Here is a 122,080-nt window from a genome sequence, read left to right as displayed (position 1 = left end):
AAAAAATCGGTAGAAAATAGCTCCAATCTCTCGGGCAAGGCAGAGAAACGCTGACCACACCTCTCAGATCAGAGCCCACTGGGGATCAGTCTGTCCCCCCCAACACCAGCACCACCAAACAAAAGAGAGGCAGAGGGAGAAATAATATTTGTTCAGGTTTCCCCTCTGCCCGCCTTTGATTTATCTGTTTACAACCAGGACCCCCTCAGTTGCAACAAAAAATCAATGAAAATGTAGTTGAAGAAAAGGCGGGCAAAGTAGAGGGGGAAAAAAATTTGTGAATGGAAGAATGTGTTTGTGCATTCATTGTTAAAATAAAGAGTGGGCCGTGACGTGAGCTCCCCGGCGCCAATGGGAGCGGGGATAATATTTTTAAATATCCTCCCCGGGAGCCAATGGGAGAGGCGGTGGCAAAGACTAGCGCAGGGATGCGCCAATGGGGAGGGAGGTATGCTAATGAGGAATTGGTCAGGCAGGAGCTGAATGTCAAGTAGTCAAAGATGGAGGCTGGAGCGGGGAGGCCATGAGGTTTGTACCGAGGATTTTCCCAAATTTGTATCGATTGGAAAACGAGGCGGGCGGCGGGCGGGCCGGGCTGCCCCGCACCGCCGGGCCCGCGCAGGGGGTGGGGCGGCCCGGCCCGGCGCCGCTGCCGCCTCTGCTCTGCTTTGGCCAACTTTTCCCCCCGGTGCGGGGACCCGTCCTCCCCGGGCAGGGACCGGGCGTGCCCGGGGGTCGCGCCGCCCCGCCCGCGCCCCTCGGCCCGCGGCTCGGGAGCAGCATCCGGGTGATCGGGCGGAAATGGCGGGAGCTCAGGGCGAAAAGGGGGAGGCGCAGGGATGGAGAGGGATTTAAAGGGGGTGAAATGGGGCGCTCCAAGTGCTCGTCTGTACGGGCGGGCTGGAGCGCGGCCCCGGGGGCGGGGGCGGTGCGGGGAGGCCCGGGGCTGCCGCCCGTGTCCGCGGCGGGGCTCGCGAGCACCCAGGCGGCCGCGGAGGGGCAGAGCCGGCGCGGGCTGCCCGCGTGCGGGACTCGGCGGCGGGGGGCGCCCGCAGGACGCATGTCGGGCAGCGGGAGCGGGAGCGGTAGGAGCCGGGGCCGGGGCCCCCGCGGGGTGCGGACTTGTGAGCGGAGCCATTTGCAAAGTTCATTCTTTCTGGCTGCGGTTGCGGGGGGGATGCGGGGCAGCGCGGCGCCCGCCTGGAGGGAGCGGAGCAGAAGCCGGGATGTTTTTATCCGCTCCGAAAGATGGAGGGGCGAAGGGGGCGTGTGTGCTCGGCTCGCCCATGCACAGAAGTGCTGGGGAAGTGTGGCGAGGGGCTTGGCTGAAAAATAACCAGACAGCGGGGAGCTGGGTTTCCCCCTTTATCAAAGGTTTCATCCAGGCAAACGCTTCTGGGGAAAGGAGTGTGATCCCACGACTCGGATCCTTTCGGCCAGAGTCGAGTCCATTCCCTGTCCTCCCCCTCTCCCCCTCCACACACAGTTAATCGCTGAGTATTGTGTTTCAGTGAAGGGGTGTTGTGTGTGTGTGTTGCCTGCTTGCATTGTGCAGCAAAGCGCCTGGTCTAGGTTGGAGAACGTTATTTCTCTGTTTAAGTTTGGGGAAAAAAATATTTGTGTCCAGGGATCTTCTTTTAGAAAGCTCCCCTCCCCTTTGCTTAAAAAACAGAATAAGCGAGGCAATAAGTCAGATGCTATCTCCAGCCAGTATTTATATTGGCTTAATATTTAAATCTCATAAAACTAATGCTTTGCTTAAATAGTCCAGAGTTTTTGCAATAAACCAGGGTGTGCAGCCCAAAGTGTTTCTTTGGCATTCTTGCACTTTGCCCCAATTCCGCTCAGCTTCCCTCCAGTGTGTGGTCTTTGAGTTGTGTAAGGAAACCTCGTCCCCTCGAACACAAACCCAGGGTTGTGGAATTTAAAAAACTTCCTAAAGTTAAAGCACATTCTTTCTTCTGCCTCCCCTTTTTGCTTTTTGCTTTTAAACATCTCCAATACTGGGCTAGGTTTCCGGATTAGGCATGCATCTGTGTGCCAGTGAGAAAAAGAAAGGGGGAAGGAAAAAAGAAAATTAATCAACAGCAAACTACAAATTCAGACTTGAATAGATTTTTGGCAGTTCACGGCTAATAGGTTCCTACTGTCTCTGTCCTGTAAATTTGACAAGTTAAATTCATTTAGAGTGTTCCTTAGCCAGGCAAAACTCACTGTGACTTTAATTAGTTTAATCCATTTTAAAATTTGATGCCAATCTTACTTGTCTGTATAGTTTATGGAGCTGTTTTAAGCTTTGGATTCATTGCATAGATTTTTTTGTTGTTGGTAATATTTAGAGTTTGAAACCAACCTTTTATCATTTTGCCAATCAATTATTCTCCTTTAAGAAGCAGTCAAGTTTTTATGTCTAAAGTTTTGCAATTATTTAAGGAAACAAAAGGTTACCTGTTTAAACCCAAAGCATAACCCAAATAATTTTAAATGTTACTATTTCTGAAATTATTTGGAATGTCTGCTCTGTAGTAATTAACTGCTGTTTTCTCCTTACTATCAAAATGCTTTTTTGAAAAGGGAAAAAAAGTTTCAGTACTATTGTTGTATTTTGTGAGTGAATGCGTTTACAAAGGTCTTAGACCTTTAGAGGGTAGTAGTTATAAGGCTTATTTAGTAAAAATGTTTATTTAAAATAGCAAAACCTCATTTAGCGTTTAAAATACAAATTATCCAAAATACTTAAAACTAGGTGCAAGTGTATATTAAATTAAGTATCAGAGATTTCAGCTATTCATTTCATATATATTTTGTCTTTAATGTTTCAGGTAACTTATTTATTCTATATTATTTTTGTAGAAGGTTGATTCCAAAATGCAAGGGAAAAAAACAGTTGTAATCTTTCCTTTCAGACATAATAACACAGGACTTCTGTGATTAAAACAAAAGAAAATAAATAAGTAGAGTTAAATTCTGGCTGAAGTTAATGCAAGATAAAATTGTAAAACATTAAAAGCTAACTTAGAAGAATGGCACAGAATCAATGTGGCTTTTGAAGAAATTCCTTTTTGTTGAATGTAACTGATCTGTTTGAGAGTAAATCATGCACAGAAGGCCATCACTTCGAGAAGTTGCTAACTGATTTATCATTTATATTGAAAAGTCTGTGAAGTATGCTGTTGTCCAGAGCCCTTTTTCTGTTGTACTACTGGCAATTATGATGAGCAGTGCAATATTAAAAGGGCATTGGCTGGCAGAAACATGACCCCCTTTAGCAGCCCACCCTCTTCAGAGTGGGCAAACAACCCTAAAATAGATGCCTCCTTCAGTGTATTCATGCACGTGTGTGAAATAACGTTAAAATTTATACATGTGGCAGTGCTTTTACATATGGAAGGAGATTTGGGATTGTAAGTTCTCACATGCCTTGATATACAGTAGTGAATTATTTAAATATACCATGTTTATAACTCCAGATATTTTTGGGAGTTTTCAAGGCATCATATTACCGGCTTTGTTTACCAATATTTTCTTAGTGATTCATTATTCATCCCCTTTCATAATGTCTGTGTTGAAATTTTATAACAATTTTATAACAATTTCTTGATGGATTTTTTTTTGCTATATAATAATCTTTCCCTATATATTTAAGGTGGTCTGAATTTAATGCTGCTATTTTGTTGTGTGACTGGGGTCTTGTATTGTGATTTTTGTAAGGTGACACACGCTCACAAAAATATATATGTGTGAGAGAGTGTTACGTACACACTTTGTGGTTTTTTTGTCTATAGGTCTCATCACATTCTTGTCTACAAATTCTGTAACATTTTCCATAACACTTTACAGCACTGTTTATCTATACCATTGCATCACGCTTTATAGGCTTTGTGTTCAACCATCATGAAACAGTACAGTGCAATTAAGAAAACTTCTGAATGCATTATGGCACCTATTGAACATTTATTTTAAATTAGGTAGTTAAGATTAATTTACTGCATTATTTGCCTTTTATGGAAACCAGTACTATAGGGATGCTGAATTATGCCCATTGTTCTTTTATTCTCCCTGTGTTCATAGAAAAATACTCTTAAGGTACATCTATCTTTAAAGTGTACTGTGCTTGGCATGTATGTAGCAAAAGATTGAAACTGTTTGTTTAACAAGCCATATCTTAACAGTGGTCTGATTGATATTTTTAACTAACTTTTGTTGTTGTTTTACCTTGTCTAATTACGATCTCAAATAAACTTTAAGGCATGCAGAGTTTTATTGGGGCTAAACATAAAAACGTTATTGTGGTCAAAAATCTAATGTAACAGTCCCTCACAAAAGGATGCAGGGACAGCTGTGCAGAATGTGACAGTGGCTGCTGGTATCGCTGGCTCTGACAATGTTGCACTACTGTCTGCACAAATAAAGCAGTGCAATAATATTGTCAAAGCATTTGGTTCCAGTCCTAATACATCCTTATGATCAGTTACTGTTGCACACCCAGTCTCTGACGTTGTGGAACTTCATAGTTATTTAATGCATTTTAATAGGCAGCCATCCCTCTGTTCCCCTCCCTCCCCCACCCCAAGGCTTAGGTGAGCATAAGATTCCTAGATCATTTAAAACCTGACTCAAACAATAAGTAGGTTGGAGGGGGCTCTTTTTAGTTGGGGGTTTCTTTTTTCTTTTTCTTTTAAGGCTGAATGGTCTTATGGAAATTCCTTGGGTTTTGTTCCCATTTGTGACTGCTTCAGTGTACAAAATGGACTTCCCCTCCTACCACTGGTGTGTGTTTGTGTGTCCAAGTTGTACAATAAAAAGACAGCCTATTCAAATTTAAAAAGCCCTCTTGTCCTGCTTTAGAACCACCACTACTTTTACCAAGGAAAAAAACCAAAAACCTCTCTCCCAGTTGGACCTTTTATTTCCGGTTTTAAACCAAAGGGTTTTTATGGACCTAAGGATGCTATTGTTGTGTATGGAATCTAGTGATTTGTATATAGTCACAGGCTATTTCTTTCTTCCTCCCTGATATATATATATTTTTTTCTGGGTGCACTGTAGTTGTTAGTTTTTAGAGGAGTATGTTGTGAGTAAAGTAAAAGTAATACATTCATTTGCTTAAAAAACCTAGGGGGCATATAAATAATAATCAATAGGGCTTTGAAAGACCTGATCTTCCTCGGCTCTTCTCAGTAGTAAATGGGAAGTGAGTCTGGGAGCCGCTTTGGTGATGTAGGCCTGGAAACAGTTGCATTGCATTAGGAATTGATCTTTAAATAACAATATGCTGGCGACTGTCACTTGGATTGTTCTTGGAATTTTCACTTGCAGCTGCTAAGGAAGGGGTGGGGGGCTGTTATCTTTTTACAGGGGCTTTGGGCTGGTACCTTGGGAGACGGTGCAGGGAAGCCATAGTATTGGAAATCAAATCTCAGTAAACGAGAATTTTCGATTGGAATTGCACAGCCCAACCCAGGCCAGGGCGGGCTAGTGAGCAAAGCATGGGAGGCAGAAAATGGAGTACCACTTCCTAGAGGGTTGAATCCCATTTCAGAAGGAGCAGGGGAAGCTATGTCCACAATAAAGCCCTCCTATTCTTAATTAAAAAAGACCTTTCAATCCCTGCCTTTATTGTGAGGGGTGAGGAGCGCCTGTCTCCCCTCCACACCCAGAGGAGGAGGGGGAAGGCTTCAGTTTGAACCATTAGCAAAATGATGGTGGGTGAAAAGAAATCAGGCAGCTGATGTGGTATGTTTCACATACCTAAGCAGAGGTAACATGAGCCTGCCTGGCTCTCTCTTTCTCCTAGGGTTTTTAATGCATCTCTGTGCATTGTAGCATATTTGCCATTTTTGTGTGTGAAGGAATAGGAAGCCTGTTCAGTGTTTCTTTTTTTTTAATTTTCTTTCTTCTCCTGGTGCTCAATTAATCAGAAGCTGGGGGAGAGTGAAACCTGGAAAGGCTTCCCTTTGTTGGCATGACCATACTCCCAATGACATAACCGGGAGCAGCAGAGTAGCAGCTCGGTGACCTCGGTGCAGGACTAAAAAGGGATCCCTTTCCTGTGTCTGTGTCTGGGGGGAGGGAGATCAGGTGGAAGCCATCCCCTCGGCGCTGTGTGTGTGTGTGTGTGTGTGTGGGTGTGCAGGCAGACACATGGATGAGCCCAGCAGCAAGTGAAAACAAGTGTCAGTGAGTGCTTGGGGGTGGTGCAGGATGGAAGATGGCCTCACAAGCCTTGCTGCTTGCCTGCCTGCGCGGAGCTGGGAGGGGGACGCCGTTTGGTTTTAATTTCAATGAATTGAAGTTAAAAAAATACAGCAGATGTGCTCGAAATGGAGGTGGGGGCTGTAGGGTTTGGGTGTGGAAGAGATGTTGGAGGTGGCGGGGGCTAGGCTTTTTCTGAAAGGTGCCTTGACTTCCACCCAGTGGGCTCGTCCCCGAGGCCCCTGCAGCGCAAGCCCAGCAGTGCTCCGGCGTGGGTGAGCCAATTATTTCTGCGCATGGGACATTTGCTGATCGGGAAGTTACTCCTAAGCAGCAAAAGGCAGGACACAAAGGAGGGAGGGGGCTCGTCTGGGAGGGGGTTCCCTGCAGATTTCAGGGCTGGGATGGAGGTTGCACATTCCAGCCCCTCCCTTCCCCGATCTCGCTCTCTCCCTCTCTCTCTCTTTTTTTTTAACCCTGCCTGGCTGAGGAATGTAGCAGCGAAGGGGGGGAAGCAGTGGAGGAAAGAAAAAGGGGGGATTCGGAAGCAAAGGCCTCTTCAGGAGGCTGCATTTGTGCAAGGGAAACCATTTGCATGTGTGTGCGGAGATTCCAGCGTTTGTCTCCAGTCGGGAGGGAGGGAGGGGAGGGGAGGGAGGGGAGGGGGCGCGGGAGGAATGCAGGGAATCAGGTCGGGGCGAGGGGGAAGGGCTCCGGGAGAGCTTCCATCCTGTTGTTGCATAAACTTGTTAAAAGAGCCCTCCTTTGCGAGGGCAGCGCACACAGGGCAGCAGTGTGCGGGAGGAGGCCAGACCTGCGCCCTGGCTGCACAACCAATTGGAGCGGAAAGTGAAATCAGATGGTTTTAAGTTTTCAGAGGGTTTTTTTTTTTCTTCAGGGGGACTTCTTGAGTCATTGCATTTAGTGCTGGATTCATAGGAAGATCGCTCACGCTTCGCTTTGACTTGGGTGGTTTGGGGGAGCAGGGCCAGGAGGCGCAGGTTTGGGATGCCCCCCCCCCCCAAACCTGGTGGTGCTGCGCTGGAGGTGGGGGTGCGATAAACCCGCCCCGTGCAAATGCAGTTTGCGCTTTGCTCGCGGGCCGGCAGGGTGCTGGGCCTGCGCCGGGGAGGGTGCCTCCCTCTTCGTGGCCGGGGAGGGACATTTTGGAGTGCCCCAAGGCCAGCCCCACGTGCTCAGCATCAGGGCTAGGGCACTTTACGGCATTTTGTTTGCTTTACTATATTTACTGCAAGGCGGGAGCTCAGCATTTCCAAGGTGATAGGCTTCAGCCCTAGCTTGCTCCTACGGTTAGTACCACAGTGTCTTTTTTTTTCCATCAGACAGCAGAGTGCTGGTAAACACCATGCAGAAAAGCCATATTGTGGGGTTACAAAGTCTAGGCTGTCTAAGGAGCTCTGTCATTCCTTTTAATGGAGCTCACTGACGCAGATCTGGCTTCTGCCAGCCGAGGAAATGTTGCTGCTGAGAAAAGGGTTATTGAAACCCACAAACTAAATATTTTAAGCGAGAATCAAATGGCAGGACATTCTGGAGTGTAATCCCCTCTGATTTCAGGAGAAGGGCAATGTATTGATAAATGACTGTGGGTGACAGCGAATCCCCCAGCTCAGTGGGCGAAAGCTGCTTGGGAAGCTAGTGTTTTCAGAGAGGATTACAAACCTGCATGCTCTGGAGTCTCTTGCACACCTGGACAGGTTGACTCTTGCATGGAAGCAAGAATCCCCTTTTTTCTGGGAGGATTTGTACAGGCTTGCTAGATAGGCTTACGGAGTGGGGCTGGAATGCCAAGAATTTTTTTCTTTTAAAGAAAAAGAGAGAATTAAGAAGACAACCCTCCCCAGTTTTAAAACAATGATCTTTAAAAAATCAAATAGGATGTAAAACTCTAAGCGAAATCTCAACATTACAGCTGCTGCCACAGCATTTGGTTTGACCTTTGGTAACAGTGTCAATTCCTTTGCAGAAAACAGATTGTAGGCTACACATACATACCTGGTAGAGCAAGATGGCTTTTTAAAACTGTCTAGCTCCTCTAGCTATTGAAGTACATATGGACAGGGAAATAGGATTGGGCGTGTGGTTGGGTACCCAGCTATAGCTTGTAAGGTTGCAGCTGGTTCAACAATAAAAATCTGCTTCCTAGACTGGCACCTTAACCAGGAAAAATGAAACAAAAAAGTAATGGATGTAAATAAGGAACTGGATCCCTAAACTAAATCAGGGTATCCAGGGTCTGGTCTAGTACTTAAGTAGGAGACCTCTGAGCTCTGGAAACCAGTGCACTACTTTATTTAGCCCAGAGCTCCATAATAGGGTCAGTTTAGTCTACTCTATCTATTAACATCAAGAATGGGTGGCTTAAAAATACTGCAGTGACTCCAGCACAGTCATGCAAGTCAAAACTCCAAAATGTTGCCTTTATTGAGCAGCATTTAAAGTGTCATTTCCATACTAGTCCTGGTGACATTTCCATTTAGTTTCTATAAATGTGATTAAAGGCGAGAGAGGTTTCTAAACATATCTAGAGACGCTCAGCCTCTTAGAGTATAAATAGAACGCATTTCATAATCTTGTGTTTAAATGTTTATTTTAAAATAACCCCCATATACATTCCAGGGAAGCATTCCTGCAATGGGGAAGGGATCAACACAGGCTTTGCATATTGTTTGCAAATGGTGTGAATATTATTGGGTATCGATTCAGTCTTTATTTTTCTGTCTTGCAAGAGGGGGGAGAGGAGGGTGTAGGAGTCCAGTACAAATACACCATCACAGAGACCCTGGAGTGTACTTGGACAGTTGAAGATAAGGAAATTCTTGAGACACATCTAGGCATTGAGGGCAGACCCAGCAGCGTAAAAACAGAGTAACAGAACGGTGCATTTTCTCAGACCTTAAGTTGTAGTTGAAATTCATAACTGTGTCCCTTACTCTTTCATGTCAGTTGTAGATTTTATAATAATATCACAGGTCAAAATTGTGTAGAAACTGTTGAATTCTGATTTTTTTTTTCTGGTTTGCTGTTTCAAGAGTAACACCACCTGAAGTTGTGAATTGTGACTTTACAGTTCAAAGTCACCAGTGGGAACAGTGTTTGAGCCACTGGAGAGGTTAAAAGGGTGAAGGGTGGGGGCTTTTAAGTCTTATTTGAAATAACATACAGGCTGAAGAGAGGAAAAAGACTTGATAAATATAAACAAAATAGAAACTGGAGTTATTGGACTACAGTAGATGGAAAGGTAAGGCCAAGACTAGCTCTTGTCTTTTAAAAAACTGCTTTAACCCTAACTAAAGATCTAGCTGCCAGAGACTGTTGAAAAGCAGACTGGCAGGATTAAAACAGAGAACTTGCCAAGGTAACAAAAATACCAAAGTTTGGTAAAACCATTCTGATCTGCTTACAACACCCTTGTGTGAACATGGCCTTTTAATTACCGTGAGCAAAGGTTACTACAAATAATACAGAAAAGAAGATTCCTATCAGCTTTCAACAAACAGGACAAACTGAACTACATGTTGTTTTTGTTTATCAGTCCATTAAAAAAACTAAACAATTAATGCAGCCTCTGCCCTATTCCCACTTCTGTGCAAGTGTCTTTGGTTTTTAGTTTCTGTTGGCGAGTGAGCCAACATCAAAGGGGATAGAGAGCTGTCTCACACCAGCATGCCAAACGCCAGGGATCTCTAATGGCAAAGACCAGATCAATGTGGAATGCATAAATTAGCCAGGAATCCATGAATTAGGGGATTGTCTCTCCATTGCACTTTTATTTAATCCGCTGGAAAGCAGGCTGAGGAAAGAGAAGCTTAAAGTGTCAAAATCGTGAATTGGTTTGGGATGGCCTGGGAATAAAGTTTCCTTCCTCCTCGCTCTAGTTTTTCAAGTGTTACTAGATGACAAATACAGTGGGGCAGGTTTACTTAATAGTCCAGTTCGAGTAGAGCAGGTTTACTTAGATAGAGGAGCTCCCACTCCCAGAGAAGATGGATGAGTTCTGGCTCTTCTCTTCGATTTGGTCTTTCTGGTCACCAAAGTGTTCAGAACTAAAAAAGTCACAACATTGATGGGAGAAGGTTGGTGTCTTCCAGACATGCATAGAAAGAGGATGGGAAATTATGGCTCCTAGGCAAAGGCACACATGTTTTTGAAGCAGGTTGAATGTAACTAGGTAATCTGTGCATGTTAATCTGAGGAGCCAGCTCTGGAGATCTTGTTTCACTTTCTAATTATTGTCGTGTATTGAATGCCCTTATTTCCAATGAAGGAGAGGTGTTTTAAAACCCTGTGCCCTATCAGCAGAACAGCCCTAGAAAGGAAGTTGTACAAGGGCCTCCAATCATGTTACTAATGAGTTCAAAATATATAACTAGTAATAAAATAAGTAGGAGAAAGTTCCAGCCTCTCCAGGTTAGACAGTGGATCCAGCCTGCGTATTAAAGAAGGAGAGAAAATCTAGATTGAAGGAAGGAATATGGGGCTGGGGGAGAGATACCCAAACCTGGATAAAACCCATGTTGTAATGAAATGCTTGTCACTGGAAAAAAGGAGAACCTATGGCTAGATTCCATTTTCTATAGCAGAGGTAACCTCAAGAGATGCAACTCATGGCCATTTGCCTTTCTTCCTTCCCAGCTATAAGTAACTGTACTTTTGATAGGGGGTGCACTATTTTCTAACTTTTTACCCCTTACACATTTGCAGACTAATGGACGTCCAGTCACCTGCTGCAGGAAGCATAATCCAGCTTCATAACCTTAAGGATAAGACCCTATCAATATTGCCTCTGCTTTTGTGATCAGGGTAGTAGTGCAATATTGCTTATAGGGTCTTTTCTTTGGAGGGTATTCTTCATGGAGAGAAGAAAAGCAGCAGCAGAACAGCCATGCTGGTCACCTTAGGACAAAAGTTGTGCAATTACAAACAGTGCTAGACAGGCAAATCAATTTGTGCAAATGTGTTATTGTGAACATCCCTGTTCATGTGACAAAGAACTGCTCACTGATGCTCTTCCGAATATCCATGCTGCCCTGACAAGTAACTGTGTGCATAGATGCTCTTGTGATGACTCAAGTTGTAAAGGGGTGTATTTTTGATGTTATGACGCAGGATGCAAAACAGCCTTGTATTAAAAAAGCACAAACAGTTGTACTTGCTTGAAACTGGAGTAACCCCTCCTGTCTGTATTTTTAAACAGTGCCAGGCACTGGATGTTTGAAGGGAGCCTACTTTATGTAAGGATGTAAACACCCGGCCAGGGATGGTTGGATGTATCTGGTCACCTTTGCTGTTTGTGTCCCCGATTGTAGCCTGGAAGCCAACATGTTCTGTGAACCAGGGTTTGGGGTAAAGCTTCTGGCCCTCCAGTCCCACGAAGCTGATACAAACAAAGCGCCTGTGTCTGATTAGCAAACGAAGATCGATGCGCTGGGGCCTGGGCGCCCAGGCAGCCTGGCCTGCGCGGAGGCTGCTGCGCTGCGGGCGGAGAAAGCAGCGCGGGGTGCGCGGCTGCCCGCCCCCCAGGTGCGGGGCCCTGGCTCCGGGCCGGGGCTGATCGCGCGCGGGACGCCGAGGTATGTGGGGGGGCCGTGGGAGCGAGGGGCCGGGGCTCGGGTTCCTCTTTGTAAGCGATCGGCGGCAGGAGGAGGGAGGGGTTGACAGAAGCCTGAAATGGCGGAGTGGGTGGCCCGCGCCGCTATGTTCAGGTGGTCCCTGGCGCTGCGCTGGGGCCCCGGAGGCCCAGGAGAAGGGCCCGGGGGGAGGGGACGCGCACGGATTAGAGCGCGGCGGGGCGGCCCGGGCCCGGGGCCTTGCTCCTCGCCCCCACCCGCGCCCGGCTCGCCGCAGCCGCCCCCTCCCCCCCGGCTCTGGACGCGGAGCCGCCCGCGCGCGGCACGAAGGAGCCCCGCCGTCGGGCCGGGCCGGCCGGGGGCCCGCAGGCGGCGCGGGGCGGCGAGGACCCGGAGCCGGCGGGCAGGCTGCCACTCTTTCCCTGTTGCACTACTGTCAGCCTTGCAGCTAGCAGTGCAATAATGAAAGGGCGTCAGTCGGCCGGGGAGCGGCGAGAGCGGGGCACGATCCCGCCTGCGGCGCGGCGGCCCCTCGGCTCGGCTCGGCGGAGCACGCGGCTCGCACTCGCGCGGGGCCCGGGAGCGGCGGGCGCAGGAAGCGGGACAGCCCGCAGCCCCGGCGCTGTGCACCCCGGGGGGGCGCGGGCTCCCGGCCAGGCGGAGCGGAGCGGAGCGCCCCGTCCCGTCCCGTCCCGCCGGACAGGCCGGGGCCGGGGCCGGGGGCGGCGGCCGCTCGAGGAGGGCGTCTCCCCCCGGCCTCCCGCCCGCTCGTGCAGGTCGCCGGGGCCGGGCTGCGGGAGCGAGGTGCGCGGGCCGGGGAGCGGGCGTGTGGCCGGGCGGGCCCGCAGGCAGAGGTGCGGCCCCGGGAAAGGGGCCGTCTCAGCCCGGGGGGCGAGGCCCGGCTGCCGCCTCTCCGCAGCCCGCGCGCGGGGCGGGCCGGGGCCGGGGCCGGGGCCCGCGTGTGGCGGCAGCCCGCGCGCGTCCCGCGGACAACCCGCTCCCTGCCCGGCCTCACCTCCGGGCTTTGCTCGCACACAAAATGGCTGCGGCCGCGGCAGCATGTGGGTGGGCAGGGGGAGCCCGGCGAGCCGCCGCCTCTCCTCAGCCGGCGGCCCGGGAGGCCTGTGCGCCCCTCGCCGGGGCCCCGGGCGGCGGGGCGGGGCGGGGCTGAGAAGGGCCCCGGCGGCTCTCTCCTCGCTGCCCTTCCGGGGAGCCGGGCCGCGACAGCTGCGGGAAGCGGCCGGGCGTTGAAGACCGGGAGGTCGTGACCCGCAGGCCCCTTTCCTCTCCCGGCCCCGCGCGCTGCTGAGTCGGGCGGGAGCGGGTGCCTCGAGCCGGCACTGAAACAGGAAAGGACAGCCGCGAGAGGAGACGAGAGCGAGTACTTCCACGGCGGGGGCTTGCTGAGGAGGGGGATCTCGCTCCCCGGGCCAGGCCTCAAACGCCGCCTAAAAAGCCCCCGCGCCCCGGCCTCGCGTGGAAGGGGCGCGCGCGGCCTGGGAGCTCCGTGCGGGTCGGGGCCGCCCCCGAGCTCTCCAGCCGCGGCTCTGCCCCGGGGGAAGGAAGCCCCTCGCCATTTCCCCCCGGCCCGGCCCGGCCCGGCCCCAGCCAGCCCCTTTGTCCCACCCTCTCGCCCTCCGCTTCCTCCGCGTCGCGGGATCCCGCCCCGCCCCGCCCCGCCCGCACTTGCCAAAAGAAAGGAGGCAGCGCGGTTGGCGCGGCGGGCTCCTCGCCGGGGCTGGCTCCCTCGGGCACGCGCGCGCCGGGTGGGCCGCGGCAGGCCCCGCTCCCGCTCCCGCTCCCGCCTCCGCCGGGACAGCGGCTCCTTCCCTCCGCGCCCGCAGGGCACGAGCCCGCGTGTCTTCCCTCGGCAAAGCCTCGTGCGGCAGCGAGCAGCGCCTGCTGCCCCGCGCGGGGCCGGGCCCGGGGCTTTTCGCTCGGGCACGCGCGGGGCACTTCCGTGCTGCGCGGGGGACATGAAGCCTTTGCGGGTCGGCTCTTTACACCTCTTCCCACGCAGGGCACCTGCCAGGTCCTCCGCCAGGCCCCTCGCCCGCCGGCCACGGCAGTAAGGGAAAGGCCGGGACGAGCGCGAACCGGGCGCGGCGGCGCTTCCTCGGACCACCCGGCCCGTCCTCCCCGCAGGCAGGGCCCGGCTGCTGCCCTCGTCGCGGGGCTGCCGGTTCCCGCCGCGCGCCGGCAGGGGTCGGGGCGGCCGCAGGAGGCGGCCCGGCCGTGGCACGGCGACACAAGCAGCGCTCGTGCGGCGGGCAGCGGCGGGCAGGCGCCGCCCCGGCCGCGCTTGCCGGCGGAGGGTTGGCTGGGAAAGCAGGCGGGGGAACCGGCACAAAGCAAGCGCCGCTGCTCCAGCCCTTTCCCTCCGCGAAGCCCCGGCCCCGAGAAGCGCGGTCCCCTCCCAGGGCCGGAGTCCGCCCGGCGCCGGCCCGACGCGGGGAGCGCCCGGCTGCGCGGGCCCGGGACCCCGCGTCCCGCCGCGCCGCGCCGCGCCCGGGCAAGCTGGGGCAGCCGGGCCTGGCCACCGCCGCCGTGTCCGAGCGGGGTAAGGGCTGGAGGCAGCACCCCACGGCAGCGGGAGCACGTGTCCGTCGGTGGCTGCGCCTGGACAGCCGCGTGCATCCGCGTGCCCTCATGCGGACCGTGAGCCCGTGGAGCAGCCGGTGTGCTCCCGGTTGTGCACAGCGCCGAGCACGACAGCAACCGGCCCCGGGGCGGGGCAAGTGCCACCCGCGGGGACTGCTGCTCTTCTTCCCTGGAGATTCCGCATCAGCATCATGCCCCACTTCCTGCGGGGGGACACGGCCGTGCCCACGGTACATGGCTGGCACACGCTGGTCCCGGGTGCCCGTGTACACGGCTGGCACACGCTGGTCCCGGGTGCCCGTGTACACGGCTGGCACTCGCTGGTCCCGGGTGCCCGTGTACATGGCTGGCACTCGCTGGTCCTGGGTGCACGTGTACATGGCTGGCACTCGCTGGTCCCGGGGTGCCCATGTACAGGGCTGGCACTCGCTGGTCCCAGGTGCACATGTACATGGCTGGCACTCGCTGGTCCCGGGTGCCCGTTGACACGGCTGGCACACGCTGGTCCCGGGTGCCTGTGTACACGGCTGGCACTCGCTGGTCCCGGTTGCCCGTGTACATGGCTGGCACTCGCTGGTCCCGGGTGCACGTGTACACGGCTGGCACACCCTGGTCCCGGGTGCCCGTGTACACGGCTGGCACACCCTGGTCCCGGGTGCACCTGTATGTGGCTGGCACACGCTGGTCCCGGGTGGCCGTGTACAGGGCTGGCACACGCTGGTCCCGGGTGGCCGTGTACAGGGCTGGCACACGCTGGTCCCGGGTGCCCGTGTACACGGCTGGCACACCCTGGTCCCGGGTGCCCGTGTACACGGCTGGCACTCGCTGGTCCTGGATGCACGTGTACATGGCTGGCACTCGCTGGTCCCGGGGTGCCCATGTACAGGGCTGGCACTCGCTGGTCCCAGGTGCACATGTACATGGCTGGCACACCCTGGTCCCGGGTGCCCGTGTACACGGCTGGCACACGCTGGTCCCGGGTGCCCGTTGACACGGCTGGCACACGCTGGTCCCGGGTGCCCGTGTACACGACTGGCACTCGCTGGTCCCGGGTGCCCGTGTACGTGGCTGGCACACCCTGGTCCCGGGTGCCCGTGTACACGGCTGGCACACGCTGGTCCCGGGTGCCCGTGTACACGGCTGGCACACGCTGGTCCCGGGTGCCCGTGTACACGGCTGGCACTCGCTGGTCTCGGGTGCACGTGTACATGGCTGGCACTCGCTGGTCCTGGGGTGCCCATGTACAGGGCTGGCACTCGCTGGTCCCAGGTGCACATGTACATGGCTGGCACACGCTGGTCCCTGGTACACATGTACATGGCTGGCACACACTGGTCCTGGGTTCCCATGTACATGGCTGGCACACGCTGGTCCCGGGTACACATGTACATGGCTGGCACTCGCTGGTCCCGGGTGCACGTGTACATGGCTGGCACACGCTCGTCTCAGGTGCCCATGTACATGGCTGGCACATGCTGGTCCCGGAGTGCACATGTACATGGCTGGCACTTGCTGGTCCCAGAGTGCCCATGTACACGGCTGGCACTCGCTGGTCCCGGGTGCACATGTACACGGCTGGCACACACTGGTCCCGGGTGCACGTGTACACGGCTGGCACTCGCTGGTCCTGGGTGCACGTGTACACGGCTGGCACACCCTGGTCCCGGGTGCCTGTGTATATGGCTGGCACTCGCTGGTCCCGGGGTGCCCATGTACACGGCTGGCACACGCTGGTCCCGGGTGCACGTGTACATGGCTGGCACACGCTCGTCTCGGGTGCCCATGTACATGGCTGGCACATGCTGGTACCGGAGTGCCCATGTACACGGCTGGCACTCACTGGTCCGGGGTGCCCATGTACACGGCTGGCACACGCTGGTCCGGGGTGCCCATGTACACTCGCTGGTCCCGGGTGCACATGTATGTGGCTGGCACTCGCTGGTCCCGGGTGCACGTGCACATGGCTGGCACACGCTCGTCTCGGGTGTACGTGTACATGGCTGGCACTCGGCTGGCACTCGCTGGTCCCGGGTGCCCGTGTACACGGCTGGCACACACTGGTCCCGGGTGCACGTGTCCACGGCTGGCACTCGCTGGTCCCGGGTGCCCGTGTACACGGCTGGCACTCGCTGGTCCCGGGTGCCCGTGTACATGGCTGGCACACGCTGGTCCCGGAGTGCACGTGTACATGGCTGGCACTCGCTGGTCCCGGGTGCCCGTGTACACGGCTGGCACACGCTGGTCCCGGGGTGCCCATGTACACGGCTGGCACTCGCTGGTCCCGGGTGGCCGTTTACACGGCTGGCACACGCTGGTCCCGGGTGCCCGTTTACACGGCTGGCACTCGCTGGTCCCGGGTGCCCGTGTACACGGCTGGCAGTCGCTGGTCGCGGGTGGCCGTGTACAGGGCTGGCACACGCTGGTCCCGGGTGCACGTGTACACGGCTGGCACACGCTGGTCCCGGGTGGCCGTGTACACGGCTGGCACACGCTGGTCCCGGGGTGCCCATGTACACGGCTGGCACTCGCTGGTCCCGGGTGGCCGTGTACAGGGCTGGCACACGCTGGTCCCGGGTGCCCGTGTACACGGCTGGCACTCGCTGGTCCCGGGTGGCCGTGTACACGGCTGGCACTCGCTGGTGCTGGCACCCACTGGTGTTGGCACCACTGGAAATCAGCCCGTTTCTACTTACTAGAAAGCACCTGAAGCAGCTGCCACCCGCGCTCGTGTCCCCCGCGCTGAGCGCCCGCGCCCGGCCCCGAGCAAGGCGCAGGCCCGCGGGACGCGCAGCTCCTCGCGCGCGGGTTGGTCGCCGCGTTGGCGGAACAACGGCCCGGGCCGGGGACCTGCGGCTTGGCGGGTCCCATTTCCCTTGCCACCCGCGCTGCGGGGGAAACCGCGGGGCTCAGCCCGTGCGCCGCGGTCGGGGCCCGAGCCCTGCCAGCCCGTCTCGCCGGGGCCGAGGAAACACAAGACCCCGGGTCTGAGAGGAGCAGCGCGGGGCGGAGGCCGCCGGGCAGCCACGCGCGGGAGTGCCCGCGCCACGTGCAAGCCGGGCCCGCACGTCTGGCACACGCGCAGCGTCGGTGCGGTGCCGGGTCCCAGCGACGTCGCATCGCCCCGGCTTGCGAGAGGCAGGGACGAGCCGGGGGCCCGGGCCAAGGTGGCGCCGAGCAGTGTCCCCGCTGCCCCGCCCGAGCCACCGCAGGGAAAGCCTTCAGCGCCGGCTGGGACCGGCTCCCGCGTGGCCGAGGTGAGCAGCTGCGTGGCGGCGCGGCGCGGAAGCACCGCGCGCCCGGGGAGCTCCCGGGGAAGCCGCCGTGGCGGGAGGAGCCCCGCCGGCCGTGTGTCACGCAGCCGGGGGGCTGCGGGGCCCCGCCAGGCAATGGCAAGCCCTTGCTCCCGTTCAGGCGGCGAAATAGCTGGGCACAGGGTGTCATTTCGTCCGGTGAGCAGGGCTCGGGCTGGTTCCAGGCCGCTCGCTCCAGTGATCGCTGTCTGAACGCAGCTCTGCGACTCGCTCCCACCCTTCCCCTCGTCTGGAGGGGCGGGTCTGCACTGCCGCGCCGAGGCCCGACCTCGGGCGCTGCTCCCGGGCTGGCTGGGAGGTCCCGCACACCGCGGGTGGGAGGAAGAGCGGAGGGCACCAGCGGGTCTGCACCGGCCGAGTAGCTTCCGCCGCCCTCTCCGCACGCGCGGCCAAGCAGCAGACCGCCCGCAGATGCTGACAGCCAAACCAAAATGCTGTTCTGTGTCTCACTGGAACAAAATACAGTGATTTTGATTCCTCTCTCAGTACAGCACAATGTGAATAAAACACCTGGCCTGGAGTCCTGGTTCCACCAAATCAGTGGCAATCTCCCATTCGTTCAGAAGGGCCAGGACCTCATAAGCCCATTATCGAGAGAGATATATATGGTACATTTGCTTTGTACTTATATATTGGGTATATTTGCTTGGTACTTCAATCCCTGCTGCTTGTCAACAGGTATCCATTCATCCTCCGGCCAGTGTCAGCAAGAAGTGATTCTAAATCCACCTACCCGTTCCGGTGTTGCCCTAGTATCTTGAGACCCCCGTTAGGGAACATGCCCAAGTATGTACAAAGCTAGCTCCTGCTCTAAACAGCTTGGGCCTGCATCAGCATTGGTGAAGGTAGGTGGTGACAGCTGAGCCACCGGGATGGCTCCAGTGTTAACCAGCGATCACTTGGACACTTCGATGTGTGAGCAGACATCCAAATAACTAGCTGAGATAGGCATCACTCCCAGTGGCAAGCAGCTTTCAGAGAAGATTCAGCAACCCAATGTCATAATGCCCTGGACAATAGTAATACTATGCTCCACTATATCCACAGACTGCAGATCCCACCACCCATGGTGCTACCGGAGGGCTGGGGGCTCCAGGCGGTGCTGCAGTGAGTGACTGCTGTGTGGAAGCAAAGTGTGATACAGGCACAGGAGAGGACCAGAAAGTAGTTCTGGTGCACAAAAGACCTGCAGGCTTCTGCAGCCAACCAGCTCCTGCTAGCACGTATGATCATCTTCTGCCTCCAGATATAACTCCCACCTTCCTCCTGTCTTGACAGTGCTCCTTCCTATACAGTAATTTGCACCTGTGCCTTTCTCCACTAGACAGCCTTCCCCATCGTTGCTATCACCAGTGGGAGTGGCAGGCAGGGCAAAGGTGGCTCATGGCTTTTTTACCTGCTCCAAGTAAGCCTAGAGGATATGACCAGAAAACAAAGTGCCAGCAGATAATCTATAATGGAGCATCCACCGCAGGTAGGAAACTTTAGGAAATGAATGCTGATGTAGTCGACTGAAAAGAGTTCTCCTGGATATTTCTGAAGACACAAATCCATCGGTAACTCCCGATAGTCAGACTTTTCCCCGGCACAGTGATGGAGAACAGAGCCTGCTTATTCAACAAGCCTCTCTGGATCACTGTTCCAGTGGAAGGAAAGAACCTCAGCAAAATGGATAAGGGCTCGGTTCCTCAAAACTATTTGGGTGTGCTTTTAGGTCAGAAGCAAGCAGTACAGAACCAGAAAGTTGCTTCCTGCAGTGTCCCGTTTTTTGATCCTACTATTCTTTGCTCAGATATTATGTGCCCCGAGTGACTACTCATGAAAAGATGAAACATTACAACAGCCTTAACCAAATGTTACTTGTATTACTGCGGCACCCAGATACCCGATCTGAGATGGGATCCCATGCTTAGGTATTGTACTGATATTTAGTAAGAAACAGTCTCTGCCCAGAGGAGTTTATAGTCTTTAGAGATCAGACAGATAAAGGAAAGTACTATTCTCCTATTTAAGATGGAAAGACAGAAGTACAGGGAGGCTGATTTGCTCAGGGTCACTTAAAAACTCGGTGACAAGAGCTAGGAATTCAATTCCTGTCCTTTAAGTCCCAGCCCACTGACAATAAGGCATTTTCCTTTTGAAGGAATATATTCCATTTATACTTTTTATATTAAAGTAGCTATTTCCCAGTGAATCAAAGTTAGTCATTTCCCTTTGGTTTCTTACTGCATTAGACAGAAAATTACCCAGTATAACACTGGCAGGGCTTCTCCTCCTCCTCCTGCAAGTTCTAGGATGAACAATCCCGCGTGTGAATAAAGGTGAAAGTAATACTTGCATGGAGGTGAAAGGAGCTTTAGCCATTGCTTCTTCAGAAACACCTTTTAACACAGTGCCACTCTCAGCAATATCCTTAATAGTGTTGCTCTGTGCAGCTCTCAATCCTATCATGGGACCATCAGCAGCACTAGCAGCTTTCTCCTAGCAGAAGCTCTTTTACTACAATTCAATTAGTGTGAATCTGGGCACAGACTGAGGATATGCTATAGAGCAGACGAGATTTCCTGCATTTGCACAAGCGACGTTGAAGGAAGGATGAAGCAAAATGAAGGGGGCCACAATAACGTGAAAGGGCAACTTGAGACTGACCAAACCATTCCTCACCTGGAAACTGGTGGCCGTACAGTCTCTACTTCCCCCCGCCCCAACTCCAGCATCACCCCAAGAGGCTTTCATACTTCCACACCAGGTGAGTCCAACTGTCCTTTTTCTGCCTTCACATAGTTCATCCAGAGAGACACAACTCAGTGTAAACTACTTCAGCATCTTCTTCCAGTTAAGTCAGTGAGTATCTGAAGTTTTCCTTGGCTGGTTTAAGTCAATGAATTCCAGTTTACGGCGACTCCCTAACCAATAACAATTCTCTGCTAGGTTCTTATAGAGGTGTAGGTTGGAGCCGTGTCGGTCTAAGGACACCCGCAGTCCAGGTTTTTCGGGTGGGTAAATCCGATATCTTTTATTAGACCAACTAATTAGTTGGAAAAAAATTTCCTAGCAAGCTTCTGGGTTTAAAAACTCTTCGTCAGGCTGAGGAAGCATCTCAATTATTTGTCCGACTGTTTAGCTGGTTTAATAAAAGATATCGGATTTACCGAAAGAACCTTGCCTGCCTTGCACACTCATGCAATATAGAGGCTGCTACAGTTAAGCTTGTAAAGCAGTTTCCATCAGAAAAGCCCTAACCTTCACACTAACAGTTTTATGGGCAGTTCAGTTTTTGCTCCAATATTTTTCATGTTTAGTTTCCACACCCAGGTGACCTTTTCCTTTCCAGCATAAGACTCTTTCAGTAATTTTGCAAATCTGAGTGGGAAAAATAATACACTGATTCCACTGGGAATTTAGGGTCAGTTCCTTGACCCACCTTACATAACTCTAGATCAGCTTTGAGATTTGAACTTCAAGAGTTCAGATCTAAGGTAGTAGTCTTCAGTCTTTTCTAAACTGATATCCCACTCACCACCACAACCTTTCCCAGTGGAAAACACCCCTGTCACTTTAGCTGGGATTTCTTCCCATTTAGCAATATGGGAAAGGTAGGGAAATGGTGACCTCTGACACCTATTTGAAGGGATCATGGCTTCTAGGCTAAAAATTCATCGTTTAAGGAATCCTTACCCCAGAGCATCTTGTTTTCTGAATTAGATAGGCGATAAAGTTATACACCGGTGAAATAGCATGTCTATGAATGCCCAGTAACATCTGATTTTTAGCTTAATGAAGCCCTGGTCCCTCGTGATACCATCATGCACATCCTCCCTGAGCAAAGGCCCAGCAGGCACAGGGGCTGCTGTTTTCACGTTGCTGCTGGGAACTTCTGCACAAGGGAAACCTTCAGTAAGCCATCAAAAGTAAAAATGTTCCTGTATTTCACTGCCTTAACGTCAGGAGCTAGGGAAACTAGAGAGTAATAAGAAAGAAGCTATCCTGGGAGTTCAGGATTTTTGCTGTTTTGCCCTGTAGTGTACATAGCCTAAAATCTCTTAAGCGTTTATTTTTAAAACTCTTTTCCTGTCACAGAGATGCATCCACTTCAGCATAAACAATGGACCGCTCCTTTTGATACAGCTTTATAGAAACTGGTAGCTCTTGCTCCTACAGCCACATGAAAGAAGAAGATAGAAACTGTCTTCAGCTTACAATAACTCGCTCCTCGCCCCAATTCTCTGGGCAATATATATTTGAAAGCAGAGGCTGATCAATTAAAGTGTTACTTTTTTGCAAGACAGATACGCCAAGCTGTTCATATAGACCAGAGTCCGTTTCCAGAGCTAAGCTTTTCTGTGGAAGTCTTATGGCTGGATAAACAAATGGGCACGAGAGCTTACCAACGCACCGGCCCCTTGACTGGCGTTACACAGGCAAGCTCTCCAGCTCGGGGGCTCGAGAGCAGTGGCTCTCAACCTTTTTTGTACCAGGACCCATCTGTAACATCAATGGCCTGTCCTGACCCAACGCCCCTCACTCCTGACCACAGGCCCCAGCCCCCAGGGTGTGGGGTGGGGGAAGGGCATGGGGGGCCCAAGCAGCCCTTTGCAAGCTGGCACCCAGCCTGCCTGCAAGGGAAACGCCCTGCTGTCGTTTCCCAGCTTTCCTCCTTTAAAGGAGAATGCATTTGTAACGTGTGTTTGCACCCCTTTCATATATTTTGCAACCCGCTTTTGGGTCACGACTCACGGGTTGAGAAACCCTGCTCTGAAGTGCTGCTTCTTGGGTCACCCCTGCCCTTAGGGGAGACCAGTGACTGACAGCCTGGCTTTCCCCGCTGGGGAAAGGGACAGGCTGTCAATGCGCAGTTGGCTGCTGTTTTTCAGCAGCTGCCAGGGTAAGCTCCCTTGGGCTGGCAGTAGTGGGGAGAAGTACTCTCCTCACTCCTTGCACTTCCCGCCCCCTGCACAGGCGGGGGTCACCCCCGAGTAGGGCAGGGTACAGAGGTGTTATGGTGTCCCTGGGGCACCAGAACTCCCCTGGTGCCATCTAAACAGACAGGGTCACAGCTAAAACCACTCTGGCCTGGGAGGGAAAATCCCCCAGGCTGTGTACAGCTCTGGGGTCACCGGGAGCTGTGTACCCAGCAGGAGGGAGATGTGCCCTAGGTCGAAGTGTCCCAGAGGCCTGGGATGGTGCCAGCCATGAGAGAATGCCCCTCCCCTCCCATCAGCTGGTCAGTGCAACAGCCAGGGGGTAGTCTCCTGAGGTTTGAACTGTCGAGAGCCCCAGGGTGTTGCCACCCACGATGAGAGACTGCCCCACTGACCGCTCGGTCAGTCTGGAGGGGTGCACGGGGTGTAAGGCTTGGTAGCACAGCTAGCGGGCCTGGCAGCAGCGCTGGCTGAGCTGCAGAGAAATGCCCCCATGCACAGCCTGGCTCCGTGTTTGCTCAGGGTCCAAACCTTGCCAGCAGACCAGTGTCAGCCTTGGGGATTACACCCCACTCTTGCACAGACTGGGCTGATCTGGGTCTGTGCAGAGGCTGGGGACACTGGGAGTCCCAGCAGGTTCTCCGCAGGCTCCCTGACCGCTTGCCCCTGTGCCTGCTATTGGGAAGCTGGGGCGGGACGGGCTGTGGGATACTGGTGACAGGTCCTCCCAGAGGTCGAGAGAGGCCCGGGCCACTTCCATTTTTTGAGGCTCCCGGTATATTAAAAAAATGTTAATTCATAGTGCACTGCAGGTGGTGTCCCGGTAATGGGACACAAATTTAAAGTTGTATGATGAACATCTTCTCCTTTCAATCCTGTCAGTGTATCTGTGTCTGTATGTATAACCACATCTGGAGATAACATCAAAAGTCTAAATTTGAGGCCCTCCGTGAATGAGAGGCCCGGGCCAAATGGCCCTCCTGGCCCCCCCGTGATAGGTCCTGACTGGTGGTCCTCCCATTGCAAGTTAGTGGAGGGGAGAGAGATCTTCCTGTTTGGAAACGATCTACCCTTCCCGCAGAACAGCCTTTCCTCTTCTACAAGAAACCCCTAGAATGGCAATTCACTCTCTTTTTGTTCCAGGGAAGCAGCTCTCCTCCTGACACGCATGTAAAGCTTGTCCCCTGTGTACCTTTGGGCAGCATCACTGAGTGAATGCTACTGCAGCCTTCTTAACTTCCGCTCTTTCTTGTTTGTATTTTGGGTGCATAGTCTTAATACTGCGATACTTTTAGGTACTATATTGGCTCCTGTTATAAATAGGGAATATAACATGGGTCGTCACCATTATGAGGACACTTGACGGAGACCACCTGCCGGAAGGGAGAGGCGGGGATGGACAGAGCCCCCCGCACACAGACACCACAGACCTACAAAGACCCTTAATGTCTCGGAATATCCCCCAGCCCAGCAGCTGCACACTACACGTTAACAGCAGTATCTAAAAAAGTCTTATCAGCTTCCCTATGCACTTACCATGGGAGCAGTTTTACCTCTCCTTCTACCATAGCATGGCACTGGAGCCTCTTAACCCCTTTCCCCCAAGATAACATAGGCTGCATAACTACGCATGTTTTCGATTGTATCAGTATATCCGAACTAGGTACCCATGTAGCCTCACCTGCAAGGTCCTATATTCTCTCCCAACTCTACAAAGCCATGTAAATAACCACAATTTTAAACACTTTTCTAATAAAGTTTTAAATCTGTTCTTTAAAAAGCACTGGCAAGTATTTAGGGATGTCCTACTATGCACAGGTAGTGAAGTCACAAGGGAGTACCATTAGTCACCCCAAGCAAGTATTGGTGAAGTGCCTCGTGGTAGGAGTATTCTTGCACCTAGTCAGCACCTCTCACATTAGAGGAAGGACTGCTTTACCAATGTTTTAGAGAATGAAAGAAGAACAGAAATCACGGCGGGACTTCCCCATGTGATGCCCTGTGCCTTAAGTATCACTCATCCAACTGTACCAGGAGTTATTAAGCTTGAAGGGAGACATTAAGCCCTCCAAAATGACCTAAAACGTCTTTAGCACATCATGCAGATCCGGACATTTTACAGACCCATACCTCCCAACTCCCTGAGGGGGAATAAGAGGGATCTAGGAGTGGACCTATGCCTGCTTGCTGTATCCATAGACGATCTTAAATAAATGATGAACTCCCTGGGGCAGGGGCTGGAAAGCAAAGCACGGGGCTCACCTGCACAGGAGCAACCACACCCTTGACCACAGCAACGTTCCCGTTTCCAGCCCTGCAAGGTCCTGAGATGTCAAGCTTCAAAACCCGCCCCCAGAGCTAAGGCCAGACTACCTAGCCCGGTGCAGCGGGGGAAGAAAACCCGCACGCGGGGCCGAGCAATGAGAGCCGGAGCGCAGGGAGCTGGGGGTCTGGGAAGAGGCCCGAGGCCGGGAGACGCGCAGCGATCCCAGAGCGGAGGCTGCCCGCCGGGGCCGGCTGACGGGTCCCCGGTGCCTTGCCCCCCGGCGCCGGGACGTGCCGGCAGCTCCCCGCGTGCCGGGTGCCGAGGCCTCCGGGCGGCCTCGCTCGCCGCCTCCCGCTGCTCTGCGCCGATCCCCGCCGGAGCCCGGCCCCCGCCCCGGCCCCGGCCCCGGCCCCCGCCCCGGGGCCGCGCGGGAGGAGAGCGGCGCGAGCAGGGCACGGCACGGCACGTCGCGGCCGCGCGGGGCCGGGCACGCGGGAGGCCGAGCCCGTCGCTGCCCCGGAGCTGGCCGGCCCCGGCCCCTGCAGCCCTCGGAGCGGGTTTCCGCCCTGGCGGCCCCCGCGCCGGGTGTGCGCGGCCTTGCGGGGGCTCGCGCAGCACCGCGGATCCAGCTCGCGGCGCCCGGCCCCGCCGAGCAGAGCCGGCGCGGGGGCGCAGCGGCAGGGGGGCGATGCGGCGGGGCCCGCAGCCCCAGCGCCGCCGCTTCCCCGCGCGGGCCCCGCCGCAGCTCCCGCCGCTCGGGGCCGGGGCCGGGGCCTGCTCCCCCCGGCTTTCGCCTCCCCGCCCGCCGCCTGGACCTCGCCCAACGAGAAACCTTCGCTGCTGAACGTCGTCGTGCTGCGGGGCGGGAGCGGGCGGAGCCGCAGCCGCGGGGAGCCCTGTCCCGCCTGCCGGAGCCGCGCGGGGCGGGGCGGGGCGGGGCGCGGCGCGCTGCTCCTGCGGGAAGTGCCCGCCGAGCCGCGGGCCTCCGCTCCCAGCACCTCTGGAAGACGTGCAAATGATGCGCTGCCTCGTGCCCGCGGCGGGCAGGGGCCAGGTGCTGGTGCAACAGGCCGCCGGGGAGGGCGGAAAACCGCTCTGCACCCAGGGCCGGGCTCCTTGGCTTGGACTCCCGGCAGGCTGAAGGGACGAAGGGAGCGCCGCAGCCGGCCGGTGCACACAACGCCAGGCTCCAAGCCCAGGAGGATGCTTGGTTTCTACTTACCACGAGAGGAGGGGAAGGCTGGGGGGGGGGGCAAGCCCCCGCCCAGCAATGTCTGTGCCACACTCCGGCATTGGCTGGAGGGCGTTATTTGCTGCCAGCCAGAATGGGCATACATGGAAGAGATATGAATGCCCATCTGTGATTCACTTGCAGGGTGAGTTGTGCTGCCTCTGCAGTAATCTTTTGGACTTCTCCCATTTTATATTTCCTAATGCATGCACCTCTGTTACCAACCCCCTGGGGCACTACAGCCTCACGAAACCCTAGGCTTTGCACCAGGCCCTGAAGGTCATACTGAGGCTGGTATAGGGACAAGGCCATACCTGAGGGCCATCCTCCAGGGAAAAATATCACAACATCCAGTTAAAAATCAACTCGTGCCTCTTTAATAGCCATATGCTACTGAGAAAATTGGAGCATTTCAAGTGACCTGACCACTTCAAAATGCCAAGTGGCTCTGGATCCAACCACATACACTATTAGAGCAGGACTTCACTTCTCTGAAGGATAAGAAACACCTGAACTACTCAGAAAAGTGCTAGCTGAATAATACCCAAGGCAGGCCTGATCCCTTTATTGAATAAGAATATTATACTTGAAACTCCAAAATGCTTCAGAATTAACTAGCTGCTACCTATATAAAAGATATATAAAATAGAGCCCACCTTTCAGAAGAAACTTTAATCAACTGCAGTTTATGGTGGGGTGGGGGAAGGCATTGTGAAAACAGACTACTACTATCAAGTTTTGGAAACTGCCAGGAACAGCATTTGCATCACGGTTTTTGCAGAACAAATGTCAGAAAAAAAATTCTAGTCAGTGTAGGTCCAACTAATTTTACTGCTTTCCATTTTTTATTGCATCCTTGTCTTCCTTGCTACATTTAATTTGTTTTGATATATATGGAAAAATTGTTATATCCATACAAAATAGTAAACCACTACTTTCCTGCTATCATAAAACCCCACTCTTACCCTTGTGCCTTTTGGATAAAACTGGAGAAAAGGATTTACTCTTTGGAACACCCTTTTTGTCCCATACAAATGTAAGTTACTAACTATATGTACTCAGAGTCCCAGCCCAAGCTATTATTATAGATACAGAAGCATGAATCCATTAGATGTTCCTTCCCTCATTTAGGTGTTTGTTAAATTGATCTTTGTCCTGCATGTTAAAGGTTTGTGTTAGGAATGCTAAAGTTGACTTGTGCTCCCCCTGAAGTATTAGCTCACCATATCTTTTTTTTTTTGTTGTTTTTCACTACTGAGGCAAACACCATCTTTCTTTTCCTCTATGGAAAAACAGGAATGAGGGTGGGTGCAAGCCCTCTACTTCTACTAAAAAGTTTTACTTCAGTAAACAGTGAATATCTGTTTTTGAGACCATGTAGTGTAGACCACAGCCTTCGGTGTTCAAAGGGCATGAGGATGCAGAAGTTACAGATTGAATCACTCTTTAAACCAACACACTTGAACAGTGTCTCAGAGATGGATTAGAGAAGGAAGTTATGGGTGAACAGAAAGCATAAAAATAAAAAATAAGAAATGGAAACTGAGAACTAAAAGGGGAAAAATGATCAGGCAGTTTTACATACCTTAACCTCTCATAGGCTCACAGCCAACCAAAAAACCAGCAAATGTGCCAGCCAAGGAATCAGACACTCAGCAAGATGCTGCTGCTAGAGAGAGATATTATAAGGCTTGGCTCCTGTGCAGGACAGCTGTCAAACATGGTCCATCTGTGGCTACAGCTGTTGATTCCATTGCTGAAGCAGAGGAGCAGGCAGAAGACAGACGCAGGCTTTGGTAAGACTAACAGGGTCAGATACACTGCCAAAGACAACTCACAATCATGGGCTTGCACTAATTTAAGTTGCTTATTTTTAAATTACAAAAACCCCTCCTAATCAATATATATGCCAATGTAAGAGGTGGAAGGAAATGCTGACTTGGTAGAGAAACAGTCATGATCACACCTACAGTGAGTATGTATACATACTGAGCAGTCAGATATGGTTTTAAAAATAAAGGTAACATTTGTGTGCATGTTTCTGGATGTGCACAAATTTCACTCTAATATTAATCTGACAAATGAACATTCAGTACAGACTCTCACACACGACGCGTGTGTATGTTAGTTTGATATTAGGTCAACATTCAGCAGAGACTCCAAAAATTATTTTTTAAAACCAAATAGGCTTTACATATCCACTATCCTTAGTAGAAGACCCTTTTACCCTCAGACTTGATGATCTGTTTAGGTCCCTTCCGACCCCAGCTACTATGATACTATGACTATGATATATTTGCATAAAGCTATTTTGATTTTATCCCCCCAAAAATCTGTGTCAGTCCACTACACCAACTATTCCACCATTCCTCTTCCAAAACATCTTCTTATAGTGCATCTTTGAAGGTTCTTGTTTATCATCTTTCCCAGTTGTTTATTCAACTTACTCTTCTGTTAGTCATAGGCACAAATGCTTAGTTTTGATTTAAGCTTACGTGCAGAAAGAGCAGTTCTGTTGAGTTACAACTCCCATAAACACAGCTTGTTGCACTAAAATAAAAACAAAAAACCCAGGGATGAACTCCCTGTTCAATTTCCTGACTCTTGCGATGCTCATAACAGCTCTGTACTGTTGGAAGTTTTCCTTGAAGCCCAAGAATTGCACTGTGAATGTAAGGGGTTCCAGCAACAGAAGGTGAATACTGAATAGCAACATTCCAGATTCATTCATTCTTAAACTCCAGCAGTGTGTGCGCGTACTGGGAAGCAAATATGTCCCAAATACTTGCAAGTCCAGGAGTTCCAAACATGAAAGAAAAGCTACCACAAGCTGTACTCGTGATTTTTTTCCACAACTGTACTCATGATTTTTTGTGGCCTCTGTTTATTCAGTTCAATGACATAGTAGTTTGGGGGGGGTCACACTGTGCACTGACATAACGGTAAAGGTGCCAGCCTTCGGATGCCAGTTTATAAAGCCTTTGACAGTATGCTTGCTGATGTGAGAGCTGAAGCATAAATTCACAGGACACAAATACTCTTTCATCAATGACTGTTGAAGCATTAAAGCAACTTCATCAACTCAAGAAATGCATCAGTTCAATTTTCCAGATGCCCTGACAGAAGACTTTTCTTAAGAAATAAGGAATCTGGAAAGAAAGAGGATGTGCTTATTAGCATTAAAGGTAGATGAAGGAGCTCACAGAAATTTCAATACTAGGTCATATTAGAAAGAAAGATGGTCTCCTACAAGTCTGGTAGCGAAGGGTGAGCAATGGCTGTCTGTCTGAATTAATTTAATCAAAGTTGAGATCTCATTTTTGCAGTATACATTTGTATCCCTTCTGTATTTTACTTAAAAATAAACATTAAAATAGAAAAGAAAGTTTTTTGAATGGATGCCAGTTTTGCTTGCAGGGTGGATTTTTTGTCTCATCCACATGACAAATTATGGCCGCACACATGGCAATCAGAATTTTTTTGACAGAAATTTCTTAAAAGGTTCTGTCAAACCCTCAAAGTAGAACAAGCAAACTGTTTCAATACATATCAACACAAATTTCCTTTTAAAGCACAATTAGCGTATTTTGTGTCTGGAACACAGAAATGAAAAGGCAACAGAAAAGTGATACATTAGCAAAAAGACAGACCAGACAACTTGATAGGGAAGATGCCCATTTACTGCCAACAAATACGATTCACTGCATTTATAAGATAAACGGATATCAATGTATTCTAATAGCTTTGATCCTGCAATCGTTTAACTATTCTTCAACTTTAGATATATGCCAGTTAGTTGGATTAGTCAGATGTTTGTGGACTTGAACTCTGTTTTAAAACTAAAGGTCTGCGTAAACCTGTTGTTACAGACTGAACCAAGAGACATCTTAGTGTTTGATCTCTTTTGATTAAAGAGAATCTCTCCCCTTTTCTTCCCAGCTGTGAAAACAGTTGTCTCAGCAATGGGGAAGGCTGTACTTCTTGCAAAAAAGTCAAGCTGTACTTTAAATTAAAGATCAATTTGCTGCATGACATTTCACCCATTGACACAGAGTAAAAATAAATAAAAAATTAGCATGTAGCAGGGAATGAAGACCTGTACAGCTAAACAGAGGAACAGTGACAGATTTTTAGCCTACATGAGTGCAAGCAAAACCACCTGAATACTTATGACCCTACTTTTAACTCTTTCTCTGCCCTATCACCCAATGTTACTTAAAAATGGCAACCCCAACAAGTTCCTTCCCCAGTACCTACGATTTAGCATTCTCAGCATCTGGGAACAGACATACAAGGAGATGAACGGTTAATTAGTCCACTGACTATGGGTCAAATGATGATCAAGTGCATCTCTAGGGATGTAGTGCTGCTAACTCAGTCTTCCCACAGGAAGGAGTGCTAATACTGCACCTGACTCATGAGACTTGGCCATATAGGAGCTTGGCCCATGGAAATGCAGAACATGTACTTGACATGATCCCTTCTTTCCCACAAGTGCTACCACCCTTCCTCCTGCAGTTACTTATGATACTGGTTTCCAGGAATAGCCTTTCTTCCTAGAACAAGAAAGGAGGGGAAAAAGCAGCTTGTTTCTCAGCACGCAGGAAGAAAAAGCTTTTTTCAGTTATTATTACTATCCATCTTTATTATTCTTCACTTTCATAGGCTAAGCAAATGAACTCAGATGAATTATTAATGGTTGCATAAATGTCAATTTTAGAGTTTGTTTCAATACTTTCTCTATACAGAAGCACTTGGCCAGAGTTTTACTGAAGCCTTTGACTGCTACTTAGATGGTTACTCCTAAAAATTAAAACAGTACAAAGACCAACCTGTGGCAGGGCATTTGGGGTGCCTGCCATTTTAAGAGGCCAGGCAGCCTGCAAAGCTGCTGGCAGGAGTGGGCCAGAGTTAACTGGAGGGACAGCTGACCCAAGGAGTGGCAGGTGTAATTACAAGCCCTGAGAGAAGCTGGTAGTAACATCTGGGAGCCTGCTAAGAGAACAACACCTAAGGCAAAATGTCTGCAGCTCCAGAAGGTCAGCTTGGAGATAATACCCACAGCAGTCTGGAGAGGAACTATGGGGAGGAGGAGGTTCCTAGGGACCCAGTGAGAGGCTGTGTGTGACCAGCAAAGGTCTAGAAACCCCAGAAGGGAGCTTAAGAGAAAGAAGACATCAATGCGGATGCCATTTGCAAGACACGGTGCTGTAGGGAATGGACAGAGCCATGCAATTCGCCCATAAGGCAGTGACCACGGGCACCTGGTAGTCATTTGAAAGAACAATTTTGGAAGCTCTGGGGCAGCCTCACTCATTGAAATAAACATCAAAGCATGGCAGACAACTGGAAGGGGTTTGCCCAGAAAATGAGGGCTGCAGGGACTCCTTCAGCCTGCTTCATGGCCACCCCACTCTCTTCCCTGGAGAGGCATCCTGCCACACCTCCATCCACAATCCCCAATGAAAATGCTTCTGACAATGTTCAAAGAAATTATCCACAACGGAAACAGGAAACAAGTCCTGCCTCTTTTTTCAGTAAGGAAAACAATTAAGTGTTGCAAGACTGCTAAGTAAAGATTCTTGCAATGGTTACACTAAATGCAAACAGCTTTAGCATAAGAGAAATCAAAGCCAGCCTGTGCAGTTCAACAGCAAGAACAAACACAAAGTGTGAAGTGTATCAACAAATAAGAAAAAATTAATTACAATTTTTGGGGCTAATGGCAACAATCCATGCTTAAACTGAAAATCAGTATTGTGACAGTCACAGTATAAGGAGCAAGGCAGTCTCCTGCTTCAGCAACTGAAAGTTCAGACGTTAGAATGGCAAGTTAACACTCCATGGCAACAGGTGCTCCTGCTTTGCAACCTTTGTCACTGCTCTGCTGAAAAAAATTAGACTGTGTCTAGACAACCATGGATGTTTGGTTCCTCGGGGATGAGAAGCATCCACACACCTTGTGCTGCTGCTACTTGTCCCTGGGGGATGCCTGCGCCACATGCCCTTTGGCATGTGGCAGGTTACCCTGAGAGGAATAGGGGAGGCCAGCAACTAGTTTGGCCCCAGCAGCCTTACCTGAGGTCCAAGGGGCTGGGGAAGCCACAGCCATAGTGCTCCTGAAGCTGGGAGTCTGGCCAGCAGCTGAAGCAAGGCTCTGGTGGACAAGGCTGCTGTTTTGCATGGTGTGTGCTGCAGCCAGATGCACTGTCCCACTTTTGTGTGTGTGTGCACGCTTTTTTTGACCCCTAGGAAAAAAATCCCCACGCTGCTACCTTGCCTGAATGTGCAGTGTGTGGTACCACAGATGGGTCTGTGGCACGCCATACCACATAGCCACGGATGTGGCCTCATTATTTAAAGCAATAGAACAAGAATTCATATAGCACTTTTCATGTTAAATGAGGCTTCACACACATTAGTTAACCCTCATTACACTCTAATAATAATTACTTCCTTTTTAGATATGAGGACAGAGGTGCAGAGAAATTCAATGATTTGTTCAAGAACAAAGTTTCTGACTAGTAGTATTCACAGCACAGTCCCTCTCTCAGAAGTTCAAAACCTATACATGAAACAAGAATCTGTCCCTTTTTTCTAATCCAAGCAAACATACCTATATATCTATCCTTTTCTTTTATCTGCGTTCTAATGTTGAATCACATGAGGTTATTTGCAAGAGTAAAAAGTCAAGGCTCAACAGAATTGCTCTTTCAGACTACATGAAATAATTTGTTTAATGAACCTCAGCTTTCTATAAATACTAGTTTTCTAGAGTAGTTCTCAGAACAGAACAATTTTATCATTTAAAATAGTAGCAGTACAACCACTATCAAAATGCAAATTCTTAAAGTAATAAGTGAAAAATAAGTGCTCTTGCCCCAACAACATAGAATGTATTTCATTTACATCTCTAGAAAGAGAAGATTCTCAATGCAGATAAAGCGCACACTGCCACTCATAATAAATATCAGAAGCACCTTTCAAGTGAACCACAGATATTTTTCTGAAAAAACTGGATTGGCAGTTCCATCTTCTCCACGAGACCCCAAGTTTGGTAAGAGAAATTTTCCCCATTCTAAATTTACTTCATCTTTGCACTCAATACCCTTCTTTCACTAAACACCACAGACTAGTTTCCAAAAATAACTGCACAGGGTTTACAAAAAAGTAAATTCAAATCTGTACGGTGTTTGGGACTGAGAGATTTTACTTCAGTTTGCCACTTCCTTCTGGACTAAGAAAAAGAGAAGAAAGCAATGAACTAAGAAAACTGCAGTGAAAGCAAACAGAAGCACAAGCTGCTTTACCAATTCAACTATAAAACTCAAGTTTCAATGTGTGATCCAGGAAACTGCAGTCCCCCACAGCAGCGATGGATTCCTGAAACCTCCTAATGCCCTTCAGCTGTACTGAGAGTCAGTGACTTGGAGAAGACAGTATTTGCAAGAGACCATGGAGCAGCAGCTCATCAGCTGGGGTTAAACAAGCATGGTTAAGTCTTCAAACAAACTCAGAGCTCATCATGTTTTGCAGGCTCCACATTGGGTTTAATGAAAACTCCTTCCATTGCTTTCCAGTAGTTGTGATGATTAGGAGTAGACATGCCATGAACTTCCCGTTGGCCTCTGATTGGGTGGCCATACTGTTCCCCTGTTATTGAAAGAAACACCTCAGTTCCCACATGCTTGAAGCGCACTGCGTCGTCCCGCTCCCAGTATGTCCCACTGCATTGCACAGTCCAGATATCCAGGTCATCTCCTTCACCATCATCACCAAAGGCACTCACTTCCTGTTAGAAATACAGACTTCTTGAAGTAAGAATTTAAAGAAACACTATCAATGCATTTCAAAGAAACTGAGCACTTAGCAGAGATGTAAGCAGTAAGGAAGGATAGAAAACAAGAAGTACCATTGTACCATCTTTGTGGCACCTGATCCAATTCAAATGCAGTAACCTACTTCCTTTATAACTGAGGTAAAATGTCAAAAACAAAGAAACAAAATCAAAAGAATTACACAGGACAGAAACTATCAACATCAAGTAGTTCAACATAAAATACTCATGAGATGTAGAACTCTCCTCCCTACTCCAGTAAGTTTAGTTGTTATGGAAATTTGTGTTGCAGTACAATTCTCACTTCAGTTACTTTTGGTAACAATTTCGTCAACATAATAGTTTTTGTTGAAAAGTCACAGACTTACCTTAATTTTCCTAAGGAATCAAATTTCCATTTTACTTAGACTTCTACAGGGATATTCATCTTAGATAAATTTCTACTTAAAACAGTTGACTGATTATTCCAAAATAAATAAATAAATAAATAAGTCAGTCTTTTGACTAACGTAAATGAATTCTCACTGGGTGCGTCTACACGAGACGCTAACTGCATAGTAGCCTAGTAACACTGCACAGTAGTGTGCCAGGCAAAAGCTGTACTAATACACTACTGCACAGTAGTATTAAGCTACTGCGTTAGCGCGGGCTAATACACAGTAGTATTAGCCAGTGCTGCTGTGCAGTAGTGCAACTTACTGCACATCAATTTAGTATTTGGTCATCCAAGTACTAAACTTAATGTGCAGTAACTACAGTGCATTAATAAACATGTAGATGCACCCACTGAAGACAAAAACATAACTGGAAATAAATTTAATCATGCACCAAATCTAGCAGTGTTGTAGAAGAAACATGCTGATACAAATGAACCCCTTACCCCACCCCCCAAAACTGATTTAAAGTTGCATCAGATTCAGAAGCACTTGTCCCTCAAGATATTCTTAAATATTTATTGCTAAATATGAATGATCATTCACCAAAAAATGAAGCCACCTGAAAGTATTCTACCCGAGTTACCTGTGGCCTTTTACCCCCAACTTCCATTCCTCTTTTGTTGAACTTGCATTTAAAGGCCATGTCCAGACAAGAGCAGAAGTTTGTTTCTCTGGGGACAAGCAGCAGTGGCAAACCTTGTTCTACTGCTATTTGATCCCACTAAATGTCTGTGCCACATGTGTGCTGGCATGTGGCAGTCTACCCCAGGTGGGGCAGGGAAGTTGGCCCCAACAATTGTGCTGGGCCCAGCAGGCCTACCTGGGGTCTTGGGGAGTTGTAGCTGCAGTGCTCCTGCAGCTGGAAGCCTGGCTGGCAGCCAGAGTGTGGCTTTGGCTGGCCAGGCTCCGGTTTTGGATGGCGTGTGCGGCCACCGTGAGTGCTGCCCCATTTTTTCGCATGGTTTTTTTTTGACCCCGGGATCTCCTGGTGTAAACCCCACCCCTCCACTGCAAAGCAGCAGCACAGGAAACACCTGCAAGTGTGGTGTGTGGCGCTACAGATGGGTCTGTGGTGCTACAAACTACATGTCTATGCTCATCTGGATGCGGCCAAAGAGGTGAAAATGACATATTTTATGAAATATGGATACTGTTGGTCAGCAATGTGAAATAAGTTTGTTGAACTGAAATCAGAGTTCAAAACTGCCTGACTTCCAATTAAGCCTGATAACCTAGTTCCAGGTCCCATCACTCACTGGGAAGGCATCTGAAGCCTTCTCTTGCTAAAATGCTGTACAGGATTTACTTCAGATAATGCATAATCCTTTTAAGAAAAGCATCCAGCTCTTCCATTTTTTTTAAATTTGGAATTAAAATTAGCAATATATTTATTCTTCAGAGAGCAAAACATCTACAAATAACTTAATAGTTCATCTTTTTTTATGAAAGAGCTCATCATGAGAAAATAAATCACAGGATAAAAGGTATGTCAGTGGCCATTTCTACATGAAATGCTACTGTAGATGAATGATGTGCAATTTTATGCCAGTTTTTAGTGGATTCTTCCACTCTTTCAATCATTCTTACAAACATTTCATATCAGTCCTTTATCTCATTACTGTTCATATGGCAGTACGATCTAGAAGCCCAAACTAGATCTGGACCTTGTTTTTCTAGGCACCATATAATTAATACAAAACTTATCAAGGACCTTCAAATCTAAATGTATAAATTCAAGGGAGAGACAAGTAAAAGGCATATGATTTGCACACTTGCACGGTATATCAGTTGCCAAGCCAAAAAGGAGTCAGGTCTTCCAATTCTTAGTCTAATGATCTACCCACTATTTCATGCTCTCTCCCTCAGAGAGAGTCCAGAGATGATCATAAACACTTCCAACAGATTTAGGATGGTTATTCTATAAAGGATCATCAAATGTCAAATAAGTACTTGCTGACAGGCAATGATAGAAGCTAGCAGGGCAGTGAAAGAAAAGATTGCTTTATAGGTGCACAAACATGAAGAATAAATAAAACTTTGCATGCAAAGGTTTTTTGGAGGGCTGGGGCAGAAAAGTAAAAGCGAAAACAGAGATTCAGACCAAGCGCTAGAATCGCAAATTGACACTTACGTACTGCCATGCTCAGCATCACAGCACTTCATTTCTAGGTAGCCAGACCACAAAGCAGAACTCACCACTGTTCTCCCTACACGATACCTGGGGACACCTGGCGAGATGCCTCGGAGCGGGATTCAGCACAGGGGGAAAGGAACACCCTAAATTAGCCAACAGTAAACACCAACAATAGCAGCAAGGCTTCGATTTCACCAATTTGGATCTGAACACCTAATTCGGGGCTGCAGAAAAGCACTTTGAAATGTCTCCTGGTGTTGGGCAGCCAGAACTCATTTGGGAAACGAGGCGAGAGCCCCGTGACCTACCCATGCCAGCCTGCAGCGCCCCTCACCTGGTTGTTGGACAACGGCGAGGCGAAGTGATGCGTGTGCAAGTTCTTCCCTGTGTTGACATGGGTCAGGCGTATGGCTTGCCCGCACTTCACCGCTGTGCCTCGCTGGCAGCTAACGTCGCTTTTCCCTCGAATGCGCCAGTAGCTGTTGGCATCGTCGGGTGTGTCGACACCCGTCACCGACTGCTGCCCACTGCCTGTTCGGAGCAGTCCCGGCGAGAGTCAGCGGTAGTCCCCGGGGAGCCCCGCATTATGCCGAGCGAGGGGACAGTGGCGCCGGACCTCAAGCCCGTCCGCCCACCGCGCAGCCCAGGAACCGGTGGGGGGGCCACACGCGGAGCGGGACGACTTTGCCTGGGCCCCCGGCCCCTCACTGGGCTCTTCCCCCCTCCCCCCCGGCCGCCGGGCGCTCACCGGATCCGTACTTGACCTCGTGCGAGTGCAACCGCACACTGTGCCGGGTGTTGAGCAGCTTCAGCACCGACCCGCAGGTGACGGCGCCCGCCGCGGCCTCCCCACCGAGCAGCGCCGCGAGCAGCAGCAACAGCAGGAGCCGGAGACCGAGACCGAGACACCTCATTTCTCCTCAACCCCGGCCCTCGCCTTGCCTCAGGGGCCCCACTTCCGCAGCCGGCGGCCCGGCCAATCGCGCGCTGCCAGCACCATAGCCGGCCAATCCCTACCCACCTCGGTGCGGAAGTGGTTTCCGCATTGAGCAGGCTCCGCACACGAGGGAGGAGCTCATTGGTCCGGCGCTGAGGCTGGCGCAACCAATCAGAGCAGGCGGCGTGGCACCTCAGTGATTGCTTGAAGTCCCCGCTTGCTTCTGCTGCGACTGGTGTGAGCTCAGTTTAGCTCCTGCTCGGGCCCGGGCGTCTTGCCTGGCATTAGGGTTGTCACCTCTGTCTGGAGCTATTCCAGAGGACTTTTTGTCCCCCAACATGACATAATGTCATTAATTTCATTTTCTGAAAATATCCTATTAAAATCTCCTGGATTGCTTTCAGTAGTCACCGGGAGATGGATGCTGATTCCAGTAGCCTCCCAGGCAATCCAGGAGGGTTGGCAACCCTACCTGGCATGTGAGCTATACAGCCCTTTGGCTTTGAACTAAGATCATACATGTTGGTTTTGGACTAATATCATGCATAAGCAGGGGGACCACGTAGGCGAGCTCCCCAGGGCAGGTGATTGTCTCTGATATGTTCTCCACAGCAGGTCTATATTGAGCAGATTCTTTTTGGCATTGGGTGGTGGAACTGGAGCGTGCTCCATCCACTCCATGCATTGACCTGGTATTACAGTGCTTCCAGGACCAGTGCAAAAAAACAGGGAAAAAAAAAAAAAAGACCCCCCTGCCCATGTGTGATGCCCTGTGACCAACCCATGCCAAGCCACTAGCATCCCTGTGCAAGAGCCAGGTGCCTGCAGCTGCTCAAGCAAACTCCAAGGAAAGTGTCAGGCCTCAGCACAATCCCACGCTGCTGGGCCAGTGTTACATGACATCAGAACAGCAGCCTGAGTCATTTTTTTTTCCACTGAAAATGTGCACTTTCTGTCAAAGAGGTGGAAAATGCAACACCAGAACATTTTAATTCTTTTCAGAAAATGAAGAAAACAAAACCATTTCTTGAGGAAAGCAGACAACGTCTACTAACATGTTTGTTTAGGTTTCAGCAAAAAAAAAATACATGTAGGAAAGTTTTAGATGGTCCTGATGACAAGGCTGAAGGGGTCAGGGAAGTTATGTTGGTGCATATCGGTTTGCGAGGAACGCTGGCTGCTTAGTTTGCAAGAGATTTTGGAAACAACGTGTATATCTACACCACAGTATAGTGTAGACAGAGCTGAGTTAATGTTCAACCAGCTAGTCCAGGAGTCTTATCCATGGCAGCATGAAGCTCTGTGCATTCTGGAAAACCCACCCAAACAGGTGGGTAAAGTGGCCCTCAGCAGTCTCTGTGTTGCTGTGCCTAGGCTCTTCTGTTCTCAAGCCAGTTAGTATTAATTTAGTTCAGGTCTGAGTGTCTATACAACAATGCAATCACTATAGTACTCAGCATATACCACAGTCCAAGGAGTGTAGTGACCCTGTCAGCAGCACAGCGCTTGTCCCTCACAATGCCCCCCTTAACAAAGGGTAGAAAAGCAAAGCCAGGAATGGACTGGCTAGTATGCATATGCATCACTGGTCCCAGCTGAAAGGAATCAGAGCTTCTGGACCATCTGGCATAGGCACTAACTACACTGGTAATAGTTGGGAGTGATTTTCATGGATCTTAAATGATATATGAAGGCACTTTTGGAGCAGAAGGATCATGTTTTTATCCCAACTGCTCCTGTGAAAAGTCTATAACATAAAGCAATTATTCCACTATATATAACATTTGTAACAGAAAAGTGGATGTATAAAATGTATCTGGGATAATTTATGGATTCCTTCTTAATCCTTGTGCAGTTCTGCAGGCGAAAACAAAACCATTCTTTTTGTCTGTGGTACTGGAAAGAAGAGGACAATATTTCTCATCACTATATCAACAGGAGACAGCCTGTCTAGTATATCCCATTGTCGCATGGTGGTGTGAGAAAGTCAAGCTACCAGCTGAATGCCTCTCTGAATGCTATATGTAACTTGTTTGGGGTACAGCTAAAAAGCCCCCAAGAGAGTGAGCAAAAAGGACTTTCAGCTCTGGAGGTAAGTCTTCTAGGCTGGGGTAGTGCATGTGTGCAAATTAACAAAATTGCAGCACTGCTTTTACTCTAATTAGTTGGTTTGGACAGTACATCCACACTGCAAGCAAGCGTGAGCATCAGAAAATATTCATCTGACTTCATCTCTTCCACCAGCGCTGGATCTGCAAAGCCTTTTGCTTCCCACATGATGTCACTCACTGAATCACTCAGATGTTTATCATTTGTTTTGTTGGCCTTGACTGACTACATATGTAGAGAAGCATCTCTGACTTCTGGCTCGTGACTGTTTAAATTGTCTGTATTAAATCAAGCTTCTATCCTAAATCTCTGTTACAACTGTCTTTCCCCACCCCCGCACTGTGTCTTTCTAGTAATAAACTTTTTTTTTTTTGCTAGATGCTTAAGTGTCTGATCCTAAAGAAAACAAATGAGGCTGGTGTATTGTTTGACTCTCAAATGCCACAGTTATATTCCATTCTTAGAGGCTTCTGTCTTCTTCTAAGACAACAACTCACTTTTGTTGCTGTTTTTTAAAGAGGGCAAAACAGATGTCTGTGGTTGCCGTTTTAGCCGTGGAAAATCAATCGTTTGGGGCTTTAGCTGGCACCTGTTTTGTCTTTCTGGGAGGTCACTAACTCCCAGTGCATTTAGTACAGTTTACATGGTGCTCCCTACAATGCTTTTCAGTTGTACTTTAGAAACATAATTGGGTTAGAACGGTTGCCAACAAAGAACCCCGTGAGTGCCAAACAACCATGGCAATTAACAGCCACATTATTGCTACAGGGGCTGCTATTGTTTTTGGTAAGCTGCTGCGAGCTGCAGGTAACTCTCCCCTGAAATTATACGACAGAGGGTTGGATGAAGACATCAGCTTCTTGGTTGGGAGCACCATCATAATTTTCCTTTAATCAAATGAAACAAAAAAAATGTATGGAGCTACATCAGTCTAACTGAGAAGTTAGTTCACAGCTAGCGTGGCTTAGGCCTTTACTCACTTTATCCTGCAATCCTCACTTATGCAAAAAGCTGTGGGTTTGGTTTTTAGAGATACTGAGCACCCACAGTGTCAATTCAGTTGTACCTGGGGATACATCAGACTCCTGAAAACCCACCCTGCATTGATATGGCAGTAGCAATTGGTTTTGCATTGGAAACGCAGGAACAGGGAGCTATTAGGTACAAGTCTATCTTGAAATGGGGATGCTGACCCAAAGCATCGTCTTATACAAGAGGATTTTCCTTTCTATTATTGTGGTCTTTGTGAAGCAAGTTTTGAGCCATCTGGTTGGTGTGCAGGACAAAAGCACTGACTGACAACTCGGTCAGCCTAGCAGGCAGCTCTCAGGCTTGTTTACACACAAAGGGTGCTTTTACACTGTTTCCATGCTGTGCCTGCAAGAACCACAGTGAGGCAGGTCCCACGCACTCATTGCCACTCCACATGTGCCATATCCCAGAATTGAGGCAACATAGCCTCCTTAGAGGGTGCCAGAGCACGTGTCCAGCACAGCTCTTAGGCTTTTTGCCCTGGCCTGTTTGTTGGCACATGCTCGGAGCCTCTCTAAGAAGGCTACTTCACTTCATTTGGGGGATTTGGTGTGAGGAGCAGAAGGAGGGCTGTGTTTCATGGTAGTGCACTGCAGACATGGTGCAGAGGCAAGGCAGCAATGCCCCAAGTCAACCTGTTTTAGCTGAACCAGTACAACTCAGTGTGTAGACAAGCCCTTGCTTACTGAGAACACCCCAGGCATCAGACTTCCTGGGTTCCACTTATTAGACTGCTACTAGCCTTCAGCAAGGAATGTAGGGCCCACGTCTGATCGCACTCAACGTAGGGCCCATGTCTGATCGCTCGATTCAAAGCCTACTGTGGTCAATGGCAATCTCTCCTTGACCTTACTAGGCTTTAGCTCAGACCCTTAATGTCAGTTAACTGTTTCAGTTTTTCCTGAACCTGGTGGATGTGTTGTGTCAGTTCTGTAGCTGCCAGGTTGATGATGTGGAACAGTCCCTGTGCTGGTACCTGAACTTCTAGCAAGACAACTGGTCCTCCTTATTGACGCTCACAGAATTTGCATAGAACAGCTCTGAACATTGCTCCACTGGGCAAAGCTGTTTTGTTCTGAACTATGGATCCCACTCCCACTTTCCCCCATTGCTACCCACAGAAACCATGAGCCTGGCAGCTACAGAATTGGTACAGCCTCTCCACCAGGTTAAAGAGGAACCATAACAACATCTTCAAAAGGATAAGGAAGATTATATGCCACAGGCAGGTCTGCACCACCAGCCAGGGCTCACATACTCTGTGGGCCAGAAAGTTTGGGTGACTAACCCAACACCATACAGCCTGGCCCTCACAAAAACTGGACCACTGTGTCTGTGGCCCTTACTGTATTAACTGACAGATCAACCCCATGGCATGAATTATAACCAGCTTGAACCCTAAAAATCCACCCAATATTCCATGCACCCCTCAAGACATACCAGTATGAAGAGAATGCCTTCCTATACTGGACGCAGCCTCCACCACCCCCGCGACAATCTAGGGACTGGAAGAATACCTCATTCATGAAATCTTGGATTCAAAGGGGAGGCAGGGGAGACTATGCTATTTAAACCCCAGTTGGTCAACCACCAGCTGCTAGCATATGGGGGTACCTGCAGCTGGGGAGTAGGAAGCTTCCTACTCCCCAGCTGGACCCCACATGCACATGGTAGTGGCAGCTGGGGTGCTGGGAGCTCCCCACCCCCCAGATATTGCTTCCATAGGCACCTTGGAGTATCAAAAAGTAGATGGGCACCTGGGGATCCAGGGTCCCATGAACCTGAAATCTAGGAGGCTTTCCCTGATGTGGGGCTCAAGATGCTCTGTATCTGTAATAAGCCACAGTGCAGCTGGGAGCCCCATTTGAATGCCCACCCTGCTTTTTTATGCTCTGTGGGTGCCATAAGCCCAACACTGGGGAGATGCTCTTTAATGTTGGGCTCACAGTGCCACCCCAGTACAACTGGGGATGGAGGAGGTCGCCCATCCTCTGCTGCATGCACTCATTTAAAGAGGTGCCCCCAGCATGAGCAGAGGAGGATGGGATGCTCACTCATCCCTAACTATTTGTGATGCGTGCCTTTTTAAAGAGCTACGTGCAGGTAGGGATGGGAGAAGCTTGTTCATGCCCAGCTGTGCACCTACTTTTAAAGAAACAGTTGGCATCCCTTGGGGTTCAGGATCTGGATCTGCCCCCAGCCTGATCCTGGCAATTGGGGTGGGGCTGGCTTTGTCCCAGACCCCAGCATGGTCTGTTGCTGGATCCAAATGTTCGGCTGAGCACCAGGCACCATGCATCCTTGGCGCTGATTCAGACCAAGGACTGTCTCATTTGATCCTGAAGATCAGGCACAGAAGAGCTGTATCCCAGACCCTGGAGCTGTCCCATGCCCTGAGGCACACCAGGACCCAGCACTTAAAGAGCTTAAAGAACGGGGACTGCAGGGCAAGGTTCTTTAAGGCACCAAGTCCTAGCAAGCCCACATCCCAATGCTGACAATTGGTTATTGTCAGCACTGGGACCAGGGCAGCCCTCAGCCAGATTTTAGACCCAGGGCTGCTCTAGTCCTGATGCTGACAGTTACCTAAAGGTCAGCATCAAGGCATTGGGAGATGCCATGTAGTCGGTTGATGGTGCACTATAAACCAGCCATAAAGACAGGGAATATCTTTATGGCTGATTTGCCATTTTATGGCACCATAAGTTTGATGAACATTTGACTTGTTGCTATTTGTGGTGCAATTAACACATTAACTGTGCTGGAAATGTAATGTGTGCCAGGGAGCTTAGTCACTCAAGTACAGCCAGGAAGTATGAAAAGAGGAGGTTAGTTTGCAGAGAAGTTTTTTAAATATTTAGTTTCCAAGGACCTAACGGATATTTCATGTATAGTTTAGGGGTCTATAGTAGTGATGAATGTGTAGAAATAAAAATAAAAAAAGAAATAAAATACATTATTGAAAAAAGTAGAACTCTATTTGTTCTATTTTAAGCAGATACAACCTCACATTTTGGGAAGAATAGGTGAGGTCTTCATGGCACCTTGCTGATGCCATAGCCCTTCGAGATAATGGGGCTTGCTGTGCAAGCTCTGGAGACATTCCTTCCCAGCCCAGCAGAACAGGTGAAGACTTCCTTCTGCCTCCAGCCACCAGGCTCGCCTTTCGAGATGGTGGGAGTTGTGTCTGAGATTTGTTTCATGCAGTTATAGTCTTGAGCCTAAAAGTCACACACACATATGATCCTGCTTTTTCGGTTTTCTATCCAGTCTCCCTCTTAGCTGGGTGTGGAAGGATAATGCCCTGAGACAAAATGATTATGCTAAGTTTCACAGAAATCAGGCCAACAGCCCTCACCTCCAACGTTACCTCCTTTATTTTCTAGACCGCATCTTTCATGATCTGTTGGAGGCTGTTTCATACACCCATGTCAATAAAGAAATCAACAAAGTTGGAGAGCTCCTGTGCAGCCTAACACGAAGAGGAGAAAGGATCATCCTGGTTCTCTTTTCCATTACTCAGAAATAGGCTAAAGAGGAAATGTCTGTGAAGTAAGGCCTCACCATTGGATCCCAGCATCTGCAGGGAGCTGGTGGTCTCAGCCTGGCTTTCCAGTTCGTTGGTGTGGTTGAGAACGTGGCTGTCTGTACCAAACAAAGAAAAGGGTGTCAATCACCGGCAGCCTGATATTAGGAGAGCTGTGACTGCGTGGTTCGGAATACCCTGGCTCTTGCAGAGGCAAGAACCTTGATTTGCTAGCTCAATTACTAATAATATTAAAAATCAAGACATTGTATACTTTTTTGATACCTTCCATCTGCAGATCTTAGGTTTTGACATGTTAAAAGCATTAGTGATTTCACCTCACCACACCCCAGGAGACAGGTGAGTTTTATCATGTCTGTTCTGCAAAGGAGGAAACTGCAGAAGACAAGAGTTTAGTAATTTATCCCAGAACTTATGTTGTGGGAACAGCAAAACTGGAGGAAAACACCTATGCCCTTTATCTCTGTGCTTTCCTTTCCTGTCCCTGACTTTTATGACCACACCAAGGATCTCTGGGATGTTATTTACAGAATGAAATGGTGATCCCAGAATGCACCCACATCTCCCGTTGTGCACCGAGGTGGCAGGATGCCTCCCTAGAATACCAAGTGCAGGTGGATGATATTCCCTCCTCTGGCTATCACCTGGATTGCTTGAGCTGGAGAGCAAACACATCACAACCTCACTGTCTTTTTCAAACATCCTTCCCCAGACCTTTTCTTTCTCATGTTCATATGACAAGGCATTTAGTAGAAGACACAGATTCATTGGAATCTGATGTGGCCACGCCATGAGCGCTTCTGTTATGGCCTGAGGCCATATCTTTCATTAGACCAACTAGATTTGTTTTTTTTATTAGACCAACTAAATTTATTTTTTGCAAGCTTTCGGGCATATTCACCCTTCTCCTCAGGCATAGGAGAATGCAAAGATTGTAAAATTTCTCCTAGGTGGAAATGAAAATTCACATTTCACAGGAGAGCTGAAGGTATGTCAGATCTCTGTTATGGCCTTGAACTCTCAAACACGGGGCTTCGGCCAGTTGCACCAATGCCCACACCACTTTAATGTCTTCTCCACCCCTCGTTAGCTAGGAATGAATGATGTTTCTAAAACCTTTTTCCTGGTCCAGTATAACACCCATCCTCCTCTTATTTGCTCTTTAATGGGAGCAGGACAAGTCCTAAAGCCCTTCTTTTTCCATTCCCTTTAAGATACATCTGAATGTGGAGAAGAATGATTCAAAATTACCTTTATGTCCATCAGGAGCATGCAGAACTTCTGGACCGCGACTCTGGAGCTCAGACTCATGTATGTTAGTGCAATCAAAGGTGCCTCAGCAGAGCTCAGGCTCAGTCAGTCACCCTCCCATGTGTACTGGTCCAGAAGGGTAGCTGTTTTTCTTTGCTCTCTCTGATGCAATTACTTTATGCAGTTGTTCCAAGGAGCTCTCTCGAGGGATTGGGAAACTGCCATCTCACCTGGGAAGTCCCTTTCAGGGCAAATTCTATGGAACACGGTCACCACCCACCCAGCCCTCAGTTCTCCTGAGGCTCATCACTGGGGAACCGGAGCACTTGAAGATGACACCGTGGGAAGGGGCTATACACGCAAAGTCACTGGAATTAAAAATAAAAGAGAGGAAGACCTTTTCAAGCTAACCTTCATCTAGAAGATTTAAACTCTTCATTTAATGTTTTGTCAATGTATGAAGCTGGGCAAGAGAAGAAAATGTTATTGCCTGTCATTTTAGAAGCAGCTTCTGCTTTGTCTCATTAAAGGGGGGGGTTGTATTTTATTACAGTAATTTCAAATAAATTTTATGCTAGGGAAAAGTAAAGCAAGTCTTCTTTACCTACTACTGTAATCTCAAGTAAAGATTAACTCCCCAAAGCTGAAGGAACAGAAAAACAAAATGCATTTTATTGGTGGCATGTTCAGACAAGTGGGTCTCCTAGCCGCTGGCAGCATACATTATTAGCAAAAGCCCTTCTCTGCAATGCTGGAAGCCTCTGAAAATGCTACTGAATAGTTGGGAGCATAACTGAACTTTGGAAAAAGTGACTCAGGCCCTGATCCAACAAAGCACTTACACAGACACATGGCTTCAAGTCTGCAGGTAGTAGTTGTCTTTCTATTAATGCCTTAATAGGAATAATCCCATGCTTAATGTAAGGACATTTAAGGACTTGGCCCAAAAACCATGGCAGTCAATAAGAATCACTTGACTTCAGTCATCTTTGGTCTTTTGGTTCAGGACCTCCTTGCTTTTCTGGATTTGCACCAATTATGGTCTGCATTAACTGTTCAAGCCTTCTTCCACATCCTGCTCCCACTGAGGTGTACAGTATTTGTGTGTTAGGGCCAAACTCTTAAGTCATCCTGTCTAAAAGTACAACATTTAAAATCAGCGTAATGTGTGGTTTTGGCATGAGGAAAGAGCATATGGAAATGGTATATTTTGTCTCTGAAGGTAGCTCCACTAACTTTTAGTGACTAGAAAAAAAAGTGAAGTGCTTGTGATGTTCTTCTTACACCTGCAGAGCCAACCCAGCTGAAGGGGGTGAGCTACATTCTCTTTTAGCTCATTCAGTCCCTAGAGAAGCATTGGGTAATGTTTAATTTTCAGTGTCTTTATTAGACAGTGCAATGCTTGGAAGCCCAGCTTCATTTTCAGCTCCCAGGTTGAGATGTCAAGGGAAGCAATTAGCAAAATTATGTGGTTTTCCTCTGGGGTGAGGCATGAAGGGGCCATTTTACAGAGTCAATTTTCAGAGTAAAACTGTATTTAAAAATAGTATGCAAGCAAGGGAGAAAAAAAAGCGGGGTGGGAATCTATCCAAGGGGAGTTCATGTAGTGGCAGGCACTAGAAGCCATCTCTGCAGCTGGAAGGAAAACCCTACTGAACACTCACTGAATGCATCTACACATTCATTAATGTGCTTTTCTACTGTGCATTAAATTTTGTACCTCTAATGTGAGGTACTAACTAAATACACATTAGACTGCCTGTAACAGGGAGCCTTCTGGGGGCTGATTTCCCAGTGGCCCGCCCACCTGTTTCTGGGTTAACCGCCCACCTTCTATCCTGCCATGCCTTGTTGTTATTTAATTGATGTTAATAAAGCAGGAGGCTGCCCATTTCTTGCCCCAATGCCAGGGCACGCTACCTGCAGCTCTGTTCCTCCCCTACACTGCAGCCCAAGCCTTGCAGATGGCATCCAGATGTTATCCATATCACTGGCCCTGCACTGGGCCACAGAATCCTACTAGTTGGACCCCACATAGATCCCTCCATTCAGGCAGCCCGTTCTGCCTTCATTCCTGGCTGCATAGCTCCCTGAGCTGCTCCCCCTTATGGGTGTGGCCCCCCAGGACCGCTGCCTATTAGCCCTGGCCCACCTCCAAGCCAGTCAGAACCCCAGGCCCTCAGCTCTTGGGCATTCCTCGCGGTGGGCCGCTGGCCCTTTGACCCTTCCAGTCCTGGCACCAGCTTGGACCAGTTGGGGAATGCCAAGACAGGTTAAGAGTCTATGGCTCGACTCTCTTTTTCCCTGGGGTCCACCTTCTAGACCCTACAAAGCGGGTAACTCACCTGGTTGTGGGGGTTAGGGGTTAAGGAGCCCCAACCCACCTTTCACCAGGGTGGTAACTGGCCTGGTATTTCCTGGGGGCTCCTGTGCCACTGAGAGTCCCACCAGGCCACCCACTCCCAGCATGGTGCAGTTTTAGGTCATGCCCAGGACCACGAGCCTCCTGACCATCCCCTACAGCTCCTCCCTTACCTCCAGATGATACCTGCAGCCAGGCAATGTTGTTGTCTGGCCTCCCAGCAGCAAAATACCCTGTTGATATGGGCAGCCCTGAATCTAAACTGGCTGCCCTAATCAGGCACCTGCCAGCTGCTGTCTTCTGGCCCTTAAAGTGGCAGGCACAAACAGTGCCCTGCCACACTGCCCTGATGTGCAGTAGCAGAAGCGCACAGTTTTTTAGCGTGCATTGTTAATGTGTAGTAGCTTAATTTTACTACACAATAGCGTATTAGCACAGTTTTTGCCATGACTCTCTAATGCACAGCAAAATAGGCTACTGTGCATTACAGCACACATGTAGAAGTGCCCACCATCATTGCAATCAGAGTTTAGTAGCACTGTCCCTCTCCAAGGATCTCAAAACTCTTTGAAACCTGGAAGCCAAGTCTAAGCCACCCTTTCCAGCACATGCATCATAAAATGCAGGAGAAACATGCTTTTCTTCTGTACGGGGCGCAGGTACAAACCCTGCACAAGGGCAGTCCACAGTACTGACTTCTATACAGCAAAGTTCTGTAGTGACTTTCCATATGAGACCATGGACAGGGGATTATGGAAGAGGCTGACAGGAATATGACTGATGGAGTTGCTTACTGCCTTGATTCACTAGCCCAAAATTCCTCATGAGGAAGCAAAGAGGCCCTGGGGTTACAGCAGTGCTTGTGGCTGTGTGGGCCACAAGCACTCCTTTTCATCTTTAGCAGGAGAAGGGGAGTATTCCCTTTGTTAACCCTTGAATACAGTCATTCTGTCATGCAAAGCCCATTTACTGTAGCTCTGCTCTGGACTCAGGGCTTGTTCCTATGTGTAGAATTATATCCTTTCCCCCCCTACTAAACAGCATCCACCTTTAGGACACAGAGACAGCAGTTTTACTTTGATTTATCTCCATTCACAGATTTACAGATTTTATGGCTGAAGGACGCTTACTGTAACCAACCAGTTTGACTTCCCTTCAGAGCTAAGACTGATGATCTCTGCATCTCATAGCCCAGCATTTCTATATAAGCTATCAACTGCCACCCAGTATATCCTTTGCGGAAAGAACTTTGTCCTACTACACAAATATTCAGAGGCACACAAAGTTATATTCCTCATCCTCTGGACTGCCTATAGGTAGCCATGCAGACCTGAAATTCTTGCCTGTGCAATGCACCTCACTCGTATTTAATACATATGGAAAGAATGTGGTTCAACCACATGAGAAAAGAAAAGAAAAGAAAAGAAAAGTTTATTGCATTTTGGCTGGTTCATGACAATTTTTCAATATTCAATTATCACTACTTATAGAAGACAGAATCCTGGCTACGAAATTGTTGTGAAGCAGAATTCAGTTTAAAAGAAAGAAGTGTTACAAAAGGAAGGAAATTTATGTATGAACATTGCTCTGCTTGGTCTGTGATCATGCCAAAAGGCTGGATTTCCACTAGTGTCATAATATCATAGGTCAGGTATCTAGGCTGTAGCTGTATTGGTCTAGAGGCAAAAGGAATCTGAACTCATGGTAGAGGTGATATCTTTTATTAGACTAACTAGATTTATGCAAAAAAAAAGTCTTTAATTGCAAGCTTTTGGGCACAAGCCCCCTTCTCTAGGCATAGGAGAAAAGGTTGTAAAAGTTCTCCTGGTTAGAAATGAAAATTTACAATTTATAGGAGAGTTGAAGATGGGGTAAAATCTCCTGTTTGGAAGCGTTCATTTTATATGCAGATTAGGCTCAAAGAAAAGTTGGAATAGTCTGTTTCCCTTGAAGTTGTTTGGTGGCAAGCAGGATGTTGAAAACCAAAGGAAATTTATGCATGGAGATAGCTCTGGTTGGTCTGTGATCATGCCGAATAGGCTGGATTTCCACTAGTGTCATAATATCACAGGGGTGTCATTACATCCGGGGAGAGCACACACCAACTGCAGATGCTTCCTCAGTGTGACAAGGGGTTTTTAAACCCAAAAGCTTGCTAAGAAAAATGTTTCCAACTATTTAAGTTGGTCTAATAAAAGGTATCAGATTCACCCAAAGAACCCTGTCATAGTAGTTTCATAGTTTCTAGGGTCGGAAGGGACCTGAGTAGATCATCTAGATCATCTGTCTGCATAATATCATGGGAGAATTACTGTAGTTGAACTCCGGAGTGACTATCTTTTGAATTATTCCTTGTCAGACAGTGTAGTAGTAAACTGGCTAGTACTTTTGTGCAGCACTGCCATCTTTTGGAAGAAATCAAAACTGCCTAACTGCATCTCATGGGTAGACAGGGCAATACATGTACAGAGAATTATTTCTGCAATGCACTGCACCTCTTCTTCTGTCTGTGAATTTCCCCAAAACATCTCTGAATTCTTACCTAGTGTTTGTTCACATTTAATCAAACATTTCTTCAGCAGACTTGCAAATTGCCAGACTATTCCCCTATTGCTAAATAATGTTCAATTGCTGAAAGCGGATGAGCTGGCTCTAGGCAGAGGTGATGACAATCTATTGGGAACAGAGCGGTCTTGAATTCAGCTCTCCCAAATCTAGGTTAGGATGCTAACCACTAGATCGTCCATCCTTCTGTGTAAGATACAGATTACTCCCTGTTGCTTTCTACCTCGGATAACCCTTTGCTTGTCCTAATCCCAAATTAGACAGATCCAATGTTTTGGAAGACAAGATTTAGCTCCAAGGAAAAACGGTTCTTTTTACAAAAGTTTCTCAGCTTGGTTGGGGAGAGGAAGGAATTTCTAACCCTTCATCAGGAGGTGCTTTTACAGGGGGCCAAATTCAGAAGTGAAACACTTATTCTTACATTTTATTTCTACTCTATCAATGTGTAAGAAAAGAGTGGATAGACTAATGGTCTCAAACGCTGTAGACTTGAGGCACCCATCAGAAAATGCCAACTCTCAGTTTTCATTTGTTTTTTGGCTATGGAAGAACACTAGAGCAATTCTTCTGTTGCAAATAACTCAAAGAGCATAACAGGTTAGAGTATTTTAAGACCATGGATTCCTATTTGAAATCTCCGGGTGTATCTTGTATTCATGTTTTGACACCATACAATGCATACAATATGTGGCACCCCTGAAAGGATGTCAAGGCCCCCAGTCTGTCATGGCACCCTGGCTGAAACTTGCTGGGACAGACAGTTATACCCATTTACCAAAGGTCAGCTGAGTCTGCTGTATCCATCTCTCAGTAAGTGGAAGTTAAAGTAAGTGGAAGTTTCAGGGCCTGGGGGAACATCAGCTCACCAAGTGCCCCTAGGGGAGGACAAGAAAGAACGGGCACAAGCTGACTGAGGATCGCTTCAGGCTCGACATACGGAAACACTTCTTTACAAGTCGAGTACCAAGGGTTTGGAACAGGCTCCCCCCTGAGCTGGTCCAGTCACCCACCCTGGCGATCTTCAAAAAGCGTTGATGCCCATCTTGCTGTGGTCCTCTGATCCAGTGGTCTTTCCTGCCCACATGCAGGGGGAGCAGGACCCGATGAACTGTAGGGTCCCCCCCCCGCCCCTGACAACTATGAGACTATGAAACTATAAAACAAAGCAGCCAGCCCCTGATTTTAACAAGGTTAATTTACCACAGCATAGTTTCACTTGCTACAGTATAGAAGTGGACACAAGAAACAGTTACCATGAATCAGCTTACGTGTGATCCTGTGTGGTAAGTATAGCAGAACAAGCTCTAAGCAACCTATAAGCAATGGCACTAAGGGAGAAGACTAGAGTGACACTTTTAGGTACGGTATCCATGGCAAGTCATCGTCAGCAGCCTGGTGCAGGTCTCCATGATATGGGCTACAGTTTGGATCTCACCACACTCACACTTGGTGTCTTTAGTAAAATCTCATTTACTAAGTAGCTAATTGTCCACCTTGTTCAATGTAATCCAGCTCTGCCTTAGTAAAGCAAAGCCAGGAGGTTTAGATGTGAGCTCCATGATAAGGAATGTATTAATGAGGTCAACTGCCTTGCATCATTGGGGCTATTTTCCTTGATATCAAAGGTCTCATGATTCAGTTCTTTCCCACACTCCAAAATGGCCTTCTTCAACATAAGCCTTGGCCTATGGGGTCATCAAGTTCCTCAAAAATTGGTAGTGAATTAAATATAGGCAGCTTTTTGTAGACTCTTTATTTAGCCTCTTGATGTCGAAGATGAGGAGAAGGAGTATGAGACAGAAGAGACAATCAAGGAACATGAGTGTGTCTGCAAGTACCTGTCATAAGTTTCAAAGTTTCATTCAGTTGCTTTGTGATGATTACATCATATTGTGCACACTTGTTTCACTTCAGTCCAGGTGGGTGCTGTTCGTGCTGTGCTAATGAATCTGATCAAACTTTTTATATAACAGACAATAGTGACCCACCAATACTTGGTAGGGGGAATGCTCCACCTTAAACCATATCAGATGAGTCCATGGAATGGATGTGACAGCACCTGCTGTTGGCTTAGAAAAAGTATTTAAAAGCCTGTTTTGGGGGGAATTGGCTTATAGGTATAGATATATGCATTGTAAGGGGTCAAGATGGACAGCAGGAGTTAAATGGATTTCTAAAGAACTTGGGAGATACACACACAGCTTCTCATGGCCCTGGAAGTAGACGGGCTGCCTGGCACAACAAAGCCAGTGGATGGACACAGCCTGAGAATGAAGGGGGCATGCCATACCACGAAATCACAGCCTTCAAGGTAGACACTGTGTCTAACACAACAAGGACACATAGTCTAGGAAACAGCCCGGGCACGAAAGGGAGCATGTACCATACTGTCCCATAACACCAGCAACAAGGCCCTAGAGCAGAACGGGGCCTGAGTCCCAGTTTTGGGGGAACAGACCAAATTAGGAGAAGGCTACCAGAGAGACAACGAACCAGAGATAGCCACAGATGAAGAGTCATCAAGGGGAAAGGATAATACAAAAGCAGAGATTTAAGATTAACAAAGGATCCACAATCCCAGAAGCCAAAACCCCTGCACCGATCTCCTTGACAGCTGGCAGACTTTGTGGCCGCAGCAGGGGCCACCATCCTGGCAGCTGTCACCCTGTTGTGCCTTAACACCTGCAGGGTCACCTATGTCACAAGTTTTGCTTGTCTGCAGCTTGAGGTACAGTTTCCGCCAAACCCCTGCAACCTATCTCCTTGAAACTTGGCAGGCTTTGTGACCTTAGCAGGGGCTGGCATGCCTGCAGTTTTGACCCCGCTGTAGCTTAACACATGACATGAGTTATACTGTCAAGAATTTGGGGTGCAGTTTCCCTGAACCCCCTTGCATTTACCTCCTTAAAACTTGGCAGGCTTTGTGGCCTCAGCAGGGACTAGCAGGCCTGCAGTTTTGACCTCACTGTGGCTTAACACATACACGTGACAAAAGTTTCGCTTTCAAGAATTCGGGTGCAGTTTCTCCGAACCCCCTGCATCTATCTCCTTTAAACTTGGCAGACTTCATGCCCTCAGAGGGGGCTACAAGTCCTGCAAGTTCCATCCAAATCAGGCCAGAAATGACAAGGTTATAGGCTGTTTCTACCTTCCCCATTATAGCCTATATACGAAACATCGAAACAGTGTCGAAACAGCAAAACTGTTTCGAGGGAACAGAATGGGCCAGCTGCTTCGACTTGAAACAACACTCAAAATGCAGCACTGTTCTGTCAAAATGTCGAAACGCAAGTCAAAACGGAACAGTGCTGTTTCGCACAGCCCTAATAGACACTTTGTGTGATGTACTTCTCTAGAGTTAGGTTGCAGACTGGCATTTCCCCCCTGGATCTGGTCCTCATGAGCAGTGCCCAGCTGGCAGCCACAGCCTGAACACTGCAGAGGTGACACTGGTGTGAGCTTGCTGCTCATGTCTCAGCCCAGACTTGGGGACCATCCTGAAGAGGGCCTTCCCGCAAGAGCTGCCTGTAAGAGGATCTGGTCTTGGAGCCAGTCTGCCTTTGGCTAAGAGGACTAGACATGACATGCTCTCTGTCTGCCCGGTCCAGGTGAGTCTCCCTTGCAGCAGCCACATGCAGGGCATAGACCAGGGGCCCTTTGAGACGCCTGCCTGCCCGCTTCTCCTCTCCTTATCTTGGTCCAGTTCCCCTCATGCACAGCAGAGGCAGGATGTGGGGTGCACAAGGGCAGGGAGAACAAGGGGTTGCGGGTTGCCACGGGAAGACTTCCTGTATCTTCAGCCTGCAGCACCAGGTGAGCTCTGAGCACATGAGGGTGCAAGCAGGGTAGGCAGAGGGGGTTTCTATGTAGCTGTTCAGTGGTTTAGGGCAGGGGGCAGCTTGGGATGTAGGTCCAAGAAGCACATAGTCCTACCCTGAGAGGAGATCCCACCTCCATGCAGGTTAGGGAGAAGGCAGTGTGTGCGGATGTGTGTGTGTGGGGAGGGAAATGTTTAAAATCCTGCCAATAATACATTTAACAATGGAGACAAGCAACAAGATGAAGCTGCCACTCTCCCAAGATACAGGCACAACTCACAGCGCTTGAAACCCCAAAGCTCCGGCTGCTATTAGAGCCATATAGATGCCCAGTTATTGACAGGTTTTTAAATATAGAATCCACCTGGCCTAGTTTCTGGTTTCTATATTGAGAAAGGAGGCCATGTGACTGCACTTCAGCGCGGCATCTTTGAATCCAGGTCACAGCATTTATCCTGCCTGCCGAGTGCGGTGTTCTCAGAGCAGGGCTGGAGGGACATTTTGCAACAGAAACTATAGTCCTCTCCTTAGTTGGGGAGGGGGCTGGGGTTCCTTTGGATCCTACAGATGTGTGAGCTAGATTGGAAATAATTTCTGAGAAAACAGGCCCAGCTGCTTTGGACGTATATGAATGCCAGATCCCGCACATTTGAGTTACTTAATCCAGTTTTACTATCCCTATTGAATTCCCAGAGTTACTCGTGCATAAATATAAATGGGAGCACAGTGTTTATAATCCTCAGATGTGCTCATTCCTGGCTGAGAGCCTAAATTCAGGTACTGTTTGTGTCTGTTGCCACAATAAATGTAGCACCTGATTCTGTAAGCAATCTCTTAATTCAGCCTCCTGACTGAGATGCTAGCTCCTCTATCAGAAAGGTCCAGGCTAGCTTTCTGTTGCAAACCTGATTTTAAATATACCTGGAGGCTGTGGACTTAAAGGGTGCCTATAGACAAGCAGTGAGGCTGCTCTGAGACGCTGAAATGACAGCGTGTCGGAGCAGGCTCGATTAGTCGAGTCTGCGGGAGTGTGGTAATTACCACAGTCCTGCAGAATCCAGTGTCTTGTGTATCAGCGTTCCCATGCTTAAAAATGGCGGTGGGGGCATTTTAACTAAAGCTCATCAAACAAGCTTTAGCTAAAGAGACCCTGCTGCCATTCTTAAGCGTGGGGGTGCTGATGTATGAGATGCTCTGGGCATGTTAATTAGAGCGGCTCTTGGAGCAGCTCTAATTAAAGTCTCTTGCCTTCCCTCCTCCCTCCACCCCGCGCCCAATCCTGGAGCATATGTATAAGTTTCTGAAGACTCTTGGATTCCTGCTAAAATATCTTTGTCTCCCCGTGCCATATGCAGGCCTTGCAGAAAGGATGACAAGGACAGAGACACTGTTGTCTTTATCATTCCATATGCACTCCAGTTTGGGGGTTTTGAATTTGAGTTGAAGGATGAATTTTAAGGCTTTTCAACTTTTGAGACATCTACAGCATTCTCTCCTGGATTCATTTCTCTCCGTCTTGTATTCACTCCAAACTAACTGGCGGATACCTACAACTTTGCAAGGCAAAACTCTGTTAATCAGGTACAAATAAACAAGGGTACTTCTCAGACTGTTGACTTTTCACAGCCATCTCTCTTAGACATCTCATTGTGTTTTGAAATACTGGGAATGAAGTCCATTATTCTGACTCTTTTTTCCTCTTTGTGCAATGCCGTGGTTCTGTTTATAGGTCGTCCTAGACTTCACTTCCCCAACACTGCCATAGGCCTCCCTGGGGGCATCGCATGTTGCTTTGTGATCTGGTTGGATGACTCAGCAGAAACAAGGCAGCAGTAATCAGATTTTTATAACGGCCAATACAGCAAAATATATATAAAGCGCATAATAAACCTTCCCCAACTTTCACCACCTGGGTGTGGATCTTTGCCTTCTTGCAGACATCACCACAACAGCTACCTGTGTAATGCCTTCCTTGAGCACCCAGTCGTGGATATTAGAGTTGCCTGGGAGCTGGCATTGCCCTGCAGGCTTCTTTGGACATGTGCATGAAGGTATCCAGGAAGTGCAAGGCGACAATAAAGGGTTGCTCTAAGATGCCCCTGGATCTGCACATATCCTTTAGAATTGCATGATCAAGACTGCTGCTGAGGCAAAAGCTTTAAATGGTGACTCAAGGGGATGGCTTAAGTTTGTACTAAGTGGCAGACCTGCTTCAGACTAGTAGCTCAGGATGTGTGGAAGTATTTAGGCAATCTGTGCCATGTAGACATGCAGATGTCTTCCATGTTCCTTCAAGCACATGCAGTTTTTCTAGATCAAAGAGCTGACATTGCTGTGCACAAGGTAGGGCTGCTGTGTGGGATCTGGATTTTGCTGCCTTTGCATCCACAGTGGGAAGGACTCAGGGAATATCAAGTCTCCCCAGTTTCTCCCACCACTGCATTAGGGGGCAGTTCCTCATTTGTGGTAATCCCAGTTTGTACAAGTGGAGTTTTGTGCTGCGTCTGTGCCATGGTCTGTAATTCTCATATTCTCAGGGCTCTTTAGCTTAAATGTGTGCTCTCTTTTGCATTCTGTACTGTACAAGATGGTAATCTGTGGGCACAAGTGAGGACTTTAAAAGGATACCTGTAAAGAAATAAAACTGTTCTGTTAGCATCCAAAAAAAGCTAGACCCGGACTGCTTTGTAATCAATGTGTTCAAAGTCTGAACCTTTTCGTGTTTGCTCCCCACTTTCATCTCATCCTCCTTTGAATGTTGGCTTACACTCTCACGTGGTACCAGGTAGGGGCAGCCCCACAATCTCAAGTGGAAGAATGAGCTTTATTTTTTTTTGTCCCTGAAACACTTGAAAAGCAGTATGAAAGCAGGCTTAAAGGGTCCCTGATAGATCAACTACACTTTGCTGCCTAATATGACCTTTCAATGAAGGTCAAATGAAGTGGCTTTGGAGATGCTCTAAAGATGTCACTGAAGAGAGAGCTTCCGTAGTCAATGTGGTGTTTAGTAGTTTTCATTCTATAACCCATCGGGGGTGAGCAAGTACGGTATTGTTCTGATTACAAGTCTTTTCCTTTCCCTTCCACAGTGAACCGTCATAATTGCTTTCAACATATACATGGGGTCAACTTACACTCTGAAAAATATTTGAGAAACAGAGGGATATCATAGTGTTAAAGGATATTCTACTAATCCTACTCCTTTGCTAGGTTTGTGTCAGCACCATGCTGTGTGGCTGCTGGGACAGCTCTTGCATCAGAGCAGGAAAGAGCAGGTGATCAGAACAGAGCTAGGCATATGATTTACAGAAATAAATGTGTCAGAGGCAATCGGTATGGAGGGAGAGGAGCGGCCGGGAGTAAATGTAGACAGGAAATTGGAAGGTTGTGCCTGCCTGTGTGAGCAGGGGCATGGACTTGTTGCCCCCAGAAGCTCCTTTTAGTTCTGTGTTTTGAAAAAGAAATCCTCAGCATCATGTTAAATGGAGTATCAGCCTGCGATTGCTATAGAGGGAAATCCAGACATCTTATCTTCAATGGAAATATTCCCCTACGTATTTTTTTCAAAGTGCTTTCCTCATCTTTTGGTTAGAAATCTCCACTGTGATGAACCACTGACATGCCGTTGAGAAGAGAAGTTCTGGGGAGCTCAGGTGCAGCATGTCAGTTATACAGAGTTGAAAGCCCTTGCCGTGACTGGGTACACTTCAAAGAAGAGTTGTAACCAGGCCACACTTAGTTGCCAGCTGTGTTTTTGCTTCCTTTCCCATCAGTGCTAATTGTAAAGCAAGTATGCAAACAAGGACTTCCTTCTGAACTTCTTGCTTCACTCTGACTAATCTAGAGGCCTTTCTGATACTCTTGCCACACTGACTGCTAAATCACTTGGCAGTCACGTCCTCAGCGCACTTGGACCTCACAGGGTTCGAGTGAATGGCGTAGGGGCTTGTCTGCGTAACAAATTGCACCAGTCATACCTCCTAATGGAGACAACTTAAACCAACGATGCAGTGCTTCATTTCCTCGGACGAAATAAGCCTGTAAAAACACCCCTTTTCTGGGGTAGGCTACTTCTACATTCTTCTAACATATAAACATTAAAAAAGCCCCCTCACATCCTAAGCAGCATCACTATACTGGTAAAAGTTCTTAGTGGAAGCTAGGCCTAAGAGTGCTGCTCTCCGCAGAAATAGCTCTGTAATCAGCAGTAACAGGCCACGCAGCAAGGACAGATGCATGACAGTTAGATGTGGTGGTTGATAAAAGATAAGCAGATCTTACAGTTTGCCCAGGATAGCAGCAGCTCTTACACTTAATTCTGATTTTGCTCATTTATGCAAACTTGCTGATGCTTCCCATCACGGAGAAACCCAGAGGTGCTCTGCTTGCATCAGTTCTTTAAAGCACAGCACAGCACCTTTCCCCACCTTGGACATTTTGCTGTTTACAAAGGCTTGGTAGTTGTGTGAGGTTACTGATACTGAAGTCAGGGAGCTGGTTATTACATCCTTACTTGGGATCAAAGCTGAGGAGCCTCGCCAGGTGGTGGTCCCGAAGATAATGATACACAAGATGCTGAGGGTGGGTCTGCTCTCACTTACAAAGGAAAAGGAAAGAATTCATACAGTGCCACTATTTTACGATATGCAAATAGGGGCAGGTTCTCTGTGGAAGGGCTCAGTAGCTTTCCCTTCAAATGCCTTGGTAGAAACCAAACAACTGAGGAAAGCAGTCCTAAAGGAATTAAAACCAGGTGTCACTGTGGGCTGGCATGTGGTTGGTCAGGCGTCCATTACAAATGCAACACGGACCTATTCCGATAAACTGATTGATGTTAACAGGAAAATCAGTAGAATTATGCACAAAGCTCCCAGGAACTAGAATACAGCAACCAGGTGTATTTTGGGTAGTGCATGTAGAGTAGAACTGGACCATTCATATCTGGTGGTTCACAGCCTGCAGCAGGTTGCTGAATTAAGGAGCTGCTTTTGCTTCCGAAGGTGCCTCTTTCCACCTGGAGCTTGACAGATGTCTTGTTCAGATGTTTGCTGTAGCTATGAGTCTCCCCCTGTATTATTTCACAAAGCATCATCCTTGTGGGGGTGTTGCAGTGTAGTAACTGCATCTAGGGGTAATGTTTCAGCAAAAAACATTTGCACTAAGCACCCAAGTTGAGGTTATTCCTCTCGTTCACACTTGCTGTAAGGCATTTTCTCTTCCCTGCCTCTTCACTAGTGATGAGAAGATGGTTTGGAGGCTGGTGGCATGCTCTGACAGCTTGCTTAGGAGAAGCTGCTGGACCCTGTTTCGTTGCTGAATATTGACAATTTGCTTGGTGGGTGCAGAACACATGGCAGATGTGTTCAAAGAGTCAAAGCTCTTTACCGCAGAACTGCTGAATATGTGCCCACATTTCTGGATCTGGTGACTTTGGCTTTGCCTATCGGAAGTTGGTTTAAACTTGATGTTGCCTACCTGCTGTTTCTCTGCACGGGTCCAGAGAACAAAGCCAAACACATTCACGTGAGCCTTCATGTGTTGATCATGTCATAGTGCTTACTGCTTAACACTGGGCAAAACAGAGATTGAGGGACTCCCCAGTTCCCTTGAGAGACTGCATTTAATACCTTCTTCATGTTTCTATATTCAAAGCCCTGGCCAGTGATAGCCATCACGGCAAAGCATTTGCTGTAGACATGGCTGTTCTGCTTTGCTCAAACTATCAAAATGACTGGCAACTCTGAATGACACTGGTTTCAATTTCAGCTAGTGATCAGAATTGGCTGAGCATGCTCATCTTGCACCCAACAGTAGGCAAGGTGGCTCAACCTTCACACAACATCTTATTGTCAGTGTGTGGCTCTTGAACTCACTGACTGACATGTGACAGGGATCAGGAAGAGTAGCCCATCTCCCATGGGGCAGTGCAGATCACTGCCAAAAAGCCAGGGTGGCTGCTTGCATTTTCTGTCTATTTTAGTTAGTGTCTGAGAACCTGTGTCCACCATGCAGGGAGTGTCAGGAACTCATTTCTCATAGCACAACTTCCTGCAGAGCATTTGTTGCTAAGCATATGCAGGAACCAGCACTGAGTGGCTTGTTATGTCCCAGAGAAAATGGGCGCAGATGTAGGAAGGTAATAGTCAGCTGGGGAACACCCACCTGTGCATGGCTGACCTAACTCCTGCATTCCTGCTCCACAGCCTTTGCTACATGTCTGCTCCCTGTGAGCCTTGTACTTTGAATGAAGTACTTCTGTACAGGCACTTTCCTAAGCATTGCATTTCATTCCACAGTTTTGAATGATGTAAACGTTGGTCACTGTTACACTTGATCCATTGCTCTTGGGAGGCTGAAGAGTTAGAAATCTATTTGATCAGAGGGGGCAGAATGTATCTGCTTGATAGAAGGCATATCAGATATTCAAATGATGTTAGCCAAAGCCTTGAAACACATTATAAAATTACAACCAGTCTCCTTTTACAATGAAAACAAGGCGAGCTCTCTTAATGTTTTCTCATACTTGACATTCTTGAATCCTCGTGCTGGTTCGGTTGGCTTCTGAGCCATTCCTTCTCCCGGGCTAATGTTACAACCATGCAGTTTTCAGACTTCATGGTGCCCAACACCTGTCTGGGAATGTACTTCAGTGGTTTGTGTTCTCCTTGAAACAGCTTCCATAATACTGTTTGGGGCACCACACAACACTCATTCAGTGTCCCAATGAAGCAGGAAGCAAGGCCTCAGCTGTTCTTCCTCCGCTCCCCACCAAATAACATACAGGAAAGTGGGTTCACAATCAAATATTTCCATCTACCAATTCCTGCTGATATCTGAATCATTTCCTGTCAAACATTAGCAGCCAAGGTGCAAGCAATGCCATCAGCTTATAGTCAGAGCTGCCGAGTGACTCAGTAAAAATCAGCTCCCTTTGAGTCTTTGCAGAACAAATCTTGCTTGGTTCAAGCACTCCAGAAATTTAGAGCGTCCTTGAACTAATACTGACAATCCTGTTTACCTGAGAAATTGGGAGTATGTAAAATGTTTAGTAAAACACCTTGATATCAGCACTGGACAGTTAGGCAAGCCTTGCATTATAAGAGAAGAACCACTGGGTCTAGAATTGAGACATGCTCAAATTGTTCAGGTTCCTTTGGTGAAAAAACCCGTAAGATGTATTGAGCAAGTAAATTGAACCCAGCTTGACTGCAGTAAAATAACTAAAGCCAAAGGCCAGAGATTAGAGTTTGAAAAAACCAAACAAAATTAAACCATTTTTTCCTGAGCTGTTTTGCTACATTTAGCAAATGTCCAGAAATTCATAATCACAAAATGGGCCAAGGAATACAGTGTCCAGTTTTGAGCTGCACAGTTTAAGAAAGATGTGGACAGATTGGAAAAGCTCCAGCAGAGAGCAGCATCAACTTATTAGAAGCCTGGGAAGCATGACTTATGAGGAAAGGCTGAAGAGCTAGGATTATTTACCAGTAGTCTGGAGAAGATAAAACTGAGGGGGGATTTAATAACAGTCTTCAAAGACCTGAAGGACAATTATAGAGGGGATGGAGCTGGACTGTTCTCTGTGGTCATAGGGGAAAGGACTGGGAGAAATGGCCTCAAGCTATAACAGAGCAATTTAGTTTGGAGATTAGGAGGAACTTTCTGACTACAAATGCTGGAATAGGCTACCTAGACAAACTGGAATCTCCATGCCTGGAAATGTTTAAGAGCAGGTTAGACTGATGCTTGGCTGGGATGGGTTACTCGGGGATGATGAGGGGGCTGGACTAGATGACTTCGGGAGGTCCCTTCCAATCCTGCTTTCCTATGAACCTAAGTGATGAATTGCATTTCACAGAGTGATCAATGCAACTGAATCTAGGACATTTCTTTCTTCTGTAAGTGGCTGCTGATTGGGAGCCTCAGCAGTCCCTGCCTTGCATGGTGCAAAAGAAATGAAAGGTACAGCTTTCATGGTGGGAATTAGTGGCACTATCATTTCTGCCTTGGAGGCAAGGCAAAGCTGTCAGAAGCCAAGGAGTAGCGTGGGGGAGGGGCGTGAGAGGCTTTACTCAGTGGGCACATCTACACATGCAGTTAATGCAAAGCAATCCACTTCAGTACATATTGTGCTGGAGTTCATTGCTCCCAGGTGCTGCATTTATACAAGTGCCTAAGACCACAGTATGTTGAGCTGGACTGGAGCAGCCCTGGTTTGCAGGGAATCCGGGGGGTCAGCCCACCAGCCTAGGGCTGCTCCAACCCATGCTGTGGAGGGGTTGGCTGGGGCACGAGGGTGCTTCAGTGCAGGGCTAACCAGCAGGCAGCCCCTGCAATGAAGCACCCTTGTGCCCCAGCCAGCCCTGACAGTGTCTACATGTGCATTGCTGTGCAGCAAATAACACTGTTGTAGGATAGTACTTGTATTTACAAGTGCTAATATATGGCGGCATTTATTAGCTTACTGCAGCCTAATAGGACCACCATGTACAAATGTGGAGACTTTACTGTGGAGTTAATTAGGCAGCTCCATAGTAAACATATCATGTAGATGTGCCCCAGGAGGCCCAAGATGCATGGACTGACCCCAGCGTTCCCCACTCCCCTCCTCAGGCTGTTCTGCAGCCTTTGACATCCCTTTCTTCACAACTAGGAAACGCCCATTTGGTAAACCTTACCAAATTGCCACTATTAATATTCCAGGTGGGAGGAGTGCAGGGGTTGGGAGGTTTGGAAATCAAACCCTGTTGCCTTCCCCGCCCCAGTGAATGTCTGCGTACAGCTCCTATGCTGATTCAGCTGCACTGGGGTTAGCTGTGCTGTTTCCTGTTGTAGAAGCTGCCTATTCCAGGGGCTATTTTTAGCACCAGATCAGTAAAGCTTGTTCAGAGCAGGTGGCTGTAACAGCTGCTGGAGCCAGAAGGCTGTCTACATTACAGCATCCAGTGCTGTGTCCACACTAGCAAAATAACTTACAGGCTCAGAACTGGCCCATACATTTTTTTGAGCTCTCTGTTCCGTATTGGCATGAGAAAGGCAGCTTCCCTAGAATAGCCCTGGGGGTAGGGCACTTGCAAACCCCAGGGTCTAGTCCTGGGTCTGCCATTCTTCCACAGGCCAGTGCTCTGCCTACCAGGCTACTGGGTTTCCCAGTGGGTTTCTCTGCAGCTCTCCTCTTGGGACTGTCCCACTCTGTCTAATTTATATTTACTGTCTCAAAGACTTGAAGCTGGGTCTCCCACTGTCCAGGCAAGAGCTGTCACCACAGGGCTCCTGAATTTCTCTCTCTTTCTCTGTATAAATTATGTACCTGTTGGATCACGAAGTCAAACAGCCTCAACAAAAGGGAAGGAGAGAGAGTGAACAAGCATTCCCCCCAAGCCCAAAAAAACATTTCTCAACAACTCTTTCATCAGAGCTGCTGTGTGTCTGTGAACAGTTTCGGTTTCTACAACTTTGATTTCCAGCATTTTCCAACAATGGAAAAAATCCATGGCCAGCTCTTGGCAGGAAGGTTAGAGGCACCAGAAGACAACCTTGAGTAGCCCAGAGCTTCATTTAGTGAACCCCTCACCCATCCTGGCCTGGCACTGGTGGCCATTAAATATGCTTGCCAATGCAGGCCTCCTTGCTGCATAATGTCCTCTGACAAAGGGATACCATTCCCATTTAATGTGACTTTTCCACGTTGCGGCTGACACAGTTAGCTTTAAGCTGCTGTCCATCAGGCAGCTTGAGGTTAGAGGCAACCGTGAGAGGGCTTGTGCCCTGATTGAAGACAACCTTGTGACAGTAGCACTGGGAGAGGCACTGCATTCGTCCTTCATTTCCCCAACCGTGAGAGGGCTTGTGCCCTGATCACCCATCCTGTGCCTGCCAGAGGCCAAGGGGAACCTCCATTCAGGAATCTGTTTGGAAGAAACATCAAGGCAGCCTTTCAGCCAACTCCTTAGGCATAAAGAAAGTAACCAGGGTTGTCAGCACCTGCAATTCCCATTGTGCATTGTCAGGGAAGCCGTAACAAACACCGAGCAAGGAAATGCAGTGGTTAATATGAAGTATCTCCATAAAAAGCTTTAAGAGGAGTTTGATCCACTGGCTCTTGTTGGATTTTTTTTTAATCCACAGTTGCAGAGTCAGACCTTTGGGGTGCTTTAACTCCAGGCTTTGCACTTATGTTCTGCTAACACTTACTGCTGTAACTTGCTTCTGTAATACAGGGATGTGCTAATATGTACAGCTCTATCTTTGCTGACCAGTCACCCGTCCTTCCTGTACATCAACAGAGGAGCTGAGCACCTGGCTGCAGTTCCCAGGCCAGCCTGTTGAACTGCATCACTCTTAAATCTGCCATTATTTACTACGCCGCTGTAGCTTGTGCTGTTACTGTAACAGCTGCATGTGGCATGCACGGCCTAGAATTGGATGCTGCCTAAGGGCAGCTTAAACATAAGCTGTCAGGCAAAACTGAAATACCTCAAAAACTCATCCTTAACATGGGAACCACCCACTCTGGAAGCCTGGCTGTTGTCTGGGCAAATAGAGCTGGTAGAGTTACAGCAGTGCTGACTTTGACTGAGGTGCTTTATGGCTCTTGTTCCTGCTCTTCTGTTTCATGGGATCCCAGGTGTGTGAGATGCAAAGCACCTCAGCACAGGATTGTTCCCCCTAGGAAGTCAGCTACTTTGTTTAGTGTCTTTCTAGGGGAGCAGTGACAATGGATGGAAAGAATGAAGCCCCTCTCCATCAATCAGTTCAGCTCCTTCAGTGGTGCCTCACTGGCTGCAGAGCAGGCAAAGCTCACCTGGCATGTTTTTCACATTGTAGGCATAACATCCCAATTGGCCTGCATGCCAACCTCTCTGAGGGCTCCCCAGTCTGTGAAGTGCTCAAGAAGAACTCCTCTCTGCTCAACGAGGACGGGTTCTTCCACGGAAAGATGGGGTTCCGGATGGCTCTAGGAAAAGGCCTCCTGAAGATGTCGGAGGTAAGAGAAAAAGGAATTGGAGCTACCCACCATTTTCTTGGGCATCACACTCCCTGGAATTGTTTTTTGCCTTTTCGTTCATGTCACACACAATAATTTATTCCAGGTCTCAGGTCAGGCTGAGCCTCAAGCCAAACAAAGTCCATATTGTGGACTAATGGCTTGTAGTTGAGCAGAAGCGTGGCAGGTAGAGGTGCGCTGATAAAGATTTTTTGGGCCAATATCACTGGCTGACTATTAACAAGGCATATTGACTGATACTGATCCAATTGTCGATATGCAAGCCCAGCAGCTTGGAGAGCAGTGTCCAGCTGGTAAGTCTGTTGGGGAGGAATGGGCAGGGGGAGGGAAGGGGTGTGGGGGGCACAGATCAAGTCCATCATGGTGAGGGAGGGATTGGGGCTGGGGTAGGGGCAGGCACTGCCCAGCCAGGGTGGGGTGGGGTGTGGGACAGAGCCACAGGTGGCTCATCCAGGGGGCACAGGGAGAAGGGAGTCAGATCCCGCCGCTGCTCACAGTCCCAGGGGAAGCATAGGAGTGTGTGCCCCTTGGATCTGTGTGCAGGGCAGAGGGGAGGACAGTGGCATTGGGGGGCAGATTGATGCCCCTGTGGTGAGGGAGGGAGTGGGGCTGGGGTAGGAGCAGGCCCTGCACAGCCAGGGTGAGGCGGGGCATGGAACAGGGCTGTAAGCGGCTCACCTGGGGGGCCGGGGCATGGGGGTGCGAGTCCCACTGTTGCACGCACCCCTGGGGGAGGCACGGGGGCTGTGTGCTCCCTAGATCTGTGTGTGGGTGGGGTGCTGCTGCAGTCTGGGGTCAGGTGATGCAGGGCTTTTCCAGGTCAGGGAGTTGGGCCATGGCTGTGCTCGGGGTGGACAGCAGCAGTACTGGCAGGGTCAGGGGAGGCTATGGCAAATTTTTGGGGTGACTGTTGTTTCCCCCCCCCAATGCTGCTATCGCCCTCCCTGAGCGCAGCCCTGGCCCAGCCCCCCACCAGGAAGAGCTCAGTGCAGCTCCAGTGCAGGGGCCTTGATTTGCCCCCTCCCATGCCCCTTCCCTCCTCCTGCCCTTTCTCCTCAACAGACTTTCCAGATGGATGCTGGTCTCCAACTGCTCAGCTGCATTCCTGGCCCTGCACATGCTGTGGCTGTGTGCATTCACGTGGCATTTATCGGCAACATTATCGGCCGCAAAAAACCTATTACTGATAAAGTCAGTTTTCCTTTTATTGGTGCTGATACAATATGGACCAATGTATCAGTGCATCACCAGTGGCAGGCATTCTGAGCTGTATCCCTAGTTCTGCCACTGGCGTCCTGCATGACCTTGGGCAAATCATTTCCCCTCTCCTTGTCTCAGTTTCCCCATAGTTGATAAGTTATAATCACTTCCCTTGGGATGGGGAGGATTTGTAAGAATTAACTTCTGCAGGTATCTGGAGATCATTCTAGGCAAATGCTGAAGAGGTCCATATTGGGATTCATTAGGCTTTGCTTTCATTTACTTGATGAGAAACACTGCATCTGATAGATGTCAGTGTGAACCTTCAAAGTATTTTAAACAGTGGGAGTTGGTGGCTGAGTACCCAAGCTTATCATCCGATCCAGGCACGATTTTGGTAGCAAGTGAAAGAACCTGTTATCTCTAATCCAGCCCTCAGTGATCATTTTGGATCACAGAATTGCTACACAGAAGATGTACCCAGCTATGCTCAGCAAGAGGCACTAGATTGTATTTATTAAGCCATTGCTGTGCCTTGGTCATGATGTATGTGGAAAGGGAGGGTGGGGTCACTGCCAAAAGCAACATCCTTGTATGACGTTTAGGAAAGGCTACAGGAACAATATTTGAGAAGAGGCTGCAGAGTGAGCCTGAAGATAAAGTTGGTTTTGGAGACTTCTGTCAGGACCGTAGCCTAGAGGTGCACCATTACATCTGTCTATATTGTATTGGCACCAATAAAAGGAAAATTGACATACTTGGCAATCAGCTTTTCTTGACTGATGTGACCAGTAATGTTGCTGATAAATGCCATGTGCATGTCTACAGCTATAGCATACGTGTGCCCAGGAATGCAGCCCAGCAGTGAGGAGAGCAGTGTCCAGCCACTAAGTCTGTGGGGGGGGAAGGGGTGGTGCGGGAGGCAGATTGAGGCCCCTGTGGTGAGGGAGAGAGTGGGGCAGAGGCAGGGGCAGGTGTTGCTCAGCTAGGGTGGGATGCAGGATGGAACTGCAGCTTGTTTGGGGGGCATGGTGGGGTTGGGGGGGGGTCCACCACTGCACGCAGCCCTGGGGGAGGCATGGGGTGCACATGTTTCCCTGATCTGTGCACAGGGTGAGGGTGGGCTGGTCGCTGCAGGCTGGGGCCAGAGGCTCTTCCTGGGGGTGGGGGGTGAACCTGGCTGCGCTTTGTGCTTGGGGCAGGTGGGGCAGGTTGGGTGGTGGCTGCGCTAGGAGGAGTGGCTACAGTGAATTTTGGGGTGGCTGTAGCCCCCCCACTCCCAGTGCCATTGCCACCACCCACCCCAACTTGCCTGACCCAAGCACAGCCGTGGTCCAACCTCACCCTCCACACCCCTGCTGGGTAGAGCCAGGCACAGCCTTTGTTCCCAGCCTGCGGTGAGCAGCCCACCCTTGCCCTGTGAACAGATCCAGGGGGCACAAGCCCCCCATGCCTCTCCCATGGGTGTGTGCAGTGGTGGGAGCCATCCCCATGCCCCCTGGATGAGCCATGGCTCTGTCCCATGCCCTGCCCTGGCTGGGCAGCCCCTACCCCAGCCCCACTCCCTCCCTCACCATGGGGGCCTTGATCTGCCCCCCCGACCTTTCCCACAGTGGATTTACCAGCCAGACACTGTTCTCCATGCTGCTGGGCTGCATATCGTCAATCGGATTGGTATTGACTGATATGGCTGGTCAACAATTGACCGTTGGTATTGGCCAAAAAAATCTTTATCGGCGCACCCCTACCATGGCCCTGTCACATGAAGAGGTGCATAGACAGAAATGAAGGTTGCTCCCACCTTACAAGGGCTGCCTTCAGGATCTGGATGCCCATTTCCCATTCTTTTTTAGTGGATCTGCATATCCCAAACCCCAAGGCATCTTTGATAATATCAGTCTCCATTTATAGTTCCAGACCCACTTCCATCCTAATCCCAGGAAGCTAATGGGAGCTGAGGACCCTCAGTTGATTGTAGGACAGAGTGTAGGGTTAGGAGCATGCCTTCAGTGGCAGTTGAGGGAACCTCCCAGAACTAGGTCTTGTATGAGCAATACAAGACAAGGGTCTCCCAGACGGACCTCTTACCAGAGCTGTCCTGTTCTTTCTGATGTACTGACTGCTCTCTCTTTCTGCCCCCACTCCCATCTCCTTCACGTAGGTGAAACAGGAGCTAATGGCACAGCTTGACCTGTTCCGTGAACTGACGGGTCACATACCACACCACATGGATGGACACCAGCATGTCCATGTTCTTCCAGGTAGGATGGTGCCCATGCTCCTCTCAGCCCCAACAGATCACAGATAATTCTGCTCTGAGTAAAGACACCCCCTTCCCCCCCCCAGCTCAAAGCTTTGTGAATGAAAAGCTACACAAAGCTGTTTGGTCCAGTAATACAGCATCAGATGTTTCCAACCCGCCCAATGGGAAATTATCCTTCCTGTGCCAGAATCAGCGGCTGTTGATTCAGCATTTTCCAGTGTCTGATTCCTAGAATGAGACATACCCTTGCTTGGGCTGCAATGTGAATTGTTAGTCTCCCCCTGCTCTTCCCTGCCTGAGCTGCAGGGGAAGTTCAGGCATCTGATTGACCATGTTGAAACTGGTGGGGTCTCAGTGGTATGAGGGTAGGTTTTTTCCTTTTTTAAAAAAGTTTTATAAAAATGGGGCATTTGTTTCACCCACATTAATAGCATTGGGCATCTAGGATGACTGTGCTCAGTGGTGTCATGTGTAGAGGAGTCCCTTCAAGCTTTTAGCTGGATCTTTATAGGTGTGTCTAATTTCCATTTGGGTATTTGAAAATCCCATTCCTCCACTATTTCCAGTGTCTCTGTAGAGACCTCATTTTGTGGGTTATGTGGGAGTTTAGATTAGATGACCAAAATGGTCCCTTTTCAGCCTTAAATCCCTTGCATCAGTTAGACTCAAGCCATAGGTCATTCTGCAGCTTCCTGCAGCAGCTTTTCTACAGTCAAGTCACAGGGATGGTATTCAGCACACATTTTCTCCATTTGGCCCACAGAGGAGTAAATGTGAAAAAGGGGTATGGGTAGATGAGATGCTGTAACCTCTGTCCCAGACACACACATCTTCCACGCTCTGTCAAAGCCAGGCCATGGGAGGTCAGGGGTCCATGAAGCAGAAGTATAGAAGGAGGTGGGAAGATATTTTCTGCTGTGTATTTCCCAGATAGGCCAGTGTAATAGAAATTAATAATGCAGCTTGAAGCAGGGTGGGGGTGGTCCCCTTCCTACAGAACGACCACAGACCTGCCTAATAATGCCTGCTTCTAACTGGACACCACCATTAATGTCAGATTTCATTAGAATAGGAAGAGCTTACCAAGTTATGTTTAAAAAAGATGTCACCATGCCCCTCTTTCTCTCACCCTTGCATGGCCAATATGACTGGAGGCAGGTTATCTACTGCTAGAGTTCAGCAGACAGTAAGCGTCAATCCGTTGGAAGTGCTAACGCCAGAGCTCAGCATGCAGATACTCCCATGTGCTCACATGCACTTCCGACGCTTTGGTCTGACCTGTTCCTCCACCCTGGGCTGGTTACTGCAAGTGAGCAGGAAATGGAAGACAGCAGCTGAGGTTTCCATGCCTGCCAGTTTCCCATAGCAACAGTAATGGATCAGCTGTATCTCACTGAATGACACACATGGGCCCACCTGGCAAGGGGCCACAGAGCTGCTATTTCTAGGGTGTGGAATTCAGAGCCCAGCCTTGGGCCTCCCAGCAAGGCAGAGAGTCATAAGGCCAGGCAGGGGTCATCTTTCATCCAGGCCAGCAGAGATTGCAGGAGAGCGCGTGCTGCATTCTGGACAAATCAACTCCCTGCAGCTTCAGCATGCCTCAGTGGGGTGGACACCTTTTTAAAGCAAATAGGTGGGACTGATATGGAAAAGTGCAGCAAGGGTCAGCTTGTGCCAGTGAGGCCATGGAGTATGTGAGGAACAACATCATGAGCTGCATCCGACACAAAGAACCTCTGCAGTGGAGCCTGTGCAAGATCACAGGAAATCTGGTGAAGTTTTTTAACTAAACCACTCCTGACAACACCCCTGCCTTCCACGTCCCTGGCACTTTCCCTCCCTGTCTCAGTGGGGAAGTAATTGACAAATGGGGTCATTGAAGCAGAGGTGTGACGTGGCTTGGCCAATGTCACACAGTTGGGCAGTGGTAGACCCCAAGCTTCTGGGCCTGGACTTGCTTCATCAAGACCACAGCAACCCCCTGACCTATTGTGTTTGGGGATTTCTTTTTAAAACAGTGTATGGAATCTGCTGGCTTGGTGAGCTACAAAAACACACCATGCTTTGAGCAACCCTAGAGGCTCAGCTCTGAGTATTAGTCTCTTAGCCCTTGGTCCAGAAGGCCTTAGCTGAGCCACGGACACGTGATTTTTTTTCTCGAGAGGCAGTGACTTCTACAGACTTTGAGGGAGTAGTAGATCAGGTTCCCTGCACACCACATCTTGATGGAAGGGGCTGTAGAATGAAATTCTTGGGACTCCCTCACGCATGAGGAAAGCAGGTTCAGGGGAAAAAGAGGCCACAGGGGATGGTATTTTTGAGTGGGAAGGAAAAGATCCCTACAGGTTACTTACTTAAAGGAGAACCAGTCCCCTAGTCACCATATTTCTAATGGCAGATGCTCTCTCTGATTTTTCATGTAGAGGTCAGACACGTGTTCGCTCAGGTATTAGAAGAATACGGCATCAAGTACACACGCGTGCCGATAGAACCGGGCCTTCACAGCTGTGACTGGATAGAGCCACCACTGATGGATTTTTATCTGGGAGTAGAACAGGATTCCTTTAACACGGTCAATGTGTTTACAAGGCATGGAATAAGGTAAGGCAGATGCACCCCTCCCCTACAAACTGGTTCCTGATTGTGTTTTTCCAAAGAGATTCAGGATGGCTACTGCACCAGTAGTTTTAGTTTGTAGTTTTGTTTGAAAAGGGGTGGCAGTTCTCATCTGAAAGTTTGCTCCTTTTAGAGCACCAGAGTCTGTTTCTTAGAGGGCTTTTATAATGAAGTTGCATTGGTTTCTTGCATTTAGCACAGCACAGGATGCTGGATTCTTTACCAATATGAAGGTTTTAGGTAGATGATTTACGTTACAGAAATAATCCTTTTACTTATTGAAGGATTCCAGAAAGGCTCTATCACTTGAGAGACTTGTTAAAAGACAAGTCTGCATTGTTACTAGAGGAAGAAGATGATAAGTTTGCACATCAAAGCAAATGATAGTGAACTAATCAGACAATCGGACTAGCATCCTATCTCTGGCAATTAATACCAGGCCCTTCAGAGACAAGGGCATCCTCCTCACCCTAATAAAGCACTTAAATATGCAGTGTTTTTCCAAGAAGAAATGTTTCCTTTTTGACCCTTGCAGGCAATCTTCATACACTGAGACACATGAACTTTTATCATTCTTAAAGTCTGTTTGAATTTGTATCCTGTGGGGTTTTTTTTTACTAATTTACCGCATCTTGGACACCAGTTTTGTTGAAAACTCTTCCCTCCAAGCTGCATTTTGTCATCACCAAAGCAAAGCAGAAATTTGCAGATTGTACTGGAGCAATCTACCCCTCAAACAGAGGACTAGGGAGGTGGGGAAATCACTTCGGGGTTTACCCAGAAAGTATCCTAAAATAAATCTCTCTCATAATAGACATCAAATTGAGATTAAAGGGAAAGCTCAAGAGGGAGAATCCCTGCCCTCCTCCATTCTCCTTCCACTACATTGCAGAAGAAGACAGCTGGCATTTTGCTACCTCCGGAGGAGATTTTTGCTTACATTTTTAATCTTCTCTGGATTCAGGGGCACAGGCAGAACCAGAGGCACTGGTTTACTTCCTGAGGACACCATCTTGAATGCAGCATTAGCTTGTCACTGCTGACTTACAGCCTCCACAGTACCGCATGGTGGTGGCATGCAGCACTGTAGCCTCCCACTGAGATCAGTGGGAAACTGCATTACCTCCACTGCCTCTTTTTTTCCTCAGCTGCCCAGAGAAGGGTGAATGGGGCAAATGGTTATAGAACAAATGCACACAGCAGAAAACAGTTACAGAGAATTGGATGGAGACTGAGTAGCTGAAGCCAAACCAGAGGTTTGTGAAGTAGGACCGGCTCTTCACAGCAGAGCTCCCTTAGTGCAGGTCTGCTCTGGACATGACTTGATAACTGAAGAGATTCTGTTTGTGGGGAAGTAACACTGCATTGTCAATTTAATCTGCTCCCAGTTAAACACACATTGATTATTTCTGTCCTGCAAATGCTTTGGTTCTTCCCTGCTTCTACACCATCAGCAGGAAAAGAGACGCTGTGCAACAAGGGCCCTGCTCTGTCATACACAAGTGTTGTTCCACTTCTGCCCTCACTTACATCTGTCTCACCCCCTGGTTTACACAGGGACACTTCATGGGAGAATTTGGCCTTGCTTTTGGAACTTAGCAAGCAATTCTACTGAAGATGTATGAGAAGGAATGGGCTCTAGCTCACTCCCTTTGCTGTGTTGGCTTTTCAACAGCAAAAGCCAGTTGTTCTGTCCTTTGGGGAAGCAATTCTGACTCCCTATTAGGTTAAGGAATGGCAAATTTCTGTGCCAAGAGACATGATCAAAAGGATGCTTATAGGGAAGCAGTTCTATTTCTGGGAAAGTTTCCATTTTACATAATCACTTTTTGGAGTAAAACCATTAGCAGTAACATCAATCTTAGTAATAACTATCACCCGTTTTGTTGATTGATTCAGTTTTAATATATTTTTACTGAAAGTTCTATTATTTTGATATATGAGATACCATAGAGGTTCCCAAATTATCTTCATTCCTCCTTCCCCAATTATTAAGTGGGTCTGTAGCCTATGGTTCCTAACCTACAGTTGTACCATACCACATTTATACGTTCAAAATTCAAAGCAGTGGTACGGAAGTTGACTTAATCAGGACTGTCTGCAGGACTGCAAACTGCTGCGCTAAATAATGTTACTCGTGGCTGTTAATAAAATACATCAAAGAAATTATCCCATTCAGTGTAGAGCTTTAGTTTTGATGAAATGTTTATTTCAAAGTTTATAATCAAAGAGAGAATTCGAGATAAAGACTGCATTTTTTAATGTCTAATACTACAGCTGAGTTTTATGAAACATTTCAGTCCTGATCCTGGGACATTGTGACACCTTCCTGAGTTCTGTTTATTTGCACTAACTTTTGTATTTTTTCCCTTGCAGATGGCCTGACATTTACATTGGTTTGAGTACCATGGGCAAGAACATGTCTATCAATAACATTCAGAGTGCCATCAATACTGTCCTAACAGCTTTCACTGCCAAGAAAAGCCCATCTGCTGACGCCAAGCCATTTTCACATCAAGATGAACAAAGCAGAACAGTAACAATTGAGCTGATGGTACATCCAGGGTACCCCAGCATCCCTCCTGTTGGAGGTTGTGGAGAAGGACCAGATGATTTTTCACAGTCATGGGAACGCTTGCACGAACTCCAGACTTTAATGAATCCTGAGTTACAAAGCTATTACAAAACAAGAAACATTGAGCTTTGTGCATTTAAAGATCTTTAAGCAAATGAGAACATACAGATACGTTTGTACTTTGCAGACCTGTAGCTGACAGTGTATTAGGAAGCTAGGCTAGTTAACTCCGTTTGTGTGTACCACCCTTGAAGGATGATGGGGGCTGCAAATGGACTGGCTGCAACATAATTCAGTGAGATCAGGAATGCCTGTACTTTCCAAAGCACCTTCTAGCAATATCACAGAGTAGATATCTCTGTCAGCTTTTCAAGCTGCTGCAGCCAGTTTGAAAGCAGTGGATTTCTTTTGTGCACCCAGTTCATTCTATACCAAGATTTGACCTGGAAACCAAATTTCTGCAGCTATTGTGACAAATAGCACAAGCACCATGTCTACACTTCCTGAAAGATTCAGTGAACAAACAGGGATTGGTTACAATAAACAAGCCTGGAAAGCAAAAACCTGTGCATGACACTGCTGGCCTGAAGTAAAGGCCTGGTAACTTTGACAATTCCAGTTTGTAAAGTACTTACATATATACAGATTGCCCCATTCTCTCTTCTCATAGCATCTGATGAAGTAGGTTGTTGCCTATGAAAGCTCATGTATCTCTGAACCAGATAGTTTCTGATTTTAGACTGACAGGGCTAAGCACCTTTCTGCATTCTCCTTTCATTCTTTTACTGACACTGCCCAACCCTTTCCAATGCCTTACATGATTAGAGAAAAGCTTTTTTTCAGACTATTTCTTCCATCAGAGTAAGTAGATTGTTTTTTTAGATTACTGACACCCTCACTTGTACCAAATATAGGTAGAGTTACTGTTGCTTCTATTTAAGTTGTCTCTTGGCATTAAGCCTTCAAAAGTAACTTCATGTAAAGTTATCCAATGCTATCCCTGAACAGCAACTGTTGACTCATCTGCTGTTTCACAGTACTTGTTCTCTGCAGCAGTCCCCATTAAGTTTTCATGAGCAATTTGCCAGGATGTCCACTTGTCAAACAGAAGGGGAGTCTGAGGTTTAGAGAAGGGACAAGTAAAAAACAAAATGAAGGAAAAATGTGTGACAGCTATACAGGCATTTGAATTTCAACAGCATGTACTACAGTCAAAGTTGCTTAGGGATTTTAAAAAATGTAACAAACTACTGGTCTGTGACTTTCTGAACAATTCTTCTTTACATTTTAGATGTTCTATGGTTAGTTTCTGACAGAGTTAAATAGTTTAATTCTAGCCTGTTTTACTCAATTGTTCTATGACTTATCAAAAAATGCACTACTTTCAAGTCTGACCATCTTCTTTCCTTTGTAATTACTCAAACATTCCAACCAGGCTTTGATGTATCAGGAAATTTTAACCATTTGGAAAATAATCTGTAGAAAAAACAAAGTTTACAAGTGTTTGCTCAGACTATGGCTGCACACATTTGGCTCTGAAAAGGCAAACTTTGGCTTCTGCTAACGCACTGGAAACGTCTAATAACTATGGAAAAATACAGAATACTAACTTTTATATATTAAGCAAGTCTCAGATCATTTCACAATATTTTTGCCAATGCTCTGCCAATTCCACAGGTGTACAGTTTTCTGCCCAATTCTAATTACAGTCTCGAATACAGCAAGGATGTCCATAACGGTTGACACAAATTAACAAAAGGAACTAATTTGTAGACTATGAGTTCTCAAACTTAACTTTATGGTAAAAGACTAGGCTTTCCTTTGGACAGTAAAGTTTACAGGGTGTTCATTGCATTAAAGCTGCATAAAAGAATAAGATTGGAGGACTGCAGCTGTCAATAAGTGCAGGCCAGGTGGTAAAGCACTGTTAGAAGTTTGAGCACCACCTAGGGGTGGTGATATTTTTCATATGCAGTAACATCCCTGAAGGCAATGCAGATTATCTAAGACTGTATCTCCAGTTTTATATAATGTGAGCTTGTTTTGCTAAATATTGCTTTTTTCCTGTTTAAATGATCACTTATTCAAAGCTGTGAAGTTGCTTGATCACAATTATCAAGACTTCCATTACTTTTTCCACGTATTGTACTTTTATCTGTGTTCGTTTTCTGCTTCCTTCACACAATGACTGAGCACTGGGAAGTCTGTGTGACTGCGGCCTTACAGTAATTCAGTTTTAAACTGTGAACACTAGTATCCATATCTTTTTAATAAACAGGACAAAGCCAGGCTTTTAAAACCAAATGAGAGTTTAAAGCAGAGGTGGGTAAAATACTGCCCATGGGCTGGATCCAGCCTGTCAGTTGAATTTATCCAACCTGCAGGTAGGCAGCACAGGTGGCAGCACTGTCCAAGCCCAGAGCAAGCCACACTCAAGCCTCCACCTCTGCAGCAGCTCTGGCTCTAGCCTCTGCTGGTACTACAGGGGATACTGGGCAGAAGCAGCCTGTCTGCCTAGCACCAAAGGCCAGAGCTAGAGCTACCACCCACTAGCAGATGCAGGGGCTCAAGCATGGTTTGCCCAGGGCCTGCCCCATGGTGCCATTTGGGTGTGTGGGACTGCTTCTGTCCAGCATCCCTTATGGTGGCTGGGAGAAGCAGTCTGGCTCCCTCAGGCCCTGGGTGAACCGTACTCTGGCCTCTGCTGGCAGGTGCTGCCCAAGGCTTGCAGGGCCAGACTGCAACTCCCAGGGGATGCTGGGCAGAAGCAGCCCTGCCCACTTGGCACTACATGGCACCATGTGCTGTGTTCCAATTCTGGTGGCTCCAGCCATTGGGTGGATGGGCAGGGCTGCTTCTCCCCAGGAGCTGTCAGGGACTAAGCATGACTTGTCCATTCCCTGCCTGCAGGCGATGGAGTCTGGCTGTGGTCCTTCACACTGGCAGCCTGCTCTGCCATCAGTGGAAGCCATAGATCAGGGGTTGGGTGTGTACATGTGCCAGGAGCCCTGATGGTGGGGCAGGACAATGTGGAGACCCATAGCCAGGCTCCATTCCCCACCCCTCTAGCTGCAAACGTGGTTGGCAGGTGCTAGCTCTGAGCACTGGAAGAGGGGGAAGGGGCAGGTGAACTGGGGAGGGTGCGCATGTATGTGCATATGCGGCCCTCAGCAGCTCACCAAAGCTCCCTAAGTGGCCCTCCAGCCCAAGTAATTGCCCACCCCTGGTTTGGAAACAAGTAAAGAACTACTTTGAGATAATTTAAGTACAGGAACTGCCTTAGCTGAACTACATTTATGTACTAAGGAAATAAAGTGAACTCTTTAAGAGCAATATAATTTGATAGTAAAGACGCATGCAAAACCACCAACTATGAACTTCACCTTTAGAAAGTTTCTTTACAAACTCAGTCTCTGGAAATAAACCATGCCACAAAGCCTTTGAGAGCATTTTTATTAAGGGTAGCAGAATGGAATTGCAGAAAGCCTGTACCAATACTCTTGGGCATATAGCTTCACTAGCACGTTGTAATTTTGGGTCTTAAACTGCATGTTTAGAATGCAACTTGGCTTTGGGAACCAGACAGGACAACAGTTTGAATTCCTGAGTTAACACAGGAAAGTCTTAGTACTTTTCATTTTTCTATTCATACTTCCCATACAGTACATTGGTATTTGGTCTGCATCTTTTCCAAAGAGGGTCATCTATAAGTAAAAGCTACCATTAGTGTCACACATCTTATGGTTTAGACACTGGACTATGAAGATAGCAAGAAGAGAATTGAGGTTGATATTTTTCTTCCACTTGACCCCTAGACATTAGATTCAAATGAATGGCATGACATTGCTATAGGCTGATGTAACTTTGAACTGCAGCTCCTGGAAGTCCCCAAACTCCTCAGTTCCCTTTCAGTGATATCTAAGTGGCACTGATTCACATAAATGCAGCATTTAACCTGAGAGGTTTACAATCAGAAGGTATATTCACTACCATGTACAAACAAGGGTGACAAACAAGTGCTATAGTTTTTATAAATATAAAAGGAAAAGTCAGGGAATGGCAAATTTCCATGCCAACAGATGTGATCAATAGGAGAAACAGAACAGTGGCTCATTTAGGTATCTGATGCAGAAGTTACACACACTTCAGTTTGACAGATAATTTGGCAATTTTTTTATTATGAATGTGAGTGAGCGTGAATGAAACAAAATCAGTAGCAACTATCTGCAAATGAAGACACAGATGTGAAAAATTTGGTAATAGTGCTCTCACCAAGCCTGAAAACACTCAGGAAATGCAAGTTTCTGTAAATAAGGTGAACGTGGTTTAACTTTATTTATCTGCCAAAGAATCTGTCTAAGAACACTTAAACGTAGCTCCCTAACTTATTAAAAAAAAAAGGTTTATCAGAGGCCCTGGGCTGTCATTCTTTATGCTAAACCTTAAAGCAGAGCAAAATAGGGTGGGTAGAAGAGAAAGGAAATATACAAGAAACAAAACTGCTTCTTTAACACACACTCGCCCTGAAACATTGCAAAGGCAGAGGCTATACTACTGCTGATTGTAGGAGTACCAACTATCCAGGTGTGAAAGGATTTACTAATGCAACTTCCTGCGCATCAAAATGGTATGTACTCCTAAGTGCCTAAGGATTTCTGCAGATAAATCTGCTTGTTCAACAACAGAACAATTCTCATGGTTGGGAAGAGAAGGCAGTTTGATTGTATGGCAGTTTGACTGTACAGCTATGATCACATTTTAGATCTAGGGGGAAAAGGCATTTAAAAGAAAAGCAATTGGAAATAGTATTAAGAACAGTCCTAAACAGCAAGAGCTGCCTTTTGCATTGGGAAAGGTTCCATGCCTTCAAAAGAAAAGCCTATTTTTTGTCCAAATAAATTAGGATGATGGGATGATATTTTAAATACTCATTAAATCATCTAACTCAAGTGTGGTATATTATTTCTTACAGATATTCATGGACAGTACTAGTGAAATGTATTCTGCTTATTACAGTTTATTGCTTAATGCTATTCTCATACCATTTTTAATAAAAAGAATCATACAGTAATTGGGAGAGGGGATGTCATTCTATAAAATACAAATGGTTCAGAGATGTATCCTGTGGCATCTCTAAGCCAATGATGGCGGATGTCAAGGAGGGTATGACAGAGGACAGATCACTCCAGATATACTCTGTTCATATCCTCTCCCTCTAAAGCATCCACTCCTGCTACAGGAGACAGGATACAGGGCTAGATGGACCATTTGTCTGACCCAATATGGCACTTACGTTCTTAATACATTTTGATGGAAAAATGTACTCAAATGACTAGCAACGGTGTCAAATTTAACTTTTAATTTCAAAATTAACCATTCCAAAAAGTATTTATTTTTAACTCAAAAACAGTTTATTTGGTACCTCTTGGTCCCCAAGTTCTGAAACTCTTCTAAACTGGTTGCAATGTTGTTCTGTGCAATTTTTTTTCCTAGCTAGTCTGCATAGATATTAAGAAGAAAAGTGAAAGAACTTCATAATCACATTCCACTATTCATTTGCTACAGGTACTTTCTTTGTCAAAGTTTTCCAAAAGCAGGACATAAGCCATATTTTAATTCAATCACGCACACAAAAACTTGGGTTTCCCCGTTTAATAAACATTATTGTGGTAACATCAGCCAGATTTACATAATACCTGGGCTATAGTTCTGATTGTTTTCTGGGGGCTGGTTTGTGTTTTTTTATTATGTTACAAACTGAAGTTAAGGGGAACTTGCAACCAAGTTCCACAAAGCACAGTGCAACATTTAAACAGAAAAATAAACAGAACTGCCAAACATTCAACCATTTTCTGCCAGGACAGGGATATTTTTTCTAAGACATCAGTGTTGGGAAAGAAAACCAAATGAAGAAGTAAATGAACTCAAGATAATGGGAACTGCAAGGAAAAGTAAGAGACGACAGCCACAACTGTAAGGGCAGGATATAAGTCTAAGATATTTTTGATAAATTCTGACAAGAAAAAGAAACAGCATACTTTAAAGTATATTGAAGCAGTGATTTTTAAACAAAGAAAGCAGAACTAGAACATCTTAAATTTTTAATCCTTTCTTTACAGGTTACCTACACCACTTTTGATTAAGAAAACTGTAGAAAGTTAGTAACAGCCACAAGTTAACACCGAAAGGTGGCACTTGTCAATTTTCCATAGAGTCCTGCTTTGTGGGGTCTGAAATGCACTGCTCCGGATCTTTTATCATACGTTGCTGACATCAACTGTCAGATTTTAGTCCACTGGTCGCTTCTCACCATATTTCTTTGTAAACTCTTCAGCATTCTTACAGAATTTTTTACGGTCCTTAGAGTATTCTTCAGCTAGGTCAGCCCGAAGAGGATGCTCGGGCTGTGGGTCATTCACCAGTGCTATGAGGGACTGGATTACTGTCAAAAGAAGTACAATGGTGTCAATGACTTGGACATTTATGTTTAAAAAAGGCAAAGTGAGAGAGCAACACACCAAAAGTAAGAGTTTAAATTGTGTTTAAGAATGTAAATCTGTGCTCTTTCTTAAGACACAGTGATAACCATCTTTAGCACTGCACACAGCTCAAAGTTTTAGTCTGGTAGTGAAATAATGATTCATCCTAAGAAGGAAAAACTGAAGATGCACATTAGGAAACGAACAGTCAAGTTTAGTGCAGATCAAACAGCGCTACCACTTTTCTGCCTCTGTAACTGGTACACCATTGAAGAGAGATCCTGTGCCCACTGATAGAAAAAACTAAATTACTACAAACATGCTGGTCTGAAATGAATCTAGTAACCTGGATACTTTCTTGCTTCTTTTATAAATTGCCAACACTCCCCATTATTCTGGTAGGCAACATCAAATACCTCTGCTAAAGAAGATATATTGAGTGAACAGCTTCAGAGTGGTTCTCATCCCAATATTTGTGACTAAGCTTAGGTCTTTTACAGAAGATTTTAAAAAAATCCTAGTCAGGGTCTTTCAGTGAAACTGTTCATCTTAAACCACATTAAAATGAAATTGTATTTAGCATTCAAGAAACAGACTTGGCTTAGAACAATGAAATCTAATGTTATGTTTTTCTTTACATCTCTCTGGTCATTAGAAGCTGGGTTAGTGGCCAAGGCAAAATTCCTGTCCTGTACTACATTAAGTACATTATTAAAAGATACACACACAATCAAAAAAAAGGTATCTGTGATAATCAACAGAAAGAAAAGTAGATCATGCTTTCAAATTCCCTATTTAAGCCACACTTGTGTACCTCAAATAATGAACAGCATAGCTCTCACACCTTCCAAAGGAACTATTCCAAAACTTTCTTAAGCTTACATTCCCCTTTCCCCCCCCCAAGCCAGCTGCCATATGCAAAATGGGGGAGCTCACTAGAATATTTATAAAAATCATTTAAAGAAAGTTTCCTTCCCTCCATACGGCAGTTGGCTGATTTCCACAGGTTTTCTTTGTTTAAAGTGGGAGTAAGGAGACCCTGATAGTGCCAATGCTAATCTAATCCTGCTACTACGCTGTAGAAAATGGACAGAAATCGATTTTGTAGAAGCAGAATTTCAAAGTCGGGGATGCAAAAATACTTCAGCTAAGAGCCCAGTGCTGTACGCAACTGCATTTTGGTTACAGGATTTTTTGATGCGTGACATAACTAGCCTGAATTCTAGTTTATGAAAACATATCAGATATCACGATCAAAAATAAAAGTGAAGAGGGGACCAACAGATGTGTGACATGGTTTTAAGTGATTGGTTATGCTACATTTCCTATAATTATCTCTTCAAAAGTGCAAAACATTAATATTTAAACAGCTGATATTTTAATTCAGAATTACGTAGGGACAAAAGTGTGCAGGAGCTTTCATAAATATGACTAAGATAAAAAAACAAGTGGTTTGACCTTCTGTTTCAGACAGTCTGAGTGTCAGATACTTGCAAGAGAATACATGAAGTAGGACCAACAACAGCAGACTAAGATCACTCTATTTTTTTAAACAGTCACTACCAAAAGGGAATGTAAATACAAGAGTGAATAAAGTGCAGGTTTCTAGGATTAGGGGCCAAGATTTGTTTTGTTTGTTTGTAAAGTGTCTTTTTTGTTTGTACGTATAATAAACTGTCTTACAAAAATGATTTTGCTAAGTTCTGTGCTATTATTTAAACTACTAAAGCTAGTTTCAGCCATTCAAATGACTGAAATAGGTCATCTCCCATGGTAAATCTGGTGCTGAAGTCTCAACTGCACTGCAGAAACAACTGTTACATCACAGCTGTCTCTGCTATGATAACAATACAGCTTGCTTTTGCAGTAAAGACAAGTCCTGCATTTTAACCACACCTCCCAAATATGCTCCAGATTCCTAACATGGCTGGAGTATGGTTCAAAGAACCTGACCCTACGAGAAGATAATATGCTTGTAACTAAGTTTTCAGGTGTTAAAACTGGCTCCAAATCAGGCTACAAAATAATAATCTCATGCAAGAATGTTGCCTTTCTGCATTCTTTGCACAGCCCAGCTTTCAACTTGCTCAGTATTTGCCTGTGCTTCTTACTCTCTTTGGCTCTGAAACAGGCTTTCTGCAGACAAGTACTGGGCTCTGCTGACTCCAAAATCATCTAAGTCATTTCACACTGGACCAGAGGGTTGCTAGAATGCAATGTCAGGTGCTGCTTCTAGTCAGAACAGCATACTGCATCCATACTATTCCCCATGCTTATCAAAAGGGAGTGAAGAACATAAGCTCAAGACCAACACATGCCAGGAAGATAACCTGTCACTCTACTGTTAGGCTGGAGGATGACCTCATTTTCTTACCTTAAACTAGAGTTGCTTAAACAAACTACCAGAGGAATGCAGTGTTGACATTGGCCGACTTCCCAATTGACTTGAGCCTAGCACTTCTGAGAGCTGTCCTCATGTTAATGCTTGCATACTCAGCCAACATCAACACTGTGCTCTGCAGGCCTCCTCACACACAATAAAACGTACAAAATGAATGACTGAAAAGAAATATTAGTAAGATAATTTGGTGTGCAAGTTTGGCACTAAAAGAAGAAATTCTCATCACAATGCTAATTCAGACAAAATGCATGGCCACAATGCACATTTTTAAGAACAGAATTGTGTTGTAGCTATGTACCCTTTTAATAAATAGCTGAACAAAAAAAAATGTACAGCACAGCTTCTGAGACTTGGGTATTAAAAAACCTTCAATTTTTTTTTAATTTGGTGGAGTTGGATCATAAAATGATCCAATAATTATACACCTCTTGAACAGGTAAAAACATTTCCCTAAATTGTTCCCTGGGCTAAGTTCAAGCACACTTTCTGTAGGTTATGAACACAGAAGTGGAAAGGGGAAGTTGAAATCCATATGCAATCTTAACAATAGTATGTGTTACTGCCAGGACACAGTTCAAAGCACAAAAATGAAAGTAGAAGGCTGGAAGAAAGTAAATTTATGGTCACAGAAACATATGCAAGCTTTTTCTCCTACAAAAAAAATTTCTTTAGTCACAAATACTTTTAGAGCAGAAAGGACCTTTACAAATATGAATTTTCAATACTAAAAGCATACCATAATACAAAAACCAAAGTGCCCTAACAATAATTACTCTTACAATAGCCACCTAGCAACATGAAGTAACAGTCAACATTATCAAACAGAGATATAGTCTCAGCTTAATTCATGGAAACAAAGGCCTTCAACCCCAACTTGCTCCTCAAAGAACATTATCAAATACTACTCCTTAAAATTTTTCGAGTTTTATCTAAGAGACCTCCACATGGGAAGCCCTATAGTACTCAATTTATCCATCTTTTAAGGATTAAGAGCCAAGTAATCTTTGCTAGAATGAGAAGTAGTAAGTTCTCTGATGTCTAGGCATTTTAAATCCGATGTTCTGATCACTAAATCAAGCCTCCAGGATGAAAGCATTACACTACACACAGCCTTAAGGCCTGCTGTTATCTGTGCAGACCTTTTCTTTTAAAAATTATACTGAAAACCTCAAAACTGTACCAGTGCAGTAAAATACGTGTAACTTCTGTCTACCAAGGACACTGGCCTAAGTTAATGAGTTCAATGGAATTGTTTTGATATTCTGAACTGAAGATCCAGAAGAACTCTTTAACAGGAGTGAGAGAGTAGTCCACTGAGCAAAAGAAACCTACACAGGAACAGTAGCACTTACATGATAAAGTCAAGCTTTTATTGATCTATAACAGGAACACAATTTCTTAAGTTCCTCCTACACACCGAGCCTTACCTTGGTCAGTTTTGGTTGCTGGCTTCCAGTTTTCAGCACTAATTACTGGCAGACAAACCTGCCCCTTTTCATCAATGTTCGGGTGATAGATTTTTGTTTTAAATGTAATCTTAGGAGGTTTGAATGGATACTCTGCTGGAAAGTTGATTTCGATTCTAAAGGCTCCCTTATCGTATGGAGGATTGTCCTGCAATGAGAATGTGGAATGTAAGGATCAGACACATCAGAAGAGATACAGTTTAAGAGACCACGTGCTACAGACTTCCATCTTTCAAACAGTCCCTACTTAAGACGCACTTTTTTGGTTTAATCTAGTTCATTTATGTGCCAGATGCCATCAAAAATCACAATATTCTTTTGCAGAGTGTCCAACAGAGTTCTGACACTATCTGAGTGGTGGAGGTGGCGTTCTACTCCATGGTACTCCAGATTTCTCAAATCCTACCTTGCAAAATATGCTTACACCCTATTTCAAAACAAAGTTTTTCAAGTCTTTTCTGAGCTATCAATTTTATTCCTTGTCTTCTGTTTCTCCCTCTAATCCTGTTTATTTCATGCATCTCAGTATGGTGGAACAGAGGGAAAAGCAATTTGACTTGTCAGATTTCCCTATATGTTTTGAGAGAGTCTTTTTGCTTTAGCTGACTGCATAAAAATTTGCTGAGTGCTCACTTGTACTAAAGATAGATATTCACTGCATCTGCTGATGAGAACACTCTGAGTTTGTATGCAGTTTTGGGTACCTCTTATCAGATCATTTTTGAAGGAGTATGGCAAGAAGGCTATGAAGTAGGCAGAATGATTCTTCATTGCCCTGTTCAGTTTCAGCATGGTCAGACTCTGATAACAAGTGCTGCTAAAGACCCCGTACTCCTAGTTTAAAATGTTTTTCAATTATTTTATAAGATATCCTGAATAAAATCAGCTATTTCATACTTTCAAAGTTTAGCAAAATTTAACTTTTGGACCACAAGCAATAATTACGGCATGATGACTGCTCAGGATGTTGAAGACGGGGAGAAACAGTTGCTAAAAGCAAATTTTCAAGTATATTTTAACTCCCTTGCCTAACAGCCTATTTCTTTCAACTAAACCCATTTTATGAGCTAAAAACAAGTTATCTAATATTAGTAACTTTAGGAAGAGAACAACGTTCTGCAGGTAGATGAAGATGGCATCAAGCATAATCAGGAAAGATTCCATACCGCACCTCTAAGAGACAGCACAGAAGTTACAATCCAGGGGAGGGATGGTTATGATGGTACCAGATCTTACAGTGACCTGGCATAATTTAGCTAGCTGTGGAAACTTGTGTTTCAGCAGCCTCCACAAACTGCCTTACAGGCTTGTAGAGTAGTTGGAATCTCTGCCCTGCCTCCTGTCTCCCCCTCTTGGCTCTGGTCAATCTGCAAGCAGGGCTTCCAAGGTAGTGCCACAGCTGTGTCACAGTATTCATGTGCAGGATATTGGCCCTTGGCCAGATTCAGGGTTTTAGAACCACTCTATCAGCTTTATGGAACATGAAGGAACCAGGAGGTGGGATAAGGGTTTTACTTATGAAGCTCAACTAAAGGTTGCATGTTAAGGGCTGCTCATGATTTTAAAAGGATCTGTGTAAACCGCTTAGTTTCAGTCATTCCTGTTACTTACAGCATATGTAATTCTAAAGGATAAGGCCGATTCAATGTATTGCATACCAATAAATTACTTTTACAAGGGCACATGGAACCTAGGATAGTTGCTCTTACATGGCAGTCAATGAAAATACGCACATACAGCATTGTAGGTTCAGTGACATCCATACATTTCTTTAGGTACAGTATATGAACTCATCTTATTCCAGTAAGTTATAACTGAACGGCAATTAAGGAAAAAAAAGATGACAAATCTATGTGCAGGCAGATACTTCAAAGATAAGAAGCTGTCTCTGACTTGCTTCTCAGCTCAGTGACTGTTTATTCTTGTAACAACGTTCTTTTAATGGACAAAACACCCTTTATACCCAGAAGGCCAAGCCACTTTTGGAACCACATCCTCCACGAAAACCTTCTACAGGCATCACACAATCTCACTTAGTAAGCTGCCTACTCCACATCCCTTCCTAATACACAATTGTACATCAACCCTCATAGTTTTAAAATCTTGGGGAGAGGATGGCCAATAAAGATTAATTGTAAAAACTGACAATCACTAGTTAACTAAGCCTAGTCAATATACTATAATTTCCTGTTTGAAAACATCCTGAAACAAAAGTTTTATTGTATACAAATACCCCCCATATTTCAAAAACAAAAACCCCTTCTATCTGTAGCCAGCTTATGTCCACCAACTTGTATCTTTAAAAAAAAAATCCAAATCAGCATAATAGCTGTATTTTAGACCATTCTATATCAGTTAAGGAAAGGCAAATGTTATCAGTTATGTCCACCTTCAAATTAATGACCCAATTTTTTTTTACATGCATAAAAAAACCTCTTTAGATCTTTAATAGCTAGTTGTAGGCAGATTTAGGGACAAGTGCAGATTTAGGGACAAAACACTGATTTTAAAATCACTTCCTCTTAACCAAGCCAATATACAATTTCTAGGCTATGTTTTTTCTGCCAAAGCCCACAACAAAAACTGAAAATCATGTATAGCTCAGTGCAGTGATCGTTTTGGTGTGTATGATGGGACCTTGCAAGAGGAATGAACATAAAGCTTAAGAATTAAGAAGCAACCACCATGCTTAACACAGATAACAAAATATAGTGTTAAGGCAATACAGGTGATATTTAAGAGCATAAACAAGTTTGGGTTTTTCCTGTTTTGTCAGGAAGTTGATCACTAAAAATATTTTCTTCAAAACGAAAAGCATTTTACTGGCGTTTTCACTGTTTGGAATATTACAGTAAACTGCTATAAACAAGAACCATGAATTCCAGTGGTTTATAAAATATGTCGCCAAGTAAAAATCTCTTTCCTTAAATTCCAGTGTAACAGCCTACTCACTTCATTCATGAGAGAAGTCTTATTAAATCTAAAAGACCGCTTCAATGAGTACGGGGTGGAGAGAGAGTTAACTGTAAATCTTTTGTTCCATAGTACTTAAAATCCAAAGGATCAGCAAGTATTTTGGTGCAGCATGAATGATCTCAGTTAAGGAGCAGCCTTCAATTAGCAACACAGAAGCACTACAGAGCTGAGGTTCAAAGCCTCAGACATAAAAATGCAGATTGTATTGCTCTCTATGTTTTCTGTAGTGGCCAGAGAAGAAAGCATTGACATCCTTCGTTGCCTCAGACTCAGATGCAACTTGTTGTTCATGAAGGAATTCAATACAAGACATGGCAGATGAAAACACCCAATATAAAGGTGAAAATCCAAATTTCTTCAACCAGATAAGCTTATAAACTCAACTCCTCCCTTACCTTTCCTAACAAGTCCCCCTCTATTTGACCAATACAGTAGTAGCTTACTTTACAGCTGCCTATTAAAATTTCTCTAAAAAAATAAAATAAAGTTAGGACCCAAGATTCTTAAACTGGATGCTAAAGTTTGGCACCTAAATCCTTATACCTGTATGTAAATAAGTGGTTTAACTTTCAGAAGTATTGAGTTTTCCAAAAGTCTGTAGATCTTAATTTTAAAGAACCCGATTCTAAAAAATCCTGCCCTTCATTTTTTAATTAATTTAAAATAATTTCTCTAAACAGACCAATAGTGAGAAGACATTTTAAAAAGGCCTATCAAACAGCACTTGTGTTTCCCACATACACTCCACATATTTCTATTCTTTTATTTCCTCATTACTGGGCACATCTACCTGAGATGCTTCATGTGCAGAAGACTCATTTTACTCTGCATTAGTGCAGCGAGCAAAGTCCATGCTAATGCACTCATGTATAGCAGATTTAGTCTAATGTGCAGCAGCATCACTAAAAGACCATTCATCTGTACTAATGCGCAATGGGCACATTTACACATTGCCCTATGGCGACATAATGATGTGCTATGTCACCATATGGTGCGCTACAGTGACATAACGATCACATGGGTCTACACATGATCACCTGCTACCTTGTTGTAGCAGCTCGCCCCCCACTTATAATGTGCCACTAGGGTGACGTAGCAGGGGAATCTAAGCATGCATTGCCTATACTGCGTTGTGCTTTAGTGCTTCCAAAAGGTATAATTTCCTCACTAGGGACTCAAATTACTATTATATTACTACAACCCACCCCATTCTTAAGACGTGTGAATTTGGGCCTATCTTAGAATAGCATCAGACCTAGACTAGCAAAGCCGTTATTAAAAGCAGAGTTTTAAAACAGTTCCTGTTAATATGGTTTATACAAATGTCTGGCTACAATGGTAGAAGCATACCAACTTAATACACTCATAACAAAGTAACAATGGCCAGAGAAAACAGGCCTAAATCAACATAGCATGCATTATTTTTAACTCTTTAATGGATTCAATAACATAATCAAGTTGTTAGTTGGGACACTACCTTACAGCTCTTGTATCTTGTATAGTACAGCCGTTTTAAAAACACTTCCCTCTTTTTCTGTTACAGTAACCCAGGAATTAAAACTACTTACACGATGGTAATCTTTAAGGTGGGATAAAGTGGAAAAATAAGATGTTTTTATCCTTAGGTACAAGCCAAGTGAGTATTAAGCAATTTAACTGCTACAAATCACTTTGCATTTGTTTTACTGTCCATACAGCTTTAAAAGGAAAAAAAACCCAACCCTCATTTAAAACGTTTTATGCCTTTGAAAACAAGTAATGGGTTTGAGTAATATTTACAAAAGCACTCATGCGTCTCTGGAAAAAAAAATGAAGCGGATGTCAGCTTCTTTGAAAGTATTACCCTTTAACGCCCTCCAGCCCCAATTGCAGAATCTGTATATCCAAATTGTCTTCTAAATTTAGTTAGAGAAATGTACCTGTAAGTAGGAATACCAAAACAAAGGATCCATAACACAGTTTTTTAGTAGTAGGATAGCATATTAGCTATACACTTTCATTTGTTTTTAGAGAAAATTCTTGTTTAAAAACCCATTGTAACATTGGGACAACACACCAGTATTTGGTTACTGCAACCTTTAGATAAATGATTTAATAACTAAGTTAACAAAAATCAGGGTAATTTATTTAAGATGCAAAGCCTCAATACATTAGAAAAAATGCTGAACAACATAACAATGTATTACGGCTGCAATGCTGTTTGTGCAGAGTCAGTAGAAAGGCCAAACTGAAAGAGTTGCTAGAGAAAAACTTGAAAAATTATGTGGCAGCCCTCACAGCAGTATTGGAATCAACTCTCATGCATCTTTGGATTTATATCACAGATCTGAGGAGGGAGAGTAGTATTATATTTAAAAACAGTATGGCAAAAATAAAATATAAGAAAAAGAAAGACTAAACAATGTGCCCAAGAGTAAAGAGAAAGTTTGCAATACACCTATTACTAAATCCAGAATCCCTGTATTCTACTTCAGGAAGTGAGGGACCAAACCAGGCTTCCTTTTCAGAGGCTTTTAAAATTTCCATATAAAATCTGTAGAGCAAACAACTGGCAGCTGTTGTCTGTGCAACCATGGTTTGGGTCTTCTTTTCTTCCACTACAAGAGATATAACCACAGTGTGAAATTTTTAATTCATCAAAGCAATCACAGCCTGTTTGTCAAGCTGCAACTATTACATAATGGCCACCTAAAGCACAGATTTGTAAGAGGTCTTTTCCAATGGAAGTCATCCCCAGGTGCACAAGGTCCAGCAGGATATCATATATAAAGCATTTTATACTCACAGGAACAATAAGCCCTTGCCAAGTCAATAAATTAGCTTCATCAACCTGGATATTACGGAAGTTTTTCATCCCACATTTGCGGATTTCTTCAAGCTCCTGAAAAGCAACAAAGCATAAGTGTCCATTAATAACAGTAACCCATGACATATTTACTTTTCAAGAAACTTGGAGGTCAAAGTGAGTTCCTTTAATACTAAATGAGTTTGTGGTTTCAGAAGTGGCAACCCACATAATAAAACCAAATGGGACTTCTGCACCTATAAAAAATCAGTTATCTAAGCCAAGCAAGCAAACTCTTTACTTATGGAAATAAATGACATTCCATGAGGATACAAAAGAAGATACAAGAGAAGTCAGCTAAATAGCTACTTTGTTATGTTATTTTGCTTAGACTGATCTGCATGTCTGATACCAAGAAAGCTCATTCTCCTACAGTGATTCTGGAATAGGGAATCCTTTGTCAACTTATGGAAGTAAAGCAAGTCTTGGGATTTGTTAAAACTGGCAAGGTGCACACTGGTTAACTAAAGGCGTTTGGTTTTAAACCTATTTAAACTGGTAAAACCACAATGATTTCAGTCAAAGATGGGCACATTTCAGTGCAACTTAAATCAGTTAAGCTAAATTAAACTCCCATCCAAATTTGCACTAGCTGAACTAAATCAGTTTAAAATCCAACGTCTGCTAAATCAGGGAAAATTCATATAAGCAAGGCTTTATTTTTCATCTCCAGTCTTAATTTAGATTTAGTAAAAACACAACTACACAGATTTTAACAAGATTATAATTCTTGAAGTTGTGTCAACTAAAAAACAGTATTTTCTACTCGAAAAGCAATCTTTCTGAATAAATTAAGGGGTTTGTTTATTTTTCAGTGAAAAAGCAGCCAATGGCATGTTGACATGCTATTTAAGGACAGCTCCACATAGTATGTTATTTTAGATCTAGGAAACAAACATAAAAATGCCTATTTTCTTACTAATAAATTATTTTACCCCTAAGAACATTAACAGATTCCTTTTTTTGAACAACTGGAACAAAAGTGATCTTCTAAACATGGACTCAGAAGATAATCCCTGTGAAACCAAAGGCTACATTCATTCTCTCAAAACTGATGCATGAAAAAGGCTGCATCTATTCTAAGGGCTTCTTAACAACACAGGAACACAGGCATATTACCATGACAAACACTGCTAGGTGGTGACACAACTATAGTGACAAATCTAGACGTTGTACCATTACAGTAAAATCACTGACCATAAGCAAAACAGCAAGAGCACAGTTCTACCAATAGAGCAGCTTCTATAGTAGGGTCTTCTGCCATCCCAGTTATGCCAGTTAGGGATCACACCTCCTCCCACCTTGACTGACAAGCACAGGAAAAGTCATATGTCAGTAACATGCCCACTAGAACCTTTAAGACAACCAAAAGGAATAAAAGGCACAGCTAAGGGCATGCCCAGAGCACAGGGTTCAATTGTGGTGTCCCTGACTCGGGGTTTACACTTCATATCATCTCCAGAAATGACTGGAGAACCTGGTGCAGTGATTCTTGATGTTCTACTGCCACTAGTTATATCCCAATTTGATCATTACAGAAACAGTTTAATTTGGTCCTATTGACCAGATCCAGACCATGGGGCTTCTCAGAGGCTAGACAATCCACCTCTAGCATCAGACATGATACAGCTCCAGAACCCAGGGAGTGAATTCCACTCCCCTTCACCCCCACCCCTTTCTCCTGCTGCTGATATTTGTAACCAATGGCAATCAAAGACCCCAAATTCAGAACAGTCAAGAGGACAAGTGGCAACAGTGTTTACACTCTAGGTTTTCTGAGCTGCACTGATAAGCTCTGCAGGCTACAGTTTAATTACTCATGGGCTACCTGCAGCCCTCCTTTAGGGCATGGAGCCATAAAGAAGTCCTGAGTCACATTTATAGAGATACACTATAGACCAAGATACTCGGTGGAAGATGACCCTTATTAGCTTATGTTCAGTGAACCTAAGAGTCTAGTACAAAGTTTGACACTTGGTTTTGTATATCTGTATGCTGAATGTACCTTTGGCTTTCGAATACAGAAGACTGATGTTTTTCTGAGGGGCTCAGGAAGGTATGCAATTAATTCAGCTTAGTGCTTTCAGCTGTCACACCACTGGGTATACAGAACACAAAGCTACCCTTTTTCATGACCACAAATTTAACAATAAACCTCATTCTGAACCAAAAATAACTTTTGGGCATCATAAGCAGGAAAAGTTACAGACAGAGATTACCCAGCACACATTTAACCAAATTCTAATTAAGGGTGACCAGGACCTTTCTCCCAAAAAAACATGAATGGGGAAATACTTTATTTTAGATGCTGTCTGGTTGTGGCATATAATTATATAAAATTCATGTTGCAGCATCCCCCGCTTCAACTGAATGTAGTGTTGTACACAAACAGAGAAATACATGATCCATATTAGGGGTGGGCAAAATATGGCCCGCAGGCTGGATCCAGCCCACAGCTGCCCCCCATGGCACTCTGCATAGGGTCAAGCCCTACCCGCGGCAGCCCGAACCATGCTGTCAGCCACAGCTGTTCTGCACCTGCTGACCGCACTGCCACTGCCCTGGCTCCAGCCCTGACCAGCTTCCTGGCAGGGCTGCTTCTGCTGCTGCTGCCCAGTTCCTGCTTCCAGCAGCTCCTCCTCCTTCTGCCCCTGCTGCACCATTCTGGGCAGCAGGTAGCATGAGGAAGAGGCAGTAGCCACAGAGGCGCATGCTGGGCACCACACACCCAGCCAGGCAGGGTAAGCTGCACCTGCGTGGCTCCTACTTCAGCACATGGGGGTCCAGCTCCAGCTCCCAGGTGTTTTCCATCTACTTGGACACCTGCAGGCACGCATGCTGACTGGGGTCAGGGTGGCACCATTAGTGGGCATGGGGCCAATGCAGGTGGGAGTGTGGTAAAGGGTAACCTGGGCAGAAGTGAGCAGGGATGCAGAGCACCATGAGCTGTGGGGGGAGGAGGGGAGGGACAGACCACACCTGCTACACACCTCCTGGGCGAACTCAGCTGCACACGCCCCCTGGCCTCCTCCATCCCTCCCCCCATCCCCAGCTAGTTCCCAGGACCCAGTGCAAACATGCACCAGCCTAACATGCCCAATATACAAGAGTAAGACTTTATTTTGAGCTATTATGCAATCACTAGGGACCTACTGAATTTGGGGTAGCTGCCCCCCAATACTGGGTGTAATTTTTGTGGTGGAGCATGGCACACCACTCCCCCCCCCCACACACACAATTGGCCATGGGGCTCCAGAAGTCCTGCTCCTCCCTGGAGACTGACAGAGATCCACCAGACTTGGCCAGTCAGAGGCATGCCACGCTCCTTGCCCTGTTCCACTACAAAAGTGTCACCCCCCCCATCCTTCAGGATGTCAGGGCTTCCTGCCCTTTTCTGTTTTTACAGCCCCCCACCCTGCTGTTTTTGTGTCTTTTTATGGTCCCCCTGCTTTTTCGCAGAGACCAAATGACTGGTTTCTGTGAAAACTGTGAATTCGGTAGGTCCCTAGTAATTATCTCTATATACTTACTCAAAAACCATAAATCAGCACTTTTTTTTAATTAAAGTATGTTATAGTAGATGTTTGATTTTTAGTACATGATGTGTTTATCTATAATTTGTTAAAATAATATCTTCTGAAAAACTGTGTGTACAGCCCTCGAGAGCTTCCCAAAATTCATTATGTGGCCCGCCAGCTGAAATAACTGTCCACCCCTAATCCATATCCTAACCGCTTTCACCCAATGCACTTAAAATAGAAGAAGGGTGGGCTACAGTTTCATAATACTAAGAAATATATATTTTTTTAAATCTACCTCTTTATCTCCTTCAAATTAAGTATTTAAATATGGCAGCCCTTGGATGAATGAAAATGGAAGTCTGAAAGGCAGCTAGTTTAAGAGATGTACTAAGCAGAGCAGAAGTTACTCTTGACCACCAAGTTACTGTAGTTTTTATGTAGCTAAAGAAAGTTTTTAATGAACCTACAAGCCTCTCCCTTGTCCCAAATGAATCCTCCACTTCAATTTTAGAGCATTAAAAAGGTCTTTCCAACTAAACACAGGACACTTATATGCGTGCCCGACACCTGCTCCGATGTGTGCCAATTAGCAGGCTCCAGAAGCCTCCACAAAACCTGTATTCAGCATCCCTGTGCTTCAAAATAGTGGTGGAGGTGCTTTAACTAAAGCTCGTTCAATGACCTTTAGTTATTAAAGTGCCCCTGTCACCATTTTGAAGCATGAGATGCCAAATACATGAGACACTGGGCATTTTAATTAGAGTGGCTGTTGGAGCCATATTAATGAAAGCTTCACCCCTGCCATGGAACATGTATAAATATGTCCAGAGAAGCTAGTTCTGTACTTTCATCACTTGAAACTACATACAATACAATGAAGTCAGCATAGGAAGCCACTCTTCATCATCCTTCCAAATGATCAGCCCAAAACATCATCAGTGACTTGAGCCTCTACCACTTTCACATCCTGCAGTCATTCATACAAAGTGAATACCAACCTAAAAAACTGCCAACTCAGACTGGTGACATTTTTAAATGCTTTTTTAACAGCATGACTACATGAGGTGCAAGAATCAAGGTTACAGATCTACTCTACTTTTCTTAGTGGGTTACTTTAATTAAAGAGAAACCTTTTTTTGTTGTTCCCTTAATAGTTGTTTAAGGCAGCCATTTTTCACTATGAAGTGAAACCTTTCTGAAAACAGTGTTTTAAGGTTCCATATTAATATGGATAGTACTAGTTTGCAATAAAACTTGTTTAGTTTATAACTGGCCTTTTTCTAATTACCTCCCTTGCTAATGCAATGTAGGAGCTGCAGCTTAAGCTGTATTCTTCCTGGCTAGTGCATCATAATCAAGGATCCTGGTTTTCTCCAATTTGAAAAAAATCCCCAAATCCGTATTTTTCCACATATATATAGAAATATATATTAGTGGCGTTTCATTTTAATCATGGAAAAATGTGGATTTGGGGTTACTTTTTTTAAAACCGGAAATTGGGGATTTTTTTAAATTGGAGAAAACCAGCATCAGTAATACAACTTCTACAACAGAAGTGAAGTTATTTTGTTGGCAATACACAGCCCATAATGAAAATTAGGTCTCTCTATTGTGGCACTAGAAAGGCAAGATAGCCAGGGAGGAGTAATAACGGGTTTTCTCAAATAAGCAAGCAAATGACACAGAATGCCCATGGGCAGTACACAGATAAGGAGTTGGCATAACATGCAGGTCAGAAAAGTGACTGGAAGGCTTTAAGGACAAAAATAACTTCTGGAAGCAAAACAATGAGTCCAAACATGTATTGTTTTCATTTTAAAAGAAAACCTATGATCTTCAATACCTGCTGAAGAGATGAATTCCCAATTCCCTCCCGCCACCTCTTCCATTCTGTTTTAGGTGACCTGACTAGTGACTATGTAGTATATAGTCAAAACACAGAAATGAGAATTTAGGAATCTCTGTTCCATTCCCAACTCTGCTACTGACCTTGTGTAGTATATGACCTTGCTGCATCACAGTTTCCCTATTTATAAAATGGAGATGTCTGCTTGTCTCACAGGAATCTCTTGGGACTTACTGCTTCTTGCTTTTTGACATGTTAAGATAAAAAACTACATATAGTACATAAAATGGAGAACACATACATTGCTTCAGAGGTAATATTTAATCTTGAAATATATAGAGCTGAAGAGACATGATTGCAAGAGCATTTAATACCTTCCTTTTGTACGTTATGGATAACTGTTACATAAAAAGTAAATTTTTCATTTTCAGTACATCATTTATGCTTTTTGAAAGCATAAAAGAAATGGATCAGCTTGAAATCCTAATGATTAAAAAAATTTAAAGTACATTCATTTTTGAGTCCAAGTTAGTTTGTAATTTTTTTTAAACCCCCTGCCCTCTTCCCCCATTGCTCTCTGAAAAAGCTACATAAGCCAGAGTTGATTTTGGTGCCAATGCAGTATTCTTATCCGCTCTGTGACCTGCCTATGACACCACAAGGGAAAGCGATGGAAGTGCCCATGCTCACAAGCTTAACCCAAAGCTCAGTGAAGTCCACAGACAGTTTCTCACATTGACTTCAAAAGGCTTTGCACCAAGCCTGAAGTACAGTTAAATGCACTAAACAAATTTAATGCAGAAAAAAATATTCTGTAACCTATTTATAAATAGCAGACTAACAATGTCCAAAAAGCAGTGACGTTTTTAAGTTAAATTTGTTCCCAAGACACTGGTACAATACTCAATGTCACTTCTGAAGCTCAAACTATATGGATTTTTTTCAAAATCAAAAAACAAAAATCATAATGTACAGATTAGAGTTTTCATAAAAACTATTACAAAGGCTGAAAGACAAATTACAAATCTTGTGTGTCCACACACTTCTTATTTTCTAAACACTACTACTTTTTGGCAAAGAACTTTTCGGGTTGATCTCCAACGTGACTGTTTAACATCTTGAGTAAAAGCACTTTAACCCATTTTAAGTTACAAAAGGGAAAATAAAAAAAAAAAAATCGCTATTTTTACCTCTGCCATAAATCATGTAAGAATTTTTACACGTGGAACCTAAAACAGCTGAAATTTACATTTCCCATGTGGCCAGTTGTCACTGAAGACTGGAGCTCCAAGTAAGAAAAGCATAAAATATCAAAGTTAAAAGCAACTGAAAAATCCAATGAGAAATACAAAATTCTGAATGCATTTGGAGTTGTTATGCTGTTTACTAGACTACAGCATAACATAAATACATACCATCAATGTTAGGTACATGGGTGTGGTTTTATGCTTTTATTTCCCTGTTGTTCAATCCTTGCGTAAATGTTTGACTATGCAATTGTGAAAGTCCATAGTGAAACACTGTATAAGACCATCTCCCTGTTTCCCATACTTCCCCAAACACGGTTTCTTTAAAAAAAGAAGTAAACACAAACTGTTATCCCTCATATTATAATATGTCCTTTAGCATTAAAGAGTCAGAAAATAGAAGCAAAGATCTTACAGACACTGTAATTTGACTATGTTATACAGGGACTTCACATGGAAGGTCTATCTGAGCAGAGTCCCGGTATCTCCCTAATTACCAATTATGTTTTCAACATACCATAGTCCCAAACTAATTTATTAAAACAGGTGTATGAAGTCTGTATACGGTATTTTATACAAATACTATGGATACATGTATACATGTAAAAACAACTTCACACTTCATAACAAACAAATCTCCCTTCCTGGTTCCTCTCCTCTACTTGGCCTGACACCTGATTCCTCTCCTCTATTTATCATTCTTAGGGCTTTATACAGCCACCTACTAACACAGTAAGGGGCACTTTCACATAAAATCAATAGTAACTATGCAATAGTAACAGTATCCTTAAGGGGTTTCTCTCCTTTTTGGATTTTAACTCTTCCTAGGTTAGGGTTGGATTTTTTTTGGAGGGGAAGGAATGGTTAAAATGAAAGGCCCGTTCAAATTCTGAGTGTTAATTATTTCAAGTATTTGAAATATTCTGTCAATTACGGTCAAGAATTTCTTGAAATGGGAGGGCTTTCAATATTTTTTATAGCTGGTCAGATTTTCATCCTGAATGTCTCTGGACAACTGGATCTCTTTGCTAGATAATATCTAAAGCAGCATTTCTCAACCCGTGGGTTGCAAGAATATATGAAAGGGTCGCAAACAAAGTTTAAAAAATGGATCAACTTTAAAAATGGATTCTCCTCTAAAGGAGAAAAAATTTGGGAAACAACTGGTTTCCCCTTCCAGACTGGAAGAGTTCCAGCCTGCAGGAGGAGGGCGATCAGGCAGGACCCCTGAGCCATATGCACATGCCAGCCAGGCAGTGCAGAGAGCAGCTCCTGCAGCTCCTTGCAGGTAAGTCTATGGGGGGAGCAGGGGAGCACAGACGACATGTCAAAAGGCAGAGGTGACATTGCCTGCCACCCCGCCTCCTCTCTAGTGTACAGCTGTGGCCTGAGACGAGTGGCAGCAGTGGCTGGGTCACGGCGGTATGTAGAGCTGCAGCCCGAAGCATGAGCGACTGGTGGTAGGAGAAGGTGAGCGCAGCTTGCATGCCCCTGCTGTCCATTACTCCTCGCGCTGCTGGAGTTCTGGCAGCAGTGGCAGCAATGAGTCTCATCACCCCGCTCTGCCCTCCCGCACCAAGTCCTGCCAGCTGGACCGGAGAGGCAGCTCCTGCCCATGCCACTCCAGCCAGGATACAGCCCCATGCCTGCTGTAGGTGCAAACTGGGGGGGTGTAGTACATGCCCCTTCATGCAACCCCCCTGCCCACAGAGGAGTGAGGGGTACAAGTAGGGATGGGGGGGAGGGGCAGGGCTGAGTGTTGAGACTGAGAGGCAGAGCCAGGGGGCTATTTTCTACTTAAACTATTCAGTGACTTGGGACTGGCCACTGATGTTTACAAATGGGTCTTGGTATAGAAACAGACTGAGAACCACTTGTCTAAAGTAGGGGTTTTCAACCTTTTTTAGTCTAAGTACCTCTGGCAGCTAGATGAGGCATGGGGAGGCAGGGATGGTATGCAGGCACAGAGTGCTGCTGCACTCCCAGGAGGAGGGCTGGGGCGAGGCAGGGCCAAAGGAGTGGCGCCCCTTTGCGGGGCAGGGAAGCTCGCACACTGCCCTTGCCCCACCCTGGCCCTGCTCCTGGGAGGCAGCAGAGCTCTGTCTCCACCTGCTCGTACATACCCCCAGGACTGTTCCAAGTACCCCCATGGGTATGTGTGCCCCTGGTTGACAACCCCTGATCTAAAGAACAGTTTTAAAGAAGATGGAACAATGGTCTCAAACTACATCAGAGGAAATTTAGGTTAAAGATTAGGAAGAACTTTCAAATTATGAAGGTAGTTAAGCATTGGAACAGGCTATCTAGACTAGTCATGGAAACTCCATCACTGGAAATTATCAAGGTCAGATCTGACAAACACTTAACCAGGACGGTTTAGTCAAGACTGATCCTGAATTGAGCAAAGGGCCAGACCACATGATCTCCAGAGGTCCCTTCCAGGCCTACTTCTCTATGATTTTATAATACTTTATCCCAGGGTCAGCAACTCCCTGGAACATGTGCCAAAGCATGGCACACAAGGCCATTTTGCTGGGCACACCACAGCCAGCCCAGCCTTTGGACAGCTGCCACCTGCCACAAAGCCCAGGCTGCTCACAGCAAGCGACTGGGAAGATCCAAGCCCTGCTGCAAGCAGCCAGGGGTCTGTGACTGGCAGCAGCTGTGCAGGCCCCGGGCTAGCTGCAGCCAGGAGGTTGCCAACAGCTGCACTGGGCTCCAGAGCATCAACTTGGTGGTGGGTGCATGCATGCCTCTGGGCAGATGGTGGGGTAGGGGCCTGGGGCAGCACAACCCTAGGCCCTCCCCCACTGTCCAACCAGAGGTGTATGTACAGCCTGCCAGCTGCCTGCTATAGCTGCCCAGATCCCAGACTGGCTGTAGAAGGCAGCCAGGAGTCTGCAAAAACCTGCACTGGGCTCTGGAGCCTCAACACTGGCTGCATGCATGTCCAGTGCATGGCGGGGGAGGGGGTGGGGTTGTGCTGCCCCAGGCCCCTTGCTTCTTGCAATGAAGGTTTTCAAACAGAAGCCACTTAATATGGTCTCTGGCCCACAAAATTTAGGTCTATTGCGCTTTATACAGAGTATTATACAATATGGCCCAGGCTTTTAACACATTTCCAGAACATTTATGTATGAAGTACTACACATGTATGATGCTGCAGAGAATTCCCTGAAGATAAACTTAGCGCTTATATTTCTAACAAGGGCAAGTTCCAGCAGCAGTGACCTTAACCTTGTGTAACCCCTGATCTGCATGTTTAAAATAAACTCTAACTAAACAATTATATTCATGCTGAATTTCACTATTTCCTTCAAACTGATATTTGTATATTAACTAAAAATATAGACAGCTCTCTCAATTAAAAACAAGATTGCTTTCCATCTATAAGGTGAATATAATAAAAGAGTGGGAAACATGAGTATCTAACTATATTATAAGCCCTTTAGGGCAGGCACTCTCTTACAGTGTATTTGTACATCACCTGCTAAAACCTAAAGCCCTGATCTCCTAGTGCTCCCTTAACATAAATAACCAATAACAATATAAATAATCATATAAAAACCATAACACTCCAAAACATTTCAATTAGGTAAGTCCTTGCTTGCATGAAAGTCCTGGTTTAAACAATTTCAGTTGCTGATCTGCAAGTTATAGATTAGTTTAACAATTCTAAGTGTGAAAATAAAGAGGGTTTTTTTAAGATGTCAACCATTATATTTTCTGACCCCAAGTCTTTTTGAAATGCACAACTTAAATAGATGGTAAATAGTCCAATTATCACAAGTCATAAAATGTTAATCAATAGAACACTACTGGATGCCACTCTCAGTAGTGCAGAATTAAGTTTTAAACCAAAATCATGACCAAGTCTATACGGATTTCAGTGGGGCTTTCTACATCTGCAAGGATGCACACCTTAGTTTTTAGAAAAAGGGGCCCAGTGAGGTTACTGCAAAAATCAGAAAAAGCTGGATCGGACCCTACTGCAGAGGTAGACACCACTGTAACAGGGTGCTTAATCATAGAATCACAGAAGTAGGGTCGGAAGGGACCTTGTAGATCTTCAAGTCCGACCACCTGCCTGGGCGGGAGAAAAGACTGGACTCAAATGAGTCCAGCCCGGTAGTCATCAAGCCTCCTTTTTTAATAACTTAAAAAAAACTACTGTTATTCATAACAATTAGTATAATGTAGAGGTGCAATGATATATCAGTTGCATATTGGATCAGCACTAATAAAAGGAAAGTTAACATTATCAGCAACTGGCTTTTCTGGGGTAGTATAGATTATGTCACTGATATATGCCACATGCATGCATGCAGCTGCCATTCATGGGGCCAGGAGTGAACCCCTGCAGCTTGGAGAGCAGCATCTGACTGGTATGTTTGGAGGGAGTGGGGCATGGAGGAAGGAAGGGGCATAGAGGGGGTGCAGATTGAGACCCTCACAGTGAGGGAGGGGCTGGGGCAAAGGTAGGCACTACCCAGCCAGGGCAGTGAACAGGCACTGAGGGAAGGGTGGAGCCATGGGTGGCTCATTTGGGGGGCACAGGGGGAAGGTGGGGGCAGCTCCCTGCCACTGCACGCACCCCCCAGGCCTCCCTGGGAGTATGTATGTGGCCACCAGATTTGTGCACAGGGCAAGGGTGGGCTGCTCACTGCAGGCTCGGGGCCTGGGGCGGCACTGGCCTATTCCTGGCAGGGGGCTAGGCTCCGGGCTGGTGGCTACAGTGCTCGGAACAGTGGCTATGGGGAATTTGGAGTGGCTAGAGCCCACCTCGTAGCCCTCCTTCTCAGCGCCATCTCCTTCCCCGTCCCCCCCACCTGTCCCAGGCTGGCACAACCCCTGGCCCCAAGCCCACAGCAGGCAGCCATTCCTTACCCCACACACAAATCCAGGGATCACATGCCCCCCACCCCCGCCTCTCCTGAGGGATCACGCAGTGGCAGGGAGCTCTACTCCCCTACCCTGTGCCCCCCAGACAAGCTGCATGTCTCTGCCCCACTTCTGGCATCCACTCACCCCCCTGGCCGGTCAGTGCCTGCCCCTGCCCCAGCCCCAGCCCCTGCACATCATGGGGGCCTCAATCTGCACATCTGCCCACACCTCTTCCTTCCCTTTCCCCTCCACATTCTTACCAGCTGGACACTGCTCTCCAAGCTGCCCGGCTGTGTCCCTTTAAATTGGCTATCGGATTGGTATTGGCCGATATGGCTGGTTAATAATCTGCCATCGGTATCAGACAAAAAAATCTTTATCAGTGCACCCCTACTATAGTGTTAATAGTATCTGAGAGTAAAAACATCCCGATTACCGTCAACTGTGGGCATGAAATGAAACTTTACTTTTCAATTTTCACTTTCATTTTTGTGAAATTAATGCCTCCTTATACCACTCTTCAAATAGCAAATATCTGGCCACACACTCCTAGAATAGCAGTATGTAGTTAGTGGAGAGAGAAAGAGAAAATATTTTAAAAACTAAATACCTCAGTATTTGTCTCAGTAGAAATGCAGCAGGATACTTGATGTTATAGAAAGAGAAAAATGAAAGCTATACTTTAGAGAATGCTTAGCATTATTAATGGGCCCTTCCCATGTTTTAATTTTTTCCTCTTGTTCACAGTTACACTAGGAGTATTTATGTACATTTTTTTATTTTACCCCTGCCCCCAAAAGATACAAGGCTTTGAAAAGGAAATGTGATCTGAGAACAAAGTGGGAAATCTAAGCGGGAAATCTAAGCTTATTAAAATATAAAATAACTGCTCTTTTTTGCCTTCAGAAACTCAAGGCTCTCGTTTAGGTATACATACTTTGCATTAATAGTTTCAGTGGTGGCAGAAAAAGTACTCATTTTTAAACAGTTATAACAGTCTGTCAAAAATTAAGCAAATCAAATCCAAATTTGTGCAGTCTCATCAAGCGGCTCAAGGACAGTTAATGTCCATCAATCATGTTAATAATACTAGTTTGTATCTATGAATCTGTATGCAAGGTATTCTATTCCACTGCTAAAATTATAATCTAGACTGAAAAAAAAATAAAAATAGCAAAGCTAGCCTCAGGTAAAAATCAACACTGAACTGTTACAATTCTCTTAACCACTGAAATTCCCAGTGCCTTTCATCTTACAAATTATGAACCCAAAAACTGACATTTAAACCTAAACTAGCTACACAAAGGACAGAACCCTCTGCTAGGTCCTACTGTCTTCAGTAGGGCTCAAAAATATCCAATGAGTACAAGAAACCAGGTAGAGGACTAAGATATTAAAAAAAAAAATAACTAAATTTAAAGTAGCACCAATACTAAGTCATGTGTAAACTTCAATCCTGACGCACTGCTAAGTCACATAGGATGTGCACGCACGTGTGTGTGTGTGTGTGGGGGGGAGGGTGAAAGAAAAAGAGCACATTGAACTTGCTCCTTGCATCTGCGCAACAGGCAATGAAACGGTAGCATTGGTCTGATTCAGGCTGCTAGCACCTAGATGAAAAAATGACATCAAATGTAGTGCAAAGCACAGTGTACTAGTTTACACAACCCAGTAAGATGCTGTGCAAGAAAACAGTACCCTGAAGAACCTGAAGGGAGGAAAACACCCAGGATGTGAAATAAGACTATACGCTTTTTTAGGAGGAGGATGATCATCAGGCAAGGGATACATCTGGCCTTGTCATAAGAGAACTCAAAGACCCTGGGGGCTGAGACCAGTTCTGGTAAAAGGCAGGGGCTGGGCCCACTCTTTCCCCGTCCCAGCCCCGGGCGGGCAGGGAAGTCTGGTCAACACAGGCGCAAGCGAAACCAAGTCACTTTTGAACCCAGGGCAAGTTTCAGTGCCAGGAAAGCTGCCAGCAGGCTCTCATATCACAGCGCAGGGGGTGGGGGAGGCGGCAACTCAAAGTTTTCACTTTAAAGGAGTTTCACCTCATGGAGGGGAAAATCAGGGAAGAACAGAGTCTGGCTCCGTCTGGATCAAGCAGCGCTACCGGCCCGGCGGCAGCAGGGGAGGAGGAGCAGGAGGAGGCGGTGGAGGGGGCTGTCTTCCTTTCCTCCCTCCCTCTCATCCGAAGGGCCACGGAGTTGCTGATCGCACGGGTGCAGCGGCCTCCCGAGCCCCACGGGGGAAAGCCCCGGGCCAGGCAGCGCCGCTTCCTTCCCCGCCAGCCCTTCCTCTTTGCTTAGTCACGGCGGGAGCCCCCGAGGGAGGGAGCGGCGGCAGTCTCGGCCGCTCCCCACGGCCTCCCCAGGCCCCGCCGCGCCCCTGCCCCGGCGCAGGCCCCGGGCGCCTGCCGCGGACAGCCCGGCTAGGGAGGGCGGGCGGAAGCCCCGGCCGGCGCGGCCTAGGTGCCGGCTGCTCCCGCTCGTTCGCCTCAGCCTGCGGGCGGCGCTGGGCCAGGCCGGGAGCCGGGCCGCTCCCGCGCGATGAGAGACGGCGGCGCCGGGAAGCCCCTGCCCCTCGCCCGCCTGCCCTCCCGCGAGCCCCCGGTCCCGACCCGGGCCCAGCCGGCGCGAGGCGGGATGTTACCTTCATCAGCCTCCTGCTGGCCGCCATCTTGGATCTGCTGCTGCCGCCCCACAATGCATGGCGCCGCGGGCAGGGCAGGGCGGCTAAAGCGCGCCGCTTCCTGCCGCCCGGCCCGGCTCGGGCCGGCCCCTTCTCCGTGCCGCGCGTCGCCTTGCCTCGCCTCGCCTCGCCTCGCCTCGCCTCGCCTCAGCCTTGGGGGAGCAAGGACCACGAGAAACACCTCCCGCTCCCGCCCCTTCCCTACAGCGGTTCCTTTGTGAGGGAGTCGCCGGGCTGGGCCGGGCCGTGCACGGAGGCCCCTCGGATGCTGCTGCTGTTGGGGGTGGCGGTGTCTGGCCGGGCCGCGCGCGCTTCCTTTAGCTGGAGCTGTTCAGCAAGCGGCTGTTGGCTTGGGGTTGTGCCATCGGCCTCCCGCCGAGCCGCCACGCGCTGCCCTACGTCTGTGCAGCGCCGTTTCCTCCCTCCCTCCGCGCCCTTCGGCGGGACCGGTTTTGCAGCCTGCCCTGGGCCCGCCGGCTCCTGGGTTTGGCGCGTTTCACCAGGGGGTGAATCTCCTGTGGAAAAGGACTCGGAAAGCCCTAGACAGGGCGGAAATGCGGAACTCGGCAACTCTTGCTTCAGACATGATACCGTTGATTAAACCCATTAAGAAATTTTTAAAAAAAACCAGTATCTTTTTCTGCAAGCTTTTGGACTCACGTGCCCTTCCTCGGGCTCGGGAAAAATTAAAGCTGGTAGAAATCCCCCGTGGGTAGGACATTGTGACACAACAGAGTCCTGTTGGAAACCTCAGGGTTTATCTGGGAAGGGTGCTGCACACCTCGTTGTGTGGCACCTCATGGCACCCTTGCAGCAGCATCTTGGTTGAGAATCAGTGTGTTAATTGCTCCTTTTTTATTAGCTCTGTCCATGAGTGTGTGATCACTGCATTTCCTTTCAAAAGCAATCTCATGGATGTTCATAACCAGTTAGGGCAGTGGTCCCCATTCGTGCTGCTGTTTGGCATTCTCCGATCTGTGTACTGACTATTGCTGTTTTCAATGCGACTGTGCTGCTGCTGCTGCATCTTATTTAATGTTCATCATTGTGAGTCCTCCCCAGGTCTCATACTCTTCTCTGCCTTGCAGCATCTGTGGGAAAGGGAAATGTTATGGACTGAATCCAAGCATTTTGTGAGCTGCAGCTATTCCACCTTGGTCCCTTTTCAAAATGCTGCTGTGTAAGGCATGTGGGGACTTCCAGCAGGGGCTGAAGATGAAGATGCAGGTGGGTGTGTGGTACCCCACTGATCTCTGATGACCTGCTGGCTGCAGCACAGGCAGTTCAAATGCCAAGCTGATGCTGGCTTCCTCTTTGCAGCAGGGCATTCCTACATTGCCCAGGAAGAACAAAACCTGTGGAGCAGGAGATGCAGGTGGCACAGTCAACATTAAGGCATGCTGCTGTTTGTCATGTGCTTTACAGCCCCTTCCTAGAGCAGCCAGTGTAGCTGCTTCCTAGCTCCACACTCTCCACCTGTCCCGGACAGCTCTGTTTCCAGCCCTTTCCCCAAAGCTGACTTGTTTTTTTTCTGGAAGTGCTAACCAACTCCTTGTGCCCTGCAGTGCCCTCCAGTACTGGGCATGACCTCAGCACACTGAGACCTGGCAGATTTGACTACAGGAGGAAGAGCTCTTCCTCTTCTCAAACTTGGCAGTTTGAAAGAGTGACATTTCTGATTCTGAGAGATTTTGAAGGGTGTCACTAAAAACACAGCATAACATTGTGTAATCATGAAGAGAGGTTAGAATAAATTAACTGCAAATTAATTCCCCAAATAATAATTATTATTTAACAATACAAATTCTCGCACCATTACGCTGCTTTTAATTCCAAGAACTTTACTAACATTGGTTAATGAATTAAACTGTACAACACCCTGGAGAACTAATTTAATTCTTCCCCACCTCATTAGCTGTTCAGTGAAATAATTAGTTTGCAAGATACTCTGAAGAGGAAAGGTGATATTTAAGTGTTGAACGTGATAGTTATTTTATTCTGTTATTAGGTAGGTGAGGAGTGAGAGATCCATTCAACTGATTATGAAAGTGAAATATGGAGAAGTTAAGTGAAAGGAATAGGCCAGCATGGAGAATTTGCTGGTACCTGCAGCTGTGCTGCCCAGCTGGAGCAAGGAATTTCAGCTGTGCCTGGCAAGCACCAGTGGAAGAAAGGTTGTTATTATTCAGGAGTGAAAAGAGATGAGGCAGACAAGACAAAAACGCTGTTCTCTGGTAAGAGTTCCTGACGTGTGACTGGGTTGACCTGGAAGCTTGTTCTTATTGTTCAAATGACTGATCACATGCCTATAGTTAAAACTGATGTATTCATACTGAATGTTACATTACACTTGGGCACTATACTGGATAGGGGAATCATTTCAGAAGGACTGACCTTTTCACCTCTCACTCCCACGCAGAGGGATGTGTGAAGATTTCAGTGTCTGGTGTGCAGATTCTAGTAACGTGTGCATAACATTTTGAATGACAGACCATGGTTTGGAGGGAAGTTATGTGTCAGGTGCACAGTTTAGTGCTGAGTGATGTGTTGAGAGGGCTGGGCGCATCTGAGATAGGGGAAGTTGTAGCTGAGGGAGATTGGGGTCTTTTGCTTTTGGTCTTTGGGCCCTGGCTGTGGGTTTGTGGTCAGTTCCTGTTGTTCTTTGTGGTTCATTAGTTGGATTACTGCTTGCCATTACTGGAGCAGTCTGCTGATTTCCAATCTTCTTGATACTTGTTGGTAATATATTGCCTTGTATGTACTTGATTCCCCTCCTGTTTGTGTTGGTGTGTTGTGTGTGATCAGTGTATATAGTTATTGTCTTGTTAATGAACCATTATATTCGTTTCACTTTAATTTTGGCATCCCTGTGTGTCAATTCCTGTGGCCAGGCCAGGCTGCCTAACTCAGTGAAGGCTGAGTCAGCTTGGGCCACTCTTGTCCCCTTGCGTCTACCAGAGTTTATCGAACTGGAGCTGCCTTTCAGTAGTCTCATAATTTTCCTTGGCTTCAAATAAAGTGGGGATATTGGAGGTGAAGATAATTCTAATCCATGGTATTTATGGGTTGTATGAGTAAGTCAGAAGTTCAAGTTATAATTGCTAACAAATAACTGGTGCTTCCTTTGAGAAAGTAAAACTCCCACCCACCCTACAGTCAGCAACTGTCCAACCGTTTCTTAAACCATCATTGTCCAATGTAGCTGGCTTCACAAATTGCTTCCTATTACCTAAATTATTTTTCCTACCAGGGTGATAGAGAAGCTTGGGAAGAGCTGTGTACATCCCATGTCCTGGCTCCTAGCATCCTCATCCTGGTTTCAGGTCCAGTTGAACACAAAATTGATACAGTGATGATCATGTGGATGAATCATCTCTTATCCCTGGACAGGGGCCATATAATAATATTCATGCTTTTAAGTCTCTCTGTGACTGGTTAATATTATTCATGTACTGTTTTATAGAAGTGGCAAAAGTTTCCTTTGAGATGGAACTCAGAGTCACTTACTCCTCTCCCTCAACAGCTTGCCTCTACTTCTCCAGTTGTAATGGGACCAGTGCTTTCAACTGTACTGAACTTTGCAGAAGGTTCTATGTGTGGGTAATCTGGACCGTGCTTTTTTTGATCTCCAGGCTTAATTACAGCAAAATGCAATACTTGAAACAAAACTGATTATTTAAAAAACACCTCTAAGCAATTTATTATGCATCAGGTATTGACTCAGAAACTGTGTGTCCAGAACACAGGTTTCAGTCCTTACCCTCCAAATTCTTCAGTAGACTTGCACAGTGGACTGGAACAGCTGCCTCACTCTGGGCAATAATGATCCCTAATGGCAGTTGTGTTGCTCCTGGGAATATAACTCTCAACCTCAAAAAAGAGGTGCACAAGGAAACTGAGCTTTCCCTTCAACTGTCCCCCAATAGCAAATCAATCCTGGAAGATGCTAGACAAATCTCCATGTTGTCAAACAGAAAGGAAAAACCCATTTCTTTGGCCAAACCTTTTTGCAATAAGAAAACAGTACAAACACCTATGCAGACCAGAGGGGAAAAGGTAAAAAAAAAAGACGTACCTTTTATTGTATTTTCTTTGTAGAATTTTCAGATATCAAAGTGATGAGGGTAATATAAATGCATAGATAGAAACCTGGTTATAGATTCTATCTCTAATCCTGTCAAGTTAAGCTTGCTTCTGAGTACTGCTTGTACTAGAACAAATTATTTATAAAAAAAAATTATTTACATCCCATATCACTTGCATGCTTTTCAATTGCAACTATCAATAGAGTAAAATAGCAAAAAAATACTTTGCTTAATTTTTTAATATATAACTTTTAACCTACATCCCCATAATTTGCTTATAAATGCTGTTTTATATCTAGGTTTTCTTGTCTTTGGAGTTGTTTTAAACAGTGAGGGTAGTTATTGTAACCTTTATTCTGTCTTATTTAAGTATATCATACAGGTTTATAAACATGCTTTTTCTCCTTTTTCCTCCCTTGCGAACAGAATGTGCAAACAGGCACGTTCTTGGCCCGGTGTGCGAGTTAGCATGGGATTTTGTGCGGGAAGGTGGGCAGGAGGGGCACAAGGCTCTAGGTGGCAAGCCTCAAGGGAATGGTTGGTACAGTGGTAGCCAAACTACTACCTATGAAATGGCGGGTGGGATGTGTTGCACCCCAAGGTTCCCCCTGTGGTGGGACCATCCCCCTCCCCTGGTACTTCTGAGGCCTCCACCCAGACAGAACCCATGGTTCTGGCCTCCATTCAGACGAAGCCCCTGGCTCTCAGCTGTGGGGGCTGCCTGGCACGACTCCAGGCACATGGGATAAAGAGCATTGCAACCTTTCTTTGTGAGGTTTGCTCTGTACTGGAGTCTCTGGAATGCCAGATAGTGGAGCTCCATACCATAATGCAAAGGCTGCATGCCATCTGGAATGGCAAGTAGGAGATTGACTCCTACTGCCAGGCCCTTCACCCCAAAGAAGAGGGAAGAGCTAGATCACCTGCTAGGACAAGGGAAGCCAAGTGGCACTCCTATATTGTCTAGCCAGGGGGTTGGACAAAAGCTGTCTCCGGCCCAAGGATCACTGCACCAGGGTTGCCACCGTCCTGGATCTCTGCAACTGGTATGAACCCCTTGCAGCACCAGTAGAGCCTGCAGAGCTGCCAGCTCCTGCAAGTGAGGAAGAAACGCAACCAGCTACCATCCCTAAGATGAAATTCAGAGTAGTTGTTGTGGGAGACTCCCTCCTGAGGGGGCCAGAGGGAGCAATCTGTCACCCTGACTCCTTAGCCCAGGAGGTCTGCTGCCTCCTGACGGCCTGTATCCAGGATGTAGCTGAGAGGATCCCAAAACTTATCTGGCCCTCTGACCACTACCCCCATGCTCCTTATACATGTGGGCACAAATGACACGGCTTGGAGCAATCCCAGCTGGGTCATGAATGGCTGCAGGCCTCGGAGTTTGGGGCACAGGTGGATTTTTCCTCAAACCTTCCAGTTACAGGTCACAGACTGAGGATGGAGGGACGAATTGAGGTAGTAAATAGAAGACTGCAGCTCTGATGCCATTGTGAAGGCTTTGGCTTCTATGATGACAGTCCGTAGATTGGAGAGATGGGGAGTGGCCTGTTGGGAAGAGACGCCCTCCACCTCACTCCACTGGGGAGGAAGTTCTCAGCCAGAATGGCCAACTTGCTCAACCAGGCTTTAAACTAAGCTCTCTGGTCAATGGGCGGATAACCACCAAAGCAAGCTCACCAAGCATCAACCACAAAATCAGGTTAGGATGCTCGAGGGAAACTTCTCCTACCCCAGTCCAGGAACAGAGCATCTCCCTGAGTGCAAGGAAGCCTAGGGCCTCTAACAGCATACTTACTTGCCTGTACACTAGTGCTAGGTGTTTGGGAAATTAACAGGAGAAACTGGTCCTTCTGCTAAACAAAAACGACTATGATCTCATAGGGATAACGGAGACCTGGCGGGACTCCTCCTATGACTGGACTGTGGTTATATATGGCTATACCCTATATAGGAGAGATCGTGCTGATAAAAGGGACGGGGGTGTAGTTTGCTATGGGAAGGAGAGCTACATGTCCCTACAAGCTGAGATTGACATCCAAGGAGATCAACTGGAGACCCTTTGGGGTAGAATACGAGGGGAATGTGGCAAAGGGGATACAATGGTAGGAGTCTAATACAGACCTCCAGATCAGGAACAAGAGCTTGACCAAGAATTCAGCAGGGAACTGGCTGAAACTGTATGCTCTCAGTGCATGGTTGTCGTGGGAGACTTCAACTACCCGGACATCTCGTGGGAAGAGAGCACTTGGCCAAATCCAGTGATGATGCATAAGAGGTGCACAGGGGTGCACATGCACCCCCTGAAAGTGCTGGTGCATCCCCTGACAAGCTGCACTCCCTGCTTAGGTGATGGGTGGAGGGGGCAGGCAGGAGCACCAGTGCCCCCCCATGAGTGCCAGCCAGGGAGTGGGAGCGCTGGATGAAGCACTACAGCCACTTCTGGGAGTGCCGCAATTGGCTGTGGGGCCTCTCCAGCCACTGACTGGTTGCTGGGGGGGGGCACATGCCCCTCCAACTAAGGTGGCACCAGTCAAATCCGATCGGTCTCAAAACTTCCTCACATGCATGGATGAGCTGTACCTGTCTCAAGAAGCTTATGGGCTGACAAGCAGTAAGGCACTGCTGGATCTGGTACTGGCCAAAGGGGATGTTCTAATTGGCAACTTAAAAACTGAAGGGAAGCTGGGTGACAGTGATCACGAGCTGATCACTTTCACTATCCATTGCAAAGCTGGCAAGTCAGCCAGTAATGTGTAGCGGCCCTCAACTTTAGGAAAGCTGACTTTCATAAGCTCAGGAGGCTTGTTTTTGAGGTGCTGAGAGGCTATGATTTGTCAGGGAGTGGAGTTAATGATGAGTGGTTGCTCCTTGAGGAAGTGATCCTAGAAGCACAAGGGAAGTCCACCCCAGCCTATAGGAAAGGTGGTAAAAGGGCTCAAGAACCCCCTTGGCTCAACAGGGAACTCATGGACCTCCTACATCTGAAAAGAGAGGCTTATAAAGGATGGAAGACAGAAAACGCCACTAAGGAGGAGTATTCTGCACTGGTCCGGAACTGTAGAGACCAAACTAGGAAAGCCAAGGCCGGAAATGAACTCCAATGGCTACACGAATCAAGGACAATAAAATGTCCGTCCTCAGATATGTGGGGAGTTGAAAGAAAAACAAGGGCAACACTGGCCCTCTGTTAAACCAGTTGGGGCAGCTGACTACTGAAGCCCAGGAAAAAGCCAATCTGCTTAATGATTACTTTGCATCATTTTTTTACCAGCCCAAAGGGACCATCCTGCCTAACCTGATACTGGATGACCAGCTCCACACTCGGCAGTTTGGTGAGGGTGAATATATGCCTACCATTTGCGTGGATCTTGTGAAGGAGCATCTTAAGAGACTGGACCCCCACAAATCAGCTGGTCCAGATAGATTGCACCCAAGCGTGCTAAAGGAACTGGCAGACATCATAGCACAGCCACTGGTAAGGATATTTGAGAACTTGTGGTGCTTGGGTAAAGTGCCTGAAGATTGGAAGAGGACCAGCGTGGTGCCTAGCTTCAAGGAGAGGAAAGAAGATGACTCAGGAAACTACAGGCAACTACAGGCCAATCAGTCTGACCTCAATCCCTGGGAAGATCTTGGAAAAAATTATTAAAGAAACCATTCTTGATAGGCTAGCACAAGGATGCATTCTGAGGGGTAGCCAACATGGATTTATTGTGGGTAGGTCTTGCCTGACCAATCTAATTTCCTTCTATGACCAGGTGACGTATCACCTGGACAAAAGGGAAGAGGTTGATATCATGTATTTGGACTTAAAAAAAACCAAACCCTTTGACTTGGTGTCCCATGATGTCCTCATGGAAAAATTGGGCAACTGCTGCCTCAACTACTCCACAGTCCGATGGCTGGGGAACTGGCTCTGAGGTCAGACCCAGAGAATGGTTGTTGATGGAACTGAAACAACATGGCACTCAGTTACCAGTGGTGCCCCCCAAGGCTCTGTTCTCAGACCTGTATTCTTTATAAAAATACATTCAGTGATTTGGACACTGGTGTCAGAAGCGAACTGGCTAAGTTTGTTGATGACACTGAACTTCAGGGAAGAGTATCCGCACTTGAGGATAGGCTGGTGATCCAGGCCAACCTTGACAGGCTTGCAAGGTGGGCAGATGAAAACCTGATGGCATTCAACACTGAGAAATGCAAGGTGCTCCACCTAGGGGAGGAACCCGCATCACACTTATAGGTTTGGCAATGCATCACGACTGAAAGAGACTTGGGGGTCATGATAGACCACATGATGAATATGAGCCACCAATGAGATAGCGTAGTTGGCAACGTGAACAAAACTCTGGCTTCCATCTACTAATGCATCTCAAGCAAGACCCAGGATGTCATCCTTCCATTGTACTTAGCCTTGGTGAGGCTGCAGCTGGAGTACTGCGTCCAGTTCTGGGCTCCACAATTCAGGAAGGATGTAGAGAAGCTTGAAAGAGTCCAGAGGAGAGCCATGCACATGATCAGAGGGCAAGAGAACAGGCCTTATGAAGAGAGGCCGTGAGCTTTGAGACTCTTCAGCTTGGAGAAGCGAAGGCTCAGGGGTGACTTGGTGGCAGCCTATAAGTACATAAGGGGTGTGCATCAGGATCTGGGGGAATGCCTGTTCACCAGAGCACCCCAAAAAGACAGCCATAAAGTCCAACAGTCACAAATTTCTGCAAGACCATTTTAGGTTGGACATAAGGAAAAACTTCTTTACTGTCTCAGCTCCCAAGGCCTGGAACAGACTCCCCCCAGAGGTGGTGCAAGTACCTACTCTGGACACTTTCAAGAATTATTTGAATGCTTATCTTACTGGGATCCTTTGACCCCAGCTGACTCCCTGCTCCTTGGAAGGGGGCTGAACCCGATGATCTTATGAGGTCCCCTTCCAGCCCTAATGTCTATGAAATCAGCACCAATGTAAAGAAAATTGACAGTATTGGCAATCGGCTTTTTTGGGCTGACGTGGCTGATTTAATGTAATTGATAAATGCCCTGTGCATGTGCACAGCCTCAACAAAGCGTACAGGCAGCCAGGAGCACAGCCTGGCAGCATGAAGAGCAGCCATATCCAACTGGTAAGTCTCTTGTGAGGGAAGTGTCTTGGGGTGGGGGGGGGGGGGCAGATCCAAAACCCAGTGGTGAGGGAGGGAGTGGGGCTGGGGCAGAGGCAGGGGCAGGGGAAGGCACTGCACAGCCTGGGTGGAGCTCAGGACAGAGCCACAAGTGGCTTGTCCAGATGGGATGGGGGGCCGACTCCCACTGGTGCATGCACCATAGGTGGGCATGAGGGGCGTGTGCCCCTGGATCTGCACATGGGACAAGGTCAGGGTGCCTCTGTGGACTTGGGCCAGGAGTAGTGCCAGGCTCTTCCCAGCGGAGGGGCTGGACCGGTGCTGCATTCAGAGTCCAGTGGCACTGGGAGGGGGGCTACAGCAAATCTGGGGGGGGCTGTAGCCCCCTCCTAGTACCACCATCACCTGCCCTGAGCGCAGCCCAGCCAAGCCTAGGCTCTTGCCAGGAAGAGCTTGGTGCTGTCTCGGCCCCAGCTTGCAGTGGCAGCCCACAATCATCCCTCATGCAGATCCAGGAGCACACGCCACCCATACCTCCTGGGGTGCATGCAGCGGTGGGAGCCACCACCCCCTCCCTGTACCACCCAGACGAGCCACTCATGGCTCTGTCCTGTGCTCTGCCCCATCTGTGCAGCCGCAGCTCCACTTCCTTGCTCACCGTGGCACCTTGATCTGCCATGTCATGTCCCTTCTCCCCTCCTGTCCTTTCCCCCACAACAGACTTATCAGGTGGATGCTGTTCTCCAAGCTGCCTGGTTGCATATTGGCAATTGGATTGGTATTGGCTGATATGGCTCATTAAAAATTGGCCTTCAGTACCAGCCCAAGAAATCTCTATTGGTGCACCCCTTTTTGTGTGTGTAACAGTCATAGGATCTGGTATGAGCAGCTAGAGGTTCTCAAACTTGATAATGTTACTGATAAATGCCCTGTGCATGCACACAGCCCCAGCAGAGCACGCAGGCAGCCAGGAGCACAGCCTGGCAGCAGAGCAGCCAGGTCCAGCTGGTAAGTTGCTTGTGAGGGAAGTGGCATGGTGGGGCACAGATCCAAGGCCCAGTGGTGAGAGATTGGAGATACTACTTCCTAACAGAGAGACTGACCCATGGATCACTATTCTTCCCATTCAGAATGCTGTGGATTGCCTCCCCTTACATCTGTGATTACATAACACCTAATTTCCAGATACTTTCCATGTATGCAATTACTGCAAGGGGGATATGTGTGTATCTACATTTTAACTGACTACCTGTCTTGTATGCATACCAGACCAGCCTCTGGCTTCTGGATGGAATGAAAAGTAAAGGAAGAGCACACATCAACTGCAGAAACTTCTTTAGCCTGACGAAGGGTTTTTGAACCCAAAAGCTTGCTTAATAATTGTTTTCCAACTATTTAAGTTGGTTTAATAAAAGATATCAGATTTACCCAAAGAACCTTGTCTGCCTATGTCCTTAGACCAACATGGCTACAACCTACACCCCTGTATATATATATAATATACTTTAGCCATCTTGTAATGCCATCTTAAAATGGATAACTTTATGGTTAGTTTTATTCTCTATACTTTGTGCATATTTTTAATTTTTATTTCTTTCTGATGCAAATTTGGTTACACTGTAATGGGTTCTAAAATGAATGCTGTTTACAGAAAAAAGTGCATACATAAATTAATGAACTGAATTAGAATCACGTTCTCAAGATGAGGCCCAATTTGTGCATATTCTAAATGTGCTGTAGTATCTGTGGTGTACTGGTTTGTGATCATGTATACCACTGCCCTCTACTGGAAGATTTATTTTATTTTTCCAAAACACTATACAAAATAATGGAGCATATTCTAACATCAGCAGCATATTCTAAATCTGAACTTTGGGGATAAAATAATAAAACAATAAAAAATATAATATCCTGTTATAATAAAATGAGGTGAATGTAATGTATGATTATGAAGTCAACCAATGAGAAATATAGTAATCGTAAATTGCGGCAAACCCAACAGATCTCTGAGGTACATTTTTCCCCTTTATCAGTCAATCCAAAAGAATTTTTGCTTTGATCAATATTAACCTGTTTAGGTGTGTTCTTTCACTTGTTAAGATGGCATGAGATTTGGCATCCATTTGGTCCCATCTACACTGGTCTTTTAAGTTAGGAAATCACATTTAAATATCTTAATATGGTTTACCCGCTAGCATGGAAAGGGATAAACTATGCTAAAACTGTTTCTGAAAATATGATAAACAACAGACTGTGTTGGAGAGAGCTAGGCTTAGGTCTCAAGATCCACATTCTCTCAGGTTCTTAGGTTGCTTTGTACAGCAGACTGTAGCAGCATGTCCACACAAGCAGGAACATGCATTTCTGGGGACAAATAGCAGTGACACATAGTTGTGCTGCTGCTAGTTGTCTCTGGGGAATGCCTCTGCATACGCACCATGGAGTGTGGCAAGTTGCCCTGGCTGGGGTAGGTAAGGCTGGGGTCAGCACTTTGGCTGGCCCCAGAAGACTTACCAGAGTTCCTGGGGGCCTCCTGAGGCTCCAGCAGCGGCAATCTGGGCGTGCATGGCTCTGGCCAGCCAGGTTCTGTTTTCAGGTGGTGCATGCTGCTGCCATGTGCAGCACCTCAGTTTTTTCTGGTGCAGGTTTTTTTGACGCTAGGATCTCACAGTGTCAAAAACCCACCACAGTACAAATTAGGAGTGCAGCAAACATCTGCATATACAGCACATGTGGTTTGTGGCACTGCAGAGGAGTCTGTGCTGCCACAAACCACGTGTGTGCACTTGTCTGGATGCGCCCTAGAAGGATCACCTTAGTGCAAGGTTATATTCTAGTGGTATCATAGGCAGTGACTCTGTGGGTGCTCTGGGGTTCAAGCACCCACCAAAAAAAAAAAAAGAGCAGTTGCTTAGCACCCACAGACCAGCTTGCAGATGTTAAAAAACCCCAAAACAAACTACACTTTATCAGAAGTCATGCATTACTTTAACCTGGCTCTGCAGTGTCTGTAAAGATTGGGCGCTTCAGCAGGGCTTTTGGGCACTTTTAGCTAAAGCTGATTCAATCAGCTATTAGGTAAAAGTGCCAAAAAGCCGCACTAAGGCATCCAGTCTTTACAGATGCTGCAGAGCCAGGTAGAAGTAATATGCTTCCTCTTCTGGGTATGTGTGGGGCTCAGCATGGGAACTGTAGAGTTAAAAATAAAGTACCACCCTCAAAACAAACAAACAAACAAAAGAAATAAAAGGTGCCTCTGAGTGGTGTAGGCTGAAGCAGTTGTTTATCCCCTCTTCAGCTGGGTTCTCTGCAGTACCTGCTGGAGTAATCCATGTCAATTTATGATGGTGTATGTGAATTACTAGGATCAGTGATTCTCAAGCTTTCTAGACTCAAGGTGCCCCTGAGAAAATGACAATTCTTTAGTTTTCACTTTTTTTTAGTACAGTAAAATTGTGGCTGGGTCAGGGTTGGTCAACGAATGACTTCCCTTTGGGGCTCTCCTTCCATGCCTTGTGTGATGTAAAGGTGGCTTCATGCTGTCTTAGTACATTTTCTTCCTGAACTGCCTGGTGCAATCCTCCTGTGTAGCTGCTGATCCAAGCCATACATTCTGTGTTTAAAAGTGTCTCGCTTCCACCCAGAGGAGCTGAGATGGACAGTATGTAAACTGAGTTGGCCTGAGCCAGTCTGACTTGTTCAAGCATCATGATTTGTCACTCAGGTGGAGCCTAAAATGTGGCTGTAGTCAATGGATCTCCACAACTTTGTGTGTTGGTGGGAGTGGTACAAGTAATGCATTGTATTTTGCCCCTACGCTTGCTTTTCTTGCTTTATAATTTTATTTGCTTCAGGAAATCGACATATTGCTAATGAGACTCTGATCTTGCAAAACCTTATTCATGTCTAAACTTTATAATTGGAGTACAAGCAACCCTCTCCTAGTGCTCTTAACTGGTTCCCAATAAATTGAGTGTTAAGTGAAATAACGTTAAGTGAAACCAATTTTCCCATAAGATTTAATATAAATAAATGTAATTTGCTAATGTGGCTCCTCACTAGTACTAGTCTACAGACTCATCCTGGCATTTACCTGCTTCAGTTCACTTCTGGACATCCAATTTAAGCTCCAGCTTTAAGCGTTTGTGCTGTTTTTTCTCAGCACTTGCAGTTAGAGTTGGTTGTGCATTTCTTTACTCATTTTTTCAAGGGTCAGAATGAATCGCTAAACACAGCACAAAAAAGTTTTTGATGAACCAAGATGGCAACACAAACTGGCATTAAATTGTATAATGAGCCTACGTGCTGCTGATGCACTGTGGAAGTAGTATATGCTCTCTGCTGCCAGCTGGATGATGCCTGTGAACATTATAACGAAACTTGGTGAATGCTAAGTGGAATCGGGTAGCAATGTAAAACAAGCATTATAATGAAATGGCACTAGTGGAACAGTGTTAAGTGGGGGTTGCCTGTATTCCCATTGGGCACAATGGGCCAGTGTTGATGAAGCCCAGTTATCTTTTTTTGCTTGGTGCACAGGGCTGGACTTGATGATCTCCTGAGGCCCTTTCCAGCTTTACAATCTATGAATTTCACAAACACCAAGACATTGACCCAAGTGCCTTTTCTACATGAGCCCTTAAACCATTTTCAGAAGGGCCTGTTGATAAAAGCTGTTGTCAGCAGTGATCATTTTTTAAATGCAAGTAGGGTTGTTGTAGTTGCTGCTACTATACTACCTTATTTGGAGCAAGGATGGTGTATGTGAATTACTAGGACCAGTGATTCTTAAGCTTTCTAGACTCAAGGTGCCCCTTAGAAAATGACAATTCTTTAGTTTTCACTTTTAGTACAATAAAATTGTGGCTGGGTCAGGGTTGGTCAACGAATGTCTTCCCTTTGGAGCTCTCCTTCCATGCCTTGTGTGTTGTAAAGATAATATAGTTATTTCCCCGATGAGAAATTATGTCAGTAGCCACCTGATTACACAAATAAAAGTGAATTTGTTTTATTTAGGGTTCCCCATGAAATCTGGCAAACTGCTAGCTTGTACTTAAACCAATCATTCACTTGCCCCACCCTGCGGCAAGTCAGGCAAGGGCTCATTATCTGACTTTGTTTCCTCCTCTTTCTTCCACATGTCCATGTCCCTGTCTCTAGGGTTGATCCTGGGTCCAAAGGCAACAAAGATAAGGGTCCCACATCTCTCACCTCTCTGTATGTGGTCCCGTTGCAGTTATACTGCCATCCCATTAGTCCATCCTTGGGTTTGAGGTGCTCCTTTGGCTCTGAGGAGCTCCCTTCTCTTCTCTGCACGATCTCTGATCCTCTCCTCTCCTGTAGTGCCTCCAGGGGCACTGAACGGCCCTCTGCTGCATTCTTTTATTGCTGCCGAACACTGCTTAAGTGCTGGTATGCAAGTCTTCCCAACCATGTCTAATAAGTAATTACCCTTGCCCTGTCTATGACCTGGCTCCTGGGCCCCCCGGCTCTCCAGGCCGTTAACTTTCTGTCCTTTCAGGAACAGGGCATCCCTTGCCTTTAACAAAAATAATAGAGCAATTCCTTTGTGGCAGAGAACTCAGAAATATAACAACGGGTGAGAATGTTTGTGACACTATAGATTCCTATTTGAAATCTTGTGAATCAAGTTTGCACACCTAAAACCCCCAACAGCATGGGGCACTCTGGGGTACCCTTGAAAGGATCTCGAGGCACCCTAAGGTGCCATAGCACCTGGTTGGGAATCACTAGCCTGGGAAGCAGTATATCCTGCCTTGTAAGGGGGCAGCAGGGAATGGAGGCATGAAGTTGGATTCAACTTCTCACCTAGAATAGTCAGTCTCACTTCCATCCTTGGTAAAGTCTTTGAAAAGATTATTAAGGCTCATATATGTGAGAGCCCAGCAGGAAAAATTATGCTGAGGGGAAACCAGCATGGGTTCATAGCAGGTAGATCATGCCTGACTAATCTAGTTTCTTTTTATGACTAGGTTACAAAACAGCTGGACACAGGAGTAGGGGTGGATTATTGTTTACTTAGAGTTCAGGAAGGCCTTTGATACGGTATCCCACCCCATACTGGTGAACAAATTAAGAGGCTGTGACTTGGATGATTACACAGTCCAGCGGGTGGCAAATTGGCTAGAGGGTTGTACCCAGAGAGTGGTGGTGGATGGGTTGGTATCGACCTGGAAGGACGTGGGCAGTGGGGTCCTGCAGGGCTCAGTCCTTGGAGTGATACTCTTCAGTGTCTTCATCAGTGACTTGGATGAGGGAGTGAAGTGTACTCTGTCCAAGTTTGCGGATGATACAAAACTGTGGGGAGAAGTGGACATACCAGAGAGCAGGGAATAACTACAGGCAGACCTGGACAGATTGGACAAATGGGCAGAAAACAATAGAATGCATTTCTCTTTGTTAAATCGCAAAGTGCTGCACCTAGGGATTAAAAATGTCCAGCACACCTACTGCCTAGGAAATGACCTGCTCTGCAGCACAGAAGTGGAAAGGGATCTTGGAGTCTTAGTGGACTCCAAGACTAACATGAGTCGTCAGTGTGACGAAGTCATCAGCAAAGCTAACCACACATTATCATGCATCAGCAGATGCATGGCAAACGGAACCAAGGAGGTGATACTTCCCCTCTATTGGGCACTGGTCAGACTGCAGTTGGAGTATTGCATCTAGTTTTGGGCACCACACTTCAAGAGGGATGTGGATAACCTGGAGAGGGTCCATCCAGAGGAGGGCCACTTGTATGGTTAAGGGTTTGTAGCCCAAGCCCTAGGAGGAGAGACTAGGACACCTGGACCTCTTCAGCCTCTGCAAGAGAAGGTTGAGAGGCGACCTTGTGGCTGCCTATAAATTCATCATTGGGGCACAGAAGGGAATTGGTGGGGCTGTACTCACCAAGGTGCCCCTGGGGGTCACAAGAAATAATGGCCATAAGCTAGCAGAGAGCAGATTTAGACTGGATATTAGGAAGAACTTCTTCACAGTTAGTGGCCAAAATCTGGAATGGGCTCCCAAGGGAGGTGGTGCTCTCTCCTACCCTGGGGGTCTTCAAGAGGAGGTTAGATAGGCATCTGGCTGAGGTCATCTGAACCTAGCACTCTTTCCTGCCTATGCAGGGGATTGGACTCGATGATCTATTGAGGTCCCTTCTGACCCTAACATCTATGAATCTAGGGTGGCAGTTAAAGGCCATTCCGCACCGCACCCCCTGCCCAGCCACCTCACCCTCCGCCAAGACATGGGATAGCCTGGACGGAGGCTGTTCCCAGGAGGGAGCCACGTGACTCCTCGCAAACACCCCATGTCAGCCACACCGCCGGATAAGCCGAAGCATGAACTGGAGCCACTGTGGGCTGAGCTGGAGGGCAAGCAGCTGTGCTTCCAAGAGCTGCAGGAGGTGGGGGAGCACGAGTGGCAGCTCCTGGCTGACCAGCTCCACTCCAAGTGGGAGCAGCAGCACACCCAGGAGCTTCATGAGCAGGAGTAGCAGTAGCGCAAAGCTGAGATCCAGCAGCTGCTGCTTTGGAAGGAGGCAGAGCTGCATGAGGCACAGAAGCTGCTGCAGTACAAGCACAATGCTGCCATGCTGCAGGCCTGCAACCTGCAGCACCAGCTGGCCGAGAAGCTGGTGGGCTAGGCCCATGGTGGGACCTGGGGCAAGGGCCGTGACTGCCTGCAGGAGGTGCTGAGCCAGCTGCACTGGGAGACAGATGGCGAGCAGGCTGCCTGCATCTACCACCTCTGTGCCGAGCTGGAGCTGGAGTGTGCTGCCTCCTCCTCAAGTATGTCCTGGAGCACTTCGAGGCCAAGCAGCCATCCGCCAGTCCTGCCAGCCCCCTGCCCCAGGCCATGCACTGCCTGCTGGACAGGAGGCACCAGGGCGGCCCCCAGCTTTGGTCCCTGAAGAGCCTCATGGCAGCCTGCTCCCCTGCAGGTGAGGCGCCTTTGGCCTGCTCCCTGGATAACAGTCTGTCCCAGCTGGAGTCAGCCCACCCTGTCCTGGATGGCAGCCCCTCAGGGGGGCTTGGCACAGAGCAGCTGGCTGCCCAAGAGAAAGATGCCCACCACTAGGAGGAAACAGCCATGAGGGAGCTACCCCCGGAGCCCAGCAGTGACAAACTGGCTCGGAGTGGTCGGACTCTCTGCCTGAAGGAAAGGTGGCTAGTTGGGGGTCTGGAGGACAAGAGGGTGCCAAGGCAGGGGGGCAGCAGCAGGACTGGCTCTCTGGCAGTGTTTATGAACACCTGGTGAAGCAGAATGCAGACCTGCTGAGTGCCCTGGAGGATCTGGAGCAAAGATGCACTGTCCTAAAGAAGGAGAAATGCCTTCTGAGGAGAAGCAGCATTCCTGAGATGCAGGAGAAAGTGAAGTGGCTCAAGAGGAAGAATGCTGAGCTGGCCACCATTGCCAAGGGACTGGAGAAAAAAGTCAGGAAACTCCAAGAGTCCAACCTCCAGTAGCTGGTGCCCCAGTATTACTACCCATCAACAACCTGGATGTGGAACTGTGCAAGAAAGCATTTGCTCAGCAGATAGTCAATGATCTGAGTGAACAAGCTAGTACCCTTCTGGCCAAGGATAAGCAGATAGATGCCCTGCAGAAGGAGTGTTGGGAACTGCAGGCCAAACTGGCTACAGGCAAGGGTGGCTCATGCAACCTCAATTTCAGTGACTTGAGTTGTTGTGAGTAACTCAGAA

General features: G+C 46.8%; 5 protein-coding genes and 1 pseudogene across 5 annotated transcripts; 3 read left to right on the top strand and 3 right to left on the bottom strand.

Annotated features, from left to right (window-relative positions):
- The first annotated feature begins 523 nt into the window (after window positions 1-523).
- On the top strand, window positions 524-11,050 carry LOC149857720 (uncharacterized). Its single transcript, XM_090063962.1, has 2 exons — window positions 524-6,470; window positions 10,921-11,050. The coding sequence occupies exon 1, from the start codon at window positions 524-526 to the stop codon at window positions 1,334-1,336; it is 813 nt and encodes a 270-aa protein (XP_089920088.1). The 3' UTR covers window positions 1,337-6,470; window positions 10,921-11,050.
- Window positions 11,051-20,641: 9,591 nt separating this feature from the next.
- Window positions 20,642-32,229, bottom strand: LOC149857719 (uncharacterized). The gene is made up of 2 exons (XM_090063960.1): window positions 32,196-32,229; window positions 20,642-26,103 (listed from the first exon to the last, which is right to left on the bottom strand). The coding sequence occupies exons 1-2, from the start codon at window positions 32,227-32,229 to the stop codon at window positions 24,953-24,955; spliced, it is 1,185 nt and encodes a 394-aa protein (XP_089920086.1). The 3' UTR covers window positions 20,642-24,952.
- Window positions 32,230-32,828: 599 nt separating this feature from the next.
- Window positions 32,829-37,598, bottom strand: SDF2L1 (stromal cell derived factor 2 like 1). The gene is made up of 3 exons (XM_090063854.1): window positions 37,274-37,598; window positions 36,860-37,056; window positions 32,829-33,909 (listed from the first exon to the last, which is right to left on the bottom strand). The coding sequence occupies exons 1-3, from the start codon at window positions 37,437-37,439 to the stop codon at window positions 33,631-33,633; spliced, it is 642 nt and encodes a 213-aa protein (XP_089919980.1). The 5' UTR covers window positions 37,440-37,598; the 3' UTR covers window positions 32,829-33,630.
- Window positions 37,599-37,942: 344 nt separating this feature from the next.
- Window positions 37,943-38,188, top strand: LOC149857717 (U2 spliceosomal RNA; annotated as a pseudogene).
- Window positions 38,189-53,660: 15,472 nt separating this feature from the next.
- Window positions 53,661-75,423, top strand: YDJC (YdjC chitooligosaccharide deacetylase homolog). Its single transcript, XM_090061933.1, has 6 exons — window positions 53,661-53,936; window positions 55,502-55,727; window positions 64,974-65,133; window positions 68,516-68,615; window positions 71,041-71,218; window positions 73,610-75,423. The coding sequence occupies exons 2-6, from the start codon at window positions 55,594-55,596 to the stop codon at window positions 73,956-73,958; spliced, it is 921 nt and encodes a 306-aa protein (XP_089918059.1). The 5' UTR covers window positions 53,661-53,936; window positions 55,502-55,593; the 3' UTR covers window positions 73,959-75,423.
- A 1,821-nt stretch (window positions 75,424-77,244) lies between these two features.
- Window positions 77,245-106,989, bottom strand: UBE2L3 (ubiquitin conjugating enzyme E2 L3). Its single transcript, XM_090061936.1, has 4 exons — window positions 104,126-106,989; window positions 89,916-90,011; window positions 84,116-84,302; window positions 77,245-80,250 (listed from the first exon to the last, which is right to left on the bottom strand). Exons 1-4 carry the CDS (start codon window positions 104,150-104,152, stop codon window positions 80,096-80,098), a joined length of 465 nt encoding a protein of 154 aa, XP_089918062.1. The 5' UTR covers window positions 104,153-106,989; the 3' UTR covers window positions 77,245-80,095.
- Between the last annotated feature and the right edge of the window lie 15,091 nt (window positions 106,990-122,080).

This window comes from Crocodylus siamensis, chromosome 9, assembly GCF_052110815.1.
Source record: "Crocodylus siamensis isolate JL-2025a chromosome 9, ASM5211081v1, whole genome shotgun sequence".
In the NCBI taxonomy this organism is placed as follows: Eukaryota; Metazoa; Chordata; order Crocodylia; family Crocodylidae; genus Crocodylus; species Crocodylus siamensis.
Note: the sequence above shows the minus strand (reverse complement) of the source record. Positions and strands in the feature narration are given on the sequence as shown.

Bases quoted from the DNA above. Each gene is read 5' to 3' on its own strand.
- UBE2L3 (XM_090061936.1), bottom strand. From the start codon at position 104,152: ATGGCGGCCAGCAGGAGGCTGATGAAG. The intron at 84,303-89,915 runs GTGAGTATAAAA...TTCTCATTGCAG, and splicing joins GGCAAGGGCTTATTGTTCCT to GACAATCCTCCATACGATAA. The intron at 80,251-84,115 runs GTAAGGCTCGGT...TTCTTTTGACAG, and splicing joins AGCAACCAAAACTGACCAAG to TAATCCAGTCCCTCATAGCA.
- LOC149857720 (XM_090063962.1), top strand. From the start codon at position 524: ATGAGGTTTGTACCGAGGATTTTCCCAAATTTGTATCGATTGGAAAAC.
- YDJC (XM_090061933.1), top strand. From the start codon at position 55,594: ATGAATTTTAAGGCTTTTCAACTTTTGAGACATCTACAGCATTCTCTC. The intron at 68,616-71,040 runs GTAGGATGGTGC...TTTTTCATGTAG, and splicing joins GCATGTCCATGTTCTTCCAG to AGGTCAGACACGTGTTCGCT. The intron at 71,219-73,609 runs GTAAGGCAGATG...TTTCCCTTGCAG, and splicing joins TTTACAAGGCATGGAATAAG to ATGGCCTGACATTTACATTG.
- SDF2L1 (XM_090063854.1), bottom strand. From the start codon at position 37,439: ATGAGGTGTCTCGGTCTCGGTCTCCGGCTCCTGCTGTTGCTGCTGCTC. The intron at 37,057-37,273 runs GTGAGCGCCCGG...TGCTCCGAACAG, and splicing joins CGAGGTCAAGTACGGATCCG to GCAGTGGGCAGCAGTCGGTG. The intron at 33,910-36,859 runs GTGAGGGGCGCT...TATTTCTAACAG, and splicing joins CGCCGTTGTCCAACAACCAG to GAAGTGAGTGCCTTTGGTGA.
- LOC149857719 (XM_090063960.1), bottom strand. From the start codon at position 32,229: ATGGCTGTGGCTTCCCCAGCCCCTTGGACCTCAG. The intron at 26,104-32,195 runs GTAAGGCTGCTG...TCTCGTGGTAAG, and splicing joins CCCAGCCCCTTGGACCTCAG to TAGAAACCAAGCATCCTCCT.